This window comes from Dendrobates tinctorius, unplaced genomic scaffold, assembly GCF_039654945.1.
Source record: "Dendrobates tinctorius isolate UK_male_01 unplaced genomic scaffold, ASM3965494v1 ptg000159l, whole genome shotgun sequence".
Taxonomy (NCBI): domain Eukaryota; kingdom Metazoa; phylum Chordata; class Amphibia; order Anura; family Dendrobatidae; genus Dendrobates; species Dendrobates tinctorius.
In genome coordinates, this window is record NW_027361826.1 from 11,875,254 (window position 1) to 12,019,432 (window position 144,179).

The 144,179-nt window shown below is 46.9% G+C and overlaps 1 protein-coding gene across 5 annotated transcripts; it reads left to right on the plus strand.

Moving 5' to 3' along the window:
* The first annotated feature begins 3,883 nt into the window (after window positions 1–3,883).
* Window positions 3,884–89,174, plus strand: LOC141052316 (man(5)GlcNAc(2)-PP-dolichol translocation protein RFT1-like). Of its 5 annotated transcripts, none has more exons than XR_012220778.1 (16): window positions 3,885–4,104; window positions 4,509–4,594; window positions 5,644–5,760; window positions 6,240–6,429; window positions 7,253–7,354; window positions 13,822–13,956; window positions 16,737–16,815; window positions 17,061–17,111; window positions 30,325–30,455; window positions 30,540–30,684; window positions 41,431–41,536; window positions 60,540–60,789; window positions 75,373–75,483; window positions 80,852–80,887; window positions 88,403–88,565; window positions 88,918–89,174. XR_012220778.1 is itself a non-coding variant. In XM_073549528.1 (16 exons), the coding sequence occupies exons 1-16, from the start codon at window positions 4,039–4,041 to the stop codon at window positions 89,015–89,017; spliced, it is 1,863 nt and encodes a 620-aa protein (XP_073405629.1). In that variant the 5' UTR covers window positions 3,885–4,038; the 3' UTR covers window positions 89,018–89,174. The 5 variants fall into 5 exon arrangements, 3 of the variants coding, with proteins under 3 accessions (XP_073405631.1, XP_073405629.1, XP_073405630.1); XM_073549528.1 differs by having other exon boundaries at window positions 80,857–80,887; XM_073549530.1 differs by lacking the exon at window positions 88,918–89,174 and having other exon boundaries at window positions 3,884–4,104; window positions 80,814–80,887; window positions 88,403–88,427.
* Window positions 89,175–144,179: the final 55,005 nt, after the last annotated feature.

The window sequence follows — 144,179 nt, forward strand, 5'->3', positions numbered from 1 at the left end:
CACCCACGTTACACACACACGGCTCCGCTGCATCCACGTTACACACGCACGGCTCCGCTGTATCCACGTTACACACGCACGGCTCCGCTGTACCCACGTTACGCACGGCTCCGCTGTACCCACGTTACACACGCACGGCTCCGCTGCACCCACGTTACACACGCACGGCTCCGCTGCATCCACGTTATACACGCACGGCTCCGCTGCACCCACGTTATACACGCACGGCTCCGCTGTATCCACGTTATACACACACGGCTCCGCTGTATCCACGTTACACACACACGGCTCCGCTGCACCCACGTTACACACCCACGTTACACACCCACGGCTCCGCTGTACCCACGTTACACACACACGGCTCCGCTGCACCCACGTTAGGCCGGTTTCACATTAGCGCATTTTCAGCGCGCGCACGGCCGGGGGTAGCTCCGCCCCCGAGCCGGCTCTCTGCCCGGCGTGCCCGCCCCTTCCTTGTAGCGCCGCCTCCTAGCGGACAGCGGCGCCTGCGATCGGCGCACCCTATCTTTAGCATAGGGTGCGCCGGCCGTGCGCTAGTTGCGCTTTGACCTGCGCTGCGCACTTTTGACGGTGCGCCGTGCGCGCCAAAATCGAACTTTTCGGATTTTGGCGCGCACGGCGCACCGTCATAAGTGCGCAGCGCAGGTCAAAGCGCAACTAGCGCACGACCTGCGCACGATCGGCGCACCCTATGCTAAAGATAGGGTGCGCCGATCGCAGGCGCCGCCGTCCGCTAGGAGGCGGCGCTACAGGCAAGGGGCGGGCACGCCGGGCAGAGAGCCGGATCGGGGGCGGAGCTACCCCCGGCCGTGCGTGCGCATAAAATGCGCTAATGTGAAACCGGCCTTACACACACACGGCTCCGCTGCACCCACGTTACACACACACGGCTCCGCTGCACCCACGTTACACACACACGGCTCCGCTGCATCCACGTTACACACACACGGCTCCGCTGTACCCACGTTACACACACACGGCTCCGCTGCACCCACGTTACACACACACGGCTCCGCTGCACCCACGTTACACACACGGCTCCGCTGCACCCACGTCACACACACACGGCTCCGCTGTACCCACGTTACACACACACGGCTCCGCTGCACCCACGTTACACACACACGGCTCCGCTGCACCCACGTCACACACACACGGCTCCGCTGTACCCACGTTACACACACACGGCTCCGCTGTACCCACGTTACACACACACGGCTCCGCTGCACCCACGTTACACACACACGGCTCCGCTGCACCCACGGCTCCGCTGCACCCACGTCACACACACACGGCTCCGCTGTACCCACGTTACACACACACGGCTCCGCTGCACCCACGTTACACACACACGGCTCCGCTGCACCCACGTGCTCCGCTGCACCCACGTCACACACACACGGCTCCGCTGTACCCACGTTACACACACACGGCTCCGCTGTACCCACGTTACACACACACGGCTCCGCTGCACCCACGTTACACACACACGGCTCCGCTGCACCCACGTTACACACGGCTCCACTGCACCCACGTGCTCCGCTGCACCCACGTCACACACACACGGCTCCGCTGTACCCACGTTACACACACACGGCTCCGCTGTACCCACGTCACACACACACGGCTCCGCTGTACCCACGTTACACACACACGGCTCCGCTGCACCCACGTTACACACACACGGCTCCGCTGCACCCACGTGCTCCGCTGCACCCACGTCACACACGCACGGCTCCGCTGTACCCACGTCACACACGCACGGCTCCGCTGTACCCACGTTACACACGCACGGCTCCGCTGTATCCTCGTTACACACGCACGGCTCCGCTGTACCCACGTTACACACGCACGGCTCCGCTGTACCCACGTCACACACGCACGGCTCCGCTGTACCCACGTCACACACGCACGGCTCCGCTGCACCCACGTCACACACGCACGGCTCCGCTGTACCCACGTTACACACGCACGGCTCCGCTGTACCCACGTCACACACGCACGGCTCCGCTGTACCCACGTCACACACGCACGGCTCCGCTGTACCCTCGTTACACACGCACGGCTCCGCTGTACCCACGTCACACACGCACGGCTCCGCTGTATCCACGTTACGCACACACACGGCTCTGCTGTACCCACGTCACACACGCACGGCTCCGCTGCACCCACGTTACACACGCACGGCTCCGCTGTACCCACGTTACACACACACACGGCTCCGCTGTACTCACGTTACACACGCACGGCTCCGCTGTACCCACGTCACACACGCACGGCTCCGCTGTACCCACGTTACACACGCACGGCTCCGCTGTACCCACGTCACACACGCACGGCTCCGCTGTACCCACGTCACACACGCACGGCTCCGCTGTACCCACGTTACACACCCACGGCTCCGCTGTACCCACGTTACACACACACACGGCTCCGCTGTACCCTCGTTACACACGCACGGCTCCGCTGTACACACGTTACACACGCACGGCTCCGCTGTACCCACGTCACACACGCACGGCTCCGCTGTACCCACGTCACACACGCACGGCTCCGCTGTACCCACGTCACACACGCATGGCTCCGCTGTACCCACGTCACACACCCACACGGCTCCGCTGTATCCTTGTTACACACACACACGGCTCCGCTGTACCCACGTTACACACGCACGGCTCCGCTGTACACACGTTACACACGCACGGCTCCGCTGTACACACGTTACACACGCACGGCTCCACTGTACACACGTTACACACGCACGGCTCCGCTGTACACACGTTACACACGCACGGCTCCGCTGTACACACGTTACACACCCACGGCTCCGCTGTATCCTCGTTACACACACACACGGCTCCGCTGTACCCTCGTTACACACACACGGCTCCGCTGTACCCTCGTTACACACGCACGGCTCCGCTGTACACGCGTTACACACGCACGGCTCCGCTGTACACGCGTTACACACGCACGGCTCCGCTGTACACACGTTACACACGCACTGCTCCGCTGCACCCACGTAAGGCCTCTTTCACACTTCAGTTTTTTGCATCAGTTATAATCCGCCAAAAAGGCGGACAAGCGGATCTGTTCTAAACTGATGTGAACGGATGGCACAGGATCCGTTTTCAGACGGATCCTGAAAAGGAAGAAATTTAAAGGAATCGCTGGCGAGAGAGAGAGAGAGAGAATTTTTTTTTTTGTCCGGCACCCAGAAAGAAATTCGGGTTAAATCAGTGTCTGGAGGATCCGCCAGAGAAAAAAACGTTACAAGCGCCGTTTTGAAATCTTTGAGGATGGTGACGGACAGCAACTTTTGGCGGATCCTCACAAAAAACGGATGCAACGGACAGCAATCCGTCACAATCCGCCATTAATGCAAGTCAATGGGAAAAAAACGGATCCTCAAAAAAAATTTGAGGATCCGTTTTTTTTCACAACCTGGCGGATTGTGACTGATTATAAAAAACGGAAGTGTGAAACAGGGCTTAGGCCTGTTTCACACTTCCGTTTTTGTGTCCGCCAAACGGATCCGTTTCCGTTTTTTTGACGGAAACTGATGCAAACGGATCCGTTTTTTTGACGGATCCGCGGTAACCGTAATTGAAGTCTATGGGACAAAAAAAAACGGATCCTGCAAAAAATGGCGGATCCGTTTTTTTACGGAAAACAACGGATTTTGACGGATTTGAAAAAACGGAAGTGTGAAACAGGCCTTACACACACACACACACACGGCTCCGCTGTACCCACGCACGGCCCCGCTGTACCCACGCACGGCCCCACTTCGTCTCACACACAACTGCGTACTGCACCACGTTACAACCACTTTCCCCAGAGATCACACACAGACACCTTCTCCTTCCGAGCTTGGCTCCTCCCTCACATGTGACTGATCACATGACCGTGACGTCACCAAAGGCCCCTCCCCGCTGTCAGTGATGATGTTGTCGGCAGTGTGCTAGGAGAGACTCGCCGTCGCTGGATTGATGACACCGGCGGGTGACCGGCAGCATGGCGGCTCAGCACGACGTCCTCCGGGACACCACCAGGCTGGCTTCCTCCACTGTGGTCCTGCAGGTACAGCCCTTGTCCTGCTCTCCGCTCCCCTGCAGGAACCTGCCCTACAGTTGTTCTGCTGTGGGTCTCCAGCTGCCGTGGAACTACAACTCCCAGCATGCCCTGACAGCAGTGGCCGTGTAGGCCTGAAATCCCCATGAGCTCTTGTTCATTAGTGTCACATGTGAAGAGAAGACTATACAGCCGTTCTTCTGACATTGTGGGTTTTCATAGTAATCCCCTCAGCCTCATCAGGTCTGTGTGTCAGCTCTGCATTAGGGGCTTTTCCGTCTTGTTTCTGGAGTATTGTCAGGATGTCAGACGCTGATGATGCAGGAACGCTCCAGCTCTGGGATTGGTAGCAGCGCCCCTTTGTATGCTCCAGCAGCGCAGGCTCCGCACCTGACACCCTCTTGTCTGTACAGGTCGTCTTCCGGCTCCTGACCTTTGCCCTGAACGCCTTCACCCTGCGGTACGTCTCCAGGGAGGTCATCGGTGTCGTGAATGTCCGGTAAGTGACCTTCCAGTCATCGCTGTGGCCCAGTGGTGCAGACACCTTTACTGTCACTGTGACGGCAGGAAACTTGTGATGTGGGGTCCGAGTGCCAGTCCCCTCCCCCACAGTCAGAGTAGCGCAGAAATGGTGCAACGTTTGCTGGTTTCATGCCGGCTGGAATCAGTTCTTCCATAATGGGGGGAGCGACATGATGAATCTTGGCCACGCCCACTTGTCCTATTCATGAAAAATGCTGGCATTTTGCACTTCAGAAATGTTACTCCAGCCCCTCATTGGAGTAGTATTTCTGGTGAGGTGTATGACACTCAGTAATGTGCTGACTTCATTAAGTGTGTGTGACTCTTAAAGGGGTTGTCCGGCCTTAAATCAGCCCTCAGTTACTGTATGTCTGCAGACTTGTGAGTCCTCATATCACATACTTGCGGTCACATGACCACTGCTCGCTGCGTCCACACCGGAGAATCCTGACAGTGCGCAATGTGAGTACTCACAAGTCTGCAGTCACGTAGAGGAGCTGTAGCTTTGATCTGAGCAACCCCTTTAATAAATGAGGCACATTTTACTCCAGCCCTTCAGTAAGACTGGTGAGCGCTACCCCAATCTTAATGAATCGTCCCCATTGGCTTTGTATTGGTCCCCTCTTCAGTCTCGGAGGGGAGTAGCTCTCTATGATATGCCTGAAGTTTTCGGAAAGTACAGGTATTCATTAAATAGATTTTGTGGTATTTGTGTGATCACCCTCCCCAGGTCCAATCATTAATCTCCCAGTGGCTGTTATTACCTGGATTGCGGTACAAACTAATCAGCGCTGCTGAGCTCACTGATTGGCTGCAGCACTGTTGATGCACTGTAGATAACCACTGCTACCGGGAGCGATTCAGTGTTGGACCTGGGGATGGTGAGTATAGGACTGTAAAAAAATGCCCTTTTTAATAGTTATTTGTGTGTGGCTAGAGTGAGCTACTTTGTGCTAGGATTCCTGTGCCCGTATGTAACCTGTCTCCTACAGACATTGCGCTCATTCCTCTTCTTTCTCGCCTCAGTCTCACCCTCCTCTACACCACCGTCGTGTTTCTCGCCCGTGAAGCTTTCCGTAAAGCCTGTCTGGGCCATTCTACACAGCAGAGCTGGAGACACACCGTCCACCTCACCTGGTTGGCGTAAGTATTGCCGACGGCGCGGATCAGGACTCTGCTGCAGTCTTGTGGTGCTAAAGACTTGATGAAAAATCTGTTTACATTAGAGAATTGCTAGAGTAACAATTCCAGTATATACTGTGGCAGCGGGACGTGGTTTCTGAATGCAGTCTGTCATCGCACTGCAATATCTAGGCTTGTTATAGGGAAGAGTCAAACGGGGATCGCAGCGCAGTGCTCGGACTGGCCGGCGGCTCTAGCTGATACACATGATGAGGGGTTTCCACTTTTTTAAAATACTTGTTCCCTCTGGCTACAGTTTGTTTTTTTACGAACAAGCTCCGTCCCCAGGTCCAACGCTGAGGCTCTGCTATTGTCTGCAGCACTGACGTGATATCGACGGCGCTGCCGCCAATCGGTGAGCTCCGCCCGAGTTGACGCCACTAGTGTAACAATTGAGCTTTTGCTAAAGGTAAGAATGTATTGTTCTCTTGTATTTGCAGAGTCCCGCTAGGCATCTGCTGGTCTGTAATACTAGGGGGGATATGGCTGAGTATGTTGGAGGTCCCTGATCCAGCGATTATCCCACATTATGGCACCGGGGTTCTGGCGTTTGGATTTTCTGCAGTAATCGAACTAATGTCAGAACCGTTCTGGGTCCTTGCACAAGCTCATCTCTTTGTCAGGCTGAAGGTAAGAAAGTGAAGGTGATTCTTACTTGGCATTTACACTAGAAAGTCTTTTTCATCCATGTCTGTGTCTTGTGTTGCTCTGTAGGGATTGTCCGGCCTTAGAGTAACTGCAGACTTGTAACCTATGTGACTGCAGACTTGTGAATCCTCACATTGCGCTTACTGCCCACTGTGAGGAGTCTCCAGTGCCGGGCACATGACCGTAAGTATGTGATTTGCATACGTGCGGTCACATGCAGACTAGACGTGCTTGGCCTTGCTCCATTTAAGCGTATGAGCCAGATCAGACACGTCTAGTTGGAATGTGGCGGGTAGTATGTAAATCACGTACTTGCTGCTATGTGCCCACCGCTCCTACAGTAGGTTCATTGTGGCGTTGGAGCCTCCGTCATTTTCACAAGAAAACAAGGATAGCAACAAGACGAACGCCATAACGGATGGGATAAGAAAGCGGAACTCTGAACACTAGTGTGAATCATGTCTAAGACCAACGTCAGCCGAACTCTTGAGCCAGCAGCGATCGTCAGCACCACCACATAGCCATGTATGATCCACCGAGCGTGCACGGGGCGCAGCAGACACACGTCAGTCTGTTATAGCGGTAATTTATGCAGATACTAAGTGAGCAATGCTGGCTCTACATGTGATTAGCCTGCAGGTAACGTTGGATATCTCGCATCATATTACCGACTTAGCTGCCATCACACCATTTCCATTGCCTTCTCCTTTATTCTCGCCCATTGTTGTATTTCTTTGGTACATCTGATCCCTGGTTGTTGTTCGCGTCCCGTTCTGTATCTTCATCTCCACCACTTGTCTCTTAGGTGATTGCAGAGAGTCTGGCGATAATTGTCCGCTGTTCGGTCACCGTCACTTTGGTGCTTCTCTGGCCTCAGTGGGGGCTCCTCATCTTTGCGCTGGCTCAGGTAAGAGGTCCGCTTTTATCTACCATATTTGTAATATATATATATATATATATATATATATATATACACTAGATGGAGGCCCAATGCTATCACATCGGGAGGGCGGTAATGTCACGATGGGGGCAGGCTTTGCAGCGTTGAGAATCTCCCCCCCCATGTTCTCACCCACCTATCCACTCTGTATTTCCCCGTGTGCTGACTTCTCCCATCTGTTCTGTCTTCTTTGACCTGTCTGCCCCATGTGATATCCCCTTTGTCTGCTGTCTCACTCCTTCCTGTTCTGTGTTCTCCCCTCATGTGCTGTCCCGTTTGAGCTGTCTCGCCCCTGTGCTCTGTCTCTCTCACCCCTGTGTCTGGCCGTGTACACAACATACCACAGCTCCTGGGCAGGGGAGGAAGCAAAAGGCAATACTGACATTACAGCAGGAGATCACAGAGGATACATTTTGTGAGGTAAAATATTATTTAAAAACGTTCAGTGAAATATTTTACCTCACAAAATGGATCTTCTGTGATCTCCTGCTGTAATGTCAGAGAGATTTGTACCATTCGCCAGAAATGATTTCAGCGGCTGAGATTCCTCCGGGCATGCGCAGTACAAAAATGCGGATCCTTCAGCCAAAAAAACATTACAAGCTCCGTCCGGGCTTGTGGGCGTACGCAAAAAAATTGGCAGATTCGCAAAAAAACGGATCCGACAGATGGCCATCCGTCAAGATCCGCCAGTAATGCAAGTCAATGGGGAAAAAAACGGATTCGCCAAACAAAATGGCGGATCCATTTTTTTTAGGAAAACGGCGTATCTTGACTGATGGAAAAAAACTGAAGTGTGAAACAGGCCTTAGGGGATTCCTGAACTTTGTTTCCATGCAGTTTGACTGTCTCCCTTGTCTCTGATGCTCCTTGTAAAACCATGCTTTATGGATGTGATGTGTGATTAGTGGGGTCTTGGCTGCATTTCCTGTAGACTATAATATGCGGACACTTCTTTATTTGGAGTGTGGCAATGGGATCCCAGTCAGCAGCCAAAAAGATCAAATATTTATGACCATTTATGACATTTAAAGGGAACCTGTCACCTCGTTTTGCCGCTATAAGTTGCGGCCACTGCCTTTCAGGGCTTTTCTACAGCATTCTATAATGCTGTAGATAAGCTCCCGGTCCAACCTGAAAGATAAGAAAAATAAGTGTTATTATACTCATCCGGAGGCTGTCCGGTCCGATGGGCGTCACAGGTCATCTTCATGCAATGTCGTCATCCTGCTTGCTTCGGGCCTCGCTCCTGCCAGGTGTACTGATCTGCCCTGTTGAGGGCAGAGCCAAGTACTGCAGTGCGCAGACGCCGGGAAAGGTCAGAGAGGTCCAGCGCCTGCGCACTGCAGGGATTTCCTCTGCCCTCAACAGGGCAGATCAGTACGGATGCGCAGTAGCGCGGCACACAGCAAGAAGGAGGACGACATCGCATGAAGATGGGAGGCGCCGGACCTGCGACACCCATCGGTCCGGGTGAGTATAATAAAACTTGTTTTTCTTAACCCTCGGTCTGACCTGAAAGATATCTACAGCATTATAGAATGCTGTAGATAAGCCCCGAAAGGCAGTGGCCGCATCTTATAGCGGTAAAATGAGGTGATGGGTTCCCTTTGAAGACCACTTTCCCTCTCTGTTTTATAGAAACCAGTGCAAACTAGTTTTTCGTTTTGCAAAAGAGTGCTCTGGTAAGTGCCATCGTAGAGTGGAGGCTACCCTATAAGTCAGTACCCTTTAACATGACCAGGGATAATAATAATCTTTATTTATATAGCGCCAACATATTCGCAGCGCTTTACAATTTAACAGTTCCAAACACAAGTCATAAGTAACAAAGTTAGCAATACATTAATGAAAGCAAAGTAAGACGACCCTGCTCGTGAGAGCTTACAATCTACAATGAGGTGGGGGAGATACAGAGTACAGGTGTGTATTTACAATGATGTATTTACAATGAATGTCCAGCCATTTTGAGGGAGTGAGGGATGGATGGAGATAGTGAATGGGCTACACACGCACACTTACACATAGAATGACTTTGATTAGTGAACGTGATGGGCTGCTCTGAACAAATGTGTTTTGAGGGAACGCTTGAAACTATGCAAATTGTGGATAGTCCTAATTTCTTGGGGTAGAGCATTCCAGAGGATTGGCGCAGCGCGGGAGAAGTCTTGGAGTCGGGAGTGGGAGGTACGGATTAGTGCAGAGGTTAGTCGAAAGTCGTTTGCAGAGCGCAGCGGTCGGTTAGGCCGATAGACAGAAATGAGGGAGTAGATGTAGGGGGGTGCTGCACTGTGGAGAGCTTTGTGGGTGAGAACAAGTACTTTTGAATTGGATCCTATAATGAATGGGCAGCCAATGTAAGGACTGGCAAAGAGCGGACGTGTCCGAATACCGATTAGCCAGATGGACGATCCTGGCCACTCCATTAAGTATGGACTGGAGAGGTGATAGTCAAGTAGCGGGGAGGCCAATTAATAGAGCGTTGCAGTAATCCAGGCGGGAGTGGATCAATAGTACAGTGAGGGTTTTTGTTGTTTCCATGGTGAGAAAGTGGCGGATTCTAGAGATATTCTTTAGGTGTAAGCGGCAAGAGCGGGCAAGAGATTGTATATGGGATGTGAAGGAGAGATTGGTGTCAAAGATTACACCCAGACAGCGCGCCTGCTGCCGGGATGTTATTGTGGTGCCACCTACGGAGAGGGAAATGTCCGATATCATTTATGAAGGTTAGTAGACGGCGGGAGCAGAAGAAGTTCAGTTTTGGAGAGGTTGAGTTTCAGATAGAGAGCAGACATGATGTTGGAGACTGCGGACAGACAGTCACTGGCGTTCTTTAGTACTGCGGGGGTAAGGTCGGGGAATGACGTATATAGTTGTGTGTCATCAGCATAAAGATGGTACTGAAAGCCAAATCTGCTGATGGTCTGTCCTTTGGCCATGTAGAGAGAGAAGAGAAGGGGGCCAAGGACTGAGCCCTGAGGTATCCCGACAGCGAGAGGAAGAGGAGATGACGTGGAGCCAGAGAACAAAACACTGAAGGAGTGGTCAGAAAGATAGGAAGAGAACCAGTAGAGAGCGGTGTCCTTAATGCCTAGTGACTGGAGCCTAGAGAGTAGAAGATGGTGGTCAACAGTGTCGAAAGCTGCAGATAGGTCAAGCAGAATGAGCAGAGAGTGGTCACCGTTACGTTTTGCTGTCAGAAGGTCATTGGTCACTTTGATGAGTGCAGTTTCAGTTGAATGTAGGGGGCGGAAGCCGGACTGTGAAGGGTTTAGGAGGGAGTGAGTGGAGAGGTAATGGGTAAGGCGGGAGTAACCTAGGCGCTCCAAAAGTTTAGAGATGAAAGGGAGATTGGAGACTGGTCTGTAGTTGTTTGTGCAGGATGGGTCGAGAGCAGGTTTCTTTAGTAATGGAGTAACAATGGCGTGTTTGAAGGAGGATGGGAAAATGTCCGAGGAGAGAGAGAGATTAAAGATTGCAGTTAGGTGAGTTTTGACGACTGGAGAGAGAGACTGGAGGAGATGTGAGGGAATGGGGTCGGTAGTGCATGTGGTCGGATGAGAAGAGAGGAGTCTGGAGATTTCCTCTTCTGTGATGGGATCAAATGTAGAAAGTGAGCCAGGGGAGATGCAGGAAGGGATGGGAGTCACAGCACTTGGTGGTTGGGAGCAGATTTCCTGACGGATATTAACTATTTTTTCTGTAAAGTGGGAGGCCAGGTCGTCAGCACAAATGTCTGTGATAGGGACTTGTGCTTTTGGCCTGAGGAGGGAGTGAAAAGTGTCAAAAAGTTTCTTGGGGTTGTTGGCTAGTGAGGAGATCAGGGTGGTGAAGTAGGTCTGTTTGGCGAGGTGAAGGGCAGTGTTATAGGTTCTTAACATAAATTTGAAGTGGATGAAGTCTTCTGGTGTGTGGGTTTTTCTCCATAGGCGTTCAGCATTCCTAGAGCATCGCTGGAGAAGTTGAGTTTGCGATGTGAGCCAGGGCTGTTCTACTCTGTGCTTGGAGATTCTGAGGGTGAGGGGAGCTACTTGGTCTAGGGTGCTTCTAAGAGTGTCGTTGTAGTGATGAACAGGCAGATCAGGACAGGAAAAAGAGGAGATTGAGGACAGTGATGAGTATAGGGAGTCTGAAAGTGTCTGAGGGTTAATGGCTTGCAGATTTCTGACTGTGTGGTAGGTAGGAGTGAGCTGGGGTGGGCGAGAATTTGTGAGCGTGAAGGAGAGAATGTTGTGGTCAGAGAGTGGAAGCGGTGAGTTTTTTAGGTGGGAGATTGAACAGAGCCGGACAAAGACCAGATCAAGGGTGTTACCGTCCTTGTGTGTCTCAGAGGTTGAAAGCTGCGAGAGGCCTAGAGAGGTGCTTAGTGATAGAAGCTGGGATGCAGATGTGAAACTAGGGCTGCTAATCGGGATGTTGAAGTCTCTCAGGATAAGAGTTGGTAGTTCTGAGGACATGAAGTGCGGCAGCCAGGCTGAAAAGTTGTCAAGGAAGTGGGTGGCTGAGCCTGGGGGCTGGTATATGACCGCTACTCTGATGGAGAGGGGACGGAAGAGCCTGATGGTGTGGACCTCAAAAGAAGGGATGGAGAGTGAAAGAACTGGGGGGATGACCTGGAAAGTGGATAGTGGGGACAGGAGTATGCCGACTCTGCCACCATGTCTGTTTGTGGGTCTCGGGGAATGAGAGAATTGTAAGCCACCATAGGAAATGGCAACAGGAGAGACAGTGTCAGAATCCTGAATCTCGGTTTCAGTGAGGGCCAACAGGTTAAGAGAGTTGTTCAGAAAGTAGTTGTGCAGGAAAGGAAGCTTGTTACATGCAGACCGTGGATTCCAGAGGGCACAATTAAAAGATGGAGATGAGGGAGTGCAAGTAATATTAATAAGATTAATATCATTTTGATATGAGGTAGGGTAGGGGTAGAGGTTGGGGTGTTGTGGACCAGGGTTGGGGGAGATGTCACCTGAAATCAGTAGGAGTAGGAAGATAAGGAGCAAATAGTTGTTGGAATTGTAAGTAGTTTTTTTCTGCGATGTGTTTGGGCAAGATGGGCTGAGGTTTCTCAGGAAGGTGAGGAGTGCATGGGAGCTGTACATGGGAGAAGGAAGTATAAAGGGGCTGATGTGTATGAGTCGTGATGGAGGGGGGATGGGGTGGTGAATGTGGATGGCAAGGGAGCACAGGAGGATAGAAGTAAAGCACATGGATAAAGGGGAGAGCAAAGTGTGGGTTACCTGATTCCTGCCCTGATTAACGGCCATGGATACCTGCCCTTTTGCTTGATGCTTAGCTTCTGGGATGCTTTGCTTATGGGATGCTTGCGTGCTGCACCCCACACTGCGTGCATCCCCTTAGGAACTACTAAATATATAGGCCACACTACAGGGTCAGGAGAGAGGGACTGTGGGAGCTGGTTTGGAATAATTTGGCAGCTGGGGCTAGCACACCAGGGGGTGGTTAGATGATCAAAGGCAGGAGACCAGGTTGCATTTATTTGCTATAGCACCTTTCACCTGATAAGCTCTAGAGAGGCCACAGTCACGGATATAAAGCAGTGAGTATTAAATACAGTGCAACAAATGAATTATACCAAAGCTTTAGCAGGCACATTAAAATATGTCGCAAAAATTGTAAAGCAGCAAAAGACAGACAGCAAGCAGAAGTATGGACTTGTACCATTTGGATATATTGCAGCAGAAATGACAGCCAGCAGAGGTGGGGAGTTGAACCATTCAGGCTGCTTGCTATAACAGTGAATGGAGTGAATACATGCAGGGTGGATCAGTTCAGAAGTTGAATGATTTGATTACCAGTTGTACAGGGATGACTCTGCTGTACACTGATGATGGGAAAAGACCCCGAAACAGGCTGTCTGGAGATGAATTTTGGCTCGTTGTTTATCCCAGGTCATGTTACAAGATTCGGACATTGACTAATAGGATAAATACTTCTCCTGGGTTGTACTTGCAGGAGAAGCTCTTTCGCTCTGTTAGAGAACTTATTTGCATACTGATCTCCCATGGTGCATTGCTGGTAGCGTGCATTTACACTAGCTGATTATGGTGAACAAGTTTCCTCACAATCGTGGAGTGGCTGCCGATCACCTGACAAATGGGCAAAATGGTCGTTCATCTGGTGAAATGATTATTAAGCTGTTCTTAAAACCCATCTTTCTCAGCAGCACATCATCAGAACATGTGCTGCCGAGTACAAAGACAGTCTGTTCTCACAAAACAATCCTTTGGAAGCACAGTTGCTTGTATAAAGAGGCTATCAAACAGCAGATCGGTGTATATAAAGCTGATTGGCAATAGGCGTTCAGTGTTAACCCACCCAGTGGTCCCGTACTTGGCTGATCTCTTCCAGGGGAGCCATTACTGAGCCCACATTATAGAGTCCTGGCCTTGTAACTTGTGCTTTGTCTCTCCTAGGTCTTGTACACCAGCCTGCTCTCTCTGTGTTACATCGTCTACTTCGCAAAGTTTCTTGGTTCTCGGGAGGCAGAGAAGAAATCGTTTCCTCTTCACAGCATGATGGAATTTTTACCCCGACGCTCTGTATCTCAGGTAATATGGTGCTTGGCGCATCCTTTTAGTTGTCATTCCCATCATTATTCATTTTAATTTCTTTACATGACCAGATTCATTTACTCGGGGGGGGGGGGGGGGGCAGAGAAGGCTGTCTTGGTGGTTTTAGAATTTGGCCGTCCACCATGTTCACAAGTTCGGGTTTTGAGATGCAATTTTGAGACCAAAACTGGATTAAAAAATAGGACCATCTCGATTTTCATTTTACATCTCCTCTATTTATCATCCTCTCCTGGCTTTGGCTTCAGAAACTGCATCAAGAAAACCTGAATGTAGAAACTCCTCCATGGCAGCTGTCGTATGGACAGTCAGTCACGTGATTGCTGCTATCTTAGGTCTCCTTTGGACAGGCATATTTTTGGTCCAGGTGCACTAAGGACCACACAAGGACAGTACATGGACTGTTGGTAGCCTGTATGCTGGGAAATATCTCAACAAGCTGTATTCTGGTCATTTTATGTAATAACAGGCAGCTGCTGCATTCAACCTCCATGTTGATGAGTGCACGGAGCTGCACATGAAGCCAATCGTGGCCAAAATTGTTGGTGTAACTAGCTGTGACGACTTCTGGAGTGGACCCTCTGGGTCGTGGCACCAACCCACCTAGGGCGAGCTGACCTAGTGGGGACCACCCCCTATACAGGGAGTGTCAGGGGCAAGCCCAAGGGGGTGAGGTGCCACGACTGCTGGAACCAGGTGGCCGGCTCACAGGAGACACGAGTGAGTGTGTCTAGCAACAGGCAATGTGCAGAGTACAAGAGTATGCAAGGCGTGGACACAGGGACACGCAGGGTATAGGACAATACACGGCGAGTGTACGGGGGCACAGAGAGTACAGGACAGTACAAGGTGTGTACACGGGAGTGCGCTAGATACAGGATAGTGCAAGGTGGGTACACGAGAGCACGTATGGCGTTCACAGACAAGCACGCCCGGGGGAAGCAAAGCAGGGTGCGTGCGAGGGAGCACGCCAGACTACAGAGTTAGACAAAGCGTGCGCAGAGAGCACGCCGGAGTGCAAGGTTAGGCAGAGGGAGTTCTGAGAAGCACGAAAGGAACAAGGCAGGAGCTGAGTGTGTGCAAAGGAGTATGGAAGAGCACAGAGCAGAGTGTAGATAAAAAGCATGTGCTAGGAAGCACGGCAAGGCAGAGTAGAGTACAGGCACGGAGCACGAGGCAGCGTACAGGCACGGAGCACGAGGCAGCGTACAGGCACGGAGCACGAGGCAGCGTACAGGCACGGAGCACGAGGCAGCGTACAGGCACGGAGCACGAGGCAGCGTACAGGCACGGAGCACGAGGCAGCGTACAGGCACGGAGCACGAGGCAGCGTACAGGCACGGAGCACGAGGCAGCGTACAGGCACGGAGCACGAGGCAGCGTACAGGCACGGAGCACGAGGCAGCGTACAGGCACGGAGCACGAGGCAGCGTACAGGCACGGAGCACGAGGCAGCGTACAGGCACGGAGCACGAGGCAGAGTACAGGCACGGAGCACGAGGCAGAGTACAGGCACGGAGCACGAGGCAGAGTACCTGAATACAACGCACAGCCAGGTAAGGACCAAGCAGACCAAGCCCAGAAGCACAACAATAATCAGGCACCTCCCATAGGAAGAGGTAGCCTGATATAGGTCATGAGTGCTAGGACTTTCGGGTCGGGTCCACCAGTACCATAGAGAGGGCAAGGCTGCAGCTAGAACCGAGAAATGCGCACTAGCAACGTTGTGCAGGCATGGAACTGAGTATGAGAGGTGCGCGTGCGAACCCGACGGGACCCGCGGGGCGGCCGTATGCTGAAAGTGGTGACGTCGGGCGCAGGATTCCGGCCCCAGGTGAGAGCGGCGTGACACTAGCCCAAAAATTACAAGTACTGTCTGAACTTGGCCTTGGACCTCATTCACACATTGGTGTTTTAATCCAAATGCACCGATCAACAGAACAGGGAACTTGTATCCCCATTCCAAAATGGAGCAGTAGGTCAGATGCAACACTCTGCAGCTTCATTGGGAATTAATGGAGCTGCCATCAAGCTGCGCACTGCTGCCTCAGTGTAATGGGAATAAAAGTGCCCCTTTCTGCTTATCAGTGCCGATCCCAGTAGTCAGACCCCTGCTGATCAAGTTACCCCCTATCTTCCAAATAAGTGATAACTTGTCACCAGAATGCCCCTCTAACTTCTTGTCTGCTTTTTATTGCATAAATTGCAAGTTTGCATTGTGCCTTCACTAATATTACCCTCTCTCAGTAGCCCCCAATCATGTATATGGGGGCTACAGAAACGGCTTCTCACTTCCGTGCTTGGCCTGGTTTCACCTTCTGTGGCCAGCACTTGGATGTCGGTGTATAATCAGGAGGCCTTTAGGAAATGATGGAGGAAGAAAATTAGACACAAAAGCAATAAAGCACAATGTGTTTCTGATGCTCTTTTGTGCTCTTTTTCCCAGAACACAGGTTTTTTACCTTTTCAATTCCATTAAGAAAATGCCCCTGGAACGCATCACATTGTTTCAACATGGCTTTATAGCTCAATCTTACCTTTATGTGCCAATATTGTCAGAGGAGCCTGCAAGCGGCAACACGTTTTCACTGTGCTGTGTAGAATGGTGCATCATCAGCAGTGCCTTTTAATTATTATTGGAAGATAAGGGGTGTAATAACAATTCTCAGCTCTGCTGTACTGCAGGAAGCCTAGAAAAGGCAGAATAACATGGCCGCGTGCAGTAACCGGAGCTGATTTTCTGATTGTATCTCTAACAGGACTTTTTGGATTGGAAGCAGGCCTGGCTAGCCTGGAGCTTCTTCAAGCAGTCGTTTCTGAAACAGATTCTTACAGAAGGTTAGTTTGTAGCCATCGCATCAGCAAATTATGGGTTGACGAGAGTTTTTTTTTCCTGTTTATCATTCTGTGTGGTTTTATTAGGAGGAAAAGCAAAAATGACGCTGTTAGCCATTCTCTAACCTTGTATGGACTTCTTCACGTTTCCGGTATCTAAGAACTTTAAGAAAAGGGAAACAATCCTAAGGTTTAACCTATAGCTGTTAGATTTTAGTATAATATATGATATTTGTTTTGTTTTTTAGGTGAGCGCTATGTGATGACTTTTCTCAGTGTCCTGTCATTTGGAGATCAGGGTACGTTGCAAACTTTCTTACACCACTGTTTTCTGTGTATTACACTGTGACGGTGTGTGTGACAGAGCATGAAGGGACACCAGGCCGAAGATCAATCCAACGGGATTTATTGAGACGGAGCACAGAACATAAAATATCAGTAGCGTCTCTTAGAGTCCACTATGAGTCCACACCAAGAGGGAAACAGTTCCGGGGGCTCCACCCGGTAATCCGACGCCAGGGAAAAGACAAAATAATCCTGGGATGAGTTCAATGGATCCAACAGATGAGGGACATCACATCATTTCACGTGGCAGCTTTTAACTCTCCCCACGCGGGCACTAGGATCTCTCCTCAGCATAAGGTCCTAGCCCCTGGCTTGTCAATACCCAACTCCACTCAGCCAACACATGAGGCTATTGTCCTGGGATCAGCCCATCGATGGGGGAAGTCTCCCACCTACTTTTGACTATGTGGCTAACTTAAGAAGTTTCCAGAAGCTACAGCTTGTATTGGATAAGTCCTATGCTGAGGAGAATAAAGACAGACTCCCCCACTGGTTGATGACTCAGGCCTGATTACATTGCAGTCCAGGGACTCAGGTCGGGGGAGGGACACGCTGTTACATACACATCTTTTTCAAATGGAGATATAAATAAATATATTGTAGTGGGAAATAATAGCTTTGCCAGTCTTTCTGAGACGCATTTAGGCAATCGTGGTCAGCCTGTATAAAGAGGCTATTAAACGATCACCGTTGACTATCTAAGAGGTTGTCCACTACTTTTTACATTGATGACCTATCTATCCTTAGGATAGATTATCAATGTCTGATCGGCTGCCACCCCCATCGATCATCTGTTGTTAGTGTCCGCCGGCCGGAAGTACTCACGGAGCTGGCCGTCTCTTGATAGTGGCTGCCACAGGGTATTACAAATTTGCCTTCTATTGATTTGAATAGGAGGCAGATGTGCAGTACCAAGCCCTGAACGCTACCAAAAGATGGAGCAGCTCAGAAAGTGAGTACTTGCGGCCACATCCGGCACCGATAACAGCTGATCAGCGGTGGCGTCAGGTGTAGGACCCCGGCCAATCAGACATGGATGACCTATCCTACGGATAAGTATCAATGTAAAAGAAGTGGACAATCTCTTTAAAAGATAGAAACTGCATCATGTACCCATCGCTCAGGTCCTACACTAGAAGTAGCAGTCTTTCTGATAATCATGTAAATTATTTGAAGTTAGCAGATGGCAGCAGCTTTACTAAATACACCAGAATTCTGGCTGAATTTCTGCCGAAAGTGTTGATACCCTTGAAATTGTTCCTGAAAATGAAGTATTTACCCTAGGAATTATTACAATTACACGAGTTTTATTATATATGTTTATTTACTTTGTGTGTATTGGAACAACACAAAAAAAACAGAGGAAAGAAAGACAAATTGGACAGTTTCACACACAACCCCAAAAATGGTGCGGACAAAATTGTTGGCACCTTTCCAAAATTGTGGCTTTTATTTCATGCATGTGATGCTCGTTCAAACTCACCTGTGGCAAGTAACGGGTGTGGGCAATAGTAAAATCACACCTGAAACCAGATAAAAAGGGGAGAAGTTAACTCAGTCTTTGCATTGTGTGTCTGTTTGTGCCATACTAAGCATGGAGAGCAGAAAGAGGAGAGGGGAACCGTCTGAGGACTTGGGAATCAAAATTGCTGAACAATATTAACAATCTTAAACTTACAAGTCCATCTCCATAAATCTTGATGTTCCTTTGTCCACGGTGTACGACATAATTAGAATTGAGCGAATTGGTTTGGATTCGGTTACCGAATCTGAATTTGCCATATTCATGCCATATGGGTACCCTATTTGTGCCGAATGTATGTCTTATGATCGGTTCCGAACATATTCGGTAATTTCTACTCCCATTGACTCTAATGACGTTCGGCTGTGTTTGACAAATATTGCAAAACCAATATTCCCTGCCTATCGTATTCGGAGCCGAATTTGAACAAATTTGCTCAATTCTAAACATAATCAAGAAGTTTACAACCCATGGCACCGTAGCTAATCTCCCTGGACATGGACAGCAGGGAAACACCAAGGTTACTTACCGGTGGCCGGTTTTTCCTGAGCCCATGACGGCACACATGAGAGAGGGGATCCGCCCAGTCAGGACAGGAACCTTACTGAAGATAAAAGGGGCGGTACCTCTCCCTCGCTTCAGTTGGTTTACAGAGCATGAGAGGCCCCCCGGGTTAGTACACATGGTAAAACTATCACCACATTATATCTAACTAAAAAAACACCCAAACTATAGTGCACGCCAAAAGGAGTGAAAAGGGGGTGAATATACAGGTGCCGTCATGGGCTCCGGAAAAACCGGCTACCGGTAAGTAACCTTGGTGTTTTCCCGTCTCCCATGACCGCACACATGAGAGACTTTTGTAGAATAAGACACCTTAGGGAGGGACCACCGCTTGCAGCACCCTTCTACCAAAGGTTAGGTCAGCAGAGGAAGATAGATCAAGTCGGTAGTGCTTAAAAAAAGGTTGAAGGTGAGGACCAGGTAGCGGCTTTACAAATCTGCTCAATCGATACCTCAGCCTTCTCTGCCCAGGAGGTAGCCACGGCTCTGGTGGAGTGAGCCTTGATGCCTTCTGGAACCGGAGCGCCACTTGCGGAGTAGGATAACATAATGGCCTCCCTGATCCATCTGGCAATGGTACTCTTAGCTACCCCGTGCCCTTTTCTACTACTCTGAAAGGCTACAAAAAGGGACTGATCTTTCCTCCACTGACTAGTCATTGAGATATATTGTACTATGGCTCTTCTTACATCTAATGTATGGAATTTTTGCTCCCCCGGGTTTCTAGGATTGTTGCAGAAAGATGGCAAGGAGATCTCCTGAGTCCTATGAAACTTTTGGACTACCTTGGGGAGATAGGCCGGGTCCGGTCTTAGAACCACCCGGTCATCCAAGATCTGCGTATACGGAGGACATATAGATAGAGCTTGTAGATCGCTCACTCTTCGGGCTGATGTTAAGGCCTACCAGTAAGACAGTTTTAAGTGTAAGTAGCTTTGGTGACAGCTCTAGTAGTGGTTCAAAGGGATCTTTGGTTAAGGCCTCTAAGACTAGGTTGAGGTCCCAGGGTGGTATCTTTGGAATAATGACCGGCCTTGACCTGCCACAGGATTTTATGAATCGGGACACCCACCTATTGGCTGCTAAGTTGCAGTTATATAGGGCCCCCAAAGCTGAGACTAGGACTTTGAGTGTGTTAGTGGCTAACCCCAGTTGCAGCCCCGACTGTAAGAATTCTAGGATAGGTCCCACTGGCGCTACATCCCCTAAAGGTTCCCCCAGGAAGTCTGGGAACTTTTTCCACTTTCTACCGTAGATTTGGGATGTTATAGGTTTCCTACTTTTCAACAGGGTGGAGACTAACCCTGGAGAGAATCCCTAGAATCCCTGGCGACTTAGTAGCACCCTCTCAAATTCCAGGCTGCTAGATGGAAGCCCTTCACCTGAGAGTGGACCACTGGTCCCTGGGAAAGCGGGTCTGGAATCCCCGGTAATATCCATGGATCTGTCACCGACATGAGTCTCAGAAGGGAGAACCAAGGCCTCCTCGGCCAAAACGGAGCTATAAGAATTATTCTCGCTCGATCCTCCCTGATTTTCCTGACCACTACTGGGATCATTGTTATCGGGGAAAATGCATAGGCCAGGATGAACTTCCAGGGTATTTGTAGGGCATCTACTGCGAAGGGGTTTCCCCTTGGATTTAGTGAGCAGAACTTCCTGACCTTCCGGTTGTGTGTGGTAGCGAACAGGTCTATTTCTGGTTTGCCCCAGGCCTGAACTATTTGTTGGAAGACTTGGGGGTTTAGGGACCATTCCCCTTGTCTTAGGTGCCTGCGACTCAGGAAGTCTGCCTGTGTATTTTCTACCCCCTTTATATGCAGTGCTGTGATGGAAAACAGATGTTGTTCTGCTAGCTGGAAGAGTAGATCCAATATTTGCATGAGGCCCCGAGATCTCGTTCCCCCCTGGTGATTGATGTAGGCTACTACTGTCTGATTGTCCATCATGACCCGGGTATGGCGGCCCCGAAGTAAGGATCGTTTTCTAGTGAGGACCAGGTCCCCTGTATTGAGTGGGATCTCAGGTGTGCTCCCCATCCTGTGGCACTCGCGTCTGTTGTAATGATGTCCTCGACTAGTTTTTGCCACGGGACACCGGCTGTTAGATTCTTTTCTACAGTCCACCAGAGCAGGGAATCTCTTACAGCCACTGAGAGACATAGTTTGCCTTCTAAATGCCCTTTTAATTGTTTCTGTGCTGACTGAACTTCCCACTGTAGTTGTCTTAAGTGGTACAGCGCCCATGCTACTGCGGGTATGCATGATGTCAACGAGCCTAAAAGGGACATTGCGTTCCTCAGTGTCATATTTGGTTTTTGTATTGCTGTGCGAGCTAGGCCCCTTATCTTGGTCACTTTGTTCTCTGGCAGGAGGCAGCGTTGTCGCTCGGAGTCCAATATCAACCCTAGGAAGGATTGCTCTTTTACTGGGGTTAACCTTGACTTGGGGATGTTTACTATCCATCCTAGTCGTACTAGAGTTGCTATTACTACTTTCACTTGATATGCACAGTGGGACTCCGATCTCCCTATTACAAGAAAGTAATCTAGGTATGGGACGATCACTATGTCCCTGGAACGAAGAAAAGACATTACTTCCGCCATCACTTTGGTGAATACTCTGGGGGCTGTAGACAGGCCAAACGGAAGGGCTGCATATTGGTAGTGTTTCACCTGCCCCTGGACATAGAGCGCTACTCTTAAATATTTTTGATACTCCCGATGAATTGGGATGTGATAGTAGGCATCTTTTAAGTCTAATCACTGCCATGAGGCAATGCTGGAACAGGATCTTTGTGGCCGTGTTGATTGACTGACTCCATTTTGAAGGAGGAATTGTCTACCCACTGATTGAGTCTCCTCAGGTTGACAATGGTTCTCCAAGAGCCATCTGGTTTTTGTATTAAGAAGAGGGGGGTGTAGAACCCCCTTCCTTCTTCTTGCACTGGGACTTCCTGTAGGACTTGTTTTTCCACTAGTCCCAAGACTTCCGTCTCCAGTGCCAGCTGTTGCTCTTGGGCTTTCCTTCGGGGTGTCATTATGAAGGTACGCCTGGGCGGACGGATGAATTTTATTTTTAACCCGTCCTTTATTATGTTTAGGACCCATGTACTGGGGGAGATATTCGCCCAGGCGGAAAGGAAGAGAGAAAGCCTTCCCCCTACCTCCGGCCTGATATCATTGGGGAGATTTTTTGGAGGAAGTGGAGGGCCCTTTAAACATATAGCCCGATCCTCTTCTTTCTTTAAAGTCCCAGTTTTTTCTATCTCCCGGGGGACGACCCCCTGTTAAATCTCCTTCTCCGAAAGGGCTGCTTTTTAGGTTCTCCTGGAAATCGGGGAAAGCTTTTCTTCCTATCCCCTGAATGTTCCAAAATCTCTTCTAGTTTTTTTCTGAAGAGGAATTGGCCATCACATGGAATGGAACATAACCTATGTTTTGATGGTAAATCTCCGGGACACCCTTTAAGCCACTGGGCTTGTCTTGCCGCATTTGACAGGCTTGCTGCTCTAGCTGTCAATCTTGCGGAGTCTGCTGAGGAATCCGCTAGGAAAGCCGCTGCTCCGTGTACCAGTGTCAGATTAGACAGAATTTCGTCCCTAGGAACTCTATCCCTGATCTGGTCTTCTATTTGTTGTAGCCAGACCATGAGGGCACGAGCGGTACAGGTACTTTAATCCACCTGCTGAAGCTTCCCAGATATGCTTTAGGAAACCATCTGCTTTTTTATCAAGCGGGTCTTTCAACATGCCAGAGTCCTCTAATGGTAGAGATACCTTTTTTGAGGATTTGGCTACAGCCCCATCAATTTTTGGGACTTTTTCCCAGGTCTCTGAATCCTTTTGTTCAAAAGGGTACCTCCTTTTTGATGTAGAAGGCAAGCTCCCTGACCACTCTGTTTTTTTCCATTCCCTGTCAATTAGGGCCTTTATTTTCTCATTTACAGGGAAGGTGCGTTTTTTCCTTTCCTCCAGTCCTCCAAACATCATATCCTCTAACGATTTAGGAGTCTTTTCCTCCTTCAGGCCCATCATAGCCCTAATAGCTTTGACCAGCTTTTCCACATCTTCTGTTGGGAAACATGGACGGCCGCCTATATCGCTGTCCGAGGAGGATTCTGAGGACTGAGTAGAGGAAGAGGAGGTGGACGGGGACAAGGATCTTTCCCGCCCCTTCTGCCCTGGCGAGGCCTCTGAATCAGAATCCCGTCTATGACCTTTTTTATCCTTCTTTTTAAGGGCTGCTTTTAGGGAACCTTTCACCTCATGTTGTATTAGCGCCTTAAGGGTAGTTACCAAATCAGGGGTTTCCTCCTGTATAGTTTTATTTATACAGTCAGCGCAGAGGTCTTTCTGCCACTGATCTGCCAGCGGGTGTTTGCATAGGGCGCATTCTCTATTTTTGGTTTTGCTGCTGGCCTTCCTCGACCCCTAGTGATCAAACAGAGAAAAATGGAACCCCGTTACCATAAGGGTGACAATCACATAGATCACTCACCACCGCTGACAATCTGGGGTACCGATCTCGGAGGCTCCTCAGATGCACTCGTGACGTTTCTTCTGGACGTCTCAGAGTCATGCCGGTCGCTTTTACGACTGCCGCTCCCACCACTCGAGCGGCTGCTCCTGGTATGCTGGCGTCTCGGCCTGGCATCTGGCTGTTGCTGACGCTGTTGTCGCTGCTGCTTACGCTGCTGCTGCTGCTCGTCTTGCCCCATTTCCATCATGAAGCTTTGGCATGAGTGCGTCTTCTGTGGTCATCTCCATCCACTGCACTCTCCGCCTCCTCCGGTTACCCCCACAGCCCCCCCCCGCCGCCGGGCTCTCTGGCCGGCCGGCGTTTTTTCCTATAGGTGCCGCCATCTTGGATCCTGGCGCCGCCTCCCGACGTCATGCGGGCACGCCCCTTCCCAGCATGCCCTGCGTGTGACTTTAGAGGGGCGCGACCCGGAAGCGGCCGCTCCCTGACGCGACGCTGTGCTTCCTGGATGCGGCAGAGGGGGAGAGGGCGGCGCGGCAGCCACGGCAGAGCCCCAGGACCCCAGGCCGTGCTGACTCTGCGCCCGCTCGGACGCTGAGCCCGCAGGGGACCCGCAGACGGCGCTTCCCCCTCCCGACACACAGCGCTCAGGAACCAGCCTGATCTTCCACGCCGGCACGAGAGAGGGGCAGGTACGTGATCTTCAGTGCACGGGTCCCTGTCAGGACAGGAGGACAGGAAACCCAACTGAAGCGAGGGAGAGGTACCGGCCCTTTTATCTTCAGTAGGGTTCCTGTCCTGATTGGGTGGATCCCCTCTTTCATGTGTGCCGTCATGGGAGACGGAAAAAAATTGATGACAGGTTGCAAAGCAGGAGAGACCGGGTGGTGGATATGCAGCCCCAATCCAGTTTCAAAGAAAGTCAAGCTGTCATGCAGGCTCAAGGTGCATCAGTGTCAGTGCAAACTATCCATCGACTCCATCGACATTTGAATGAAATGAAACCCTATGGCAGGAGACCCAGGAGGACCGCACTGCTGACAAAGACAAAAAAGCTAGACTAGACTGCAGTTTGTCAAAATATACGTTAGTAAGCCAAAATGCTTTTAGGGAAGCGTCTTGTGGACAGATGAGACCAAGTGTGAGACAGTGGCAGATATTATATGTGAGGGTCACTATGTGTCTCTATTATGTGCATAGAAGAGTATTAAACCCGCTGGAGTGCATTGCAGTCACAGGCGTAGCTGTGGCTGCAGTGCAAAATAAAAGTAAGTGTGGACCTGGTCTAGTTATTTGACCAAGGCAATGTTTAGGAAAACCTGTTAAGGGTTTTTATTTTTGGAGCGAACTACAGGATGGCAGTGGGGCAGTTTGCTCCCTACAGGCCAGATTTTACAAGTAGCCCATGGCCATAGATTCCATTTAAAAACCCTGTAGCAAACGGTTGGGTGTGTCAGGTTTTTTTGCACGCGGCATGTCATGCCCGCTATGTCTGCTATGCTGTAAGATCCCTGGAGCAGTGTGCACGCGCACCTCATGTTTGCTATGCTGCAAGATCCCTGGAGCAGTGTGCACACGCACCTCATGTCTGCTATGCTGCAAGATCCCTGGAGCAGTGTGCCTGCGCACCTCATGACTGCTGTGCTGCGTGACTCTTGGAGCAGTGTGTAGGCGCACGCGTACCTCATGGCTGCAAGCCGTTCTTGTGTGCGCGCCTGTCTCTGCTCTGCCTGCTGTGGCTGTCTCTGTGGTTCTGCCCCTGATCATGTTACCTTTCCAATGTTCCAGCACTGTCTGACCCAGCTAACCTCTCAGTGTTTCTGGAGCCCCTGATCATGTGACCTTCTCTATGGTCCAGCTCAGTCTGATCTAGCAATGCTCTCTATGATCCTGGAGGAACTGAACCGGAAGTCCTTCCCCGAGCCTCACCCGGAAGTGCAGGTGCTATGGTGCTATATCAGACCGCCCCTTCCTATGGTCGGGGCCTGAGTATCGTGTTGTTGCTCCCCTGCATGGCTGCTTGGTCTGCTCGGTCGCTCCCTGTATTCTGTGCCCCTGCACTCTGCCCTGCAGTGCTTCTCTGCACACGCTCTGTGCTTGTATTCTGCCTCTTGTCTCGTGCCATGTCTTGTGTTGTCTTTTGTGCCATGTTTGTCCTTGATATTCTTAGACTTGTAGTCCTTTTTGTGTTCTCTGCCTTAGCCTGTTTTGCTATGTCTCGCCTTAGCTATTCTTTGACTTGTAGTCTTTCCTCTGTTCTCTGCCTTGCCTGTTTCGCCATGTCTGGCCTTTGCTATTCTGAGCCTTGTAGTACTTCCACGTTCTCTGTCTCTGCCTGGTTTTCCTTATTCTGCCCTATGGTGCTCTCTTGCACATTCCATGTCTAGTCTCAAGGTTCTGCCTTGACCCGGCTCTGGGCTTCGGCCTACGCTCCGCTGCTAGACTCTGTCCTATCGTGCTCTCTAGCACATTTCATGGCTAGTCTCAAGGTTCTCCCTTGACCCGGCTCTGGGCTTCGGCCTACGCTCCGCTGCTAGCCCTTCTCTCTCTCTGGCCCCGCTCTGTGCTTCTGCCTACGTTCCGCTCCTTGTTCCGTACCTTGTCTAGCTTTGCCTTGTTTCTTGCCTTGCCTTGCCTTGTTTCTTTGTGTGCCCTTTGCATGCGCCTGACCTTCCTAACCTCCTGTCTGTGCCTCAGCCAAGCCCACCCTAGCCGTGCCTGCCTGCTTGTGCCTCAGCTGTGCTCGTCGGCCAGTGACAGCTGTGTCGCCTGTTATGCCTCAGCCGGGTTCGCCTCAGTTTTGCCCGTCTGTCTGTGCCTCAGCCCGACCAGCTAGCCAGTGCCCCAGCCGTGCTCTGTGCTTCCTTGCACCCACACTGTCTCTGCACTGTGCTTTGCGTGCTTCTCTAATAGCACGCGCAGGTCCTAGCCTGCTCCTTGGCATACCTCCCCGTGCTTCTGTAAAAGTACGCGCAGGTCTTGCCGTGTACCCTGTCGTGCCCTCTTTCACGCACAGGCCCTAGCCTATACCCTGTCGTGCCCTCTTGCACGTTCAGGACATTGCCTTGAACCCTGACCCTGGGGTGTCCCTTGGCACGCGCAGGACCTTGCCTTGGACCTTGAACCCTGGCGGGTCCCTGCACACGCACCATGTCTTGTACTTTGAACTTTGAACCCTGGCGTGTCTCCTACATACGCACCGTGTTTGGTACTTTGAACCTGGCGTGTCCCCTACACACGCACCCTGCCTGGAACCTTGCCTTTGACCTTGGCATGTTCCCTAACACGCACCATGTCTGGAGGTCTGTCGTGCCTCCTTGTCTGAACCCTGGTTTACCTGCCATATGCCCGGAACCTGCCGATCGCTGCCAGAGATCGTAAGCCTGACGACTGCGGCCTGATGTCCGGAGCTGATGTCCGCAGCCTGATGCCTTGATCCTGTCCATTGTTGCCAGCGGTCCGGAGTCCGATACCATTGAGCCCTTGCCTGTACCCAGGCGTGCCACCTGGCACGTACCATGCCATGGACCGTGGCGTGCCCTCGCATGCACCTTGCTGTGTTTTCCTGTTATCACGTTTTGCACCTGATCTAACCCTGAGTTCGCCTTAATGAAGATACCTTGAATTCATGTCTTATCTTGTCTTGTTTCCTGCACGTCCTTTATCGTCAGACACTCGTATTTAGTGTCTACCTGAGCCGGCCGTCTGGTTCCTGCAGTCGTGGTGGCTCACCCCCTTGATCTTGCCCCTGACACTCCCTGTATAGGGGGTGGTTCCTCACAAGGTCAACTCGCCCTAGGTGGGTGGGTGCACTCTAAAGAAAACGACTCAGCGTAAGCTGACTCCATCACACGGCAGAGCAGGAGGCTCTGCAACAGCCGGCTTGTGTGAGGTAACACAGAGCCAAGAGAAGCAAACACCTGGCACCGCAGCATGGTGGTGCAGTCGCCCTCGGCAACCGGTCTCAGATACGGACTGTTTTGACGCCCCGGCTGCGATCTGGAGGATACTGTGTGCTGTTCATGTTGAGTTGTTTGGACATTAAATAAGTTTGCTCTGAACTTTCCTGGGTCACTGCCTCATTACTGCAAGGTGTGAACACCGTGGCACTACACAAGATAGAGCTTTTTAGTAACGCGCATCATTCTACTGTTTGCTGAAAATATGGTGGAGGTTCAAAGATGTCTTGGGGTTGTTTTGCTGCCTCTCGCCCTGGGTGCCTTGACTGTGTGCAAGGCATCATGAAATTTCAAGATTACCAATTGATTTGGGTGGCAATGTAGTGCTCAGTGTCAGAAAGCTGAGTTTGCTTCCTAGGTCATGGGTCTTCCAGCAAGACAATAACACCAAACATACTTCAAGAAGCACCCAGAAATGGATGGAAATAAATCGCTGGAGAGTTCTGAAGTCTGGAAGCAATGAGTCAGGATCTAAATCTCATTGAAGACCCATGGAGAGATATATAAATTGCTGTTGGGAGAAGGCACCTTCAGATATAAGAGACCAGGAGCAGTTTTCAAAAGACGAGTGGTCCTCCATTCCATTTGAGAGGGGTAAGAAGCTTGTGGATGGTTATAGGAAGCGATTGATTGCAGTTAATTATTCCAAAGGGCGTGCAACCAAATATTAAGATGAGGGTGCCAACAATTTTGTCCTGCCCATCACTGGAGTTTTGTTTGAAATAATGTCCAATTTGCCTTTTTTTTTCTGTTTTTTTAAAAACTTTTCTGTTCGAGCTATGTGTTAATAAGGCTACTTTCACACATCCGGTGTGTGGGGTCCGGCGGCGTGCGGCGAAAAGCCGGGCCGCCGGATCCGGCCTGCAGCCGTGACACCGGATGTGTGTGCGGCGTCTGATACGGCTTAGACGTGATTTAAAGGAGCCGCAGGAGGAACATATACACCGGTGGACAGAGGCAGCTGCTGAGAGAGACTGCTGCTGAAAGGGAGGGGAGGGGAGAGGGGGGTGGAGAGAGAGAGAGAGAGACATGTGGGGTTAACTCTCAGTATCCAGGCGAGAGAATCTCTCTCTCTTGCCGGGCACTTGTGGGGTTAACCCCACAGAGAGATCTCTCTCTCACCCAGACACTGTGAGTGTTAACCCCACAAGTGCCCGGCGAGAGAGATCTCTCACAAGTGTCCGGGTGACAGAGAGAGATCTCTCTCGCCGAGCACTTGTGGGGTTAAAATTCACAGTCCGGGCATGCGCTGTGGAAAAAGCTGGTCCGTCGCTGACAAAAAACGTTGCAGAGAACGTTTTTTGCAGATGCCGGACGGCTAATTTTTGCCGTGTCCGGCAACAACCGGACACGACGCATAACTATCCGGCACGATGCGGCGACCATGAAAGCTTAAGGGACAAAACCGGATCCGGTGCTGGATCCGGTTATTAAAAATTTTGCCGCATCGTGCCGGATTACAAAAGCCGGATGTGTGAAAGAGGCCTTAGCTGATCCAGCTCCTTCCTCAGGCTCCTACAATACAGATAGGGAAAGGCATATCAGCCAACCTTCACTAACATGTCAGATATCAGGTTTATTATTTAGCATTTAACAACATGTACTATCAATCCGGTTTTTTGTTGGTTTATTTTTGTTTGGTTTTTTTTGCATTAACATTTTTCTGTGTCGTGACATAACTTTAGCAATGGCCACTTTGCAGCCAGGCCTTGCCCATTTTCTCAAACCATGCCCCCCCACAAATGTATCCAAAACGCTAACTGTGGAGAATGGCATGGGCAGAACTCTGGCTCGGTTGGATTAGTAAATCTGTCCCATTCTGCCTTTGGATGAGGTAGGACTACGGAGGACTGGCCTGGTGGCCTTATATCATATAGAAGCTTACAATAACTAATTTAGTTATGCAAAACATGAAGCCTGTAGGACATTTCAGCTTGGTGACCACTGATGTAGAATTAGTGTTTAAATAGGTGGACTTCATGAGAAGACCCTTTCTCATACGGAATAAGAATATCATAGATGGAGGCTCCAGTTCTTGTAGACTGGTTCCAACCTTGACCAACGACAATGGCCATTTATCTCAAAGGCCTCCAAGTCTCCCAGAGTGGGTCTCCAGGCCATGTAGCTGATCACCCCCTCATTAAGTGTTGTACCTGATAAGATTTTCTCAGTGGCTTTATGGTGCATATAAATGGGTTGATTTTGGTCCCTTAACGAGCAACAATCAACTACAAGCTAGCTGATCAGCGATCATTGACTTACCTGTTTACACAGGCCAACAAAAACTACTGGGAACAGAACCAAATCGTTACGTCCCTGTCCAACATTGTTCTCGGCGCACATCTCCTGTTTACAAGGGCCAACGTGCTGTTGATTACTATGATATTTATGCCAATAGAAAAGATCCATCCACCGGGAAACAAGCGTTCTGCTCGTTCTTTGAGAGATCTCCGACATTCTTGTCTTCAGCCGTTCATCCATTCTCCACCCATCTAAATGCACAGGTAGAACTAATGGGTGAATGTAAATATTTTTTATGTACAGTAAATGTATAGATTCTTATTATATTGAATTTTTGGACACTTTATATAAAACCTTTTAATAAGCTGCATTGATATCTTATGACTTTTGTCTTTTCCCAGGCGTGTACGACATAGTGAATAACTTGGGATCTCTGGTGGCGCGGTTTGTCTTCTTACCTATAGAGGAAAGCTTCTATGTTTATTTCTCTAAGGTGTTAGAAAGAGGAAAAACTGTCAAAAATCAAAGGAAGGTAAGTGAAATTGTCTAAAATAATGCTGAAAAGTCGCCTTGTGCTGGTAAAACATCCATTTATCCTCTTATATCATGGCAAAAGGAGGAGATGGCTGCCGCATCTGAAGTATTGGAGTCTCTCCTGAAGCTGGTGACGTTGATTGGTCTGGTTATCATTACCTTCGGATATGCCTACTCGCAGCTGGCATTGGATATTTATGGTGGATCCCTGCTTAGTGGTGGCTCTGGTAAGGATGGCAAGTGGTCATGTGTCATAAAACTGTGTGCGATTGAGGGGTTATCCCTTCCCAAGTCTATGAGCTTGAGTGATGATTTCTAAGTTACGGCTTGTATAACACTCCGGAGCTGCACTCTAAATATTCTGCGGGTTGTTAATGGAATCCGTGCACACTGTTCTGGACGGAGAAGCTCCTAATCACTTCATTGTAGCAGTGATGACCGTGTTCGGGTATCTGGATAGGGTTTTCTGTAAAGACCAGCCTTCTGAGGAATGCAAATCGTCTGATTTCAGCTCTGAAGGAACCAGACTTGTTCTCAAAATTGCCACTGCAAATGTGATCAGAGCTGTACATAAATCTTCTCCAATTGAAAAAAAAAATAACCTGCACAAAGGAAAGCTGATTTTCGATAGGAGGCGGTTGATTGACAGGTCTGGTCTCGTACTTCTGCGTCGGTGATAATTTTGAGGACCAGGAGGTCATTGAGGCTGCACTCACAAGCCGGAGACAAACCTGTCTTATGAGGAAAGGTTGCAGGATTTGGGAATGTTTAGTTTGCAAAAGAGAAGACTGAGAGGAGACTTAATAGCTGTCTACAAATATCTAAAGGGCTGTCACATTGTAGAAGGATCAACTTTATTCTCATTTGCACAAGGAAAGACTAGAAGCAATGGGATGAAGCTGAATGGGAGGAGACACAGATTAGATATTAGAAAAAACTTTTTGACAGTTAGAGTGATCAATGAGTGGAACAGGCTGCCACGAGAAGTGGTGAGTTCTCCTTCAATGGAAGTCTTCAAACAGAGGCTGGACAGACATCTAACTGGGATGATTTAGCGAATCCTGCTTTGAGCAGGGGGTTGGACCAGATGGCCCAGGAGGTCCCTTCCAACTCTACGATTCTATGATTCTATTCTATGATTCTGTACTATATATCAGTAAGTGTCAAAAAATCACTTTTCCAACATGTGACTTTGCACCATGCTTATGTTTTCTTCCCTTATCACAACCAAAGCTGAATTTAAAGTACAGAACTGAGACAGATCGGAAGATGGTATGACCTTGTGTTCAGTCAGGAACTGGAGTGTTGGGTCATTACAGCCTACGCCAAGCTACCGTGTCTCATGGGATAAGGATCAACCTCCTTCTGTTTCCACAAGTGGCTAGCAAATGTTTGACTGCAGCTTTGGATGTGACTAGAGAAAAATGTAGCATGTAAATGACATGTGTTAGGATTTCTAGGTAGAAAACCCGAGAGTGGACCCTCTGGGTCGTGGCTCCAGAGCCCCCGAGGGCGAGCGGACCAGGTGATGCCCACCCCCTATACAGGGAGTGTTAGGGGCAGGCCCAAGGGAGATGGAACCACGACAGCCGGAACCAAAGGGACGACCCGGGGTAAATACAGGAGAGCAGATCAGATCAGAGTGGAGAAAGGTATACGAGGGGTAGCGCAGATCCAACGAAGCAGGAGGCAGGCTGTGGAAGCCCGAAGGGTCAGGACGGAACCGGGACCAGAAGCTGAAAGGGAGATGAGGGAAAGGGGATTAGGAAAGGCTGGGCCTGGGAAATGAGACAAGGAATGTGACAGGGGAAGGAGCGTAAATACAGAAGGGAGGTAACAATAGGGCAGAGGTACAGGGACCGGCACGGGAACACAGGAGGAGGAAACAGAGGAACCAAGGAGGACGGTAGGCAGCGACAGGGAGACACGGGAGCAGGCTACAGACGGGGACAAAGGCTGAGATACAGGAGAGCGCAGCACAGAGGGTGCGTGGGGACCTGATGGCCAGGGGTGACGCTGCGCAAGGATAGCGGCGCCACGGACTAAGACAAACAGGCGTCTTACCTGTCCCGACGCCCGACTGAAATACCCGGTGGGCGCCGCCATGATGGGGGCGGAGCCACCGGGTCACGTGCCCCCATGATGCACAGAGGCCGAGGAAGAGCGAGCGCGCATGCGCGGGCCTCCGACGCGCCGAACCCCTGCAAAGCCAGAGAGGGGACGGAGCGAGAGCGGAGAGGAGGGGCGCCGGCTGGAGGAGGACCCCAGGTGAGCGCCGGCAAGCACAACAACATGTAATTAAAGTGACACTTAGATTCCTGTTTTTGTTTCTTTCTTACAAACATCTCCTTTCATGAAGTTGTCCACTACATTTTACTTTTGATGACGTACTCTTAAGCCCCTGTCACACACAGCGATCTCGCTAGCGAGATCGCTGCTGAGTCACAAGTTTTGTGACGCAACAGCAATCTCACCAGCGAGATCGCTGTGTGTGACACCTATCAGCGACCTGCAAAACACAAGCCGCGGAGACACCATCACATGTTTCTCAACGCAAGCAATGACTAGCCAGGTCTTTCCCCGGGAAGGAACAACCATGGGAAGGGCAGTCTCCAATGAAGGAAACCACCTATGCCAAAACATGGTATCCATCCACAGATAGCTGTTTCTGGGTATTGCCCCTCATCAGTGTGGAGTAGGAAACTGGCCAGTAGGAGCAATGTCTAGTAGAAGACTGTGAAAAATGAGGATGAGTGAACTCATGGAGATCAACATCCAACACTGCGGAGACACCATCACATGTTTCTCAACGCAGTGATTTTAGAGCAATGAATCATAGAATCGTAGAGTTGGAAGGGACCTCCTGGGCCATCTGGTCCAACCCCCTGCTCAAAGCAGGATTCGCTAAATCATCCCAGTCAGATGTCTGTCCAGCCTCTGTTTGAAGACTTCCATTGAAGGAGAACTCACCACTTTTCATGGCAGCCTGTTCCACTCATTGATCACTCTGTCAAAAAAAATTTTCTAATATCTAATCTGTGTCTCCTCCCATTCAGTTTCATCCCATTGCTTCTAGTCTTTCCTTGTGCAAATGAGAATAAAGTTGATCCTTCTACAATGTGACAGCCCTTTAGATATTTGTAGACAGCTATTAAGTCTCCTCTCAGTCTTCTCTTTTGCAAACTAAACATTCCCAAATCCTGCCACCTTTCCTCATAAGACAGGGTTTGCAGACCGGTCACCATTCTGGTCGCTCTTTTCTGAACTTGCTCCAGTTTGTTGATGTCTTTTTTAAAATGTGGTGCCCAAAACTGGACACAGTATTCCAGATGAGGTCTGACCAAAGAGGAGTAGAGGGAAATAATGACTTCACGTGATCTAGACTGTATGCTTCTGTTAATACATCCTAGAATTGCATTTGCCTTTTTTGCTGCTGCATCACACTGTTGACTCATATTCAGTCTGTGATCTATTAGTATACCCAAGTCTTTTTCACATGTGCTGTCACTTAGCCCTATTCCTCCCATTCTGTATATGCTTTTTTCATTTTTATTGCCCAGATTTAGTACTTTGCATTTCTCCCTGTTAAAAACAATTCTGTTAGTTGCTGCCCACTTCTCCAGTTTATTTATATCTTTTTGAATCCTCCCTCTCTCTTCTCTAGTATTAGCTATCCCTCCTAGCTTTGTGTCATCAGCAAATTTAATCAGTTTACCCTCAATTCCTACATCTAAATCGTTGATAAAGATGTTGAACAATACAGGGCCCAGGACAGAGCCCTGTGGTACCCCACTTGAGACATTCTTCCAACTGGATGTGCAGCCAATTGCTGATGAGGGGCAATACTCCGAAACAGCTGTCTGTGGATGGATACCATGTTTTATTCGGACTCCCATGACAGCACCACGAGAGAGGGGATCCGCCCTTCAGGAACAGGAAACCTACAGATACAAAAGGGCGGCACTTCTCCCACGCATTAGTTGGTTTCCTGTTCCTGGGGGGACGGGATCCTACAGATGAAATTCCGGATGCCCAGGCCGGCCAGCCGCTGCAGGTAGCGGGGGGGTCTCCTACCTCGGCCGGTGCGGAGCTCCTGGAAGACGCCACGGTGGTCCTGGATGGGCGCACAGCGGTGGCGTGGATGGCAGGGAGCAGCGTCCGGAGGATGGCTGTCTCCAGTGAAGAGACAGGCGCCGCCGGTGAGTATGCCCTCCGGGTCCCCCGGTCAGCGGCGCGGTCGCAGGGTCGGTGGACGGCGTGGCTGCATGGTGCCGGGCGGGGAGCGCTGTATAAGGAGCGCCCGGGCGTCCCGCGTCACTTCCGGTCACGTGCAGGGGTCGCGGTGACGTTGGGGGCGGAACCTGGCAGCGCTTCCGGGTCGCGGCGCTACTGCGCAGGCGCGGAGGCACAAGATGGCGGCGCCCATCAGGAAGGGCGCCGGTAAGCGCTGGACCACCGACCGGTGGCTGGGCAAGCTGGGAGGGGGCCCAATTAAGGGGGGCGCGGCTGGTAGCTGCCTATCCGGAGGAGGAGGGGTATATAAGCAGGCCCCTACATGGGTTCCGTGCTTTGGCCACATTATGCACGCAGTAATGGAGAGCAATCAGGAGAAGCAGCAGCAACGGCGGCAGCAGCGACAATCATCATTGCCGCCCCTTGAGGAACTTCGGCAGGTCAAACAGAAGAAAACGGAGTCCCGCGACAGTAAGGAGCATGCTGGACGAAGTGACCAACACAGTCATAAAAGCTCCTCTAGACAGACAGGAGCAGCGACTGAGAAAAACCCCCCTCATTCTCCGGTACTTAATTGCGGCACTGGTAAGTGATCTTCGTGAATGTTCACTCAGTGACGGGGCCTCCTTCTGTGTTTTATTCTAGGGAAAGAAAGCTACGAGTAAAAACAAACACAGGGAATGCGCACTCTGTGCATGCCCGTTACCAGACTCATGCCCCAAAAGGTTGTGTCTCCCCTGTATCCATCAGACGGTAGCGGAGGAGTCGCCTGTGGTAGCTGCGACTTTAAGGGACATAGTCAGGGCTGAGATGAAGGAAACCCTGAAATCCATGTCCCAACCAGAAAGTCTAAGGGGTGGGGACCCTGTGGAGTCTGACTCTTCGGCAGAATGGAGGAGAAGCAAGGGCTTCCATGTTTCATCTCCCTCGTCCTCCTCAGAAGAAGAGGACTCGGGTCGGTTTTGCCTGCCGCTTGACCGAGTAGACAAGCTAGTAAAAGCGGTCAGAGGGACAATGGAAGTGGAGGAGCCTAAGCCCCAGTTATCCATGCAGGATGTCATGTTCGGGGGGCTGGAGCAGAGGAAGCGAAGAGTCTTCCCATTGAATGAAAAAATTCAGGATCTGATCCGCAGAGAGTGGAAAAAAACAGATAAAAGAGGGTCGCTACCGCCAGCCCTCAAGCGTAGATATCCCTTTGACGATCCGACAGTGAATACTTGGGACAAGGCCCCCATATTAGATGCAGCCATTGCGAAGGCATCAAAATGGTCCTCACTACCCTTTGAAGACATGGGGTCCCTTAAAGATCCTCTAGACAGGAAGGCAGATACCTTCCTTAAAAATACCTGGGAGATGGCAGCCGGTTCCTTAAGACCAGCAGTAGCGTCAACATGCACGGCCAGGTCCATGATGGTCTGGTTGGACCAGTTTGAGGCTCAGTTAAAACAGGGAACGTCTAGACAGACAATTCTTGGGGCCCTACCAATAATCCAGGAGGGCGCAGCCTTCCTGGTGGATGCCTCGGCTGATGCAGTAAGAATGGCCACCAGGACAGCAGGACTCTCTAATGCGGCTCGTAGAGCCCTGTGGCTAAAGTGCTGGCCGGGAGATATTCAATCCAGGGCGAAACTCTACTATCCCGTTTGAGGGGGAATATTTGTTCGGTGTAGTCCTGGACGAACTGCTTGAGAAGGCCGGGGATGATAAGAAAAAATTCCCAAATCTTTGGTCTGCGTCCTACCGACGTCCATTTAATAGAAGGAGATTCGGTCAGGGGAGAAGGCGCAATCCTTCACCTAATAGAGACCGTCCCAGATGGGAGGATAGAAGAAGAAGAGGTACGGGCTTCATGTTCAGGCGCTCGTCGAGAGAACGAAAGAGACAGAATCAATGACTAGCAATTCCCGTGGGGGGTAGACTGTCATCCTTCCTCCCAGCATGGTTACAGATCACTAATAGTGACTGGGTGCGCAATGTAATATCCACCGGGCTTAGGTTGGAGTTCACTCAGGTCCCATGAGATACCTTTAAACCAACTCCCTTAAGAGCTTCACCCCTCGAACGGGCTGCTTTAGAAGCAGAGGTCTTGAGCCTGTGTCAGAAAAACGTCCTGATAGAGGTTCCGGAATCTGAGTGAGGTAGAGGGTTCTACTCTCCCTTATTCCTAATCCAAAAACCGGATAAAACATTTAGAACGATTATTAATTTACGCTTCCTTTAATGAGTTTTTGGTTAATCGCACCTTTAAGATGGAATCCATCAATTCAACAATAAAAATGCTGTTTTGAAGGGTGTTTTTATGGCAGTCATGGACTTGAAAGACGCGTACTATCATGTACCAATCCACGCAGATTTCCAGCAGTTCCTGAGAGTGGCGGTTTCAATAGACGGTATAGTCCGTCATTATCAGTATAGAGCCCTTCCCTTTGGTCTCTCAGCAGCGCCCTGGGTATTTACAAAAATAGTGGTCGAAGTTATGGCTCATTTACGGGAAGTTGACATCTTAATTGTCCCATACTTAGATGATTTTTTGATTGTGGGAAATTCGGTGGGCCATTGTCTATCCCAGATAGAGAGAGCTAAGTCCAGATTAGAGAACCTCGGCTGGATAATAAATTGCGATCTGAAAAATCCCGTTTTCAGCCCTTAAGGGTCCAGAAGTTTCTAGGCTTGCTATTAAATTCAGAAACTCAGCAGTGTCTGTTACCATTAGATAAATTACAACAGATACAGCAGCAGGTTCTTCGGGCAATTGATAATCCCTCCATGACCCTCAGGCAGGCCATGTCTCTGTTAGGCTCTCTAACCTCATGTATCCCAGCAGTCAAGTGGGCACAATTCCACACTAGGGCCCTTCAGAAAGACGTCCTGGTTAATAGCAGGGCCTTAGAAGGCTCCTTACAGGGTCAAGTATTGCTAAGCCCCTCGTCTCTTACATCTCTTAGGTGGTGGCTCGATGATGGAAACTTAGCCTCGGGGGTGCCCTGGGTGACGCAGATAACCCGAATTATAACCACAGACGCTAGTCCTTTTGGTTGGGGGGCCCATATGGGGGACATAGTGGTACAGGGACATTGGGACTCCGATGCTGAGACCTCATCTAACCAGAGGGAGCTATTGGCGATTGAGTTGGCAGTCAAGAGACTCATTATGTACCTACAGGGCCATTATGTGAGGATACTCTCGGACAACCAGGTAGCAGCAGTAGCCTATGTCAACCACCAAGGTGGAACTCGCTCTGATGCAGATAACGGAACGTCTCCTTCAGATAGCCGAGAAAAATTTTCGATCTTTAACTGGGCTCCACATCAGGGGAAAAGACAACGTGAAGGCAGACTTTCTAAGCCGCAGGGAACTAAAGGCAAGGAGAATTGGCTTTAAACATGGATATTTACCACCAGATTGTCCGCAAATGGGGTCAGCCGGAGGTAGACCTCTTTGCCACCAGAGAAAACAGGAAAGAAAAATTGTTCTGCTCTGAATCCCAGGGAAAATCCTCTGGCAGTGGATTCCCTCCTGATAAGATGGGACTTCTCTCTAGCATATGCCTTTCCGCCATTAAATCTCCTACCTCTGGTAGTAAGGAAGATCAGGGAAGATCGGGCAAGGGTCATATTAATTGCCCCCTTTTGGCCCAGGAGGACCTGGTTCGCATGGTTGAGGACCATGTCTGTATGCGATCCCTGGGTACTGCCGAACCTTCCGGATCTCCTCTACCAGAGGCCAGTCAGCCACCCACAGGTAGTGGGACTCCATTTGACGGCGTGGTGTTTGAGAGGACACTATTAAACGATAGAGGGTTCTCCAAAAATTTAATTGATATCCTCCTAAAAAGCAGAAAACAAACTACAACAAACATCTATGCTAGAACCTGGAGGCGATTCCTGTCCACCTTTCAGTTTGATGTCAGGGACGGAATTCCCACGAAACAAATTCTGGAATTTCTCCAGAGGGGTCTCGAATTAGGTCTCTCCACAAGTACATTAAAAGTACAGGTTTCAGCCTTAGGGGCCCTGTTTGCATGTGATATTGCCAATAACTATTGGGTAGCGAGGTTCATCAAAGCAGCGGCTAGATCGAGACCCATACACAAAGACAGATGTGTACCTTGGGACTTAAATTTAGTCCTTACGGCCATGACAGAAAGACCATTTGAACCTCTGGATTCGGCCTCATTAAAGATTATATCTCTTAAGGCAGCTTTTCTGGTGGCGATAACATCCGCACGTAGAGTAAGCGACATACAGGCACTTTCCAGATTGCCCCCTTACACAGAGTTCTTACAGGATAGAGTAATCCTAAGGCCGGACCCTGCATACCTTCTCAAAGTAGCATCACACTTTCACAGGACACAAGAGATAGTTCTGCCTTCTTTCCTCCCTAATCCGACCAATCCTAAGGAACAAAAACTTCAGGCATTAGATGTTAGGAGATGCTTACTTAAATATTTATCAGCCACGGATCCTTGGAAAAAGGAGAATGCATTATTCCTATCCTTCCAAGGTCCCAGGAAAGGTTGTAGAGTATCAAAACGCACGTTAGCAAGGTGGATTAGGGAGGCTATCTCTCCTGCCTACACAGCAGGTGGTGGTTCGGCTCCACAGAATTTGAAGGCGCATTCCACTCGTGCCATGGCATCATCTTGGGCAGAGAGATCGGGAGTGTCAATTAACCAGATATGTAAGGCGGCCACCTGGTCATCTCCTTCCACCTTTTTTAACCACTATCGGTTAGACATGGGTGCCACCTCAGATCTCACCTTTGGGCTAAGGGTGCTGCAGGCTGTAGTTCCTCCCTAAATTAGTTTTACATCTCTGTAATTCTCTCGTGGTGCTGTCATGGGAGTCCGAATAAAGTATTAAGTTATGTACCGGTAATGGTATTTTTCGGAAGCCCATGACAGCACCCTTAGTTCCCTCCCTTGTTCACATATAGGGGTACACTCCTTTAGAAGATTGTTCACGAAATTACCTTATGTGGGAGATAGTGTAAAAAAAAAAAAAAAAAATGTTTTGGTAAATAGGATAGATAGGTTGTATATATTATATGCTGTGTACTAACCATGGTAGCCTCTCAAGCTCTGTAATCCAACTGATGCGTGGGAGAGGTGCCGCCCTTTTGTATCTGTAGGTTTCCTGTTCCTGAAGGGCGGATCCCCTCTCTCGTGGGGCTGTCATGGGCTTCCGAAAAATATCGTTACCGGTACGTAACTTAATACTTTGGCATAGGTGGTTTCCTTCATTGGAGACTGCCCTTCCTGTGGTTGTTCCTTCTCAGGGAAAGACCTGGCTTGTCATTGCTTGCGTTGAGAAACATGTGATGGTGTCTCCGTGGCTTGTGTTTTGCATGTTTTTACATATTTCCCATAAGGGATGGGGGCATTGCTCTAGAATCACTGCGTTGAGAAACGTGATGGTGTCTCCGCAGTGTTGGATGTTGATCTCCATGAGTTCATTCATCCTCATTTTTCACAGTCTTCTACTAGACATTGCTCCTACTGGCCAGTTTCCTACTCCACACTGATGAGGAGCAATACCCCGAAACAGCTGTCTGTGGATGGATACCATGTTTTGGCATAGGTGGTTTCCTTCATTGGAGACTGCCCTTCCCGTGGTTGTTCCTTCCCGGGGAAAGACCTGGCTAGTCATTGCTTGCGTTGAGAAACATGTGATGGTGTCTCCGCGGCTTGTGTTTTGCATGTTTTTACATATTTCCCATAAGGGATGGGGGCATTGCTCTAGAATCACTGCGTCGAGAAACATGTGATGGTGTCTCCGCAGTGTTGGATGTTGATCTCCATGAGTTCATTCATCCTCATTTTTCACCTATAAGCGACTGGCCCCCCTCGCTGATCGTTGTGGAAAGGGGTGGACATTTTTTTTGCTCGTTGGTCTCCCGCTGGCCAGCACGCATCGCTGCGTGTGGCAGGCAGGAGACCAGCGAGCTGGAGCTTGTAACCAAGGTAAACAGCGGGTTTCTAAGCGCCGCGCTTAGAAACCCGCTGTTTATCTTGGTTACCAGCTCCCTGCACCAGCGCGCTGGTATCTAAGCTACACAGCGACGCGAGCGCTCGTCGTTGCTGGTGCTGATCGCTGATGAAGCTGCCTGTTTGGCAGCTCACCAGCGATCATGTAGCGACACACCAGCGATCCTGACAAGTTGATATCGTTGTCGGGATCGCTGGTGAGTCGCTATGTGTTACGGGACCCTTTGGAATGGGCATCAATATCAGATTGTTGGGGGAGTTACACCTGGCACCCTGCCGATCAGCTGGTATCGGTATCAGTAGCTGGATGTGATGAGTTATAAGGGGAAGAGCACCACTCCGTCAGCTGTATGGTGTCCATAGCGGGGCACCGCACACCCACCCCTATTTATTCGACTAGGCCAATAGACGGTACAGTTGGTGGAGCTGTGTTGTGCAGCTCCGCAACTGATCACATCGGAAACAGCTGATCGGCTGAGGTGACGGGTGTCACACCCCCACCAATCTGATATTGATGACCTGTCCTAAGGATAGGCAATCACTCTAAAAGTAGTGAACAACCCCTCTAAGAAGAAAGAGGTGACATGGAGCAGTCATTGGCTTCTCTCTCTCTTACAGTTCAGCCATTACACCACTTTTCCGCTTTCTTTGTGGTCACTTCGATTTTTCAAGTCTCCAGTAGGAATAATGATCACAAGTTGAATGTAGATGAATTCTATGAATATACAAATACCTCTAGATCTGTGTATTCCAGGTCCTGTGCTCCTGCGCTTCTACTGTCTCTACGTTCTCTTGCTGGCTGTCAATGGCGTAACCGAGTGTTTTACCTTTGCTTCCATGAGTAAAGAGGAGGTAGACAGGTGAGTGTCCGTAGATGTCTGTACACAGTGCACGGTTATTGTAAGGGTATGTGATCACAACTTGTATGATCTGCTGCATATTACTGTGGCAGCACGGTGAGACTTTACACAATCACATGCACACACTATGGAGACAATATGTGATGTTAATTGACCAACGCTGCCAATTTAACTATTGCCATGCAAAGCGCCAATTGTGGTGAAATCTGAAAAATTTCTGCATCAAGATCTAATTTTTGCAGTGGATTTCCGTTGAGGAAACTACACAGTGGACGTGTCCTATTCGCACATAGCCTAGTGCCAGATTCTGGCCGACTGGTCTAAGAAGTCACACTAATAATTAGAAATGGTACATGCAAAGGGGCTTGATCGCAATCAACAATCCAGCTCATCGCAATCAACATTCCAGCTCTTCCCAATGAGTGTTGGTTGGGGTTGAGGTCATGTTCTTCCACACCAAAGTCACCCAACCGTGTCTTTATGGACCTTGCTTTATGCACTGGTAAAAGTCATTGGGCACAGAAAAGGGCCTTCCCCAGACTGTTCCCACAACGTCGAAAGATACAGGTGCCCTAAATGTCTTATGTGACGACTCCTGGAGTGGACCCTCTGGGTCGTGGCACCAACCCTACCAGGGCGAGCTGACCTAGTGAGGACCACCCCCTACGCAGGGAGTGTGAGAGGCAATCCCAAGGGGGTAAGGTACCACGACTGCTGGCACCAGGTGGCCGGCTCACAGGAGACACGAGTGAGTGTGTCTGCGGGAACGTGCAAAGCATGGACACAGGGATACGCAGGGTACAGGGCGAGTGTACAGAGGCACAGAGAGTATTGGAGAACATAAGACGTGTACACGGGAGTGCGCTAGATACAGGATACTGCAAAGCGGGTACACGAGAGCATGGCGTGCACCGACTATCACGCCCGGGTGCGAGCAAAGCAGGATTCGTGCAAAGGAGCACGTCAGAGTACAGAGTCAGGCAGCAGATGTGCCAGGAGGCGCAACAGAGTACAGGAACAGAGTACAGGATCAGTGCCTGTGCCAGGAGGCACAACTGAGCACAAGGCAGAGGACAGGATCAGAGTGTGTGCCAGGAGGCACAACTGAGCACAAGGCAGAGGACCCGAATACAGTGCACAACCAGGCAAGGACAAGGCAGACCAAGCCAGTAAGCACAACAATAATCAGGCACCTCCCATAGGAAGAGGTAGCCTGATATAGCATATGATCACTAGGACTTCCGGGTCAAGTCCTCCAATACCATAGAGAGGACAGGCCCAGAGACAGAGCTGAGGAGAGTTCCCGTGCGCACAAAGAACATGGTGCAAACATGAACCTAAGTACGAGATTTGCGCATGCACACCCGACGGGACTCCCGGAGCGGCCGCGGCTCCGGAAGAGGTGACGTCGAAACTGAGGTCCCGCCCCCAGGTGACAGCAGCGTGACAGTACCCCCCCCTTTATGCCCCCTCTTTCTACAGCTGGAGAGGAACTTAGACAAAATCTGGGGTGCGTGGATATTCTCCCTGGGTTCCCATGACCTTTCCTCAGGGCCAAAACCCTTCCAATCAATTAAGAACAGAGTTTTCCCTTCACCCATGACAGCACCACCTGAGAGAGGGATCCGCCCCGCCAGGACAGGAACCTACTGAGACATAAGGGGCGGCACCTCTCCCCCGCTTCAGTTGGGTTCCTGTCCTGGAAGGAATCCCACTGTGGCGGTGCCTGTCATGGGCGAAGAGAAAGATAAAGACCCAGGCCCGTCCCGGCGCGGGAAGAACAGGTAGCTTACCTGTAGCGCCGGCCGTCGGGTCCTGGAAGCGCAGTCCCCGGGGTCCCTGGGGCTCCGGGTTCGTGCGGGCGTGGATGGGATCCCGGTGGCTCTGGGAAGCCCCCACCGCGCCGCCCTCCCCTCGCGCACGCCGCATCTCAATCCCCGTGGTAGGGGAGAGACGCTGGCGTCTTCCGGCCGCTGACGTCAGCGGCGCTTGGAATGCTGGGTGCGCCGGCTGACGTCAGCAGAAGGCGACGGTGTAATGGCGCCGGGTGCGACGCCGGCCGGCTTTCTGAAGCGCTGGGCCGGCGGTCGCAGGGGGGAGGGGAGGAAGACGCTCACCAGGCGGAGGCATGCAAATTAAAAGGGGAAAGACAGCGGTAGATCGGCGGTGCAAGATGGAGTCCGAGCAGGAACGTTCAGCGTCCCTGCCTCCCTCACAGCCCTCTGGCAGAAAGCATGGAAGCCATTCAAGCAGCAGTCGCCCCAGCCGCAGGTCGGGGCACTCCTCAAGGTCCAAAGAGCGCGGGTCAGGTGCTCCGACGCAGCCTCCAAATCCGGTACCCTTGATTATGGGTGGTGAGTGATCTTCGTGAATGTCAGCAGTATATTAATAGGGGGTTTTTCTATTGTATGCTTCACCCTGTAGGAAAGGCCCAGAAAAGCAGGAAGCAAGAAGAACAATAGGGATTGTGCTATATGTAAATCTCCCCTAGCAAGAGACTGGCAAAAAGATCTCTGTGCTTCGTGCATTCAGCGAACTATGGCGGAGGAAGCGCCTAGTTTCGCAGCCAATCTAATATCTGCCCTCAGGTCAGAAATGGAAGGCTCAATTAAGTCCTTATTGAAAAAAGGGAAAAAAAGCAGGAAGGATTTCCCTAGTTCCCCCTCAGATTCCGCATCAGTATCATCTCAGGCGGAAAAATCATCCTCCTCAGACTCCTCAGATAGTGACACAGGGGGTAAGCCATGTTTCCCTGTAGAAGATACAGATGCCCTCCTAAAGGCCATTAGAACCACAATGGGCCTACAGGAAGAAAGGGCGGCTAAAACCCTAGAGGACGTCATGTTTGGGGGGCTTCAGGAGAGGAAAAAACGAACCTTTCCAGTAAACGCGAAAATCCAGGCGCTTATTGAGAAGGAGTGGAAAAAGCCTGAAAAATCGGGGGCCCTTCCATCCGCTTCTAAGAGGCGATACCCCTTTGAATACAAGGATATGGAAATATGGGACAAAGTCCCAAAAATAGATGCAGCGGTGTCCAGGTCTTCCAAAAGGTCGGCCCTGCCCTTGGAAGACGCAGAGGTTCTTAGAGACCCGCTAGACAAAAAAGCGGACTCATATTTGAGGCACGCATGGGAAGCGACAGCAGGAGGTCTTAAGCCGGCGATAGCGGGCACCTGCACGGCACGCTCCCTCATGATCTGGCTGCAGCAGTTAGAAGAGAAGCTGGCGTCAAGGGTCCCAAGAGAGAAGATCTTATCAGACATGTATCTCTTGCACGGGGCAGCGGCTTTTCTGGCAGATACCTCGGCGGACTCTATGCGATTAACAGCCAGAGCAGCGTCACTCTCAAATGCTGCTAGACGCGCGTTATGGCTTAAAGGCTGTCCGGGTGACCTTCAGTCCAAGGCCAAATTGTGCTCTCTCCCCTGCGATGGCCGATTCCTGTTCGGCAAGAACTTGGACGATATTCTGGAGAAAGCAGGCGATAAGAAAAAAGGCTTCCCCAGATTCCCTATGGATCAGAGGAGACAGCCCTTTCGGAGGGGAAGATTCAATAGAGGGCGTCCTCCCGCTGACAGAAGAAGATGGGAGGATAAAAAGAAGAAAGAATCAGGGTTTATGTTTGGTGGAGGCACCTCCACCTCCAAAAAGTCACCACAGTGACGCCAGTATTCCAGTAGGAGCGAGATTGGCACTCTTTTTCCAGGCCTGGGAAAAGATCTCCTCCAACACCTGGATTCTGAGCATCCTAAAAGAAGGCCTGAAAATCCCCTTTATTCGTCAGCCAAAATCCGTGGTCGTCATCACACCTATCAGGAAGATGACCGAAGAACAACTGGCCTTAGAAACAGAAATCCTGAGCCTGATAGACAAGCGGGTACTGTCCGAGGTGCCACGCTTACAGGAAGGAAAGGGGTTTTATTCACCCCTTTTCCTAATAAAAAAAACGGATCAGTCATTCAGGACAATCATAAATCTCAGACGCCTCAATCTATGGATAAAGAACCCGACCTTCAAGATGGAATCAGTAACTACGGCAGTGAAGCTGCTACATCAAGATTTCTTCATGGCCGTAGTCGATTTAAAGGATGCATATTACCACATCCCTATCCATCCAGATTACCAGAAATACCTGAGGGTAGCGCTTTATATTCAGGGCACACTAAGGCACTTTCAGTTCAGGGCTCTAACGTTTGGCATATCCATAGCCCCGAGGGTCTTCACCAAGGTCATAGCGGAAGTGACAGCCTTTCTCCGGATTCACGATACGGTCATAATACCATACCTGGACGATTTTCTTATAGTGGGCAGTTCAGAGGACCACTGTACAGCAAAGCTGACTCAGGTGATCAACACCTTGCAAGAGTTAGGGTGGATAGTCAATTTCAAAAAATCAAAATTACAACCCCTAAAGAAACAGACCTTCCTAGGATTTATACTGGACTCAGAAAGGCAAGAGTGTCTGCTCCCAGAGTCCAAGATAGAGAAGGTGCAAAATCTGGCCTTGGCGGGCCGAAACCAACCATGTATGACATTAAGAAAAGCAATGTCCCTGCTAGGTACCCTAACATCCTGTATTCCGGCGGTCAGGTGGGCTCAGTTTCACACCCGGCAACTCCAGGGGGAGATACTAAGAGCACAAAGATCGCTAAGAGGGCGTTTGGAAGGAAAGCTGGAGCTTTCCTTAAAAACCAGAGACTCTCTCAACTGGTGGTTGAACGAGACAAATCTGACCTTAGGAATACCATGGGGCAGACAAGCGACAGATATAATTTTAACAGATGCAAGCTCCTCGGGGTGGGGGGCACACCTAAGGGGCCTCATAGGTCAGGGTTCCTGGACACCTCAAGAAAGGAAGGCATCCTCCAACCTGAGAGAACTGTGGGCAGTGGGCAAGGCCCTAAACCACTTCATTCCGCTACTCCAGGGTCAAGATGTACGCATCATGTCAGACAACAAGGTAGCAGTGGCATACATCAACCACCAAGGAGGGACAAGATCACACTCCTTAATGGAAGCAGCAACAGACATTCTGAGCAGGGCAGAGGATCACCTACACTCCGTGACAGCCCTACACATAAAAGGGGCAGAAAACATAGAGGCAGATTTCCTGAGTCGCAATACCCTGAGGCAAGGAGAATGGGCACTAAACCGATCCATTTTTCAAAAGTTAATTCAGCTTTGGGGGGAACCGGTGATAGACCTCTTTGCAAACAAGCACAACAGGCAAACAGAAAGGTTCTGCTCTCTAAACCCAAGGGAAAACCCATGGGCAGTGGACTCATTGCACATCCAGTGGAACTTCAGACTGGCTTACGCGTTCCCCCCAGTAGCTCTGATCCCGACTGTGGTAAGAAAAATCAGAAACGATCAAGCCAGGGTGATTCTAATAGCTCCATTTTGGCCAAAAAGGCCCTGGTTCGCTCTGCTACGGAAGATGTCCCTCTCCGATCCTTGGGTTCTGCCAGAAATCCCGGACCTACTAGTTCAGGGTCCAATATTGCACGCTCAGGTCAAAGGATTCCATCTGACAGCGTGGAATTTGAAAGGTCGCTTTTAATAGATAGGGGGTTCTCCCCTGGGCTGGTGGCCACTCTGCAAAAAAGCAGGAAACCGGTGACTACTAACATCTACGGCAGAACATGGGATAAGTTCCTACAGTTCTTGGGTAAGCCGTTAGGGAAAGAACCCCCGATTAGTGACATCCTAGAGTTCTTACAATCTGGGTTGCAGATGGGGTTAGCAGTAAACACACTTAAGGTTCAGGTGTCGGCACTAGGGGCGCTCTACAATTGCAAACTGGCATCAGATAGGTGGATAGCCAGATTTATTAAATCCTGCCATAGAGCTAGGCCTATTCCAATACCTAGAATAGCCCCCTGGGATTTAAACCTGGTGTTAGAAGCCCTTACAAAAGAACCGTATGAGCCATTACATCAGCTACCCCTAAAGTTTTTTACCCTAAAAACGATCCTGTTAGTAGCCCTCACATCAGCCCGCAGGATAAGCGACTTACAGGCTCTCTCAGTAAATCCTCCTTATACGCAAGTCTTTCAGGATAGGGTAGTGTTAAGAACAGACCCCAGTTATCTGCCCAAGGTAGTGTCAGATTTCCATCGGGGTCAGGAAATTGTTCTTCCATCCTTTTGCGAAAATCCAAAAAATCTGGGGGAGGAAAAATTCCATAGTCTGGATGTTAAAAGAGCTCTTGTAGAATATATATCTGCCACTAGCCAGTGGAGGAGGTCACAGTCCCTATTCGTAGCTTTTCAGGGTGCCAGGAAAGGCTATGGGGTTTCAAAAGGGACTATTGCTAGATGGATCAGGGAAGCCATTAGTGTAGCCTATTCAGCTAGTGGTATCCCGATTCCTGACGGCATCAAGGCTCATTCCACCAGAGCCGTGGCGACCTCCTGGGCTGAAAAGGCAGAGGTATCAATCGAACAAATTTGTAAGGCCGCTACCTGGGCCTCACCTTCAACCTTCTTTAAGCACTATAGATTAAATCTATCCTCCTCTGCTGACTTAACCTTTGGTAGAAGGGTGCTGCAAGCGGTGGTCCCTCCCTAAGGTGTTTCAAAGTCTCCAAAAATCTCTCAGGTGGTGCTGTCATGGGTGAAGGGAAAACCACCATGGTTACTTACCGGTAGCCGGTTTTTCCGGAACCCATGACAGCACCCGTACATTCCCCCCCTTTTTCACTGTATGGTGTGCACAATTAGTAGGGTGTTTTGAGTGTTGTGGTGTTGGATTAAACATGTAACTAACCGGGAAGTCCTCTCAATGCTCTGGAACCCAACTGAAGCGGGGGAGAGGTGCCGCCCCTTATGTCTCAGTAGGTTCCTGTCCTGGCGGGGCGGATCCCTCTCTCAGGTGGTGCTGTCATGGGTTCCGGAAAAACCGGCTACCGGTAAGTAACCATGGTGGTTTTCCCTCTTACCTTCTTCATGGACAAAATGTCATTCACCTCAAACTCATCCTCCATGCCAACAGGCTGGGGAGTGTGGCCTGGAGAAGGATGAAACCGGTACCACAGGTTTGAGGAGTGACACATGAAAGGAATTGGGACTATGGAGTGAAGGGGGTAACTTCAGTTTGTATGCAACATCATTAATACGCCTGCGGACCTCAAAAGGACCAATGTAATTTGAACCTAGTTTGTAAGATGGTACCTTAAGGCGGATGTATCTGGAGGAAGGCCACACCTTGTCACCAGGGAGATATGGAGGTACGTCCAGGCGCCTCTTGTCAGCGTGTAGTTTAATTCTGTCTCGTGCTTTCTCGAGAGCGGTTTTGGTCTCCTGCCATACCCTGGAGAACTCCACGGACAGAGAATCGACAGCAGGTACCCTCGAGACAGGAAGTACTGGTAGAGGCACACAGGGATGCTCTCCAAAGACGATGATAAAAGGAGACTTGGTGGACAATTCACTGGAGTGGTTATTATAGGCGAACTCAGCCCAAGGAAGTAGACTGACCCAGTCATTCTGATGAGCATTTGAAAAGTGCCGGAGATAGGATGTAAGGATTTGGTTGGTACGTTCCACCTGCCCATTGGTTTGGGGATGATAGGCGGAAGAGCAGTCCAATGACACTTTCATGAGTCCGCATAGAGCTTTCCAGAACCGGGAGATGAATTGGACACCTCTGTCCGACACGATGTGCAGAGGGAAGCTGTGAAATCTGATGATGTGGGAAATGAAGATCTTCGCCAAGTCAGGAGCAGATGATAGAACGGGAAGAGGAATGAAGTGGGCCATCTTCGAGAATCTGTCTACAACCACTAGGACCACAGTACAACCGGAAGAACGAGGCAGATCAGTAATGAAATCCATTGATATGTGCTGCCATGGAGCTGACAGTACGGGAAGCGGGAGCAGAAGACCGGAGGGTGGTTGTCTGGGTATCTTGTTCTAGGTGCAGAAAGGGCAAGATGCCACAAAGTCTTTAACGTCCTGGGAAAGGAAAGGCCACCAATAGTAGCGAGAGATTAGGGAAAAAGTTTTTGACACCAACGTGGCCGGCAATCTTGGACCAGTTTAACATTTGTTTTCGGTTGTTCTCAGCCACAAATGTTCTTCCCGGAGGTAATGTGGTTAACTTGATAGAAGTCACGGTAATTACCTTGGGCGGGTCAATGATGTGAGAAGGCTTCTTTTCTGTAACAGATGACAGGAAAGACATTGATAACGCATCCCCTCTTAATGTTTTTGTTGCTGGGCCGAAAATGTAGTTCAAAGTCAAAGCGGGCGAAGAACAAGGACCACCTGGCTTGCCGAGGGTTGAGCCTCTGTGTGGACTGGATGTACGCCAGGTTCTTATGGTCCGTGAAGATCTTGAACGGATGTATGGCACCTTCCAGTAATGGCCAATACTAGCTCTTTGTCGCCAGTGGAGTAAAGTAGTTCTGTTCAGTTGAGGAGAATACTTTAGAAAAGAAGCCACAGGTGACTAAGTGTCCAGAAGAAGATTTCTGCAGAAGGACTGCGCCGGCCCCGGTAGAGGATGCGTCCACCTCGAGAGTGAAAGGTTTACTAACCTCAGTATGATAAAGCGCCGGAGCAGAGGCGAAGGCTTGTTTCAAGGACTGGAAGGCATCTTCAGCCTCAGGGGACCAAGCATTTGGATTAGATCCTTTGCGGATAAGGGATGAGACTGGGTGAACCAACGAGGAGAAATGGGGAACGAACTGTCGGTAGTAGTTCGCAAAACCAAGTAAGCGTTGGATTGCCTTCACCCCATGGGGCTGTGGCCAATCGAGAACGACGGACACCTTTTCTGGATCCATGCGTAGACCCGAGTCCGAGATAATGTACCCCAAGAATGGCAAGGCGCTGGAGGACTTGACTCACGTTCTTTCTGTGGGCAGAGAGATCTGGAGAAAAAACGAGGATGTCATCCAAATAGACTACCACGCAGGAGTACAGCATATCCCGGAAGATGTCATCCATGAACTCCTGGAACACAGCTGGGGCGTTGCAGAGGCCAAAGGGCATGACCAACTACTCGCAGTGACCGTCTTGGGTGTTAAAGGCGGTCTTCCACTCGTCACCGGAACGAATGCGGATCAACTTGTAGGCCCCACGAAGATCCAGTTTGGTGAATATTCGAGCTCCTCTAAGCCAAAGGCAATGGGTACTTGTTCTTGACCGTGATATCGTTCAGCCCTCGATAGTCTATGCATGGACGGAGGGAGCCGTCCTTTTTGACAAAGAAAAATCCCGCTCCTGTGGGTGAGGAGGACGTATGGATAAAACCTCTAGCAGGGTTCTCCTGGACATACTCAGACATGGCTTGGGTTTCAGCAGGAGATAGCGGATTTATTCTACCCCTGTGTGGAGTAAAGCCAGGAACGAGGTCAATCGGACAGTCATATGGCCGATGGAGAGGCACAGTCTCGGCCTCCTTATTGTCGAAGACATCTGTAAAGGACCAGTAAGCCGACGGCAGACCTGTAGGTGCCAAGGACGGACAGGCAGGTTTCATCGGATGGACGGGCAACAGGCACTTCTCCTGACAGAACGGTCCCCAGCGGAGTATATCGCCCCACCGCCAGTCCAGGATTGGCTCATAAGTCAGTAGCCAAGGGAGACCTAGAAGAAGCGGTGGAGACATAGTAGACAAGATGTGGAAGGAGATTGTTATGAATGAGTCACCGTAGGAGGCAAAAGCAGAAATACAAGCTAAGTCCAGAAAACCAGAGAAGTTGGCAACTATCAGATTGCAGACCCCTGAACCTATCAACACGACTAGCAGTAGCCGTGGGGGGGTTCCTACGATGCCCTAGACCCCTCGATCACAGCCGGAGAATTACATAGGCCTAAAGAAAGAAAGGGGAAATCTAAACTGTCCCAGAGCAGACCCAAAAGCAATAGGCAGCCCCCAACATATAATGACGGTGAAGCAAGATGAAAATACTAACACAGACAGAAAGATAGACTGAGCAAAGACGGGGCCCAAAACTACCTAGATAGGAAAGGACAGGAAGGCTGCTGTCTGCAATCTGCCAAAACCCTATCAAAGACATAAGCCAACAAGCTGATATGAAAAAGGCCCTGAAGCAGCTAGGCTTCAAAAACTAAATCAGCACTCAGGTATTTTCAGAAGACAGAGCTAAAGGAATTCAGCACACCCCAGCAGGGAATGGCAGAAATCCAGAAAAACAAAGCAAAACAAAGTCAATGCACAAAAGCAAAAGGCCGAGCAGCAAACTTAGCTTTAGAGGAGCAGGAATTCAGACTGGTCTCCAAGGATCCCACAGAGAAATCACCCGCAGGGCAGAAGGGCGTCGGCAGCCTTCTATCCAGTCAGTAACTCCACTCAGCCAGTCATCAGGCACGAGAGGGCTCAGGGCTTCTATTCCAACCTATTCGCGGTCCCCAAAAAGGACGGGACCGTCAGGCCTGTTTTGGACCTGAAGCTCCTGAACAAATTCATCAGGATCAGACATTTTCGAACGGAGTCTCTCCGTTCCGTTTTATCGGCCATGGGGCAGGGAGAATACTTGGCCTCTATCGACATCCAGGATGCCTACCTGCACATCCCCATTTTTACTCCGCATCAGAGGTTTCTACGCTTCACCATCAACAGCCTACATTTCCAGTTTGCAGCACTGTCCTTCGGGCTAGCCACCGCCCCCAGGGTGTTCACAAAAGTCATGGCAGTCGTCATGGCCATTTTGCACTCTCTGGGCATAGTCGTCTTGCCGTACCTAGACAACCTCTTGGTCAAGGCCCCTTCGTTTCGGGCATGCGAGGAGAGTGTCAGCATCACGCTGGATACCCTTTCCTGCTTAGGGTGGTTAGTCAACATGAAGAAATCATCCCTTGTCCCAGCCCAGAAGATTTCTTTTTTAGGGATGATCTTCGACACCTGCCGAGGGTTGGTATTTCTCCCTCGAGACAAAGCCCTAGCGCTCCTGCAGGGAGTCCGGACACTTCTCCAACCAGTCCCTCACACCATTCGTTTCGGGATGAGGATACTAGGAAAAATGGTGGCAGTTATGGAAGCGGTTCCGTTCTCCCAATTTCATCTTCGCCCCCTGCAGCACGCCCTCTTGGCATCTTTGGACAAGAACCCATTCACGCTCCATCATCCGATGCCGGTTATCCTCTCAGGTCAGGCAGTCGCTCGAGTGGTGGACAGCAAGTTCCTCTCTGCTTCAGGGGAAGCCTTTTCCCCCCAGACCAGTGGCTAGTAGTCACAACCGACGCAAGCCTCCTCGGCTGCGGAGTGGTTTTTCGCCACCACACGACCCAGGGACAATGGTCGCAACAGGAGGCACGCCTCCCGATCAACTTGTTGGAAATACAAGCGGTCTGGCTTGCTCTGCGACAGTTTCAGCACCTTCTAGCAGGCTGCCCCGTCCGGATTCAATCGACAATGCCACAGCAGTGGCTTACATAAATCATCAAGGGGGCACCCGCAGCAGAGCAACCATGCACGAGGTAGGGCACTGTTATGAATGAGTCACCGTAGGAGGCAAAAGCAGAAATACAAGCTAAGTCCAGAAAACCAGAGAAGTTGGCAACTATCAGATTGCAGACCCCTGAACCTATCAACACAACTAGCAGTAGCCGTGGGGGGGTTCCTACGATGCCCTAGACCCCTCGATCACAGCTGGAGAATTAACTAGGCCTAAAGAAAGAAAGGGGAAATCTAAACTGCCCCAGAGCAGACCCCAAAGCAAAAGGCAGCCCCCAACATATAATGACGGTGAAGCAAGATGAAAACACTAACACAGACAGAAAGATAGACTGAGCAAAGACGGGGCCCAAAACTACCTAGATAGGAAAGGACAGGAAGGCTGCTGTCTGCAATCTGCCAAAACCCTATCAAAGACATAAGCCAACAAGCTGATATGAAAAAGGCCCTGAAGCAGCTAGGCTTCAAAAACTAAATCAGCACTCAGGTATTTTCAGAAGACAGAGCTAAAGGAATTCAGCACACCCCAGCAGGGAATGGCAGAAATCCAGAAAAACCAAGCAAACTTAGCTGTAGAGGAGAAGGAATTCAGACTGGTCTCCAAGGATCCCACAGAGAAATCACCCGCAGGGCAGAAGGGCGTCGGCAGCTTTATATCCAGTCAGTAACTCCACTCAGCCAGTCATCATCATCAGCCTCAGGTGTTTGATAATCAGGCTCACTACCTTTCTTTACCAGAAGAGGGAGTTCCTCGGGCCTCAGTAATGAAGGGGAAAATGAACTCACAACAGGGCACGTTCTTCACTGGGCTGAGAGGAACCATTCGGTGATATCGGCGGTCCACATCCCGGGCATGGAAAACTGGACGGCGGACTTCCTCAGCCGGCAGGGGATTGCGTCCGGGGAATGGTCTCTGCACCCCGAGGTCTTCCAGCAGATTTGCCAATGGTGAGGAACACCGGATGTGGACCTGATGGCCTCCAGGGTGAACGCCAAGCTACCCAGGTTTGTCGCTCGGTCCCGGGACCCACAGGCGGTCGCCGTGGATGCTTTGGTTCTGCCATGGAACCAGTTTCGCCTCCCATACTTGTTCCCCCCGCTGCCACTACCGAGGGTCATCAAGAAGATCAAAACAGAAGGGGTTCCAGCAATTCGGCTAGCCCCAGACTGGCCCCTTCAAGCGTGGTACGCAGACCTAGTGCAGCTGCTCGCCGACGTTCCTTGGTGACTCCCAGAGCGCCCAGATCTACTGTCCCAGGGCCCGATCTTCCACCCGAGCTCAGGGGCCCTGTGTTTGACGGCATGGCCGTTGAATCTTGGATTCTGACCCAGGCGGGGTTTGGGCGCGAGGTGGTCGCTACCATGGTTAGCGCCCAGAAGCCTACCTCGGCGAGAATTTACAATCACACCTGGAAGGTTTTCTTTGCTTGGTGTCGCGACCGCGGTTATTCTCCACTGAGATTCTGTATTCCCAACATCTTGGCCTTTCTCCAGTCTGGCCTAGACTCAGGGTTGGCCCCGAGCTCCCTTAGAAGACAAATACCGGCTTTATCCGTCCTTTTTCAGCGCAGAATTGCTACCAGTATGCAGGTGAAAACTTTCATCCAGGGAGTCTCCCACTTGAAACTTCCCTATAAGGCGCCCCTGGACGCCTGGGACCTTAACCTGGTCCTAAGTGTTCTGCAGGAAGCTCCATTTGAACCGCTACAAGATGTTTCTTTATCGTACCTTTCCTGGAAAGTGGTATTCCTTGTAGCCATAACTTCCATCAGGCGAGTCTCGGAGCTGGTGGCCCTGTCCTGCCAAGCACCGTTTCTCACCTTCTACAAGGATAAGGTGGTCCTCAGACCAGCTCCCCCCTTTCTGCTGAAGGTCGTTTCCTCGTTTCACATTAATGAGGATGTTGTCTTGCCTTCATTTTGTCCAGCACCGTTAAACCGCGTGGAAAAGGCTCTTCACACATTGGACCTGGAAAGAGCCCTCAGGAGGTACGTGTCACGGATGGTACCCTTTCGGCAGACAGACACGCTGTTTGTGCTCCCCGAGGGACGCAGGAAGGGACTCGTAGCCTCAATATCGACCATAGCCAGGTGGATCCGTCTGACTATTCAGGAGGCCTACCGCATCAGGGGTGCGCTGATTCCAGCAGGGATCAGAGCACACTCTACTTGGGCAGTGGGCGCCTCTTGGGCGCTTCGGCACCAGGCCTCGACGGAACAGGTTTGCGAGGCAGCAACCTGGTCCAGCCTGCACATGTTTACCAAACACTACAATATCCATACTCAGGCTTCGGCGGATGCGAGCCTGGTTAGAAGGATTCTCCATGCAGCGGTGGCGCACCTTTTAGACACGAGGTGAATGTATTTCATGAACTCATTTTCTGCTCCACCAGTTGAGAGTTCCCCTTCCGTTCTCCCTCTGGTGGTGACAGGAGGTAGTGCGGTTGGTTTAAGTGGTAGTGATCTGCCACCTGATGAGGAAGATAACGATTGGATCTCTGGAGTATCAGACAGGATATAAGACAGCCGACGCCCTATCCAGGTGCTGGTGATTCAGTCTGCTTCTCAGGTCCTGGACTTCAGCTCTCTTCCAGTCTTCTCAAGTTAAGTTTGTTTTTTGCTAATGTTCACACTTGCGCTTGTTGGTCAATTCAGTTTTTTGTGTAATCAGCCTGCCCCTGCTGGGGCTATGCTGAAGTTCCACTCCTATTAATCAGTATTTGCCAATCTGCTTTTTGTCCCTTATTAGATTGGCCTTTTTTTTGCTCTGTCTCAGAATATTTCAGAGTGCTGTTATAGGTTTAGAAGTCTAGTGACTTCAGGGTTAATTTTGCTATCAGAAGTGTTGGACAATATTTTTGTAGGTTTTTTTGGGCAGATTGCAGGCAGTGTCTTTTCTGTCCTTTTTAGTTAGCCGGGGCCCCATCGTTTGCTCAGCCTATTTTCCTGCCTTTGTTTGTATTTTCATCTTGTTTCACCGTCAATACATGTGGGGGGGCTGTCTTTCCTTTGGGGTCTGCTCTGGGGCAGTTAGTTTTCCTCTTTTCCTGCTCTAGGCTTATGTAGTTCTCCGGTTGTGACGAGGCATCTAGGACCAACATAGGAACGCTCCACGACTGCTGCTAGTTGTGCGGATAAGATCAGGGATCTGCAATCTGCATAGTTACCAACTTCTCTGGTTTTCTGAGACTTAGCTTGTTGTCTTTTTTCCTCCTAGGTTTCCCATTCATAACACATGTAGCTTGGATCGGTGAGTTAACTTCCCAACCAGGGACTGCTTTATGACGTCCCACAGTACCTGTGTCCCCCAATGAGGCGAAGGAGAAACATGGATTTTTGTGATAAACTTACCGTAAAATCCTTTTCGCCGAGACGCTCATTGGGGGACACAGCACCCACCCTGATAGCCAGTTGGCTCTTGTTTATTTAGTTAATGTGCATTTTTGTTGATATTAGGGTGGTTCTTTTCTAGACATTGTTATCTGCATTAAGGCTGATATTTGTTGTTCTCCTACTGCTTTTGCACTAAACTGGTTTCCGCCCGCAATCGGGGTTAGGGTGTATACGGCAGAGGAGGAGCTAACCTCTTTTTTTCACATAGTGTCAGCCTCCAGGCTGCGGTAGCATACACCCACAGTACCTGTGTCCCCCAATGAGCGTTTCGGAGAAAAGGATTTTACGGTGAGTTTATCACAAAAATCCATGTCTTAACCTCGTCGAGTGTGATAAAATTCCCAGCCGCACCAGAATCTAGAAAAGCCTCCTCTGAATAACCCTTGGTACCAAGATTCAGTAAAACAGACACGACCAGGGAGGGAGAGGAATCACGTACACCTAGGGAGACCTCTCCTAACAATCCTAGGGGGAGAAGATTCCCGGCTTCTTGGGACAGGAACGAAGGAGATGAGAGGGACTCCCACAGTAAAAGCAGAGACTAAGAGTAAGCCTCTCCTCACGATGCCGTTCGGTCGTCTTGCAATGGTCCACCTCCATGGGCTCTGCCACGGAGATCGCAGAAGGCATGGGGCGTGAGTGGAGAAGTCTGCGGGTAGTCGAAGGGAGACGAGGAGGCCTTCTCTCTCTGGCTGATTCATGGGCAGGCTCTTGGAACCGCAGATCTATGCGTGTCGCCAGAGAGATCAGATCCTCTAAAGAGGTGGGGGTATCCCGACCTGCCAGTTCATCTTTGATCCGACCGGACAGGCCACGCCAAAAGACCACTACGAGGGCCTCGTTGTTCCAACAGAGTTCGGAGGACAAGGTACGAAAACGGATGGCATACTGTCCTACCGATAGGGTACCCTGATGTAGGTTAAAGATGGACTCGGTGGTGGAAGCCAAATGACCCGGCTCGTCGAACACCTTGCGGAAGGTGTCCAAAAACAAAAAAGTGGAAAGCTGAGAGACAAGTGGATCATTACGCTCCCAAAGGGGATTCACCCATGCTAACGCCTCCCCCTCTAAGTGGGAAACCATAAAGGCTATTTTAGCGCGCTCGGTGGGATAGTGCTGCGGCAAAAGCTCAAAATGTAACCAGCATTGGTTCAAAAATCCTCGAGAAAACATAGGGTCACCACTGTATCGGGGTGGCTTGCATAAGCGTGGCAGCGGGTGCGGAGCCAAGGCCTGGGCAGAAACGGACTGTATGGAAAGGAGCCGGTTATCTACCGACGCCATATAGTTGAGGATATGGGACTGGGTGTAGCGTTAGTGCATGAGTGCTTGCTGGAGGCTGGCCAACTGGGAAGCATTCCCAGGGTCAGAGAACTGTAAGGCAGATAAACAGGACTCCATGGACTTCAGAAAAGACATAATCCTAGTCTGGTTTTCCCGTAGGAACACCAGCTCCTTTTGGACGGGAGCTGCGACTGAGCAACTGAGGACAAGGCAGAGGACAGGATCAGAGCGTGTGCCAGGAGGCACAACTAAGCACAATGCAGAGTACAGGATCAGAGCGTGTGCCAGGAGGCACAACTGAGCACAAGGCAGAGTACAGGATCAGAGCATGTGCCAGGAGGCACAATGGAGCACAAGGCCAGAGGACCAGAATACGGAGCACAGTCAGGCAAGGACAAGGCAGACCAAGCCAGGAAGCACAACAATAATCAGGCACCTCCCATAGGAAGAGGTAGCGTGATATAGCACATGATCACTAGGACTTCCGGGTCAAGTCCTCCAATACCATAGAGAGGACAGGCCCGGAGACAGAGCTGAGAAGAGCGCAAGTGCGCACAAAGAACATGGTGCAAACAAGAACCTAAGACTACTACCCCTAATATCCCACATCATCCAATCAGCCAAAGCCACCGGACTACTACCACTAATATCCAACATCATCCCGTCAGAGGCACCAGACTACTACCCCTAATATCCCACATCATCCCGTCAGCCAGAGCCACCGGACTACTACCACTAATATCCCACATCATCCCGTCACAGTCGCCGGACTACTACTAATATCCCACATCATCCCGTCAGCCAGAGCCACCGGACTATTAATTTGTGTGCTTGCAGTAAGCGCTGCTATCACCAGATATTCGGAGGTAACCACTAAAGTTTTATTGTTTTAATGATCTGTGACGCAGCGGTCAAAACCTGAACATCTAGATCCCATACATAGTCTGTCTGTTTTATTTTGTTCCTTAGCATTCAATTTTATTTAATATTTTTATACATTTTATTTGTAATAATGTTCCCTGTTCCGCAAAATATTTATAAAAGGAATGTTTTGTCTTAGCTTCCCCCTCTCCCACGAGGTGTGGCGTCCTCTTCCATAGCTGGCGCAATGCCCGTCAGCTGACCTCAGCGTACCCAACACTGCTATGCTGCGGCACCCAAGATACCCATGCCACCCTTCTAGGGAAGGGGGTTACATAGTGTAAGATCCATCATCAATATTTCATTGTCTTCTGAGTCTATTATTCGGAAATACTACAATGCCTTAATGCCTTATACATTTTCAAAAGAACTAATTTCTGAAAAGTTTGCGATTTATTAGAATGAAATTAATAGATCTAGTAGCTGAAGAGCCGGCATTGCCCGGGCATAGCAACTAACTACGGTTAGTTATATCAAATTATAATTATAAAATATATATATATCTGAATGTAGAGCCCCTCCCACTCCGCATAGCCACATTCACTATAATTTCCCACATCATCCCATCAGCCAGAGCCACTGGACTACTACCGCTAAAATCCCACATCATCCCGTCAGAGCCACCGGACTACTACCCCTAATACCCCACATTATCCCGTCAGCCAGAGCTACCGGGCTACTACCCCTAATAACCCACATCATCCCGTCAGCTAGAGCCACCGGACTACTACCCCTAATACCCCACATCATCCAAACCGCCAGAGACACCGGACTACTACCACTAATATCCAACATCATCCCGTCAGAGGCACCAGACTATTACCCCAAATATCCCACATCATCCCGTCAAAGCCACCAGACTACTACCCCTAACATCCCACATCATTCCATCAGAGCCACTTGACTACCACCCCTAACATCCCACATCATTCCGTCAGAGCCACTTGACTACCACCCCTAATATCCCACATCATTCCATCAGCCAGAGCCACCGGACTACTACCCCTAATATCCCACATCATCCCGTCAGCCAGAGCCACCGGACTACTACCACTAATATCTCACATCATCCCGTCACAGCCGCCGGACTACTACTACTAATATCCCACATCATCCCGTCAGACAGAGCCACCGGATTGTTATCCCTAATATCCCACATCATTCCGTCAGCCTGGGGTTAGAACCAAAGCGCTGAGTGGAATGGTCCTAACTTCCATACTAGGGATCCCTTTAAGAGAGGCCTGGCGTCAGAAACAGAGCACTAAGTGAATTTGCCCTGACTTCCATACCAATGATCCCTTTAATAGAAGCCTGGGGTGAGAATCAGAGCACTGAGGGATTTACCCTAACTTCCATACCGCAGATCCCTTTAAGAGTGGCCTGGGGTCAGTACCAGAGCATTTGAAGGCAATTGCCCTGACTTCCATACCGGGGATCCCTTTAAGAGAGCCCTGGGTCAGAACCACAGAGCTGAGTGGAACTTTCCTAACTTCCATACTGGGGATCCCTTTAAGAGAGGCCTGGGGTCAGAACCACAGCGCTTAGTGGAATTGCCCTAACTTCCATACTAATGATCCCTTTAAGAGACCCTGGGGAAGATGTGCCTATGGGATGGAGGATATGTGATGGGAATATGGGCACGGGAGGGGGTGATTCATTTCTGTCATGTGTCCTCTGCTTCTTTCTGGGGGGCAGACAATGGCTCGGAGCTTATGTTCCCGGGGATGCTAGATTTCTCCCACCCGGTCACTGTCTGCTGAGGTGTTGTGGAGTGGGAAAACTGTTGCTCATAGCAACCAATCACAGATCAGCTTCTTTTAAACAGCTCTGGTGAAATGAAAGATGCTTCGTTATTGGTTTGATGCACACATACATTCAATTTTATATATATATATATATATATGTATGTATATATATATATATATATATATATATTCTAAATTCTTTTTTTTTTTCTTTCTTCTCTAATATCCCAATGTCAGGTTTAACTACATCATGTTGGGTCTCTCGCTAAGTTTCCTTTGCCTTTCCTACTACATGACAACTTGGCTCGGCAGTGTTGGATTCATCTTGGCTAACTGCTTTAATATGGGCTTACGGATCGCTCACAGCCTACATTATATCAGGAGATATTACACCAGCAGCCTCTACCGGCCGCTCTCTGGGCTTCTGCCTTCTCCAGCAGTAATTTGTGTGCTTGCAGTAAGCGCTGCCATCACCAGATATTCGGAGGTAACCACTAAAGTTTTATTGTTTTAATGATCTGTGACGCAGCGGTCAAAACCTGAACATCTAGATCAGATACATAGTCTGTCTGTTTTATTTTGTTCCTTATTAGCATTCAATTTTATTTAATATTTTTATACATTTTATTTGTAATTATTTAATTTATTGTATATTTGTTTAAAAGTTATTTATGTTATTGATTGAGCGTTTCTTATTTATTATTTTATTGACTTTTTATAAATTGTATTTAGTTTTTTTTACTATCAGTTTTCTGCATTTAAGTTTTTTATTTTTCAAACCGAAGAACATCACAGAGCACAAGGCCTCAGAAATCAAAGCGCACTACAGTTATAATAATAATAATAGTCATCTTTATTTTTATATAGCGCTAACACATTCCGCAGCACTTTATAGCTTGCACACATTATCATCACTGTCCCCGATGGGGCTCAGAATCTAAATTCCCTATCATTATGTCTTTGGAATGTGGGAGGAAACCGGAGTACCCGGAGGAAACCCATGCAAACACGGGGGAGAACATACAAACTCCTTGCAGATGTTGTCAGTGGTGGGATTCGAACCCAGGACTCCAGCGCTGCAAGGCTGCAGTGCTATCCACTGAGCCACCATGCTGCCCATACAGTTAACCCTAAAATATGTTCTTACGACCACGCACACCACTTTCTCAACCTACAAAGTCATATTCACAACATTAAACCATAACATCCCACCCAGAACCTTATGGTGCCCATGCACATTACATAAGTCGTCCGAAAGGGATGATTTCAACCATAATGAACGATTGTCTCCTTCTTTATGAAAGGATCATCGCTTGTTCTGATCGCTGACCATTGAGCTTATGTTATTATTGAAAGCGTAGGTCGGACATGTTGGATTTTTTTTTTTTTGGACCATGATGAGTTTTGGCTGGATCATTGTCTGAAAAAAAAAATCTTGGCCAATGCTGTCTGAACTGTATTTTGGGCCATCGATGAATGTTCATTCGACCGTCAGTCCGTTTTAATCTAATGTGTATGGGGTCCTATACTCCAACAGAAGAAAAGGAACAACCTGCTTCCTTCCAGTAAAATGATTGCTGCACAGAATCCTCCCTGACCAGGCGTCTAGATGAATGCTAATTAGTGATGAGTGAACATTATCAGATAAGATGTTGGATGCTCCGGATCTGGAGCATCTGATGAGTGATGTGCGCCTCCATGTACTATTCCAAAAATCTGACTCCAGTCATGTGGAGCAAGATTTCTGGCATAGGGAACACAACAGTTTGTCATGAATTAGATGAGCTATGGCGTCACACCGTGCCCCCGTTCCGCCCCAACACTGCGCCAAAAGTCAAAAGATTTAGGCACAATTCCGATTTGAGGCAAAATTTTGCAACTTTTCCAAGCTGTTACTATCGGGAAAGCTTTGATGCATCGGCACAATGTGTTTGAAATGCAGACATACATTCATAGTCGTGTCATCATCTAATGTGTATGGGGGCCGTTACTCCAACCTCCACACCCGTCAGCGAGAGGTCATCACCGTGTTACGTTAGTATTATATGGTTGTTCTATGTATCGGATACATTTTACATTGACTTTATACACAAACATCCGGAATACACCTTGCTACATCTCTGAAAATAATTACTCGCCTATCGGCCAATACGATACTACGGTATTTATTTTTTTAATATTTTATATATTTGTGTGTACATATATACATACATATGCAGTATATGTTCCTATATAGGGATAAAGCCTCTCATCTGAGGACATTTCATTAATATTCTGGAGTCTTACAATGGGTGGTCTGTAGGATACAAGCTAATGTACTAGTGGGTTCAGTTTCGGCTGTGGTCTGTGATAGCCCCCCATCCCACGCAAGATAACTGTCCAAACAACACATACATCTCCATAGGGAGCACAGTTCCCTCTTTTCTTCCCGGACACATTACCCGGGAAAGGAAGGCTGTTTTCTTGTTTTTTCAAGTTTTTTTTTTTTAAACCAGATCTTGAAACGCTAAATCTAATCTCCAATCATAGTTGCACTTTGAGAAATTCCCACCATGCTTTTATTTTCCAGAAATAGCGTTACATCTGCACATGGGCCGTGCTTGGTATTGTATTTTTTTCCTATGGAAGTAGATACACCTGTCCTGTCATACCAGAAAATACCCGTCTCACTTTGTCAGGCTTTGCTGAAGTTTTATGTTGCCTCTTGCCTTCCCTTTAATGCATGAAAATTCTTCTTCTGGCAGGCGGCCTTGTGCTGTGACCTGGGCTGGCCGTCTCGCCTGGCTCACATCCTGGTGGGAGCGCTCTGTCTGTCCCTGACTTTGGCTGCTGTAGTCCTGTGTGAAGGAAAACTGACTCACTTTATACGCAGTCGCTTCCTGTCGAAAAAGCCAAAGAAGAAAGAATAATGGAGAAAGGACTGAGATTCCTCCAAGCAATCACTGTACGTGGTGTGACACGGAGACAAAAATATCAAGATGGAGAAATTTATGGCTGTAAAAAAAAAGCAAAGACGGAGAAAAGTTGCAAAACCTTCGACTGTCAGAATGAACTGACCAACGGGTTCTCAGTTAGCTTGTTATGTCAAGATTCTGCAGCACCAACGGCGGGAAATATGCATACATGTGGTGACATGCTGACCAGACGTGTGCAGCCTGACACGTCTAGTCGGATTGTGGCCGGAAGCATACAATTGGCATACTTGCAGTCATATGACCGCCCAGCATCGGGGAATCCTCACAGTGCACAGTGTGTGTGATATGAGGGCTCGCATGTCTGCAGTTACATAGGCTACAAGTCTGCAGTCACTCTCAGGCCGGACATCCTCTTTATGAATAGAGAAAAAAAAAAATTGTCCCCAATGGTGGACAACCCTTTAATACTGAAAGAATTCACAAATGTTCTTTATCATTTGAAAACTACCTTGCAACCTGTCATTGAAGTCAGACAATTGGGTTCATAGCATCAATGATGTCTGGTAGGGGTGAACACAGACAGAAGAGGGCCCCTGTGCAAGGACAGTATACGGGCCCTTTGTAGTCTAGTAGCTCATCATAATGCACAATTCCCCACCTCCTTTGGAGGTAGTAGTGGCCCTCATAGCTCTTGGGCCCCTGTGTGGCTGCACAGGTTGCACTAATGGTATATAATCTTTGTAGGTCATCTCTGTTTCCACATTGCCCAGCATTTGCCCTGTGGCTCAGAATCCAATTGTACTGTGATGTTGGGATGATGCTAAATACCTCTAGAGTAAGGACAGTTTTCTAACATCGCATTATGGTCATTTAAAAGGATTATGTGACATAAAAATGTGCCTTTTCCATAAATTAGGGTCTTGGCCACAAGTTGGTTGGTTTTTATAGGTGGAAGTTTCTTATTGTATAATATAGAAATTAGGATATTTAAAGTCTAAATGATTTTAAAGCCGATGTGTTGCCAGATTTTGCAAAACATGCTGCATGTATTATAAAAAAAATATAGCTTATTATTTCTGGATTTTCCTGCTGTTTTGATAATGATTTTCTTAGTAAGTACACAAGCCTCACCAGGTGTAAGATCTTTATGCAGTTTGTATTGTGAAATCTGGTGATAGATCGGCTTTGAATACTTTATTGTAGGAGCCAGCCTTTAACCTTCATTGTTTCAACTTTGTTTCTTCATAAAATCTAAAGGCTTCTTTATTGGTTTTCCAAATTCCAGAAAAAAAAAGTGCAACATATTCCAAAATTAAAAAGGTGGCAAAAACTATATATAAAAACACAAACACCCAAAACGCGTCAATTTATGACTTTTTATATTCTTTCTCAAAATGCAGATAAGAAAGTGCGAGTGATGGACAAGTATATAAGTAATACATTCTTTTAAATATATATTTTTACATTTTTGTAAAAGTAATTGATTTTCACTCTTATAATGGGCTTTCTTGCAGTTATAATTTAATTTATTTTTATTGATTTGTTTTCTATTGGGGTAGCTAGACAGCAATTAGTCTATATAGTGAAGCATTTTTTTCAATTTTACGATTCGCTGATCTTGATTGTTACATTTATTTTACGAAATGTAGAAGTTCTGAGTATATCAAATCTTTATATAATAATTTGTGACGGGCAGTTAATACATTTTATTTTAGGAAACAAAGTTTATTGTATTTACTTTACTTTATTATTACAGATTCTAAAGAGTTTTGTGTGAAGTTTTCCTACAAGTCAAAAACTGATACATTATGTTAGATCCAACACTTTCCATACAGAGTCCTATTGTTTGTACAGTCAAAAACTCGAATACATAACGAACACTAAATCACAGGCAACGTGAAGCCACGGATAATAAAACCTCAGACAGCACTCGTCCGATTAATACGTTGGTGGGTGTGAGCTCTTTGCGGGGTCTTCTGAGCTCTAGAAGTTCTTGACGTGACTGCAGTTTGCCAAATCGTAACGGTGTGCAATACGCACACTGCGATGATTCCCCTTGATTCACAGCTCGAGCGGACTTGTCAGGTGACCACAAGTGTTATACAATTCACATAGTAGCCGTCTCGACTCTCCTGAGTGGATGAAGAGAAGCAGATGAGTCTTGTCTGCATGTGACTGCAACTATGAAAATTGCATACTGTGAATATATGGGAATCGTGACAGTGTGCATATTGCGCACTGTCAGGATTCGGTAGTCTGTGACAGAAGAAATTTAAGAGCTCAGGAAACCCCTTTACAAACAAGACTTAGTCTTCATTTTCATGTCATTTTATAATTCTGTATATATTTATGCATCTCCTCCATAATAACACAATATTGCCGAGTAGTGAATTAAGCAATCTGCAATCACATAGTGACAGCGGACATTTGTCTAGAGACCAACAAAACCTGTTAACGTTTATTTTGAAAAAACAGCTCTCTTCAGTGCCAAGTTACAAGAAAAAGTTTTAGAAAAGTTTTTAAAAGCATAATTTGCCAACTTTAAAGCAGACTTGACAGCTGATGCATGCTGCCCAATTGACGGGCACCGGCTGTATGACCTCTGCCAGGTATGTTTGACTGTTCTCTGAAGCTTTGCAGCATTTCAAAACACACTTTAAAAGAAGTAAAAAAAAATGGGTCCTCAGCAGCTTCTCCTTCCCACCCATTGCCAGTGACTGACAGGTCTCTCCCTATAAACGCACGCAAGCAGAAACCGGTCACTCCAGGAGAGCGGACGGGAAGATGCTGCTGGGGACCCATCTGTCTGACTAGTCTCCCAGGCAGCTTGGTTTCCAACAGCTTTTACAGTATATTTTTCTCTGAAAATGCTGTAGTGTTCTACAGTCAAATATATCTGGCTAAAATCATCCATCCACTGCCTGATACATGTATCCGTGGATGGGGCACCATATGTAAGTCATGGACCGGGGTGGGCTCCCCAGAATACAGCAAAGCCGTGGATAAGGCAAGTGGTAAACGCTAAACTTGTCAAATTAACTTTTACTGTTAACACCTTCACGACCTCCTGTGTTATGAATGAGTCACCGTAGGAGGCAAAAACAGAAATGCTAGCTAAGTCCAGAAAACCAGAGACGTTGGCAGCTATCGGATTGCAGACCCCTGAACCTATCAACAACTAGCAGTAGCCGTGGGGGGTTCCTACGATGCCCTAGACCCCTCGATCACAGCCGGAGAACTGCCTAGCCTAAAGACAGAAAGGGAAATCTAAACTGCCCCAGAGCAGACCCCAAAGCAATAGGCAGCCCCCAACATATAATGACGGTGAAGCAAGAAGAAAATACACTAACACAGATAGAAAGATAGACTGAGCAAATGATGGGGCCCAAGCTAACTAGATAGCACAGGATAGGAAGGCTGCTGTCTGCAATCGGCGAAAAACCCTATCAAGATAAGAGCCAACAGACTGACAGGGAAAAAGGCCCTGAAGACGCTAGGCTTCAAAAAGACTATGTCAGTACTCAGGTATTTTCTGAAGACAGAGCAAACCGACAAAAAGGAATTCAGCTCACCCCAGCAGGGAATGGCAGAATCCAGAAAAGCAAGGCAAACTAAAACCAAAACACAAATGCAAAAAGGCAAAGCAGAAAACTTAGCTTTTGAGGAGCAGGAATCAGACTGGTCTCCTAGAATTCCACAGAGAAATCACCAGCAAGGCAGAAGGGCGTCGGCTGCCTTATATCCAGTCAGAGATCCCCGTCACCCAGTCATCCTCTCCCAGCTCAGGTGCTTGGTAATCAGCCTCACTACCTTCCTTCACCAGAAGAGGGAGTTCATCAGATCTCAATGGTGAAGGGGAAAATGAACTCATAACACTCCTGGTTTGGAAATGCTTCCTGACCTTGGACATACTGAGTATGTTCAGGCGATTTTCTGTGCACCAAAGCTGTGCGTGCGCGATTGCTGCCAACTGAATAGCTGATATCACAATTGACACCTGGCACACTGCCAGGAGGTGTGCCTGCACCGCTTTCGGCAGTTTTAACCCCCTAAATGCTGATCAATGCATGAAGAGTCTAGTTTCTATAATGGGGTCACTTGTGGGGGGTTTCCACTGTTTAGGCACGTCAGAGGCTCTATAAATGGGACATGACGTCTGCTGATACTCCAGGAAATTTTACATTCAAAAAGTCAAATGACTCTCCTTCCCTTCAGAGCCCTGCCATGCACCCAAACAGTAGTTTTCTCCCACATTTTAGGTATCGGCGTACTCAGGAGAAATTGAACAATAAATTGTATGGTGCAATTTCACCTGTTATTTTTATTAAAATGCAATATTTTTAGCTAAAATCATTTCTGGGGAAAATTTTTTTATTTTTTTTTTATTTTTACTGCTCAATGTTATAAACTTCTGTGAAGCATCTGAGGGTTCAATGTGCTCACCACACATCTATATCAGATCCCTGAGTGGGCTAGTTTCCAAAATGGTGTCACTTGTGAGGGATTTTCACTGTTTAGGCACATCAGGGGCTCTCCAAATGGAACATGGTGTCCACCAATTGTTCCTGCAAATTTTGCATTCAAAAAGTCAAATGGCGCTTCTTCCCTTCTGAGCTCTGCTGGTTGCACAAACAGTGATTTTCTCCCTCATATGGGGTATTGGCATGCTCAGGAGAAATTACACAACACGTTATTGGTTCCATTTGTTCCTGTTACCCTTGTCAAAGTAAAAAACATTGGATGTGAAGTAAATTTTTTGTGAAGAAAGTGAAATGTTCATTTTTTTTTTTTCCATATTCCAAAAATTCTTGTGATGCGCCTGACGGGTTAATAAACTTCTTGAATGTGGTTTTAGCACCTTAAGGGGTGCAGTTTTTAGAATGGTGTCACTTAGAAAATACCCAATCATATAGACCCCTGAAAGTGACTTCAAATATGAGGTGGTCCCTAAAAACATGGTTTTGTAAATTTTGTTGTAAAAATGAGAAATCGTTGGTCAACTTTTTTTTAACCCTTATAACTTCCTAATAAAAAAAAATTTGGTTTCAAAATTCTGCTGCTGTAAAGTAACATTTCCCACATGTTTACTTATTAAGTATTTTGTGTGCCATATCTCTGTGTTAAGGGCATCAAAATTCAAAGTTGGAAATTGTGATATTTTCTACATTTTCTCCAAATTTCCGTTTTTTTCACAAATAATTGCAACATGTACCAAAAAATTTTGCCACTATCATGAAGTACAATATGTCACAAAAAAACATTCTCAGAATCACCGGGATCCGTTGAAGTTATAAGCTCATAAAGTGACAGTGGTCAGAATTATAAAAATTGGCCTGGGAATTAAGCTGCAAATCCCTAAAGGGGTTAAAGCTGAAGCAAACTTGATTTCAATGTGCTCTGTCCTTAACTTTCTAGAAATTCCAACTCCCATACCAAGATAATATGGCCATTCTGTGCCACAAACTATGATTTTACCCATACAAAGGCATAGAAACATTTTTCAGTTTGATTCTGAAAACTACAGAACTGAAAAATTAAAAACTGATGGCCTGTTCCATGGAACGGTGTATTATCCAGGTATTATCCTCCAAGCATAGCAATCAGGTTCTTATGAATAACTGGGGAAAAATGTATGTTATATTATTCTTTGATTAAAAAAATCCTGAAATAAACGATTAACTGATTCTTCTAAAACTTCTTGGCCGTTTCATCTTTCCAGACTCGTTAACTGCATTCATTCAAAACATTGATGATGTCATCGTCAGTTGCTTCTAATCTGCATTCTGCGATGCCAGGCGATGGAAACTCTCAGTGTGAATCAAATACATGAAAGATGGCATACAAGCAGAGAATCAGGGAGGATAAAGACTTTATATTAACCCCTTTCTGCCATGAGATGTACTATCCCGTCCATGTGCCCTGGGACTTAATTTCCAGGGACGGGATAGTATGTCATAGCGATCAGCGGCACCCACGTGGTGAGCGCCACTGATCGCGGCCGGGTGTCAGCTGATTATCACAGCTGACACCCGGCACAATGTGTCAGGGGCGGTCACGGACCGCCCCCGACACGTTAACCACTTGCACACCGCGATCAAACACGATCGCGGTGTACCGGGGGTTAAAGGGAGGTATCGGCAGGGAGGGGGCTCCCTCCGCCCCCCACAGCAGCGCAATGTGCAGCGCTGCTGCGGGGGACTCCTTCCCTGCAGGCCACAGAATCCAAGATGGCGACGGGGGCCTGTAGCGAGCTGACTTCCTCAGTGCCTGCAAAGCGCAGGCATGAGGAAGTCTGCGGCTATGCCTGTGACAGATCGCTGATCTGTCACAGTGATCTGTGATGTGACAAATCAGCGATCTGTCACAGGACAGTGATGTCCCACCTGGGACTATGTAATAAAGTTTAAAAAAAAAGTGTTAAAATAATTTTTAAAAAATCGCTAAATAAATTAGAAAAAAAAAATTCCCCCAATAAATCCATTTTTTGGAAATAAAAAAACCCAATAAAAGTACACATATTAGGTATTGCCGCGTCCGTAACGACCTGCCCTATAAAACTGTCCCATTAGTTAACCCCTTTAGCAAACCCCTTAAAAAATAAAAAACGAAGCAAAAAATAATGATTTATTATCATACCGCCAAACAAAAAGTGCAATAACGCGCGATCAAAAAGACGCATATAAATATCCATGGTACCGCTGAAAACGTCTTCTTGTCCCGCAAAAAATGAGGTGCCACACAGCATCATCAGCAAAAAAATAAAAAAGTTATAGCTCGCAGAATAAAGCGATGCAAAAATAATTATTTTTTATATAAAATAGTTTTCATTGCATAAAACCGACAAAACATAAAAAAACGACCTAAATGAGGTATCGCTGTAACCGTACTGACCCGAAGAATAAAACCGCTTTATCAATTTTACTGCAGGCGGAACGGTGTAAACGCACCCCCCCAAAAAAAAATACATGAAACGCTGGTTTTTGTTCATTCTGCGTCCCAAAAATCGGAATAAAAAGCGATCAAAAATGTCACGCACCCGAAAATGGTACCAATAAAAACGTCAAATCATCCCGCAAAAAATAAGACCTCACATGACTCGGTGGGTCAAAATACGGAAAAATTATAGCTCTCAATATGTGGTGATGCAAAAACTATTTTTACAATAAAAAGCGTCTTTTAGCGTGTGACAGCTGCCAAACATAAAAACCACCATAAATAGTAAATCAAACCCCCCGTTATCACCCCCTTAGTAAGGGAAAAATAATAAAATTAAAGAAAATGTATTTATTTCCATTTTCCCATTAGGGTTTGGGCTAGGGTTAGGGCTAGGGCTGAGATCAGGGTTAGGGGTGTGTTGGGGTTAGGGTTGGAGTTAGAATTGGGGGTTTCCACTGTTTGGGCACATCAGGGGCTCTCCAAATGCAACATGGCGTCGGATCTCAATTCCAGCCAATTCTGCGTTGAAAAAGTCAAATGGTGCTCCTTCCCTTCCAAGCTCTGCCATGCGCCCAAACAGTGTTTTACCCCCACATATGGGGTATCAGCCTACTCAGGACCAATTGCACAACAACTTTTGGGATCTAATTTCTCCTGTTACCCTTAGGAAAATAAAAAATTGGGGGCAAAAATATCATTTTTGTGGAAAAAAATGATCTTTTTATTTTCACGCCCGGGCGTTATAAACTTCTGTGAAGCACTTGGGGGTTCAAAGTGCTCACCACACATCTAGATAAGTTCCATGGGGGGTCGAGTTTCCAAAATGGGGTCACTTGTGGGGAGTTTCAATAGTTTAGGTACATCAGGGGCTCTCCAAACGCACATGACACCCGCAGACCATTCCATCAAAGTCTGCATTCCAAAACGTCACTACTTCCCTTCCAAGACCCGACGTGTGCCCATACAGTAGTTTTCTACCACATATGGGGTATCAGCGTACTCAGGACAAATTGGACAACAACTTTTGGGGTTCAATTTCTCCTGGTACCCTTGGGAAAATAAAAAAAATTGGGGACTAATTGAAAATGTTTGTGGAAAAAATACGATTTTTTTATTTTCATGCCCGGGCATTATAAACTTCTGTTAAGCCCTTGGGGGTTGAAAGTGCTCACCACACATCTAGATAAGTTCCTCAGGGGGTCTAGTTTCCAAAATGGGGTCATTTGTGGTGGGTTTCCACTGTTTAGTTTGTACATACTTTACCCATGTTCTAACATCCAGAAGAGACATGCTGTACTACAAAAATTACATGTACACTTATACAAATGCTTTATCAGTCATACTGGATCCTGGCTATGGATTGCCTGATACAACATCATACATCTGCATGGCTGCAGAGCATCGCACACGTAGAGAGAACAGTGAACAGCGGGATGTGCTTTATCCTCATCTCCTTTTACCGCTTCACATTCTTCTCTATTTGCCTGCCTCCAGGAGTCAGGCGTTTACCTGAAAAAGAAAAAAAAAACTTCTATTAGAGGGAATCCGTCAGCAGGTTTTTTTGGCTATGTAATCAGAGAATACCTATATAGAAAAGTGCAAGGCTCAAAAGCAATACATAACATAATATATATATATACATACATACAGTCATATGTAAAAGTTTGGGCACCCCTATTAATGTTAACCTTTTTTCTTTATAACAATTTTGGTTTTTGCAACAGCTATTTCAGTTTTATATATCTAATAACTGATGGACTCAGTTATATTTCTGGATTCAAATGAGGTTTATTGTACTAACAGAAAATGTGCAATCTGCATTTAAACAAAATTTGACCGGTGCAAAAGTATGGGCACCCTTATCATTTTCTTGATTTGAATACTCCTAACTACTTTTTACTGACTTCTTGAAGCACTAAATTGGTTTTGTAACCTCATTGAGCTTTGAACTTCATAGCCAGGTGTATCAAATCATGAGAAAAGGTATTTAAAGTGGCCACTTGCAAGTAGTTCTCCTATTTGATTCTCCTATGAAGAGTGGCATCATGGACTCCTCAAAACAACTCTCAAATGATCTGAAAACAAAGATTATTCAACATAGCTTTTCAGGGGAAGGATACAAAAAGTTGTCTCAGAGATTTTCCACTGTGAGGAACATAGTAAGGAAATGGAAGAACACAGGTACAGTTCTTGTTAAGCCCAGAAGTGGCAGGCCAAGAAAAATATCAGAAAGGCAGAGAAGAAGAATGGTGAGAACAGTCAAGGACAATCCACAGACCACCTCCAAAGACCTGCAGCATCATCTTGCTGCAGATGGTGTCACTGTGCATCGGTCAACAATACAGCGCATGCATAACGCCTTTTTGTATGACCAAACAACTCAATCTTTGTTTCATCAGTCCACAGGACCTTCTTCCAAAATGTAACTGGCTTGTCCAAATGTGCTTTTGCATACCTCAGGCGTGCTTGCAGAAACGGCTTCTTTCGCATCACTCTCCGATACAGCTTCTCCTTGTGCAGAGTGCGCTGTATTGTTGACCGATGCACAGTGACACCATCTGCAGCAAGATGATGCTGCAGGTCTTTGGAGGTGGTCTGTGGATTGTCCTTGACTGTTCTCACCATTCTTCTTCTCTGCCTTTCTGATATTTTTCTTGGCCTGCCACTTCTGGGCTTAACAAGAACTGTACCTGTGTTCTTCCATTTCCTTACTATGTTCCTCACAGTGGAAACTGACAGGTTAAATCTCTGAGACAACTTTTTGTATCCTTCCCCTCAAAAGCTATGTTGAATAATCTTTGTTTTCAGATCATTTGAGAGTTGTTTTGAGGAGCCCATGATGCCACTCTTCATAGGAGAATCAAATAGGAGAACTACTTGCAAGTGGCCACTTTAAATACCTTTTCTCATGATTTGATACACCTGGCTATGAAGATCAAAGCTCAATGAGGTTACAAAACCAATTTAGTGCTTCAGGAAGTCAGTAAAAAGTAGTTAGGAGTGTTCAAATCAAGAAAATGATAAGGGTGCCCATACTTTTGCACCGGTCAAATTTTGTTTAAATGCAGATTGCACATTTTCTGTTAGTACAATAAACCTCATTTGAATCCAGAAATATAACTGAGTCCATCAGTTATTAGATATATGAAACTGAAATACCTGTTGCAAAAACCAAAATTGTTATAAAGAAAAAAGGTTAACATTAATAGGGGTGCCCAAACTTTTACATATGACTGTACATAAATACATACACAGTACAGACCAAATATTTGGACACACCTCATTCAAAGAGTTTTCAGAGATTCACTCTGAAGGCATCAAAACTGTGAATTTACACATGTGGAATTATATAATTAAGAAAAAAGTGTGAAACAACTGAAAATATGTCTTATATTCTAGGTTCTTCAAAGTAGCCACCTTTTGCTTTGATTACTGCTTTGCACACTCTTGGCATTCTCTTGATGAGCTTCAAGAGGTAGTCACCGGAAATGGTCTTCCAACAGTCTTGAAGGAGTTCCCAGAGATGCTTAGCACTTGTTGGCCCTTTTGCCTTCACTCTGCGGTCCAGCTCACCCCAAACCATCTCGATTGGGTTCAGGTCTGGTGACTGTGGAGGCCAGGTCATCTGGCGTAGCACCCCATCACTCTCCTTGGTCAAATAGCCATTACACAGCCTGGAGGTGTGTTTGGGGTCATTGTCCTGTTGAAAAATAAATGATGGTCCAGCTAAACGCAAACCGGATGGAATAGCATGCCGCTGCAAGATGCTGTGGTAGCCATGCTGGTTCAGCGTTCCTTCAATTTTGACATTTGCCACAGAACACCAGGATTGGCAAATTCGCCATTGGCGCCCTGTGCTCTTCACAGATGAAAGCAGGTTCACACTGAGCACATGTGACAGACGTGACAGAGTCTGGAGACGCCGTGGAGAGCGATCTGCTGTCTGCAACATCCTTCACAATTACCTGTTTGGCAGTAGGTCAGTAATGGTGTGGGGTGGCATTTCTTTGGAGGGCTGCACAGCCCTCCATGGGCTCACCAGAGGTAGCCTGACTGCCATTAGGTACCAAGATGAGATCTTCAGACCCCTTGTGAGACCATATGCTGGTGCGGTTGGCCCTGGGTTCCTCCTAATGCAGGACAATGCCAGACCTCATGTGGCTGGAGTGTGTCAGCAGTTCCTGCAAGATGAAGGCATTGAAGCTATGGACTGGCCCGCCTGTTCCCCAGACCTGAATCCGATTGAGCACATCTGGGACATCATGTCTTGCTCTATCCACCAACGTCACATTGCACCACAGACTGTCCAGGAGTTGGTGGATGCTTTAGTCCAAGTCTGGGAGGAGATCCCTCAGGAGACCATCGGCCACCTCATCAGGAGCATACCCAGGCGTTGTACAGTAGGGAGTTCTTACAGGCACGTGGAGGCCACACACAATACTGAGCATCTTTTCCTTGTCATGAGGCATTTCCACTGAAGTTGGATCAGCCTGTAATTTGATTTTCCACTTTGATTTTGAGTATCATTCCAAATCCAGACCTCCATATTCATTTTCGTATACATTGATAATTGTTATGTTTTATTGTTCTGAACAGATTCCACTATGCAATGAATAAAAATTTGCAACTGGAATATTTCATTCAGAGAAATCTAGGATGTGGTATTTTAGTGTTCCCTTTATTTTTATGAGCAGTGTATTTTTTTTGTTAGGACATTATAAGGGTTTAAAGTTGACCAGCAATTTCTCATTTTTGCAGCAAAAATTACAAAACCATTTTTTTAGGGACCACCTCACATTTGAAGTGAGTTTGGGGGGTCACTGACCTGAATCATGTTCTCTGGGTTCTCAGCTATGCCTAGTAGCCGCGACACCAGAGTAATTCAGACTCTGGGGGGCGCTATACACTTATTTCTCAGCAAAGTTAAACAGCGGCACTGAGGCATAAGTGCCCTTAATTGCCGTCATTAAAAGGCATATCAGAAGTCGATTAGGGGTTAAGGGATAGTGGGTTCAGGAGCGATGAGTGTGGTTTTGTGTCTTGTTTTTTTTTCTCATATAGTCACTAAAAATTACTAAAATAAAAAACGCAAATCTGTAACGACCCTGCCCCTCTCAATTACATTGGGTTTTCAAAGGAATTATGGATCAAATTCTGCGTTCTAAACCATTCTGCTCTAAATTTCATGTCTGATAACTTTCTTTTTTGGCATCTTACAGGAGGTAAGAGCAATAATCGATAACAAAAATTGTCCAAAAGTGATAAGTTGTGAGTCTGCTCACAACAATTACTGGTATGCTATATTCCAGTCTGACCCTGATGCACAACAGGTAAGATGGGGCCTTCCTCCCTTTATCATTTGTTTTTTGTTCCTTCTTACTGTTAAATGAAAAGTCACAAATGGTGGTGTGCGACAAACTTTTTCAAAAAAAAAAAACCTGCCTTTTTCTTAATCTTCCACCAAATTGGACAAACTGTGTACTTTTTAAATCCATGTCTGAATGGCTGTGATATCTTGACTGTAAAATGCAAATTGAGTCCTGCCAGAGAGTCTAAATTCTCTGTACACCGATCCTCACTGACAGCTGTCCTGAACACTATGAGATCTCTGCAGCAGAAGGGACACTGAGGAATGGTCAATCAGGCAAGGTTAAAAAAAAAAAAAAACGCAGCTATTATGACATTAATTTTCAGTGTAAGTACACCAGCCTCTTTGGCTTTAAAAGATATAATGTATGTGTTGTGAAATCTGGTGACATCTACTGTGAGTCAAGTTTATTTAAAGGTATGGCTGAAAATGGCACTAAATTTGCGCATCCTTGCCTGCTAAAATCTGGCGTAATTAGATTTTCTGCCCTTGATGAACCAAAATAGACCAAATTCATGAACTCATGTGTCCATACTTTTCCAACAAATCACGACTGCTCCCTGCTTTTCTATTATTGTGTAACATGAACCAATCTTAGTATATGAATGTGCAGTTCCGAGCAGTGTTCTCTTTAGGCCTTTCTCATGTAGCGGAAACATGTAGCAGATAGCAATTGCACTGCATTCGGATGTAAATCGGATGCTAGGTGTGAAAAATCGGATTACTGTCTGTAGGTTACTCAGCGCAATCCTGCTGCCAGGCTCCTGTTTTAAAGCAATGACTTGTGCTCCAGTAAATTTTTATACATTTCATCCCAATCCAGCTAACCCCTATCCGTACAGTGACAGCTGGTATTGGATGGTCTTCCATGGGTAACATGGAACTAGTTTTTCTACATTATACCAGTTGCTGTGTTCGGCTTTATGACATCACAGAAGCGTTGTCCACGAGTCATGGAATGTTCCGCAAGAACGGTCAGTGCGAGGCAAGCAGAGGTAGAGCGGAGAGCTGAACACTGTTCCAGAGCGAGTTGAGTCTTACTTTTTCCTTTATTGTATTTTTTCTTTTTTTACTTTTTTTTGGGAGCGTTTCTTACCATCTACACACACGTGTGTGGAGGGAAAGGCAGCCTAATGGCTGCACCCGTAGCTGGAGGGAAGATCCAACTACGGAGACGTCTCCCACATGCCAGGACATCCCCATACAGCCAGAGGCCTGAACACCACCAAAGGCAAACTGGCTTCGCTGGGGGTCTGAAGGCAGCACTTTATTCTATCGTGCTATTTATTTAAAAAATGCCTGTTTGAAACACCGGAACAGGAAACGGGCCGATATTGTTCACCACCAACTGAAACGGGCCAATATTCAGGAAGTCCACCACCACATCCTCCACCAACCGAAACGGGCCAAAATGTGAAAAATCCACCACCATCTCCTCCACCAACTAAAAAAATGCACCAGTTTGAAAGACTGAAATTGTTTCTAAAGGAAAAATATGGATGCATCAGTGAAGAACCAGAGCCAGTGGTTATGAGGAAACGCCCGAAACTCACCAACACATTAGGTGAGGTATACACAAGAGAGAAAGCGCTGAAGATCCTATACACCAGGAAGAAGCCAACATCCTCTCAATCACCTAAAGTCCCACCATGTATTACCGTGACTGCTAAACAGGCCTACAGACCTATGCCATACATGCCAGTCAGCTATGCTGCTAGAAACAACATGCAAGAAATGCTGATGAGCCCACAGGGAGTATGGCGGACCTACATGAGAGATGCGGGCAACATTTCTGGTGCTTGGAAGGTTATTCTCCCTAGGAGAGAATATCGCGGCACTATCATTTAGCCGGAGGAAAATATAGTGGCGAGTGGCTTGCAGCATGCCCATAACATCTTGTGCGCAGCTGCTTCTCAGACAGATTTTCTGGTTTTGACTACGGCTTGTTTAATGGATCATGTTTTGTACTGCCGCCTGCCCTGACCTCTGCTTGTTTAATGGATCACGTTTTGTACTGCCGCCTGCCCTGACCTCTGCTTATTTAATGGATCACGTTCTGTACTGCCGCCTGCCCTGACCTCTGCTTGTTTAATGGATCACGTTTTGTACTGCTGCCTGCCCTGACCTCTGCTTGATCAATGGATCATGTTTTGTACTGCTGCCTGCCCTGACCTCTGCTTGTTCAATGGATCACGTTTTGTACTGCCGCCTGCCCTGACCTCTGCTTGTTTCCGACTATGTTTTGAACCTCTGCCTGCCCTGACCTCTGCTTGTTTCCGACTACTCGTTTGCCTGATGATTTTGTACTTTGTGAAGAATAGCACCAGTTCTTCACCAAGTGGTATGGAAAGAAAACTATAGAAGAGCATCACACAGCTTAACAACAAACCCTAAAAAGTTATAAATTGGAATCTGACCCAACCAGCATTTACGTAGAAGGTATTTTTCTCTTAAATTTCCTTCATTCATTCTCCAATTCTATTGATTAGAGTTGAGCGAAACGGGTCGAAAAATTTCAAAAGTCGCCGACTTTTGGCAAAGTCGGGTTTCATGAAACGAAACCCGACCCTAGGATGAGGTCGGCCACGAGGTCGGCGACTTACGCGCCAAAGTCGCGTTTCAAAAATTTGTTTTGCGCTCTTTTTCAGCCAATCAGGATCCACGGACACTGTGGGCAACGTGATGACATAGGCACGGGTCACCACCATCTTTCAGAAGGGCATGCAAGTGATTGGCTTGCTTTGGTGGGCGTCACAGGGGGTATAAAAGGGCGTGCACGCCGACCGCCATCTTACTTCTGCCGATCTTAGCATAGGGAGAGGTTGCTGCTGATTCTGTAGGGAGAGCGTTAGGCAGGGAAGAAGAAAAAAAAACTGCTTCTGCTGCTAGCGATTTTGCCTGTACAACACACCAGTCACTGTGTGTGCAGTGCAAGGGGAGGCTATATAGTGGTGTATCAGTGGTGTTGGTTGTTGGGCTGCCTTCTAAGGCTTCCTGACATTCCTGCATTGCTGTTTACCCACTGCTCCGCAAACTGCTTTTTTAAAAGCAATCCCAATTTTTTTTTTTTGTCCTGCTGAGAAGAAAAAAAAACTGCTTCTGCTGCTAGCGATTTTGCCTGTACAACACACCAGTCACTGTGTGTGCAGTGCAAGGGGAGGCTATATAGTGGTGTATCAGTGGTGTTGGTTGTTGGGCTGCCTTCTAAGGCTTCCTGACATTCCTGCATTGCTGTTTACCCACTGCTCCGCAAACTGCTTTTTTAAAAGCAATCACAATTTTTTTTTTTTGTCCTGCTGAGAAGAAAAAAAAACTGCTTCTGCTGCTAGCGATTTGGCCTGTACAACACACCAGTCACTGTGTGTGCAGTGCAAGGGGAGGCTATATTGTGGTGTATCAGTGGTGTTGGTTGTTGGGCTGCCTTTTAAGGCTTCCTGACAGGCTGGCATTGCTGTTTACCCACTGCTCTGCAAACTGCTTTTTTAAAAGCAATCCAATCTCCCTTATCCTCTAGTCACTTTTGTCACAGCTGTGCCATCGAGCCTGTGACATAGCGCTCAGATATCAGTGGGCCTCACACAATCCAAAAGTGTCCAGTGTCCACAAGTGTCTGCAGAAATTCAAAATCTCCCTTATCCTCTCGTCACTTTTGTCACAGCTGTGCCATCGAGCCTGTGACATAGCGCTCAGATATCAGTCGGCCTCACACAATCCAAAAGTGTCCAGTGTCCACAAGTGTCTGCAGAAATTCAAAATCTCCCTTTTCCTCTCGTCACTTTTGTCACAGCTGTGCCATCGAGCCTGTGACATAGCGCTCAGATATCAGTGGCCCTCACACAATCCAAAAGTGTCCAGTGTCCACAAGTGTCTGCAGAAATTCAAAATCTCCCTTATCCTCTCGTCACTTTTGTCACAGCTGTGCCATCGAGCCTGTGACATATTTTTAGTAATAACTCCTATCTCCAAACCTTCCATGATAATTTGATTAGTTTTATCCCTAAATTGTTCTAAAGGGTTATAATCCAGTTTCCTGTATGTCAATTCATCTGACAATAACTCAATCATTTTATCATAATAATCTCTAGAATCTAGAACCACAACTACCCCACCTTTATCTGACATTTTTATAACAATATCTGTCATTGATTTTATTTCTCTTAGGGCTATAAATTGTTTGCCGGATAGATTTTTAAATTTACTATTTTTTTGATTAAACAAAATTTGCAATTCCTTCTCCACTATATCTTGAAATCGGTCCATGCACTCAGATCTCGCGTGGACCGGATAAAAATAGGGATTTTTTGTGGAAAAATTTGATGACTGGTTAACATATTCCATGTCTCTATTTTTTTCTGTGTCCAAATCTTGTAAAGTTACCAATGACACCTGCTCCTGAAAGTTCATATGTAAAAATTCGTTAGTTATTATCTGAGTGTTGTCATCACATTCTCCTTCTTCATTCATTGTTGTTTGTGAATCATTCAAAAAGTGTTTTTTAACAGTCAAGTTCCACATGAACTTATTCACATCTAGTATAGTTGTGAACAAATCAAAGTCCTGATCCGGAGCAAAGTTTAACCCCAAAGATAAGATCTCAATTTGATCTGGAGTTAAATCTCTGGATGAATAATTTTGCACATTCTTAATTACTTGGTCATATAATGCTTCTTGCGGGTAGTAATTCCTACTGCGCCTATGGTGCTTGCGACCCCCGCGCCTCTTGCGTTTTTTGAAAAATGTTGGCCTATGTTCACACTGGTTGGTGCATTATCATCTGAAGCACTCAAGTAATTATCAGAGGAGTCCGGGTCTGATGATGTAAAGGAAACATGCGGTTTATTAGATCTAGCTCTTGAATATTTGCGTTTTTTATGAGCATGGCTATGTTTAAGAATGGACTTAGGAGATTTATCAAAATTAGTCCACTTGCCCGTTAACAAGAGAGGCTTTTTGGATTTATCACCTAGATGTCCGATCCCCGAATGGTTTAAATAAACGAAATGACCTAATGCTTCATTATTGTTGAAAAGATAAATATTTTTCTTTTGCAACATGCATTTTAATTTATTTTGTACATTGTTATGTAATTTTAATGAGTTAATTGTCATGTGATTGTTTTTGTGCATGTCATTGGATCAAATGCAGTATATATGCAGCTGAGATCAGTGTATCTCTATGGCTCTGAAAAAGATCTTACAGATCGAAACGCGTTGCCGTGTCCGTGTGTATGGCATACTATGAAGATGACATAATTTTAATGTTGAAATAAAGAAGAAATTTTTTTACACGCAGCTGGAACTAATTGCTTTTTCCTATTGATCACACGTCAGTCCAGACGGAGTTCCGAGGTCTGCGGTCTACATTTGGTGAGCTGGCTTTTGTTTGTTTATATAATCCAAAAGTGTCCAGTGTCCACAAGTGTCTGCAGAAATTCAAAATCTCCCTTATCCTCTCGTCACTTTTGTCACAGCTGTGCCATCGAGCCTGTCACATAGCGCTCAGATATCAGTGGGCCTCACACAATCCAAAAGTGTCCAGTGTCCACAAGTGTGTGCAGAAATTGAAAATCTCCCTTATCCTCTCGTCACTTTTGTCACAGCTGTGCCATCGAGCCTGTGACATAGCGCTCAGATATCAGTGGCCCTCACACAATCCAAAAGTGTCCAGTGTCCACAAGTGTCTGCAGAAATTCAAAATCTCCCTTATCCTCTCGTCACTTTTGTCACAGCTGTGCCATCGAGCCTGTGACATAGCGCTCAGATATCAGTGGCCCTCACACAATCCAAAAGTGTCCAGTGTCCACAAGTGTCTGCAGAAATTCAAAATCTCCCTTATCCTCTAGTCACTTTGGTCACAGCTGTGCCATCGAGCCTGTCACATAGCGCTCAGATATCAGTGGCCCTCACACAATCCAAAAGTGTCCAGTGTCCACAAGTGTCTGCAGAAATTCATAATCTCCCTTATCCTCTAGTCACTTTGGTCACAGCTGTGCCATCGAGCCTGTCACATAGCGCTCAGATATTCATTGGGCCTCACACAATCCAAAAGTGTCCAGTGTCCACAAGTGTCTGCAGAAATTCAAAATCTCCCCTGTCCTATAGACACCTTGTACCTTGTTTTACATTACTATATAGTTTGTTGGATTTTGTCTACATTTCTACCAAAAATGAGGAAGGCTGGTGGAAGAGGCCGTGGAATTGGGCGGGGGTTGGCAGCTGGTAATGATGGTGTTGGTGGTGGATCTGATGGTAGTGGCAAGAGCAAAATAGGACTGAATGCAGGAGGTGTTGAGCCTGCGTCATCGTCTGGCTACATAAGGCCTCGAACGCTTAGTTTTCTAGGAGTTGGCAAACCGCTTTTAAAGCCAGAGCATCAGGAAAAAGTTTTGTCTTACATTGCTGACTCAGCCTCCAGCTCTATCGCCTCCTCTTCTTCAGTTGTAAAAAGTAAAAGCACTGAGTCGTCATTGGAGGCTCATGTTCATGAACCACACCTTTCCTTGTGTCCTTCACCCCAACCAAGATTGAAGGATGACGCAGGCCATACTACTGATTACTCCATGGAGCTGTTTTCACATACCATGCCTGGATTATCAAGTCAAATGGTGAATTACCCAGGCCAAGATGAATCTGACATGGAGTGCACTGATGCACAGCCGCTGATGGATGATTCTGCTGGTACATTCACTCAGAGCACTACATTGTCCTCGCAGTGTACAGAGCCAGATTCTGACCCTGATGAGACTCAGGTGCCCCTTCCCGCACACTATACCACCATACACGGTGACACAGAGGAAGGTGCACATGACATAGAAGAGGAGGTGATGGATGACCCAGTTGTTGACCCAGATTGGCATCCATTGGGGGAAGAGGGTGCTGCTTCCAATAGCTCAGATGAGGAGCATCCACAGCAGACATCGACATCGCAACAGCTGTTATCTGGCAGGCCCGGAGCACTCCAAAGACAGGTTCCAAACATCAAAAGAGTTGCTGGACAGCTTGTCCAGAGGGTCAAAAGATCACAGCGTGCTAGGCCGCAAAATGTCTGCCAAAGTAGGAAGAGTGCAGTGTGGCACTTTTTTGACCAAAATCCTCATGATCAGGCCAAGGTTATCTGTAAGAAGTGCGCAAAGACCTTTAGCCGAGGGAAAAATCTGAAAAATTTGAATACCAGTTGCATGCTTAGACATTTAACAAGCATGCACTTGCAAGCGTGGACACAACACCAAACCTCAAGTGCCACATGTGCAACTGATCACAACGAAGGTAGTCAGCAACGCTACATTGTTTCCCCCACTGTAAGCCCACCGGTTAGCACAGCAGCAAATGTTGAGGTGTCGTTGCAAGGCCACAGCAGTCAGGGAATCCCACTGTTATATCAACGAAAGACTGATTCTAGGCCATCAGAAAGAACACCAACTCCATCACCATCATCAACCCTCTCTCAGTCCGCCCTGTCCACCGCTACTTCCACCATATGCAGCTCTCAAGTCCAGCTCACCCTCCCATACACTATGAGTAGGTCAAGAAAGTACTCAGTCTCTCATCCGCTTACACTGGGTTTGAACGCCCACATTGCCAAACTAATCTCGTTTGAGATGATGCCCTTTCGGTTGGTGGAAAGCACAGCTTTCCGCGAACTCATGGCCTTTGCAGTACCACGCTATGACCTACCCAGTCGCCACTTCTTCTCTCGCAAAGCCATCCCAGCCCTCCACCATCATGTGAAAGACCGCATTGTCCATGCACTCAAGCAGTCAGTGAGCGGAAAGGTGCACCTCACAACTGATGCATGGTCCAGTCGGCATGGCCAGGGCCGTTACGTGTCCATCACTGCGCACTGGGTTAATGTGGTGGATGCAGGGTCCACAGGGGACAGCGGTGGTGGGACAGTGCTGCCTAGCCCACGGTATAGGAAACAGTTGGCTGTAGGCGTTCGACCTTCCTCCTCCTCCAGAAGCGAAAGCTCGTCCACAGAGCGCAGTCGTACGAGCACTCCATCTGCAGCTGCCACTGTTGCACACGATGTTTCCCCCTATCGAGCAGCTAGTGGAAAGCGTCAGCAGGCTGTGTTGCAGATGGTGTTTGGGCAACAGACACACCGCCGAGGTGCTGGCCGAGTACTTTCAGCGACAAACTGAGTCATGGCTGGGCAGTATACATCTTGAGGCAGGCAAGGTAGTGATAACGGCCGTAATTTTGTGGCAGCCATAGCCCTTTCAAAACTCAGCCATATACCTTGCTTGGCTCACACCTTAAACCTGGTGGTGCAGTGCTTCCTCAAAAATTATCCGGAGTTAACAGCCCTGCTCCAGAAGGTGCGAAGACTGTGCGCGCACATCCGCCGGTCGCCTGTACACTCCGTTCGTATGCAGAAGCTGCAGCGATTCCTCCACCTTCCCAACCACCGCCTCATTATCGACATTGCAACAAGGTGGAACTCCACCCTGCACATGGTGGAGCGGCTGTGCGAGCAGAGGCAGGCCATAATGCATTTGTGGGAGGATACATGGCACTTTGAGAGCAGACATGGAGTTGACAGGTGTGCAGTGGTCGAAGCTGAAAGACCTCTGTAAAGTCCTTCAGTGTTTTGAGGAATGCACACGGCTGGTAAGCGCAGACGACGCCATCCTAAGCATGAGCATCCCACTTATGCGTCTGCTCATTCAAACTTTGACGCACCTTAAGGAGCAGGCGTCTGCAGCCAATGTTGATGAGGAGGAAGAGGAGGAGGGAATCCTTGATGACATTCAGCCATTGTCTGCTCAGGGACCTCTCCTGGACGAGGTGGAGGAAGAAGAGGAGGAGGAGGATGATGGGGATGATTACTTAGGGGAGGAGGATGCATCTCGTGGGGCAAGTGAAAATGTTGGCGTGGCAAGGTCTGGTACAGGGTTTGTGCGTGACTGGATGGATGTGGATTTGCCAGAAAGTGCTCCTCCAACCAGCACTCGCAGTGCATCATTGACACCGGGAACATTGGCCCACATGTCAGATTATGCCTTGCAGATCCTAAAAAGGGACCCACGCATTGCCAAAATGATGAACGATGACGACTACTGGTTGGCCAGCATCCTGGATCCACGCTATAAAGGCAAATTACAAAACATCATGCCACAGGAGAACCTTGACCTAATATTTGCTAATAAACAAGCAACTCTGGTAAATCGGTTGCTTGAGGCATTCCCAGCACACAGCAGCGGTGATGGTTCTCACACGAGCCGTACGGGCCGGGGGCAGCTTGGCAGAGGTGTTCGTGGTGCACACAGCAGAAGTGGCGTTGGAGACAGGGGTTTCATGACAATGTTGTGGACTGATTTTTCAAATACCGCTCACACAACTGGTAATACTGCATCGATGGAAAGTGACAGGAGACAGCACTTGTCAACTATGGTTACAAACTACTTTTCCTCCCATATCGATGTTCTCCCACACAGGTCATTCCCCTTTGACTATTGGGCCGCTAAACTGGACACCTGGCCTGAATTGGCCCAATATGCCTTACAGGAGCTCGCTTGCCCAGCTGCAAGTGTGCTATCGGAAAGAGTCTTCAGTGCAGCTGGATCAATCCTGACAGAAAAAAGGACCCGTCTGTCAACCCAAAATGTGGATGATCTAACCTTCATTAAAATGAACCATGCATGGGTTTCCAAGGATTTTGTCCCACCTTCCCCTGATGACACATAGGGTGACAGAAAAATGGCTTGCTTTGGTCCACCTCTTCCTGGGACTTCACCTATTTCGCCTTTTGCATCAGCTGAATGTCCAACATCAACATATGCCACTTTCTAAAACTCCCTAACTGTGCTGCCTCCCCCCCCATGGCCGGGGTCACCACCTAGAGCACGACACCATGCGAGTGCCGTTGCCCTGGACAGGTGGGTAGGCCGACTCTTGGGTGCGGGCACTGGCACAGGGTCCCTCATAGTGCAATCAAGTGTCTCTGACGGTGGTGGTGCACACCCGCCGTCAGACACACCGCCGTACTATGAGGGGCCCAGTGCCAGTACCGACGCCCACGAGTGGGCCCCCCTTGCTTGGGCAGGGCCCCAGCATTTGCAATCTTTACCTCTCCCTGCTCCTCCGCTGTGTAATCTGGGCCGTCAAATCCATACTGTGCCTGACACCGTCTGAGCCTGCCTCCTGATGTACAGACATATATTTTGAATGTGTACGCTATCCATACATGTTATCTGGGGATGCGGTACCCTTTCTAACCTTTGTGCAATCACGTGCAATCCATACTGGGCCTGACACCGTCTGAGCCTGCCTCCTGATGTACAGACATATATTTTGAATGTGTACGCTATCCATACTTGTTATCCGGGGATACGGTACCCTTTCTAACCTTTGTGCAATCACGTGCAATCCATACTGGGCCTAACACCGTCTGAGCCTGCTTCCTGATGTATAGACATATATTTTGAATGTGTACGCTATCCATACATGTTATCCGGGGATACGGTACCCTTTCTAACCTTTGTGCAATCACGTGCAATCCATACTGGGCCTAACACCATCTGAGCCTGCCTCCTGATGTACAGACATATATTTTGAATGTGTACGCTATCCATACATGTTATCCGGGGATACGGTACCCTTTCTAACCTTTGTGCAATCACGTGCAATCCATACTGGGCCTAACACCGTCTGAGCCTGCCTCCTGATGTACAGACATATATTTTGAATGTGTACGCTATCCATACATGTTATCCGGGGATACGGTACCCTTTCTAACCTTTGTGCAATCACGTGCAATCCATACTGTGCCTGACACCATCTGAGCCTGCCTCCTGATGTACAGACATATATTTTGAATGTGTACGCTATCCATACATGTTATCCGGGGATACGGTACCCTTTCTAACCTTTGTGCAATCACGTGCAATCCATACTGGGCGTGAGAACGGCTGGCGAGCTGTTAAGCAAGCTACAGCACCTGTGGTTTGCACACGTAAGTTTTTCATTTTTTCAGGAATGACGGTTAGGCCTAATTCCGGAACTGCGGTTGACCTGCACTTACTGGGAAATCATTGTTCGCTGGTAATAATTGTCATCAGTGATCCCCATCACTAACGTTGTTCAGCGGGTTATCTGCACCTGTAAGCGACAAACGCTGGCCTTTTCAGTGTAGCGCACATGCAGCCACGGACATGTAATGGCATGACACACCAGTTATTGGCCAATCTCATGTGCCAGAGCCTCACGTGTCCCTCTAGTAAGCCGGACTCGGACCGCGGGGCATGACGGAGTCTCGTTCGTTAACGGAATTAAGCTTGCAATGTGTGCATCTGTTCTGTAGCTGGCATGGTTGAGGTTTCCCAGGTGGAGTCGAATTTAACTGTAGGCTCCACTCCTGGTGGTGCCCTTCTGGACATTCCTTTAAGGTTCAGCTTTGCAACCATACTGCCCACGTAAAACAAACACTTTGCCTTCATGAACGCTGTTTGGAGGGTCATGACTCGTGGGAATAACGCCGCCCAATCAGTTAACCTGCTAGAAAGATCGTTCGTTGCTCCCAAGCATGACATCACACTCCCTAGGAAGAAGGTAATGCCACTGTGGCGACCGTACTCCTGGGGGCGACACAAGTGCACTGATGCCCAGCCACTGCTCGATGAATCTGCTGGTACATTGACCCAGACCACTACATTCCCCTCGCACGCTACACGGCCTGAATCTGACCCTGATGAAACTCAGGTTACCCTTCCCATATACAGTTCCATCTTACAGGGTGACAAAGAGGAAGCTGCAGATGAAAGTGCAGGTTCGGCCCACCCGCCATCAGACACACCACCGTACTATCAGGGGCCCTGTGCCAGTGCCGTCGCCAACGAGTGGGCCCCCCCCTGCTTGCTCAGGATCACAGCACTTGCAAAGTTGAAATACTGTGCAGTGAGATGGAAGATGGGGACGACGAGGAGTCCAGACAAGTACAGGGATTCCCTAGCGAGGAGACTTATTTGATTGTTTTCAATGTTGGGACAGCAAATTTTGGGGAGCACTATACTCTGGAGAATGATAGATGGTGCCCACCATACACTGGAACATTCCAAAGGTGGACATCAGACACTGGAGCAGCATTTACAGGGCCCATTATACACTAGAGCATTAGAAATGGGGCCCATTATGTTTGGAGCATTATTTGGGCCCATAAGACAGTGGAGCTTCATCCATGGGGACCAACATATACTGTAGCATTATGTGGAACTCATCATATACTGTTTCAAACATTATATGGGACCAATGATTCCGTATGGAGAAATAGATGGGCCTCGTCATGAGATGTAAAAAGTGAAGTATTTTTCATTGTACTATACCGCTATTTCTCTGCCGTATCGGAGCATGATGAGTTGTGGTATTATGTGTTAAAGGGGCGCTCTTTCGCCCAGGGCACATGAAAACCTGGAGCCAGCCCTACCCCCCCACAACTGTAGCCAAATAACCCCCATTTTTCAGTGCGTAACTTGTATTATGAAGTTAATTAAGGTTGACAAGCTTAAGTAAGAAGAATTGATGCTTTTGGCATTCAAATGGGCACTGTTGGTGTGTTTCCTGTCCTCCTCTCACTGCCGACTTTTATTCCCCATTGACTTACATTGGGTTTCGTGTTTCGGGACGACCCCGACTTTTCCCTATAATCGGACGATCTTGCTCGACCCGACTTTTGGAAAAGTCGGGTTTCACGAAACGAAACGCGACCCTAAAAAACCAAAAGTCGCTCAACTCTACTATTGATTTTTCTGGCCAGAATTTCTCTGCATTGTTCTTTCAATGACTGCAAGATTATGAGATTTGAGGGCTTTAAGATAAATGAGACTATTAAAAACACAAATGTGCAGCACTTCATTTAATTTCTAACTGTTTATTGTTCCTTCATAGCAACTCCATGCCCGAAAAAAAACCTGCAGAAAATTCTTGTCACAAAGATGTTGCCGGCCAGACCTCAACAGCGCTTCCTGTATGTACTTCTGCCTCCGCGAAACCAACTAATCCTGCTGCCACTGCGCCTGAGGGGAATATGTCCTCTGCTCCGAGTACACAGGTGCTAGTCATACATTCCCCCTCCTCAGATCTCAAACAGATTACTGAGCAGTTCCATAATGTGAGCAGTGGGAGCTGTTGGTAAATGTTGTGGTGTAATCAGATGGCTGACGTTTAGTAGGCTGCAGATGGCTTGAGCAGATTTTGCAGTGTGAAAGATGTATAACTGACAGCCCTGATCTCCCAGTCTACCCTCCTTCCTTGAGACAGTGTTTTGGGCTGGACAGCGGAGTTTAGCTGTGTCACTTTATAGTTTAGATGATGGAATAAAATGACCTTAATGCCTCACTATTTTTTACTTTTGGAAATGTGTAATATGCTTTTAAAATAAGTTGTCCTCAATGTAATTGCAGTTTGGATGCAGATCTTCATCTCAGGGAGCAACACGGCGTAATGGCAAGGAACAATATGTGCCACCAAGATCACCAAAGTAAAAAACTTCTCGCCGCTTAACTATCTAATCAGACTGATGACATCAAAGAAATAGACTCATTTGGAGATTTTCACTGTTTTGAACAAAGCGAGCGTAGTGAAACCCAATGGTCATCTCGGATTTTTATTTGAGGTGCTAGCGTGTTCCAGATGTGATTAAAACAACATATGAAATGTAGGAATTTGTTTGTTTTTTTTTTGTGGGGTGGGTATGATTGCGGGGGTTTTTTGTTTGTTTGTTGCAGAAGTGAGTGCGAAAGAAAATATTTTTGAAAGATAGATCTGTTAAGAAAAAAATGTAAAAAAAAAAAAAAAAGAAACAAATATAGAAATTTAAAATTTAATTTTTATCGTTAGAGTTTGGGATGTAATTTCGTATATTACTGGATGTCTTGATAAATCTGGATCACGACACGATATACAAATGAAGCACCGTCTGCTTCTGCCCTGCCACCCTAGGATGGTTTATGCCCCATACACATTGGATAGGTGTCAGCCGAGCACTTTTTCAGCTGATCGGTCAACACTCCTTAGGCGAGCGTTCCTGTGTTTTCAAAGAATCCTCTTATCTCGGCATCAAACAAAAGGAGGAGTCATTGAAATTGAAATGGCCGAATCCTTCTCTCCCTCAACGTAACCTGTAGACGGGAGGGCTGGGTTGTCTATGGCAATCAATCAAAGCCGTCATGGCCAGCAGCATCAGAACATTGCCTTTTAAAAGATGGCCCCCACATAAGGACGATAGCATCACATGGGATTATGAAAGGTTTTAACGATACTCCAATCCAAATTTCAGCAAATTTTTGAAAAATTCTATAGTAAGAATAAGGAACTTTACAATACTTCTTATGGGAGAAACGTGCTACTTTCTCCTCTTAAAAGGGTTTTCCCAAGTTTGGAAGTTATTGCTCATCCATTGGATAGGGATAACTTCCCAATCGCTGCAACCACCATGGTTCCCAAGAACAAGGGCTCTAAAGAGCCACGTATGAATGGAGCCATGGTTGATGATCATGTGAACTGCCCTTTTATTTTTTTCTACGCTCATATAGTCTTCAGCACTGACATAAGAATGAATGGAGTCATGCTGTGAATGATCGACCACAGCTCCATTTCCACGAGGCCTTTAGATCCCTTGCTCTTGGACTGGTGGGGCTCCCAGTATTTTTAACGTTCTTGTCTATTAGCTGGTTAGGGAAGTACTTTCAAATTTGAGAATATTTCTTAAAGATTCTGTCTTTCCTCCCTGAACTCTACATCAATTCCAAAAAAAAAAATCCAGCACAAATCCATCTTACTTCAGACAAGATGATCTGTCAGGACACAGAATAGTCAGGTTACATCACCTTATTGATAAAGAAAAGGGAGAGAAGAGAGTCAAAGAAACGCATAGAAATTTTAGCTGGCTTATTTCGCAGAGCTGGATTCGCAGCTACGCTGCTCAGTACAACTGTGCATCGTGTTCCATTCCTCTGCTGCTTCTCTGTATGTCTTACCTAAGGGAGAATGGTGAAAATCCATCTGTGTGTTTAGTGTATGAGAGCGATTAGTCTTTCCTCACCAGCTCAGAGTCAATTGAAAATTAGAGATAGAGTCTGAAGAGGGGTAAAACTTATGAACATGCAGTGTACAAGTCACATACTGGCCAGAAAAAGTGTTATACCTCACTTATGTGTACACGCAATCACCAGTTCAGTCTTAAAAAGAACAATTCAGGGAAACTTTCTTTTCAATAGAAGCTTCACTTGCGCTTGACTTTCTCCACTGAAATGTATGCGGCTGGTGGGGTCCCCATTTCTCCTAGAGGGATCCCACATCATGACATCTTGTAGATTAACCATTGGTAACATGTATGACCTTTGTCCTGGCAACAGGCTTGGCATAAATCAGTAGTACAAGCAAATATAGGAAACTATACAATATCTTGTCTGGAAAAGCTATGGTACTTCTTTCTCCACTTAACCACTTTTTTCTCCTCCTCCTGAACTCATTATTTGATGTGAAATCCTACTCAAGAAAAGATGGACCGCCAGCTCACTGAGGAATCAGATCACAGCTGCCTACTGAAGTCTGTGGAAAGGGGGGAGAACAGAAACATACAGATCATGCTGATCTTCAGTAAAGTGTTCCTTCACCACAGCTACAATGCTCAGTACCGCCGTACCACATCATTCATTCAGCTGCTGCTTCTAACAATAGAGACAGGAAACCACAAATCTCTCATGTCTGTGTGCAGGAGACAATATATCAGCTTGTCTCCCTCTACTAGCTCAGAAATGACTGAAAAATTTGAGATGAATCCTGCATTTTATACTAATTTTGCCAGCGCTAAGTGATATACTGATTAAAAAATAGTGTTATTCCTCATGTGAACAAAGAGAAATCACAAATATTTATTTACACCTCTAAAAATATATGAAAGACACAATTACATTTTGTCACCCAAAAAGGACAAAAATCCATTTGGTCTATGTGATTGCAGAAGAATATACGGCCTGCTCCAGCACATGATCAATGTTTCATTGGCAGTAAAGCGAGACATGCGTACAATTTCGATATGAAGGCCCAGATTCAAAGAAGCAATTGTTTTAGAATTACTTTGAAAAGTTTGTAAATACTTATGTCCCCCAAAAAATAAGTACTCAAGGTGTGATACCTTTATTGGCTAACCAGAGAAATTATATTTGCAAGCAAGCTTTTAGGGCTCAAAAGGCCCCTTCACAAGGGCTTCACAGAAGTTTATAACATACAGTGGTACAATTAAAAAAATCATATTTTTTCCACAAAAATGATCTTTTCACCTCCATTTTTTATTTTCCCAAGGGTAACAGGACCCTAAAAGTTATTGTGCAATTTGTCCTGAGTACGCTGATACCCCACATGTGGGTGTAAACCACTATTTGGGCGCATGGCAGAGCTCGGAAGGAAAGCAGCGCCATTTGACGTTTTTGGCTGGAATTGAGATTGGACCCCATATCAGTGTACTCAGGAAAAATTGGACAACAACTTTTGGGGTCCAATTTCTCCTGTTACCCTTGGGAAAATAAAAAAATTGGGGACTAATTGATCATGTTTGTGGAAAAAATGTGATTTTTTTTTATTTTCATGCCTGGGTATTAAAAACTTCTGTGAAGCCCTTGGTTCAAAGTGCTCACCACACATCTAGATAAGTTCTTTAGGGGGTCTAGTTTCCAAAAAGGGGTCAATTGTGGGGGGTTTCCACTGTTTAGGTACATTAGGGTCTCTCCAAAGGCAACATGACACCCGCAGACCATTCCATCAAAGTCTGCATTCCAAAACGTGACTACGTGTGCCCATACAGTAGTTTTCTCCCACATATGGGGTATCAGCGTACTCAGGACAAATTGTACAACAACTTTTGGGGTCCAATTTCTCCTAATACCCTTGGGAAAATAAAAAAAATTGGTGACTAAAATCATGTTTGTGGAAAAAATACGAATTTTTTATTTTCACGCCCGGGCGTTATAAACTTCTGTGAAGCACTGAAGGGGTCAAAGTGCTCACCACAGATCTAGATAAGTTCCTTGGGGGGGTCTAGTTTCCAAAATGGTGTCATTTGTGGTGGGTTTCCACTGTTTTGGTACATCAGGGGTTTTCCAGTCGCGACATGGTGTCCGATCTCAATTCCAGCCAAAAACGTCAAATGGCGCTGCTTCCCTTCCGAGCTCTGCCATGCACCCAAATAGTGGTTTACCCCCTCATGTGGGGTATCAGCGTACTCAGGACAAATTGCACAATAACTTTTAGGGTTACCCTTGGGAAAATAAAAATTGGGGGTGAAAAGATCATTTTTGTGGAAAAAATATGATTTTTTAATTGTACCACTGTACGTTATAAACTTCTGTGAAGCCCTTGTGGGTTCAAAGTTCTCACCACATATCTAGATAAGTTCCTTTGGGGGGTCTAGTTTCCAATATGGGGTCACTTGTGGGGGGTTTCCACTGTTTAGGTACATCAGGGGCTCTCCAAACATGACATGGCGTCCGATCTGAATTCCAGCCAATTTTGCATTGAAAAAGTCAAACGGCGCTCCTTCCCTTCTGAGCTCTGCCATGCGCCGAAACAGTGGTTCCCCCCCACATATCAGGTATCAGCGTACTCAGGACAAATTGCACAATAACTTTTGCCGTCCAATTTCTCCTGTTACCCTTGGTAAAATAAAAAAAATTGAACCTGAATTATTTTTTTGTAAAAAAAAAAGTTAGATGTTCATTTTTTTTTAAATATTCAAAAAATTCCTGTGACGCACTTAAAGGGTTAATAAACTTCTTGAATGTGGTTTTGAGCACCTTAAGGGGTGCAGTTTTTAGAATGGTGTCACTTTTGGGTATTTTCTATCATATAGACCCCTCAAAGTGGCTTCAAATGTGATGTGGTCCGTAAAAATAAAATGGTGTTGCAAAAATGAGAAATCGCTGGTCAATTTTTAACCCTTATAACTTCCTAACAAAAAAAAATTTTGGTTCCAAAATTGTGCTGATGTAAAGTAAACATGTGGGAAATGTTACTTATCAAGTTTTTTGTGTGCCGTATCTCTGTGATTTAAGGGCATAGAAATTCAAAGTTGGAAAATTGCAAAATTTTCAACATTTTTGCCAAATTTCCGTTTTTTTCACAAATAAACGCGTTATTTGAATGAAATTTTACCACTATCATGAAGTACAATATGTCACGAGAAAACAATGTCAGAATCACCGGGATCCATGGAAGCGTTTCAGAGTTATTACCTCATAAAGGGACAGTGGTCAGAATTGTAAAAAATGGCCCGGTCATTAATGTGCAAACCACCCTTGGGGCTTAAGGGGTTAAAGGTAGAATCATAGCTGATGAAAGCTCAAGCAAAGCTGAAAGGAATACATGGAAGACCTGTGCTTAAAAGATATCAAGGATCACTTTTATGATATTTGGTACAAAGAAGAATTTTCACCAATGGAAGGCAACATCCGATTCCAAACGAAGCTTACAAAAATCAATAGTATTGCAAAGGAAATAAGTAAAGAATAACTGTCATTCCAATTCTGCTTTTAGAAATCAATATATAACATGAAAATAAAAAATAAATCTTATTTATATATTATCAGAAAAATCTGCTTCTTTCTGTTCCTGAACTGATCACTCATTCTCTAAATTCTTAATTCTCGGGTAAAGTCTGTCTTCATTGAGTACAAGTTTACCCATAACTGAGATGAAAGTTGATGCTCACATGGTTCTATGGAAAACTATAACTGTTAATTCAGGAGAACATGTGGCAGAATATCTGTTTCTGCTCCTAGCTGCTCCCTTTCCCCTATCCATAGAATTTTTATAAGCACCAACTGTCACCTCCCAGCTCAAGAATCAGAAAATTTGTATTGACTGAATACAGATTTTACCCATGAATTGAGAGTGAAAGATGGATCTAATGGGCGAAATAATAAATTTTACATGTATATGAGAGAAAATGTCTTATTTAACCCCTCTTCAGATAAATATATACAGTTGTGGCCAAAAGTATTGACACCAGGCCCGGATTGGCAATATAACCAACCGGGCATTTTCCCGCTGGGCCGCTGTCACGTGGGCCGCGGGCGGCAGCGCCCAAACATCTGGCCGCTTGCCAGCTGCTGCAGCCACTGTTGCTCCTGCCGCCGTGCCCGCAGCGGTGATAGATTCAAGTTCCTCCCGCACTGCAGGGAGATAAGCCGCCACGCCCCCCTCTCGCACCCCATCCTCGCCGTAGCATGAGACCCCCTCCCCCCCGCAGCCACTCACAGCGTCGCACTCGCTTGCCTGCTCGCTCTGTTCGCAGGACCTGTGATGAGATCACAGGAGGGGAGGAGTCAGGGGGTCACATGATCAGGAGCCTTTGTCCAGACCCCCCGATCATATCACCCCTGACTCCGCCCCTCCTGTGACCTCATCACAGGTCCTGTGCGCTCAGCCTTGCCTCTACCGTCTGCAAGACTCTGCTTTGCTGTTGTCATGGTGCTGGTTGAGGTAAGTATGTGTGGGGTCAGGATTTACAGTGTGGATGTAGCAGAGCTGTGTGTGTACGAGGTGTACGGAGCGGAGCCGTGTGTGTACGAGGTGTACGGAGCGGAGCCGCGCGTGTACGAGGTGTACGGAGCGGAGCCGTGTGTGTATGAGGTGTACGGAGAGGAGCCGTGTGTGTACGAGGTGTACGGAGTGGAGCCGTGTGTGTACGAGGTGTACGGAGCGGAGCCGTGTGTGTACGAGGTGTACGGAGAGGAGCCGTGTGTGTACGAGGTGTACGGAGCGGAGCCGCGCGTGTACGAGGTGTACGGAGCGGAGCCGCGCGTGTACGAGGTGTACGGAGAGGAGCCGCGCGTGTACGAGGTGTACGGAGCGGAGCCGCGCGTGTACGAGGTGTACGGAGCGGAGCCGCGTGTGTACGAGGTGTACGGAGCGGAGCCGCGTGTGTACGAGGTGTACGGAGAGGAGCCGCGTGTGTACGAGGTGTACGGAGCGGAGCCGCGTGTGTACGAGGTGTACGGAGAGGAGCCTGTGTGTACGAGGTGTACGGAGCGGAGCCGTGTGTGTACGAGGTGTACGGAGAGGAGCCGTGTGTGTACGAGGTGTACGGAGCGGAGCCGTGTGTGTACGAGGTGTACGGAGCGGAGCCGTGTGTGTACGAGGTGTACGGAGCGGAGCCGCGTGTGTACGAGGTGTACGGAGCGGAGCCGCGCGTGTACGAGGTGTACGGAGCGGAGCCGCGCGTGTACGAGGTGTACGGAGAGAAGCCGCGCGTGTACGAGGTGGACGGAGTGGAACCGTGTATGTATGGAGTGGAGCCATATGTGTACGGGATGTACGGAGCGGAGCCAAGTGTGTACAAAGCATACAAAGCGGGCTTTTCCCACGGACACAGGAGTACACGGCGGAGTCCCGAGGAGCATTTTAAAACACACACATGACGTTCCACCTGAAGTGATGTGCTGGAAGCTGACCGGAAATTAGATAATTTCTTGAGGAGATTGTGACGGAACCAGGAATGCTTCAGATCCATCACCATGTCCTCCTCCGACAGCGCAGACAGCAGGATCGCCTTGGAATCGGGGATGTCGGCCATGTGAGCGGATCATGATAGGTCCTGCATCGGGAGGCTCAGGTGGGCACTACAATGGGAGCCGGGCTGCTATAGTATCTTTATAGAATCTTTCTTTATTTCTTTCTCTCTCTAATCTTTCTTTTTTCTCTCTCTGTTCTTTCTTCCCCTCTTTCTTTCTTTTTCTTTCCTCTCTTTCTCTCTGTTCTTTCTTTCTTTCTTTTCTTTACTTCTTTCTTTCTCTGTTCTTTCTCTGTCTCTCTCTGTTCTTTCTTTCTTTCCCCTCTTTCTTTCTCTCTCTGTTCTTTCTCTGTCTCTCTCTGTTCTTTCTTTCTTTCCCCTCTTTCTTTCTCTCTCTGTTCTTTCTCTGTCTCTCACTGTTCTTTCTTTGTCTCTCACTGTTCTTTCTTTCTTTCCCCTTTCTTTCTCGCTCTCTCTGTTTTCTTTTTTCTCTCTCTCTCTGTTTTTTCTCTTCCTTAGTGCCAGTCAGTGTGCCCATAATGCCAGCCACTGTGCCCTCAGTACCAGTCAGTGTGATCAGCAGTGCTAAATGGGTGCGATTAGGTGTGGACATGGGTGTGACTAGTTGTGAAATGGGTGTGGTTGGGCGTGGCCAAAATTTACAGCGGCGCTGCAGTCTTTGTCCGTCTTTCCCTTCTTCAAAAGTTGGGAGGTATGATAGGGGCGGCTATGACCAGGGGGTCTGGTTGCCCAATAGAGAGCAGTTCTGCCAGGAATTCTGTAATCATGCATACAAAAGGGGACAGCGCTTTGGGAGGGGTACTGTACCTAAAAGCAATAAATAGGACTGAGCTGAAATACTGGGCACAGCTGTGACTACATGTTATATAGTCGTGTTAATCTCCTCTCACTTCTTGTAAACTACAACTGTACAAAGATATTATATAGTCACCATGTGACTAGTGGGCCTGTGTAACTTCAAATGCCAGGGCTGAATTTTAGTCCCAGTCCGGCCCTGATTGACACCCCTGCAATTCTGTCAGATAATACTCAGTTTCCTCCTGAAAATGATTGCATACACAAATTCTTTGGTATTATTATCTTCATTTAATTTGTCTTAAATGAAAAAACACAAAAAGAATTGTCCTAAAGCCAAATTGGATATAATTCCACACCAAACATAAAAAAGAGGGTGGACAAAAGTATTGGCACTGTTCGAAAAATCATGTGATGCTTCTCTAATTTGTGTAATTAACAGCACCTGTAACTTAACTGTGGCACCTAACAGGTGTTGGCAATAACTAAATCACACTTGCAGCCAGTTGACATGGATTAAAGTTGACTCAACCTCTGTCCTGTGTCCTTGTGTGTACCACAATAAGCATGGAGAAAAGAAAGAAGACCAAAGAACTGTCTGAGTACTTGAGAAACCAAATTGTGAGGAAGCATGAGCAATCTCAAGGCTACAAGTCCATCTCCAAAGACCTGAATGTTCCTGTGTCTACCGTGCGCAGTGTCATCAAGAAGTTTAAAGCCCATGGCTCTGTGGCTAACCTCCCTAGATGTGGACGGAAAAGAAAAATTGACAAGAGATTTCAACGCAAGATTGTGCGGATATTGGATAAAGAACCTCGACTAACATCCAAACAAGTTCAAGCTGCCCTGCAGTCCGAGGGTACAACAGTGTCAACCCGTACTATCCGTCGGCGTCTGAATGAAAAGGGACTGTATGGTAGGAGACCCAGGAAGACCCCACTTCTTACCCCGAGACATAAAAAAGCCAGGCTGGAGTTTGCCAAAACTTACCTGAAAAAGCCTAAAATGTTTTGGAAGAATGTTCTCTTGTCAAATGAGACAAAAGTAGAGCTTTTTGGGCAAAGGCATCAACATAGAGTTTACAGGAGAAAAAAAGAGGCATTCAAAGACAAGAACACTGTCCCTACAGTCAAACATGGTGGAGGTTCCCTGATGTTTTGGGGTTGCTTTGCTGCCTCTGGCACTGGACTGCTTGACCGTGTGCATGGCATTATGAAGTCTGAAGACTACCAACAAATTTTGCAGCAAAATGTAGGGCCCAGTGTGAGAAAGCTGGGTCTCCCTCAGAGGGCATGGGTCTTCCAGCAGGACAATGACCCAAAACACACTTCAAAAAGCACTAGAAAATGGTTTGAGAGAAAGCACTGGAGACTTCTAAGGTGGCCAGCAAAGAGTCCAGACCTGAATCCCATAGAACACCTGTGGAGAGATCTAAAAATGGCAGTTTGGAGAAGGCACCCTTCAAATATCAGGGACCTGGAGCAGTTTGCCAAAGAAGAATGGTCTAAAATTCCAGTAGAGCATTGTAAGAAACTCATTGATGGTTACCGGAAGCGGTTGGTCGCAGTTATTTTGGCTAAAGGTTGTGCAACCAAGTATTAGGCTGAGGGTGCCAATACTTTTGTCTGGCCCATTTTTGGAGTTTTGTGTGAAATGATCAATGTTTTGCTTTTTGCTTCATTCTGTTTTGTGTTTTTTCATTTAAGACAAATTAAATGAAGATAATAATACCAATGAATTTGTGTTTGCAATCATTTTCAGGAATAAGCTGAGTATTATCTGACAGAATTGAAAGGGTGTCAATACTTTTGGCCACAACTGTATTATAAAGTTTGTTAGTTTCATGTGTACTATTGATTTTTTAAATACAAATCAAAAAGATGGTTACTCTTTAGCCCCTTCACGACCTTTGACCCACCCATACATCAAAGAAAGGGAGGGGTTCCTGATCTTTGACGTATGGGTATTGTGATGCAGCGGTGGCACACTATGCAGTATTATGGATGAAGAAAGGGCTGCGGGCACCTGTACTGCATAGCTCCCAACCGTCTCGGATTCGGCGTGACAGTCCCGTTTTTGCCCCGCCCACCCGCTGTCCCACCCAGGACTCTATTTTTCCCGCACTGCAGGGAGATAAGCCACCCCCCCATGCACCCCATACATGCCCGCCCAGAAACCCACCGCAGCCCCTTACAGTCTGCAATGACGTTGCTAGGCTGTTCTATTCTGTGCATAAATGACCTGTGATGAGGTCAGAGGAGGGGAGGAGTCAGGGGTCACATGATCAGAAGCCTCGGTGTATGCAGGACTCAGCTGTGCTGGTCGTCATGGTGCTGGATGAGGGAAGTTTATGTGTGGGGTCAGGAGGGGTTTACAGGGTGTACGGAGCAGAGCTGCGCGATAACAATGTGTACGGAGCAGAGCCGAGTGTGTACGAGGTGTACGGAGCGGAGCCGCTTGTGTACGAGGTATACGGAGCTGAGCCATGTGTGTACGGGGTGTATGGAGTGGAGCTGTGTGTGTATGAGGTGTACGGAACGGAGCCCTGTGTGTACAAAGTGTACGGAGCTGAGCCGTGTGTTTACGGAGCTGAGCAGAGCCGTGTGTGTACGGGGTGTACGAAGTGGAGTAGTGTGTGTACGGAGTGGAACTGCGTGTCTATGGAGCAGAGCCGCGTGTGTACGAGGTGTACAGAGCGGAACCGCGTGTGTACGAGGTGTATGGAGCAAAGTCACATGTGTACAAGGTTTACGGAGTGGAGCCTTGTGTGTTTAAGGTGTACAGAGCGTGGCCGCATATGTACGAGGTTTACGGAGTGGAGCCATGTGTGTGCGGAGTGTAAGGTTCTCAGTCTCTTTGGACATGTTTTTGAAACCTAGGTTTTTCCATCGGCCACTTTGCTTTCTGTCCTGCTGCAGCTGTCTTGCCCTCAGTTAGTATGAAGTTTCCAGCTTTTATGTTCCCGCCCTGATTCTCTCCCTCTTGCCTTTTAAGCAGCCTCAGCTGATCAAGCTGTGCTTCAGAATCAAGTCTGCTGTTAGCCTGTGACCTGGCTCCTGGAAGCCTTGGACTTGGTACTCCAGCCACCTCTTGCTGATGAACTTGGGAACACTTGTGGACACTGGAAACTTGCTGCCTGCTAAATCCACAATTACAAGGGAAGTAACAGAGAGAGAGACCCTAAACCTGTTGTGGAACTTCTGCTGTGCTAAAAGTTTACTCTGGCCTTCTGTGTCTCCTGCCTTGTATCTGCAAATTGAGTGAACCCTTTTGATTACTTGTATGAAGTAATACAAATCCTTACTAATCGCACCTTTCTCCTTTGTTTTCCTCGCACCCAAGCACAAGACGCTATATGAACTGTACGCTATACATCACACGGAGCCGTGTGTGTACAAGGCATACAAAGCGGAACCATGTGTGTATGAGGTGTGCGGAGCCATACATGTACAAGGTGTATGGTGGGGAGCATTCATACCTCCCAACCGTCCCGGATCCAGCAGTACAGTCCCGATTTTGAGTCTGCCCCACTGCCCCAACCGGGAGGTTACTTTTCCCACGGACACAGGGAGTACACGGCAAAGCCCTGAGGAGCACTTTAAAATTCGCACATGATGTTCCACTGGAAGTGACGTGCTGGAAGCTGTCCGGTAATGAGCTAATTTCGGGAGGAGATTATGGTGGAACCATGGAGGCACTTCAGGGAATGCTTCAGATCCATCACCGTGTCTCCTTCGACAGCGTGGACAGCGTGATCGCCTTGATCTCTGGGATGTTGGCCATGTGAGCGGATCATGATATATCCTGCATCAGGAGGCTCAGGTGGGCACTACAATGGGAGCCGCGCTGCTATAGTATCTTTATAGAATCTTTATATCTTTCTCTCTCTGTTTCTTTCTCTCTGTACTTTCTTTCCCCTCTTCCTTTCTCTCTCTGTTCTTACTTTCTTTCTCTGTTCTCTTTCTTCCCCTCTTTCCTTCTCTCTCTCTGTTCTTTCTTTCCCCTCTTTCTCTCTCTAATCTTTCTTTCTCTCTGTTCTTCCTTTCTTTCTCTCTGTTCTTTCTTTCTTTCTCTGTTCTCTTTCTTTCATCTCTTTCTTCCTCTGTTCTTTCTTTCCCATCTTTCTTTCTCTCTATCTCTCTGTTCTTTCTTTGCCCTCGTTCTTTCTCTCTCTTTTCTTTCTTTCCCCTCTTTCTCTCTCTAATCTTTCTTTCTTTCTCTGTTTCTTTCTTTCCCTTCTCTTTCTTTCTCTCTGTTCTTTCTTTCTCTTTCTTTCCCCTCTTTCTTTCTCTCTCTGTTCTTCCTTTCTTTCTCTCTGTTCTTTCTTTCTCTCTCTGTTCTCTTTCTTTCTCTGTTCTTTCTCTCTCTGTTCTCTTTCTTTCCCCTCTTTTTTCTCTCTCTCTGTTCTTTGTTTCTCTTTGTTTCTCTCTCTGTTCTTTTTCTGTCCCCTCTCTTTCTTTCTCTGTTCTTTCTTTCTTTCCCCTTTCTTTCTCTTTCTTTCCCTCTCTGTTATTTCTTTCTCTGTTTCCTTTTTTTCTCTCTCTCTGTTCTTTCTTTCCCCTCCTTCTTTCCTTCTCTGTTCTTTCTTTCTCTGTTTTCTTTTTTCTCTCTGTTCTTTCTTTTCCTCAGTACCAGTCAATGTGCCAACAGTACCAGCCACTGTGCCCATAATGCCAGCCACTGTGCTCACAATGCCAGACACTGTGCCCCCAGTACCAATCAGTGTGATCAGCAGTGCTAAATGGGTGCCGTTGGGCGTGAACATGGGTGGGACTAGTTGTGAAAGGGGAGTGGCCGGGGCATGGCCTATAATTTGTCCCTCTCTCCATTCTTCAAAAGTTGGGAGGTATGGTACTGCGCTGGGTCCGGAACTGTCAAGGCTGCGTCCCAGGTTGTCCAGGGGAAAAATAGGGGACCAGACAGACCTTGTTACCCGGAAGCATGGGGCACGGCAAAGAGAAAAGCATGCAAAACGACAGGCAATTTCCCGCCGGTGGTGTCAGAGCAGAGGTGTGCGCAGAGTGCGGCTACACACAAGCAAGCCGTTGAGACCAGCAGCAGAGGAAGGGCAGTGGGCGCCTTTAAGCTGAGTGCCGCGTGCAGGCACAGGAACAGGGGTCGTGTTCAGGACTGTTCGTTGTGGCCATCTTTGCCAGACAGCATGCCGCAGACCCCCCTTGTTCATAGACTGCACACAATCTCCTTGACTTTGGATGCACAAGTTTATGGACTAATTGGCTGAATGGGTAAAAACCAGAGACCTCCTGTTGCCACCAGAAGATATACCATGAGCTGTGGAATCTTCTCTGAGGACACTGCACTGGCCATTGCTGGGATTACAGCCCTCATCGGATCATCCGTGGCTGAGGAAGCTACGAACACGATAAGTTGACTATGTGGACTGTTATCACATTATGGTTACCTATTTCCCTATCATTTGCCCCTTTAACTATTTATCTCCCTGCGAGGAGTATCTTGATTGTTAAATTGTTACTCTTTGCTCTGACTTTCTTGTGTCACGGCATCCCGCAACCTGGTTACACTGTGATGAGGCAGTGACCCAGCAAAGTTCAATGCAAAAATATCTCTTTAATGTTCAACTCCAGAAAACACAGCATTTGATATCCTCCGGATCGCAGCTGGAAAACATATTAACACCGCGTGTTAATGTTCTACTCACAGCATTACACACTCCACTATATCCTCCAGATCATAGACGTGAACCATATCCTCCAGTTTACAGTCATTAAACACACCAGTCCTCCTCTGACCGGTTATCATGGGTGACTGCACCGCTGTGTACATTGTGGGTGCCAGGCTTTTTAGCTGCCTTGGCTGTTTGGCTCCGCTGGCCTGTGTTCCCTCACACAGGTGGATTGCTGCAGAGCCTTCTGCTCTGTACACTTGCCAACACCAGATTGACACTGATTCTGAATCTGACACACCCAAACCCTATACTGCAGGATTTTTAACTAGCAACCTGTTGCCTTCAGCCACATGGAAAACCTGGGCCGAGAATGAAACGAACTGCACCACTTCCATCTGTAGTCTGTTTCAATACACAAAAGCATAGAGCAGGTTTTCCCTAAATCTGCCTTGGACAGATAGAATGTCCAAGACCTATACTCAATTTAGCCTGCATTGCAACTACAGCTACGCCTGTGACTGCAATACACTCTCATCGCCTCTATACACTTCCGTGCCCATCCTGGGGGAACACACAGCGCCCCGTACATGTGACAGTATGTCATGTCTACTTACATTATAGCTGAGACACAGCTTTCACAACCAGGAGCGGTGCCCACACCACCCCCTGCTGTTTAGTCTTCTAAATGCCACAATCGTTATTGATTGCAACATTTAGGCTATGTGCCCACATTGCAGAAATGCTGCGGAATTGTCCGCATTTCCGCAACTCCCCGCTGCGGGTAAAATGCATACGGAATTCGCATGCGTTTTCCAGCAAAACAGAAGCGTTTTGCAAGCGTTTTTAGCTTGCAGAATGCTAGCGCTTTTCCAAGCGATTTGAAGCATCACTTGGAAAAGTGACTGACAGGTTGGTCACACTTGTCAAGCATAATGCTTGACAAGTGTGACCAACTTTTTACTATTGATGCTGCCTATGCAGCATCAATAGTAAAAGATAGAATGTTAAAAATGATTAAAAAAATAAAAAATATGGTGATCTCGGTCCTTAACGTCGCTGCCGTCAAGTTCCGTTCCCAGGCTTGCTTTGCGAGAATGACCTTTGTGACATCGCATGACCGCTACGTCATCAGAGGTCATTCTCGCAAAGCACGCCTGGGAACGGAACTTGCCGTCAGCGCCGCTGAGGACTCCAGGGGCCGACAGAGGATAAGTATATCCCTATTTTTTATTTTAATTCTATTTTTTACAGGAATATGGTACCCAGGGCATGTAGGAGAATCTCCTCTCCTCCAGACCCTGGGTACTATCCGCACATGAAGTGCTCACTTTACGCATGGTGGGCATAGCCATATGCGTAAAGTGAGCATTTCAATGCAATCCTATGGCGGCGGAATCGCCACGATTCCGAAAAATTCATGGACATGCTGCGGATTTTTACTCTATGCGATTCCGCAGCAGAAAAATCCGCAGCATTGGCAAAGCAACTGCGGAATCCCATAGGATTGCATGGGATGCGTTTTGTTAGCGTTTTTTAAGCGCAAAATGGGCACACAGCCTTAGAAGGCTGGAAGAGGGCTCCCTCTTCCTTATGATCAGCAATCTGCGACATTATTGCAAACTTTTCGTCCACAAACTCTCCTCTTAACTCATTTTTGTACCACCCAGGCTTCCCTGATAGTTTGACCCTCCCAATGAAGGGAGTGTGGTCTCACAGAATCTGTTCAACTTTACTGATATTATAGATCATAGGACAAGAACCATAATCCCATACCTAGAACTAAAATCCAATCTATCCATACCAGGTCTCTCCCTATTTCAGCATATTCAAGTTAGAAATTTCGCCTTAGCTACTTTCCAGGGTCTGCAGCTCTCCCTCTCAACCGCTTTTGAAAGATAATGCCGAAACGGTACATCAACGAAGGGATTAATTTCTGCAATTTATAACATCATTCAAAAGCCTGATGCAGATTCCCTGATGATTAATCCATGATTAAGCCCTTTCAGGGTGAAACGCGTAGGAAATTGCTCCCCTCCATACGCCTCTTTATGTCGTTTTTACCTGATGGTATGAAGATTTTATATTCTCAATAAAGCAATTATTATTTTATCTCCTGGAGACGCTGGAAAAATCCTTCTTTATGTTGTGCATACAGTATAATGCACGCAATAGTCCTTTGTATAGTATAGTGTACCCCATACTCTATACAGTATAATGCACCCCATAGTCCTTTGTTTAGTATAATGCACCCCATAGTCCATACAGCACAATGCACCTCATAGTCCTCTACACAGTATAATGCACTCTATAGTTCATACAACATAATACAATACATGGTCCATACAGCATAATGCACCCCACAGTTTAGACAATATAATGCACCCACAGTCCTCTGTATAGTATAATGCACCCCTAAGGCTATACAGCATAATGCACTCAATAATCCATACAGTATAATTTATCCCAACATCAACATCCCCATCGCTCTTCCCCTCTCCCCATCTGCTACTAACCTTTTATCTCTAACCTCCTCTTTCGGCCTTTTGCAGCTTACAAACTTTCTAACGCATGAAGACAGAAACTCCCTTGACTTGGTCTTCTCTCGGCTTTGCTTAGTAGATGATTTCACAAACTCCTATCTCCCACTCTCTGACCACAACCTTCTCTCATTCTCTATCAAGAACTGCCACTCCGCTCAGGTTACCCCCACTTTCCATACTTATAGAAACATACAGGCCATTAACACTCAGAAACTCATGAAGAACTTGCAGTCATCATTGGCCCCTATCTCCTACCTCTCATGTCCTGACTCTGCACTGAAGCATTACAATGAAACACTTCAAAGTGCCCTGGATGAAATTTCACCTCCTATACATAGAACAACACGACACAGACGGCGACAACCCAGGCACATCTTGCAAACACGTTTTCTGCAGCGGTGCTCCAGGTGCGCCGAACGTCTGTGGAGAAAATCCAACCTACACGAAGATTTCATCCATTATAAGTTTATGCATAGCGCATACAACACTGCCCTTCACCTCTCCAAACAAACCTATTTCAATACCCTCATTACCTTACTGTCCAAGAACCCGAAACGTCTCTTTGACACTTGACACTTTTCATTCCCTACTCAACCCAAAAATGCAGGTCCCAACCACGGATCTTCGAGCTGACAGTCTGGCCAATTACTTCAAAGAAAAAATTGACCATATCCGACAGGAAATTATCTCCAAGTCACCTCATACCATGCATCTTCCTTCCTCCCCCAGTGCAGCTAGCTCACTCTCTGATTTTGAACTAGTCACAGAAGTAAGCAGGCTCCTTGCATATTCTCACCCAACCACTTGCACCAGTGACCCAATTCTGTCACATCTCCTCCAATCCCTTTCCCCTGCTGTCACCGCCCACCTAACAAAATATTTAAACTCTCTCTCTTCTGGTATCTTTCCCTCCTCATTTAAGCATGCCATCATACATCCACTACTTACAAAACCATCCCTCGACCAAAACTGTGCCGCTAATTATAGACCTGTCTCTAATCTTCCCTTCATCTCTAAACTCCTGGAATGCCTGGTCCACTCCCATCTTATCCGCTATCTCTCTGATAACTCTCTTCTCGATCCTCTACAATCCGGTTTCCGCTCTTTACACTCTACTGAAACTGCTCTCAATAAAGTCTCTAATGATCTACTAACAGCTAAATCTAATGGTCACTACTCCATGCTAATTCTCCTGGATCTCTCCGCAGCATTCGACACTGTGGATAATCAGCTCCTCCTCACTATGCTCCGTTCCACTGGCCTCAAAGACACCGTTCTCTCCTGGTATTCCTTTTATCTCACTGACCGCTCCTTCACTGTATCTTTCGCTGGCTCCTCCTCCTCTCATCTTCCACTTACTGTTAGGGTTCCTCAAGGATTGGTTCTAGGCCCCCTTCTATTCTCTTTGTGTACTGCCCCTATTGGTCAAACAATCAGTAGATTTGGTTTCCAGTACCATCTCTATGCTGATGACACCCAATTATACGCTACTTCTCCTGATATCACGCCTGCCTTTTTAGAAAACACCAGTGATTGTCTAAACGCTGTCTCTAACATCATGTCCTCCCTCTACTTGAAACTGAACCTGTCAAAGAATGAACTCCTTGTGTTTCCTCCCTCTACTAATGTACCTATGCCCAACATTTCCATCTTGTTGTGTGGTTCCACTATTACTCCTCAGCAACATGCCCGCTGTCTTGGGGTCATACTTGACTCCGAGATTTCATTCACCCCCCACATCGAATCACTGGCTCGCTCTTGTCATCTGCATCTCAAAAACATTTCCAGAATTCGATCTTTTCTTACTTTTGATTCTGCAAAAACTCCTACTGTTTCTCTTATTCATTCTCGTCTGGACTATTGTAACTCTCTAATAATCGGTCTCCCTCTTACCAAACTCTCCCCCCTCCTATCTGTCCTAAATGCTGCAGCCAGGATCATATTCCTCAACAATCGTTACACCAATGCCTCTACCTTGTGCCAGTCATTACACTGGTTACCCATCCACTCCATAATCCAGTACAAACTTATTACCCTTACCCACAAAGCACTCTATGGCTCAGCACCAGCCTATATCTCCTCCCTCATCTCAGTCTACCACCCTACCCGCGCCCTCCGTTCTGCTGATGACCTGAGGTTAGCATCCTCAATAATAAGAACCTCCCACTCCTGTCTCCAAGACTTTACACGTGCTGCGCCAATTCTTTGGAATGCACTACCCAGGTCAATACGATTAGTCCCCAATCCCTACAATTTTAAGCGTGCTCTAAAAACTCATTTATTCAGACTGGTCTACCGCCTCAACACATTAACCTAACTATCCCTTGGTGGCCCAGTCAAAAGTTTTACCATAACCAGGTTCCCCGCATCATGTTCCCACATGCTTTATGCATCTATTATCTCTTTGTGTCCGTACTGTTACATACTCAACACTATGGCTGGTCTGAATAATGAAGACAACTGTTACCACCCACCTTTCGTGTCTCCCTTTTTTTTCCTCATAGATTGTAAGCTTGCGAGCAGGGCCCTCATTCCTCTTGGTATCTGCTATGATCTATGTGGTTATTGTTATGCTGTAATGTCTATAGTCTGTACAAGTCCCCTCTAAAATGTAAAGTGCTGCGGAATATGTCAGCGCTATAGAAATAAAATTATTATTATTATCCAATTTTTCTCTGCATAGTATAATGCACCCCATAGTCCTTTGTTTAGTATAATGCACCCCATAATCCATACACCATAATGTACCAGACAGTCCATACAGAATATTGCACCCTATAGTCCTAAAAGCAATGTGAGAATTCCTTTTTTGTTCTTACAATTTCTCCTCGCTTGGAATTTTTTTATGCTTTCCTGTACACTATGTGGTGAAATGAATGGTGTCATTCAAAAGTACAACTTCTCCCCCCAAAAAAATGAAGCCCTCATATAGCTATGTGGACAGAAAAATAAAAAAGTTGTGAGTTTGGGAAAAGTGGAGGAAGAAACAAAGACGCAAAAATGAAAATTGATCTTGTTGTTAAGGGGCTTAAATAATGACTTTACAGGGAGCAAGAAAGCAGATGACAATTACTCTCTTCCATTGGACGATCTAGTGAACATGTTACACATCACACTTCTCTCATCACATGACTTTAGTATCATCATTATTACATGGGGTTTTCACTGCTGCCATTTCCCAAACATCAGTTAATAAATGGAATAACATGACAACTTCCCCAAATAACACTAATTGGAGTAAAGAGGGAAACTACAAAGATAGAGATAAAAGTCATACACTGCATCTCCTTATAGCATTACTAGAATGCGCTGTCCCTTTAAATTTAGCGCCGCATGCATCATGTGTCTCAGCCATCAACCAATCACATCGCAGGATTTGAATTCAAAGAAAGAAAAAAACCGTCAGTTGGTGCCAGTCTGCGATTGCTCTATTAGAGAAGAGACCGGCTCCTTATTGATTCCTAGAAGCGACACTTTATTGCATTTATACCCGGATCGTTACCTGCTGATTGGGAGAGACAGCCGCCACCGGCCGCTCTACAGAGGTGAGAATCATTGTGTGAGGAGTAAACTGCCGACTTATCTCATCCCGGATACTGACAGTTGGGATCTATACTGGAAGCAACACATAGAAAAAAGGAAATGATTTCACCATAAGACCCAAATATAGATAACGGGGTGATAACGGATAAATGGATAAAATATGGGGATTCTGAGTAAATATTTACAATGTGGATAACGATGTGTAAAGATTAATCTGAAAAATACGGGGCCACATATTTCTCCTAGAAATTCCCAGATCTAATATTTAGAAGTGCATGGCCATTATTAGCCTGTATATAATAGTTATATAATACATATAGTGGAGATATGGAGAATATGTTACTGGCTCATCAGTTACTATACAGGGAGGTAGCGGATATATGCCGAGGTTTATCTGGCGGGTCACAGTGCAGTCAGTATAGTGTAGATATGTGTAGTCTTTTCTTACCATAGGGCATGAAATCAATCTGGTTAGACATAGATGACCGATTATATATATATATATTTTTTAAAGCTCCACTCCAGCGGTTCTCTTTCTCGTTAGTGCACCGCAGGAGTGGTGCCTTATATGAGATTCTCCTGGCCCCTGCCTCATCCTCATCTCTCACTACTTTAATCCTTTTCCAGTGTTGCTCCTATCAGTCTCAGGTGAAAAGTGACCTACCATCAGCGCCAGTGTTTCATGGAGCGGCGCAGGAGTCACTTTTCAATACATCTGTTTGAGAGCCTAGTTCTGGCGCTCATAGACTTGCATTGAGATCTTGTGACGTAACTTCTCATTTGCAGCCAGTCAGAAGTTACAGGCACAAGATGGCACCACAGGAGCAGAGCACCGTCGGTATAAGAACGTGATCAGGCGGCTTACATTTAAAGCGCCACTCCAGCTGTACCACCAAAACACTGGAGTGGTGCCTTAAGTATTAAATAGGGTTTGCTTTGTTTACTAGCTACAGCGCCACTTCTGTCAGTGGGTCATGTTGGGTATTACAACTAAATACCAATCAAATCAAAAAGCTGCAATACTGCAACACATGTAATGCAGGCCGGGGTAGTTACGTTTTTGGTTACACATTAGGTTGATAGCATTACTCTACTAGAGATCCTATAGAAAGCGCCATCCTCTGCATACTCAGGTTTTCCTTTTTCTGTATGGTAGTTTCCAGGAAGAAGAGTAAGAATGGCCACAAGGAAGCGGAAGAGAGAACTGATCACCCAGTATGAAGAGGAGTGGTAAGTAGATGAGGTTCCATCACTGCGGTCATCACAATCCATACACTTACACCGGAAAGTCCATAGTGACCATTACACATCACCACTACACATATTTATCCCATTTACAGCTCAAAACTAATGTCAGATCCCCATGAGGAGAACACCCATCAGGATGTGACTTATGTGTAGCCACAGTACGGCCATGAGCGTGAGGCCTAATACTATAATATCTACCTCTTTTATTACAGCTCACGGTCTGCCGCCCAGGAAGAGGCCAAAAGGAGGAAGACAGAAGATGACATCCCCCAGCCGGAAGAGCGGGCAGCTTTCACCGCACTCCTTGGTAAGACTCATTGCACCTTCCAAGGTTTCCAGACACAAAGTGTTAGATTATATGACATGTATTTCTACATTAATCTATTTTATGTGTATTATGATGGAGAAACATGTAGGGAAGTGTTCTCCCTCCTCCTCTTATAGTCACACCTAGTATGATACAGCAGACACTATGTGGTGAGCAGTGTCGGGGCTTTGGTGTCTCCTCAATACTGATGGCATGTCTTTAGGACAATTCTTCAGTATCTGATCAGTGGGTGTCAGGCGCCAAATCTCCACCAATCTGACACTGATGAGCGATCCTGAGGATAATCCATCATTGATGAGGAGCCCTACAACCCCATTAATTTAGAGTTAATAGCATTTAAAAGGATTTCATTACAAAGTTCACAGTGAAATAATTCTATTTTCCTCATTTTTGTAGAAGAAGAACACATCAGGTCTTTTCTAGCCAGGGACAGCTGTCTTAAGATTTCGGACAAGGTATTATTGTAGTGAAGGATAAGAAATCCTCCAGATGTGAGAAGATCCATCATAGGGAAATAAAGGGCTTATTCTTATGTAATAGTGGCCAGATATGACCAAACCTAGGAATCTACTGACAGATATGTGCTGTGTTATATATCCCTCTAAAGGTACTGTCACACTTAGCGATGTACCAGCGATCCCGACCAGCAATATGACGCGGTCAGGATCACTGGCACATCGCTAAGTGGTCGCTAGTGAGCTGCCACACAGGCAGATCTCACCAGCGACATCGCAGGGGATCGGGGGTCACAACTTACCTGTCACACTAGGCGATCCTGCGTCCTCCCGCCCGGCTCCATGCTCGTCTCTCCACAGGAAGCGCCGCAGGAAGCTGACGACGGGAAACAGTCCTGGATGTTCTCGCGCGATCAGCGATAAGCAGCGGGGGAGCGGGTCGTAGGTAAGTATCAGACACAGCGATGTCGCTAGCAATATCGCTATAACGTCACAAGTTATATATTGCTAGCGATATCGCTTAGTGTGACAGTACCTTAACTCGGCTTCTCCTCCCTCCAGTATCTCCTCGCCATGGTCGTTGCTTACTTCAGTAGAGCAGGACTGCCATCTTCAGAATATGGAACCTTCTTCTTTCCAGCTCTGTGAGTCTCTTTTATTATTACACATTCACGTCTATAAATAACATTGTTTTATTTTATTGTAAAACCAAAATCTCTTTTCGGCCACTCGGCTAAATACATGATAATGGCATTTGTTGTTGTTGTCTGTATTTTCTTCTGAAGTGGATTGTAATTTATTTGGTTTCATTTCTCTTCCCTCCAAGGTTTTTAGCCAACCAGTTTGAGCAAGAAGAAGTGCGATATCGACAGGAGATCTACCGCTGGGCCCTTGGACGGAAGTGGAGGATGAAGAAGGACCGACTGCTACAAAGCCGCAATGTTCTGCTCACCAGGATGGGATTCCGGGCTTGGGTGGATCGGGACACGTGTGATCTGGTGAGCAATATAAAAAACTGTAATAATATAAAGCTGATCTGTAAATAGAGATCACAATATAAACAGTATGCTTAAGTAAATCCCTTAGACCTGATGAGGCACTTGTACTTACTCTGTAAAGCCACGTCAAAATGGTCATGTAATCCTGATATTAGGCAGAGCATTTTATGACTGCAGCCATAGCTGGACTCATGACATGCTTGTTTTAATGTCAAGCAAGAAAACTTTAATAAGTGATTATAAAGTCATTCTACCATGGATTTTCAGTCATCACACCAGTATCATCAGGCCTAAAATATATGCAAATTGGATTATGATTAATGGTGACATATACCCTTTACACTCTGATTATAATCACTTATTTTATTCTAGATCATGGCAGAAGACCCTGACCACTGGGCATGGAAGAGAGAGAGGAATATCCACTGATACCTGGAAACAGAGCTGCAGGACCTACAAGGAGAAGAACATGGCTGGAAGAGAAACGTGGCTGACGGTCCTAGAAGAACAGCTAGAAGACGTGACGGATGAAGAACTGGAGAAAGTAGAGAAGTATGCTGGTATGGTGTACAGGGGATATATACTAGATTCCTTGATAGGGTGTTGATCCAGGGAGCTTGTCTGATTGCCGTATGTGGAGTCGGGAAGGAATTTTTTTCCCCGATGTGGCGCTGTTTGCCACATGGGGTTTTTTTTGCCTTCCTCTGGATCAACATGTTAGGCTATAGGTTGAACTAGATGGACTTAAAGTCTCCCTTCAACCTCAAATACTATAAATATAACATGTTAAATATACAATATATTAATATATATATAGATATTAAATATATATAATATAATAAATAATAATATAATTTATTATAATATAATATAATATAATATATAATATAAATATAATATGTTAAAAATATAATAGATTAATATATAGAATATAATATATAATAAATAATAATATAATTTAATATAATAAATAATATAATATAATAAATATATAATATAAATATAACATGTTAAATATATAATAGATTAAAATATTTATAATATAATAAATAAAAATAATATAATTTAATATAATATATTATAATAAATATATAATATAAATATAATATGTTAAATATATAATAGATTTATATATATACTATAATAAATATATAATAAATAATAATATAATTTAATATAATAAATATAGAATATAATAAATATAGAATATAAACATAATATGTTAAATATATAATAGATTAATATAATAAATATATAATAAATAATAATATAATTTAATATAATAAATATAATATAATAAATATATAATATAAATATATTTTAAATATATAATAGATTAATATATATAATAAATATATAATAATATAATTTTTGTATAATAAATATAATATATTAAATATATAATAGATTAATATATATTAAATATATATAATAAATATATCATATATAAATATAATAAATATATAATAAAGCATTTAATAAACTTCCCATGATGTGTCTGAGTCTTTATTTTATACTTTTATGTGTGGACAGGACCGCCATCAGAGCATTACTGCCCTCACTGTTGTGAGGGACCCAGTGAGCAGAAGCACAAGAGGGAGGGCCCGGACTCAGTCTGTGTCCTCCCTCTTGCGCTTTTGTTCACTGGTCTCCAGGGTATAATAAATGAAACTGAAGAAAAAATTGAATGCTGACTTCATAAATATAAACAAATATATGTTTTTTATTTAATCAAAATCAGTAATAAAGAAATTATATACAGGCTGTACATCAAGAAAGAAACAACATGTGTCACCTGGGGAGCACTCACAGTACTTGGGCTCTCATAGAACAGAGGAACAATTGAAAGTATATAAAGGATATTATAAATCCAGCAGATAAACATGCATCACCTCAAAAGACGGGAAAATAATCACAGCAGGCAAAAAGTTATCAGTATGAGTCAAGTACATCCATAGCTTCTCTATATATACTTATCCTAAGAGATGTAATGTGTAATGGTGGCTCATATGGATATATCTAAAGTGCATGTCCGGGGAAATCCCCCGATGGCGTCACAGACAGGTGCGTTGTCAAGTTGGATTCCAGGAAGGACGGACCAGCGTTCAGGTCACAGAGCGCACTCTCAGCCGGCGGCCATGTTTAAGGAGTCCCATGGAGTCTACCATTATTAGTGACGTAAAATAAATCACCATATTAGATAATGAAAACAACAGATATTACAAGTGCCAGTGTAAAATCATAACCACTAGACACATTAATGAAAGTGTGTCACACAATGGGTAACATTAGGTATAATAAAGTGCACATGTCCTTAATATACTCAAATAGAGAAAACAGCATTATTGCATTGGAATCCACTAATATACCATAGCATTATAAAGTGCAGCATTTAAAAAAATATATAATTAAGGTGCACATGTGCAAAAATGTAAATAGCTATATATACAAGAGTACATGAACAACACTATTATTACTGTGTCAACCAATAATATGGCGTTCAAGATGAAGTGTTCATAAGTGTTCATCCTGACACCAGAGGGGTCCTCATATGATGGTCACACAAGAATCCCATATCACACATACATTTCATGAATAGCCATAAGGAAAAGATAAATCTTCAATAATGTATCAGCTACAAACAGACAAAAAACACACAATTAAAATAAAAGCGCAGAGATATCAGGAACCTTGAATATTCCCTATACAATGGACATTGTTGATGTTAATGGATTATTCAAAGAAATGGGAGAAAGCTTCATTTTTCAGTTAAGCCTTTGGGGGGCCATGGATCCCAAATGACTGATCCATTGGCATTCTAATTGTGCCAATATCTGTTTTAAATCGCAACCCCTAATTCCTCCATTAACACAATCAATCCCCCTTACCTTTAGACTTTTCGTATCACATCCATGAAAAACCTTAAAATGTCAAGATAACGACCCATCAGAGGACATAAATTCTGTACTCCTGATGATATTTTCACAGGCCCGACAGTCACCACAGGGGTAACAGCCCGTCTCGGTTTACTTTCAGAAGAGGTGAAGGGATTGGACTCCTTGGCAGTATAGTGGCTCCTCAGTAACATGTCCTTCAGACTCCTACCCCTCCTGGCCGTTATAAGGGGATTTTTTGGCAATTGTGCTGCCAGAATTGGGTCTGTTTTTAGTACAGGCCAATTCTTGTGGAGAATGTTTTTCATCTATTTCCACTCCGGGGTGGGCCTGTGGGGAGGTCTTCATGTGGTGCTCTTCTTAGCTTTTCCTACCGATGGCTTCTGTCAGGTCACTGATCCCTCAGCGATCTGCCCCATATTTTACACACTGACTATATGCTTTGCAAAAAAAAATTCACATTCAGCAGGCAGGCGCCGGCGGTTTGCTAGAGAAAAAAAAATTGTCTCCACCAAGATTGGTGATCCAATAGAAGCTACTGCGCAGGCGCGGCCGGTGTCAATTTCAGAGAGAATTTCATCTGAATAAATTTATATCAGCAAATAAATGAATTAAATGCATATTAAAGATGTGATCTTGCTGCATTTGATGATCTGGAGAATAGAAGCAATCTTGTGATCATGGGTTTACCAGAATCTATTACCCGTAGCCAGCTTACAAGTATATGCACACTAGACCTACCAAACGCTCTGGGTCTTAATACACCATTGAAGGTGAAATGCGCTCACAGAGTCGGCCCACCACCTCCACAAGAATCTCCTGCTTATAAGCCCGGGCCTGATACTGCGAAATACCTGAGCTATGCAGACAAAGTGGACATCTTACCACGGTACAGAAAATCCTCTCCACCCCTGGTGCTCGATGGATGTAGAACGTTAATTTTCAGTGACTACTCGGTGGAAGTAACAAAGAAAGACGCGTCTTCAGTGGAATATGCACTGAGCTAGTATAGAAGAAAACCCGCTTCTCATTACAATTCTCAGCAAATCTTAAAGTGTTTTTACCTGGAGGAAGAACACAAACATTTTCAGCAGCAGAAAAAGCATCAGACTTTCTTAAAGACAGAGAAGATCTTCTCAAGGAAAACAACAGAAAAAAGAATCACCAACAAAACGTCTGAGTATTGTCGGGACTTATTCTGATTATCCCCTTTTGAATGATTAAAACTTTTTCTCAAAGAGATAAAAATCTTACACTATGCAAAAGACTGAGAAATCTTATATCGCTATGAGAAGAGAAATTTTGGGTGTTGATTAGTGTTCAGCATTCCGATGCTGCAAATATCGGGTATCGGCCGATATTCGCTGTATCGGAATTCCGATACCGAGTACCGATATTTTTTCAATATCGGATATCGGAATCGGAAGTTCCCATAATGCAAAGAGCCACTGCTGTGGCTCTGATTGGCTGCCGAAATGACGTCATCATGATGCGCAGTCTGTGCGAATCATGATGCGCCGTCAGTTCGGGCCTTCCGGAGGGGGGGGGGTCTATGCCGACTGCCCGGGGTTCTGTACCGGCCTGCCGGGGGTCTGTGCCGACTGCCCGGGGGTCTGAGCGGACTGCCGGGGGTCCGTACCGGCCTCCCGGTGGTCCGTGCCGGCCTCCCGGTGGTTTGTGCCGACTGCCCGGGGGTCTGTACCGGCCTTCCGGGGGGCTGTGCCGGCCTGCCGGTGGTCTGTGCCGACAGCCGGGGGTCTGGGCGGACTGCCGTGGGTCTGTACCGGCCTGCCGGTGGTCTGTACCGGCCTGCCGGGGGCTGTGCCGACTGTCCGGGGGTCTGTGCAGGATCGTCCGATGGGACTACAAGTCCCATCAGGCGATGCCTGCTACCATGACGGTGATTGACACATTAGCCAATGATGGGACAGTAGTAGTCCCATCATCCGGCTAATGTGTTGAATGTACAAAAAAAAAAAAAAAATCCCTACTGCATACATACTACATACATACTACATGCTACATACATACTACATGCTACATACATACTACATACATGCTACATACATGCAACATACATGCTACATACATGCAACATACATACATACTGCATATATACCACATACATGCAACATGCATACTACATATATACCACATATATACTACATGCATGCAACATGCATACTACATATATACCGGGGGTCTGTGCCGACTGTCCGAGGGTCTGTACCGGCCTGCCGGGCTGTGCCGGCCTGCCGGTGGTCTGTACCGACTGTCCGGGGGTCTGTGCAGGTTGCGGGGGTCTGTACCGGCCTGCCGGGGGGCTGTGCCGGCCTGCCGGTGGTCTGTACCGACTGTCCGGGGGTCTGAGCGGACTGCCAGGGGTCTGTACCGGCCTGCCGGGGGGCTGTGCCGGCCTGCCGGTGGTCTGTACCGACTGTACGGGGGTCTGAGCAGACTGCCGGGGGTCTGTACCGGCCTGCCGGGGGGCTGTGCTGGCCTGCCGGGGGGCTGTGCCGACTGCCCGGGGGTCTGTGCAGACTGCCGGGGGGCTGTGCCGGCCTGCCGGTGGTCTGTACCGACTGTCCGTGGGCCTGAGCGGCCTGCCGGGGGTCTGTACCGGCCTGCTGGTGGTCTGTACCGGCCTGCCGGGGGGCTGTGCCGACTGTCCGGGGGTCTGTGCAGGTTGCGGGGGTCTGTGCAGGCATCGTCCGATGGGACTACAAGTCCCATCGGGCGATGCCTGCTACCATGACGGTGATTGACACATTAGCCAATGATGGGACAGTAGTAGTCTCATCATCCGGCCTATGTGTTGAATGTAAAAAAAAAAAAAAAAATACATGCTACATACATACTACATACATACTACATGCTACATACATACTACATACATACTACACGCTACATACATACATGCTACATACATGCAACATATATACTACATGCATGCAACATACATACAGTTGTGGCCAAAAGTATTGACACCCCTGCAATTTTGTCAGATAATACTCAGTTTCTTCCTGAAAATGATTGCAAACACAAATTCTTTGTTATTATTATCTTCTTCATTTAATTTGTCTTAAATGAAAAAAACACAAAAAGAATTGTCCTAAAGCCAAATTGGATATAATTCCACACCAAACATAAAAAAGAGGGTGGACAAAAGTATTGGCACTGTTCAAAAAATCATGTGATGCTTCTCTAATTTGTGTAATTAACAGCACCTGTAACTTACCTGTGGCACCTAACAGGTGTTGGCAATAACTAAATCACACTTGCAGCCAGTTGACATAGATTAAAGTTGACTCAACCTCTGTCCTGTGTCCTTGTGTGTACCACATTGAGCATGGAGAAAAGAAAGAAGACCAAAGAACTGTCTGAGGATTTGAGAAACCAAATTGCGAGGAAGCATGAGCAATCTCAAGGCTACAAGTCCATCTCCAAAGACCTGAATGTTCCTGTGTCTACGGTGCGCAGTGTCATCAAGAAGTTTAAAGCCCATGGCACTGTGGCTAACCTCCCTAGATGTGGGCGGAAAAGAAAAATTTACAAGAGATTTCAACGCAAGATTGTGCGGATGTTGGATAAAGAACCTCCACTAACATCCAAACAAGTTCAAGCTGCCCTGCAGTCCGAGGGTACAACAGTGTCAACCCATACTATCCGTTGGCGTCTGAATGAAAAGGGACTGTATGGTAGGAGACCCAGGAAGACCACACTTCTTACCCCGAGACATAAAAAAGCCAGGCTGGAGTTTGCCAAAACTTACCTGAAAATGCCTAAAACGTTTTGGAAGAATGTTCTCTGGCCAGATGACACAAAAGTAGAGCTTTTTGGGCAAAGGCATCAACATAGAGTTTACAGGAGAAAAAAAGAGGCATTCAAAGAAAAAAACACGGTCCCTACAGTCAAACATGGCGGAGGTTCCCTGATGTTTTGGGGTTGCTTTGCTGCCTCTGGAACTGGACTGCTTGACCGTGTGCATGGCATTATGAAGTCTGAAGACTACCAACAAATTTTGCAGCATAATGTAGGGCCCAGTGTGAGAAAGCTGGGTCTCCCTCAGAGGTCATGGGTCTTCCAGCAGGACAATGACCCAAAACACACTTCAAAAAGCACTATAAAATGGTTTGAGAGAAAGCACTGGAGACTTCTAAGGTGGCCAGCAATGAGTCCAGACCTGAATCCCATAGAACACCTGTGGAGAGATCTAAAAATGGCAGCTTGGAGAAGGCACCCTTCTAATATCAGGGACCTGGAGCAGTTTGCCAAAGAAGAATGGTCTAAAATTCCAGCAGAGCATTGTAAGAAACTCATTCATGGTTACCGGGAGCAGTTGGTCGCAGTTATTTTGGCTAAAGGTGGTGCAACCAAGTATTAGGCTGAGGGTGCCAATACTTTTGTCTGGCCCATTTTTGGAGTTTTGTGTGAAATGATCAATGTTTTGCTTTTTGCTTCATTCTCTTTTGTGTTTTTTCATTTAAGACAAATTGAATGAAGATAATAATACCAAAGAATTTGTGTTTGCAATCATTTTCAGGAAGAAACTGAGTATTATCTGATAGAATCGCAGGGGTGTCAATACTTTTGGCCACAACTGTACATACTGCATATATACCACATGCATGCAACATGCATACTACATATATACTACATGCATGCATACTACATATATACCACATATACCGGGGGGCTGTGCCGACTGTCCGGGGGTCTGTGCCGACTGCCCGGGGGTCTGTACTGGCCTGCCGGGGGGCTGTGCCGGCCTGCCGGTGGTCTGTACCGACTGTCCGGGGGACTGTGCAGGCTGCGGGGGTCTGTACCGGCCTGCCGGTGGTCTGTGCCGACTGCCCGGGGGTTTGTGCCGACTGCCCGGGGGTCTGTGCGGACTGCCTTGGGTCTGTACCGGCCTGCCGGGGGGCTGTGTCGGCCTGCCGGTGGTCTGTACCGACTGTCCGGGGGTCTGTGCAGGCTGCGGGGGTCTGTACCGGCCTGCCGGGGGGCTGTGCCGGCCTGCCGGTGGTCTGTACCGACTGTACGGGGGTCTGTGCGGACTGCCGGGGGTCTGTACCGGCCTGCCGGGCGGCTGTGCCGGCCTGCCGGGGGGCTGTGCTGGCCTGCCGGGGGGCTGTGCCGACTGCCCGGGGGTCTGTACCGGCCTTCCGGGGGGCTGTGCTGGCCTGCCGGTGGTCTGTGCCGACTGCCCGGGGGTTTGTGCCGACTGCCCGGGGGTCTGTGCGGACTGCCGTAGGTCTGTACCGGCCTGCTGGGGGGCTGTGCCGACTGTCCGGGGGTCTGTGCAGGCTGCGGGGGTCTGTACCGGCCTGCCGGGGGGCTGTGCCGGCCTGCCGGTGGTCTGTACCGACTGTACGGGGGTCTGAGCGGCCTGCCGGGGGTCTGTACCGGCCTGCCGGGCGGCTGTGCCGGCCTGCCGGGGGGCTGTGCTGGCCTGCCGGGGGGCTGTGCCGACTGCCCGGGGGTCTGTACCGGCCTTCCGGGGGGCTGTGCTGGCCTGCCGGTGGTCTGTGCTGACTGCCCGGGGGTTTGTGCCGACTGCCCGGGGGTCTGTGCGGACTGCCGTGGGTCTGTACCGGCCTGCTGGGGGGCTGTGCCGACTGTCCGGGGGTCTGTGCAGGCTGCGGGGGTCTGTACCGGCCTGCCGGGGGGCTGTGCCGGCCTGCCGGTGGTCTGTACCGACTGTACGGGGGTCTGAGCGGCCTGCCGGGGGTCTGTACCGGCCTGCCGGGGGCTGTGCTGGCCTGCCGGGGGGCTGTGCTGGCCTGCCGGGGGGCTGTGCCGACTGCCCGGGGGTCTGTACCGGCCTTCCGGGGGGCTGTGCTGGCCTGCCGGTGGTCTGTGCCGACTGCCCGGGGGTTTGTGCCGACTGCCCGGGGGTCTGTGCGGACTGCTGGGGGGCTGTGCCGGCCTGCCGGTGGTCTGTACCGACTGTCCGTGGGCCTGAGCGGCCTGCCGGGGGTCTGTACCGGCCTGCTGGTGGTCTGTACCGGCCTGCCGGGGGGCTGTGCCGACTGTCCGGGGGTCTGTGCAGGTTGCGGTGGTCTGTGCAGGCATCGTCCGATGGGACTACAAGTGCCTGCTACAAGATGCCTGCTACCATGACGGTGATTGACACATTAGCCAATGATGGGACAGAAGTAGTCCCATCATCCGGCCTATGTGTTAAATGTAAAAAAAAAAAATACATACTACATGCTACATACATACTACATGCTACATACATACATGCTACATACATGCAACATATATACTACATGCATGCAACATACATACTGCATATATACCACATGCATGCAACATGCATACTACATATATACCACATATATACTACATGCATGCATACTACATATATACCACATATACCTGTGGGGTCTGTGCCGACTGTCCGGGGGTCTGTGCCGACTGCCCGGGGGTCTGTACCGGCCTGCCGGGTGGCTGTGCCGGCCTGCCGGTGGTCTGTACCGACTGTCCGGGGGTCTGTGCAGGCTGCGGGGGTCTGTGCAGGATCGTCCGATGGGACTACAAGTCCCATCGGGCGATGCCTGCTTCCATGACGGTGATTGACACATTAGCCAATGATGGGACAGTAGTAGTCCAATCATCCGGCCTATGTGTTGAATGTAAAAAAAAAAAAAATACATACTACATACATACTACATGCTACATACATACTACATACATGCTACATACATACTACATGCATGCAACATACATACATACTACATGCAACATGCATACTACATGCATGCAACATACATATATACTACATATATACTACATGCATGCAACATGCATACTACATATATACCACATATATACTACATGCATGCAACACACATACATACAACATATATACTACATGCATGCAACATGCATACTACATATATACCACATATATACTACATGCATGCAACATATATATACTACATGCATGCAACATACATACTACATATATACCACATGCATGCAACATGCATACTATATATATACCACATATATACTACATGCATGCAACATAGATATATACTACATATATACCACATATATACTACATGCATGCAACATATATACTACATGCAACATACATACTACATACATACTACATATATACCACATGCATGCAACATGCATACTACATATATACTACATGCATGCAACATATATATAATACATATATACTACATGCAACATACATACTACATATATACCACATGCATGCAACATACATACATACTACATATATACCACATGCATGCAACATGCATGCTACATATATACCACATATATACTACATGCATGCAACATACATATATACTACATGCAACATGCATACTACATGCATGCAACATACATATATACTACATGCATGCAACATGCATACTACATATATACCACATATATACTACATGCATGCAACATACATACATACAACATATATACTACATGCATGCAACATGCATACTACATATATACCACATATATACTACATGCATGCAACATACATATATACTACATGCAACATGCATACTACATGCATGCAACATACATACTACATATATACCACATGCATGCAACATGCATACTACATATATACTACATGCATGCAACATACATATATACTACATACAATACATTCATACAATACATACATATAGACATACAGTACATATAACATAGAGTACATACTCACCATCACTTGTCACTTTGATCCCCGAAGCCATTGTCATCTATGGAATAAAGATTAAAATAAAAAAGCACGAATATATTCACCCCTGATCAGCAGAAGTCCACGGGTGTCCCACAACGATCTTGCGTGGAGAACAGCAGCATCAGCTGATGCTACCGTTCTCTACGTGCTCCAGGAAACCAGTGTCGGGAGGTAGGTATCCTTCCGCCCTGTATTCATCCGCCACTGTAAAGGAAAGAAAAAAGTCCCTAGTCTCATTTCATGGCATTGCTGTGTGAAAAATTTCCCATGCAGCTTTTGCCATAAAGTGAGACTAGGGACTTTTTTTTTTTTTTTTTTACACTGGCGGAGGAATACAGGGCGGAAGGATACCTACCTCCCGACACTGGTTTCCTGGGCCCCGTAGAGAACGGTAGCATCAGCTGATGCTGCAGTTCTCCATGCAAGATCGTCGTGGGACTCTCGTGGATTTCTGCGGATCAGGGAGTATATTGTTTGTTTGTTATTTTAATATTTATTCCAAAAATGACAATGGCTTCGGGGATCAAAGTGACAAGTGATGTTGAGTATGTACTCTATGTTATATGTACTGTATGTCTATATGTATGTATTGTATGAATGTATTGTATGTAGTATATATGTATGTTGCATGCATGTAGTATATATGTAGTATGCATGTTGCATGCATGTGGTATATATGTAGTATGTTTGTATGTTGCATGCATGTAGTATATATGTATGTTGCATGCATGTAGTATATATGTAGTATGCATGTTGCATGCATGTGGTATATATGTAGTATGTATGTAGTATGTATGTTGCATGTAGTATATATGTATTATATATATGTTGCATGCATGTAGTATATATATGTTGCATGCATGTGGTATATATAGTATGCATGTTGCATGCATGTGGTATATATGTAGTATGTACGTTGCATGCATGTAGTATATATGTATGTTGCATGCATGTAGTATATATGTAGTATGCATGTTGCATGCATGTGGTATATATGTAGTATATATGTAGTATGTATGTTGCATGTAGTATATATGTATTATATATGTTGCATGCATGTAGTATATATGTAGTATATATGTATGTTGCATGCATGTAGTATATATGTGGTATATATATAGTATGCATGTTGCATGCAAGTGGTATATATGTAGTATGTATGTTGCATGCATGTAGTATATATGTAGTAAGCATGTTGCATGTAGTATATATGTATGTTGCATGCATGTAGTATATATGTTGTATGTATGTTGCATGCATGTAGTATATATGTGGTATATATATAGTATGCATGTTGCATGCATGTGGTATATATGTAGTATGTATGTTGCATGTATGTAGTAAGCATGTTGCATGTAGTATATATGTATGTTGCATGCATGTAGTATATATGTTGTATGTATGTTGCATGCATGTAGTATATATGTGGTATATGTAGTATGCATGTTGCATGCATGTAGTATATATGTAGTATGCATGTTGCATGTAGTACATATGTATGTTGCATGCATGTAGTATATATGTGGTATATATGTAGTATGCATGTTGCATGCATGTGGTATATATGTAGTATGTATGTTGCATGCATGTAGTATATATGTAGTATGCATTTTGCATGTAGTATATATGTATGTTGCATGCATGTAGCATATATGTGGTATATATGTAGTATGCTTGTTGCATGCATGTAGTATATATGTTGTATATATGTTGCATGCATGTAGTATATGTGGTATATATGTAGTATGCATGTGGTATATATGTAGTATGTATGTAGTATGTATGTTGCATGTAGTATATATGTATTATATATATGTTGCATGCATGTAGTATATATGTTGCATGCATGTAGTATACTGTATATGTGGTATATATATAGAATGCATGTTGCATGCATGTGGTATATATGTAGTATGTATGTTGCATGCATGTAGTATATATGTAGTATGCATTTTGCATGTAGTATATATGTATGTTGCATGCATGTAGTATATACACTCACTGGCCACTTTATTAGGTACACCTGTCCAACTGTGTGTTAAGACTTAATTTCTAATCAGCCAATCACATGGCGGCAACTCAGTGCATTTAGGCATGTAGACATGGTCAAGACAATCTCCTGCAGTTCAAACCGAGCATCAGTATGGGGAAGAAAGGTGATTTGAGTGCCTTTGAACGTGGCATGATTGTTGGTGCCAGAAGGGTTGGTCTGAGTATTTCAGAAACTGCTGATCTACTGGGATTTTCACGCACAACCATCTCTAGGGTTTACAGAGAATGGTCCGAAAAAGAAAAAAAATCCAGTGAGCGGCAGTTCTGTGGCCGGAAATGCCATGTTGATGCCAGAGGTCAGAGGAGAATGGGCAGACTGGTTCGAGCTGATAGAAAGGCAACAGTGACTCAAATTGCCACCCGTTACAACCAAGGTAGGCAGAAGAGCATCTCTGAACGCACAGTGCGTCGAACTTTGAGGCAGATGGGCTACAGCAGCAGAAGACCACACTGGGTACCACTCCTCTCAGCTAAGAACAGGAAACTGAGGCTACAATTTGCACAAGCTCATCGAAATTGGACAGTAGAAGATTGGAAAAACGTTGCCTGGTCTGATGAGTCTCGATTTCTGCTGCGACATTCGGATGGTAGGGTCAGAATTTGGCGTAAACAACATGAAAGCATGGATCCATCCTGCCTTGTATCAACGGTTCAGGCTGGTGGTGGTGGTGTCATGGTGTGGGGAATTTTTTCTGGGCACTCTTTGGGCCCCTTGGTACCAATTGAGCATCGTTGCAACGCCACAGCCTACCTGAGTATTGTTGCTGACCATGTCCATCCCTTTATGACCACAATGTACCCAACATCTGATGGCTACTTTCAGCAGGATAATGCGCCATGTCATAAAGCTCGAATCATCTCAGATTGGTTTCTTGAACATGACAATGAGTTTACTGTACTCAAATGGCCTCCTCAGTCACCAGATCTCAATCCAATAGAGCATCTTTGGGATGTGGTGGAACGGGAGATTCGCATCAGGGATGTGCAGCCGACAAATCTGCGCCAACTGTGTGATGCCATCATGTCAATATGGTCCAAAATCTCTGAGGAATGCTTCCAGCACCTTGTTGAATCTCTGCCACGAAGAATTGAGGCAGTTCTGAAGGCAAAAGGGGGTCCAACCCCTTACTAGCATGGTGTACCTAATAAAGTGGCCAGTGAGTGTATGTGGTATATATGTAGTATGCTTGTTGCATGCATGTAGTATATATGTTGTATGTATGTATGTTGCATGTATGTAGTATATATGTAGTATATATGTATGTTGCATGCATGTAGTATGCATGTTGCATGTAGTATGTATGTATGTTGCATGCATGTAGTATGTATGTAGCATGTATGTAGTATGTATGTAGCATGTAGTATGTATGTAGTATGTTTTTTTTTGTTTTTTTTTTACATTCAACACATAGGCCGGATGATGGGACTACTACTGTCCCATCATTGGCTAATGTGTCAATCACCGTCATGGTAGCAGGCATCTTGTAATCCCATCGGACGATCCTGCACAGACCCCCGGCAGTCCGCTCAGACCCCCGGACAGTCGGTACAGACCACCGGCAGGCTGGCACAGCCCCCCGGCAGGCCGGTACAGACCCACGGCAGTCCGCTCAGACCCCCGGACAGTCGGTACAGACCACCAGCAGGCCGGCACAGCCCCCCGGCAGGCCGGTACAGACCCCCGGCAGTCCGCTCAGACCCCCGGACAGTCGGTACAGACCACCGGCAGGCCAGCACAGCCCCCCGGCAGGCCGGTACAGACCCCCGCAGCCTGCACAGACCCCCGGACAGTCGGTACAGACCACCGGCAGGGCGGTACAGACCCCAGGCAGTCCGCTCAGAACCCCAGACAGTCGGTACAGACCACCGGCAGGCCGGTACAGACCCCCGGGCAGTCGGTACAGACCACCGGCAGGCCGGAACAGACCCCCGGGCAGTCGGCACAGCCCCCCGGGCAGTCGGCACAGCCCCCCGGTATATGTGGTTTATATGTAGTATGCATGTTGCATGCATGTAGTATATATGTAGTATATAAGTACGGTATTATGCATGTTGCATGCATGTAGTATATATGTGATGTATATGTAGTATGCATGTTGCATGCATGTGGTATATATGTTGGATGTATGTAGCATGTATTTAGTATGTATGTAGCATGTAGTATGTATGTAGTATGTATTTTTTTTTTTGTACATTCAACACATTAGCCGGATGATGGGACTACTACTGTCCCATCATTGGCTAATGTGTCAATCACCGTCATGGTAGCAGGCATCGCCCGATGGGACTTATAGTCCCATCGGACGATCCTGCACAGACCCCCGCAGCCTGCTCAGACCCCCGGACAGTTGGCACAGACCACCGGCAGGCCGGCACAGCCCCCTGGCAGTACGCACAGACCCCCGGGCAGTCGGTACAGACCACCGGCAGGCCGGCACAGCCCCTCGGCAGTCCGCACAGACCCCCGGGCAGTCGGTACAGACCACCGGCAGGCCGGCACAGCCCCCCGGCAGGCCGGTACAGACCCCCGGGCAGTCGGCACAGACCCCCGGACAGTCGGCACAGACCCCCGGACAGTCGGCACAGCCCCCCGGTATATGTGGTATATATGTATTATGCATGTTGCATGCATGTAGTATATATGTGGTATATATGTAGTATGCATGTTGCATGCATGTGTGTTATGATTGAGTCACCGTAGGAGGCAAAAATAGAAATGCTAGCTAAGTCCAGAAAACCAGAAAAGTTGGCAGCTATCGGATTGCAGACCCCTGAACCTATCAACACAACTAGCAGTAGCCGTGGGGGGCTCCTAAGATGCCCTAGGCCCCTCGATCACAGCCGGAGGACTACATAGCCTAAAGACAGAAAGGGAAATCTAAACTGCCCCAGAGCAGACCCCAAAGCAAAAGGCAGCCCCCCACATATAATGACGGTGAAGCAAGAAGAAAGAACAAAACACAGACAGAAAGATAGACTGAGCAAAGATGGGGCCCACGCTAGCTTAGATAGGAAAGGACAGGAAGGCTGCTGTCTGCAATCCGTGAAAAACCCTATGAAAATAAGAGCCAACAAACTGACAGTAAAAAAGGCCCTGAAGACGCTAGGCTTCAAAAAAGCTATGTCAGTACTCAGGAATATTCTGAAGACAGAGCAACAGGCAAAAGGAGATTCAGCTCACCCCAGCAGGGAATGGCAGAATCCAGAAAAGCAAGGAAAACAAAACACTAATGCAAAAAGGCAAAGCAGAAATCTTAGCTTTAGATGAGCAGGAATCAGACTGGTTTCCTAGAAGTCCACAGAGAAATCACCCGCAGGCCAGAAGGGCGTTGGCAGCCTTATATCCAGTCATTAACTCCACTCAGCCAGTCATCATCATCAGCCCCAGGTGTTTGACAATCAGGCTCACTACCTTTCTTCACCAGAAGAGGGAGTTCCTCGGGCCTCAGTAGTGCAGGTGAAAATGAACTCACAACAGTACCTCCCCCTTGAGGAGGGGTCACCGAACCCTCAACCACGCCACCAGGGCGATCAGGGTGAGCCCGATGAAAGGCACGCACCAATCTTTTGGCATGAATATCAGAGGCAGAGACCCAGGAATTATCCTCCTGACCATAACCCTTCCACTTAACCAAATACTGGAGTCTCCGTCTAGCCAGACGGGAATCCAGTACTTTCTCTACCTCATATTCCATGTTACCTTCAACCAATACAGGGTCTGGAGGTGCAACCCCTGGAACAACAGGTTCAACAAACCTCTTCAACAAAGATTTATGGAACACATTATGGATTTTAAATGTGACAGGAAGAGCCAAACGAAAAGAGACCAGATTAAAAATCTCCAAAATCTTGTAAGGTCCAATAAATCTAGGCTTAAACTTAGAAGAAGCCACCTTCATAGCAATATTTTTTGATGATAACCACACCAACCTTAAATTGGGGACCAATGGTCCTATGTCGGTTGGAAAACTGCTGGGCCTTTTCCTGGGAGAGAGATAACTTATCCACCACTTGGTCCCAGATCTGGTGCATTCTCTCCACCACAGTGTCAACCCCTGGGCAGGCAGAGGTCTCCACCTGCCCTGAAGAAAATCGAGGATGAAACCCAAAGTTACAAAAAAAAGGAGACATCAAAGTGGCAGAACTAGCTCTATTATTTAAAGCAAATTCGGCCAAGGGCAAAAATGAAACCCAATCATCCTGATCAGCAGAAATAAAACATCTCAAATATGACTCTAAGGTCTGGTTTGTTCTCTCTGTCTGCCCATTGGTCTGAGGGTGAAAAGCAGAGAAGGACAACTGAATTCCCAGCTTGGAACAGAAAGTTCTCCAAAATCTAGACACAAACTGGACTCCTCTGTCAGATACAATGTTCTCAGGAATCCCGTGCAAGCGAACCACCTGTTGTAAAAACAGGGGCACCAATTCAGAGGAAGACGGCAACTTAGGGAGTGGTACAAGATGAACCATCTTAGAGAACCTATCACAAATCACCCAAATAACAGTCATCCTTTGAGAGACAGGCATATCAGAGATAAAATCCATTGAAATATGGGTCCATGGCCTCTTGGGGACAGGCAAAGGCATCAACAACCCACTAGAGCGAGAACACGATTTAGACCGGGAGCACGTCCCACAGGACTGCACAAAATTCCTGACATCACGAGACAAGGAGGGCCACCAAAAAGACCGACTCACCAGATCTCTAGTACCAAAAATACCTGGATGACCAGCCAAAGCAGAGCAATGAACTTCAGACATCACTCTCTTCTTCCACTGGTCAGGAACATACAACTTTCCACTGGGACAACGCTCAGGTTTGTCCTCCTGGAACTCTTCCAGAGCACGTCTCAAATCGGGCGAGATGGCAGAAAGAACTACCCCTTCGCCTAAGATGGTAGCAGGCTTGGTCACCACAGGAGAATCAGCAAAGAAGCTCCTAGAGAGGGCGTCAGCCTTGACATTCTTAGTTCCAGGAAGAAAAGAAACCACAAAATCAAAACGTGTAAAAAACAAGGCCCACCTAGCCTGTCTAGGGTTCAAGCGCTTAGCCGACTCAAAGTAAATCAAATTCTTGTGGTCAGTGAGGACCACGACTTGATGCTTAGCTCCCTCCAACCAATGTCTCCACTCCTCAAATGCCCATTTCATGGCTAACAGTTCCCGATTCCCCACATCATAGTTACGTTCAGATGGAGAGAACTTTCGGGAAAAGAAAGCACAGGGATTCATTTTAGATGTTACAGGATCCTTTTGGGACAAAACAGCTCCTGCACCAATCTCAGAAGCATCCACCTCTACCTGGAACGGAAGTGAGACATCAGGTTGCCGCAAAACCGGAGCGGAGGTGAATCTTCGCTTCAGCTCCTGAAAGGAAGAAACAGCCTCCAGAGACCAATTTAACACATCAGCACCCTTCTTAGTCAAATCAGTCAATGGCTTGGCAATACTAGAAAATTTTGCTATAAATTTCCGATAAAAATTAGCAAAACCCAAAAACTTCTGGAGGGCCTTCAAAGAAGTGGGCTGAACCCAATCGTAAATGGCCTGTACCTTGGCCGGGTCCATTTCAATAGTTGACGGGGACAAAATAAATCCCAAAAAAGAAATCATCTGTACTCCAAAAAGGCATTTAGATCCTTTGACATACAGTGAATTCTCCCTCAAGATCCGGAACACAGTCCGAATATGTTCCACATGAGAATCCCAATCCTTGGAGAAGATCAAAATATCATCCAGATAGATAATCAAAAATTTATCGACAAAATCTCGGAAAATATCGTTCATGAAGCACTGGAAGACAGAAGGGGCATTAGTGAGCCCAAAAGGCATCACCAGGTACTCAAAATGTCCCTCCGGAGTATTAAACGCCATCTTCCATTCATCCCCATGCTTAATGCGAATAAGATTATACGCCCCCCTAAGGTCAAGCTTGGTAAACCAGCAAGCACCTTTAACTCTGGAGAATAGATCAGAAATCAGGGGTAACGGATACTGATATTTAACAGTAATTTTGTTGAGAGCACGATAATCAATACAAGGTCTTAATGATCCATCCTTTTTGGCTACAAAAAAAAAACCGGCACCTAAGGGTGACGAGGATGGTCTAATATGACCCTTCTCCAACGCCTCCTTAATATAGGATCGCATAGCCTCGTGCTCGGGTACAGATAAACTGAAGAGCCGACCCTTGGGAAATTTACACCCCGGGCTCAGTTCAATAGCACAGTCATAACTCCTATGAGGAGGCAGAGACGCAGACTCATTCTCACTAAATACATCATAAAAGTCCGCCAAATAATCAGGAACATCATGCGACTGAGGAGAGGTGGAAAACACCGGAGCCTCACTAAAGGCACACCGACAACCCCAACTCACCACAGACACAGATTTCCAATCCAAAACTGGATTATGAATTTGTAACCAGGGAAACCCCAGAACAATAGTATCATGCAGATTATGTAACACCAAAAACCTGCAATTTTCTTGATGGTCTGGGGCGACCCGCATTACCACCTGGGTCCAAAACTGAGGTTTATTTTTAGCCAAAGGAGTAGCATCAATCCCCCTCAAAGGGATAGGCGTCTGCAGAGGTGTCATCGGAAATCCACAACGTTTAACAAAATCCAAGTCCATTAGGTTTAGAGCTGCTCCCGAATCCACAAAAGCCTTGGCGGAAAATGTGGACAGGGAGCAGATCAGAGTAATAGCCAGAAGAAACTTAGGTTGAACACCCCCAACAGAAAACGTGTGTGCAAAGCGTTTCTCGCGTTTAGGACAGACAGAAATAATATGCGAGGCATCTCCACAGAAAAAACACAACTTATTACGCCTTCTGAACTCCTGACGCTGCTCTCTGGAAAAAACTCTATCACATTGCATAGGTTCAGACATCTGTTCAACAGGTGGCAACACCTCTCGTGCAGCTCTGCGTTCGCGTAAACGCCGATCAACCTGAATGGCTAAAGACATAGAATCGTCAAGACCAGAGAGAACAGGAAATCCCACCATAGTATCTTTTATGGCTTCTGACAACCCCTTCCGAAAGAGAGCAGCCAAGGCATTATCATTCCAGGTAGTAAGTACTGCCCACTTTCGGAATTTTTGACAGTACAATTCTGCAGAATCACGACCCTGGTTCAATGCCAGCAGGGTCTTTTCAGCCTGATCAATGGCATTAGGTTCGTCATACAACAACCCCAAGGCCTGAAAAAATGCGTTCACATTAGTCAGAATAGGATCATCTGGTTTCAAAGAAAACGCCCAATCCTGGGGATCGCCACGCAGCAAAGAGATGACAATTTTAACCTGCTGCGCGGAGCTCCCTGACGAGTTAGGCTTCAAGGCAAAAAATAATTTACAATTATTTTTGAAATTCAAAAATTTAGACCGATCCCCAAAAAATACATCAGGTGTAGGAATCTTTGGTTCAGCAGAATGTGAATGAGCAAGGTAGGCGGAAATTCCCCGCACTTCCGCAGCGAGCTGCTCCACACGATCAGACAATTGCTTTATCTCCACTGAGAAAAAAAAATTCCCCCTACGGCCTCAGAGATATAGATGAAAAAATATACACCATTTTTTTTTTTTTTTTTTATACAATTCTTTCCTGCTATTGAGTACCCTAGAATCTGCGGTATGGCGGGTGATTCTGTTATGATTGAGTCACCGTAGGAGGCAAAAATAGAAATGCTAGCTAAGTCCAGAAAACCAGAGAAGTTGGCAGCTATCGGATTGCAGACCCCTGAACCTATCAACACAACTAGCAGTGGCCGTGGGGGGCTCCTAAGATGCCCTAGGCCCCCCCCTCGATCACAGCCGGAGGACTACATAGCCTAAAGACAGTAAGGGAAATCTAAACTGCCCCAGAGCAGACCCCAAAGCAAAAGGCAGCCCCCCACATATAATGACGGTGAAGCAAGAAGAAAGAACAAAACACAGACAGAAAGATAGACTGAGCAAAGATGGGGCCCACGCTAGCTTAGATAGGAAAGGACAGGAAGGCTGCTGTCTGCAATCCGTGAAACACCCTATGAAAATAAGAGCCAACCAACTGACAGTAAAAAAGGCCCTGAAGACGCTAGGCTTCAAAAAAGCTATGTCAGTACTCAGGAATATTCTGAAGACAGAGCAACAGGCAAAAGGAGATTCAGCTCACCCCAGCAGGGAATGGCAGAATTCAGAAAAGCAAGGAAAACAAAACACTAATGCAAAAAGGCAAAGCAGAAATCTTAGCTTTAGATGAGCAGGAATCAGACTGGTTTCCTAGAAGTCCACAGAGAAATCACCCGCAGGCCAGAAGGGCGTCGGCAGCCTTATATCCAGTCATTAACTCCACTCAGCCAGTCATCATCATCAGCCCCAGGTGTTTGACAATCAGGCTCACTACCTTTCTTCACCAGAAGAGGGAGTTCCTCGGGCCTCAGAAGTGCAGGGGAAAATGAACTCACAACACATGTGGTATATATGTTGCATGTATGTTCTCATGTATGTATGTAGCATGTAGTATGTATGTAGCATGTAGTATGTATGTAGTATGTATGTAGCATGTAGTATGTATGTAGCATGTATGTAGTATGTATTTTTTTTTTTTTTTGAACATTCAACACATTAGCCGGATGATGGGACTACTACTGTCCCATCATTGGCTAATGTGTCAATCACCGTCATGGTAGCAGGCATCGCCCGATGGGACTTGTAGTCCCATCGGACGATCCTGCACAGACCCCTGCAGTCTGCTCAGACCCCCGGCAGTCGGCACAGACCCCCGGGCAGTCGGTACAGACCACCGGCAGGCCGGCACAGTCCCCCGCAGCCTGCACAGACCCCCGGGCAGTCGGTACAGACCCCCGGCAGGCCGGCACAGCCCCCCGCAGCCAGCACGAACACCCGGGAAGTCGGTACAGACCACCGACAGGCCGGCACAGCCCCCCCGCAGCCTGCACAGACACCCGGGCAGTTGGTACAGACCCCCGGAAGGTCCGTACACCCCCCGAGAGGCTGTACAAGGAGAGAAAAGGGTTTTTCTTATTTCGATACCGGAAGTCCCATAGACTTGAATGGGACTTCCGGTATCGGAATCGGCGATACCCGATACTTTTTTCGTATCGGGCCGATACCATCCAATCTGATATTTTAGGGTATCGGATGGTATCGCTCAACACTAGTGTTGATATATAATTTACACTTAAGGTGACTTATTTGGGTAATCAGACTTGTACACTCAGCAAACAAATTCTCTCGGTCAGCTTCTCCCCCATACCCCTTCAAAATTATAGTTTTACAAAATAAGAATTTTACATATACACATGAATATTGTCAGGAACACCGCACTGAACTTGCTCACTGAGCCAGTGCGCGTGTCCTGAGTAAAGCGAACTGTGCGCAAACATAGCTGTGGAGCGGGCAGCAGCCGAGTAGATGCGTACTTCAGAACAGCAGGACCTGAAGCACGTGACTACTAGGGGCGTGGCATAAGCTCCAGAGAGCTAGGAGCTGCAAGATAACTCCTAGCAGGGTAACTGGGAGACAAAGTTACCAAGGGGCATAGACAGGGAGGATAGTCAGGACGTAGCCAATGAGTCATACACAGAGATAGCTGCAAGGTACAAGAGGGGCGAGCAAAGAGTAGTCAGATCACAGGCAATGAGTCATACACAGAGAGGGTAGCGCAGTACAGAATCAACAGGCAAATTCACAACGGGGAACAGAACCGGGTCAGAACCATATAAACAAGCTATAGAAACAAACAGGCACACAGAGGTCACCACACTCGGCCAAAGGCAAAAGTATAACTGGCAGGGATTGGAGCTTCCCAGGGGTTTATGAAGCTCTCCCAGAACCAAAGAGAGGCCACAATCATTAACCCCAGGTGTGCAGGTCAAAACCTGCACTGAGCTCCAGACATTAACCCCTGACGTGCAGCTCAAAAACCTGCACTGGGATCATGACAAATATAGATTGAATATTGGTAAAAAAATAATCAGGTACACAATATCCCTCACAAAAATAAAACTAAAATAAATATACAGTATATATGGACGAGTGTTTTTACTTTACGAGGGCTCTAGCTACCTTGCAGTTTCAAATAAGGCTATAGGTTTAAAGATTGTTTCCACTACTGGACAACCCCTTTTTAAGGAAATCTGTCACCAGGTTTTTTCTACCCCATCTGAAAGCAGCATAATGCAGGGGCAGAGACCCTTATTCCAGCAATATGCCACTCACTGGATTTCTTGCTGTTATTTTGATAAAATCACTGTCTCATCTGATGGAGCTCTAACAGCTATCTGAATGCTGAGCTCTGCCTAAACCACTGATTGACAGATTTCTGTGTACACTGCACTTTGGTTGAAATCTGAAAATCAATATGCTCGGGTGCTCATTGCTCGATTCGAGCAAATTGGAATACTCGGGTACTCGGACAGAACAACGAGCCCCATGTAAGTCTATGGGAGACCCGAGCATTTTTACCGCAATCCCCTCTTGGATCCTTTTAAGGTCTAAAAACGTCAGAAAATGATGGAAACACTGCTCAAATGACACAGGGACATCATGGGGATCGCTCCTGGAAGCATTCCTGATACCTAGTTCACAGCTTTAAACAATGTTGTCAGAGTTTCATGCCATTTTTCCCGATGCACCAAAAAACATACCTGTCAGGAACACCGCACTGTACTTGCTCACTGAGCCAGTGCGTGTGTCCTGAGTGTCAGGATCCTGTCAGCGCCGGCGTGTAACGTCTGCTGAGCAGGGACTCACCATCACTGTAGGGGTACCGGGGTCAGGTACAGTCAGAAAGTACCGATGCACAGGACCTGTGGATGCTGAAGTTTAGCAAGCAGACACGGGACCTACGGTCATGTGACTGCAAGGGGGCGGGGCTTAGCGTCCTGCTTAGTGAGATGGAAAGACACTTTACAGAATTACTCAGAGTCAGGCAAAACGGGGTTCACACACAGAGATAGCCGTAACGTACCAAGGATGAGACAGAGTGGATAGTCAGGGCCAAGCAGCAGTCAAAACCAAACAGACATAGAAGGTACCAAGCAGAATCCAAAGCAATATCCAGAGAACAGACTGAGTCATACACAGATTATCAAGCAACCAGAACACAGCACTAACACTCTCAGGAGTCACAACACTATGCCAAGGGCAAGAGTATAACTGACAGGGATGGGAGCGTCCTGAGGCTATAAGAAGCCTCTCGCAAAACCAGGGAGAGGCCACAATCATAGCCCCAGGTGTGCAGGTAAGCCTGCACCGGGATCACAACCTTTAGCCCCAGAAATGCCAGTCATCAGCACTGGTTCCAGACATTAACCTCACGTGTGCGAGTCAAACCCGCATTGAGATCATGACAGTACCCCCCTCTCAACGGGGGACCTCTGTACCCCCAGGCTTGCCCGGGTACTTAGCATGGAAAGCCAGCATCAGGCAATCAGCATGCATCAACCGGGCCGGTACCCAGGACCTGTCTTTCGGTCCATACCCCTTCCAATGAACCAGGTACTGTACCGACCGCTGTACCAACCTGGAATCTACGATATGACCAACCTCGTACTCCACCTGCCCCTCGACCAAAACAGGAGAAGCAGCAGACTCGGAGTCTCCCCTGACTGCTTCAAAAGGTTTCAGTAGAGATTTGTGGAAGACGTTAGGCTGCTGTTGAGGTAGGCATAGGAAGAAGTATTGTGGAAATATCCAAGCGAGTTTATTAAAATGACATAAACCGCTCTGGATATTCAAAACAAAGGTACAGCCTTACTTTTATTCAGTAAAACACGCCCCTGCAGTTCCTTGACATCTGGATTGAAGCTTCCAATGATGGGATGATCCATACAGATGTATACAGGAAGCCGACAGCCACAAACTCGTGTTTACAAGCAGGCTCTGCCCACCCAGCAAGCATCATCCGTAGCATCCCTATAGGTCGGTTTTTACACGCTAAGAGATTTTGTTCGGATCCAATAAGGTTTGAGAAACAGTGAGCAGAACTGACCAGGAGATTTGAGGATAGGGGCTACAGTCGAAGGATGATCAGGAGGGGGTACAAAAGAGCGGTTGCAACATCTAGAAATGAAATGCTATATAGTTACCAAATTGCGGATAAAGAGAACAACAAACAGGTAAGATTTATCTCCACCTTTAATAGTTAGTGGCATAACATAGAAAAATTCATCAATAAACATTGGAATGTCCTCCTTACGGACCCCATTTTGAAAAGGGCTTTACCTCCTTCCCCCACAGTGTGTAGCTCGAAGTTCGGCCAATTTTAAAGATCTTTTGGTGCACAGTCACTACAATCCCCTAAGAGTCTCCAGCAGTAGGTCCCTAGGCCCAGGGTTCTTCCCATGTGGCCTATGTAAGGCTTGTTTGAATCTGAACAAATCCAAGAAATTCAAAAATTTTGATGGATCACACCTTTACGATATTCGGAAACACCTCACATGTAGTTCCAAGGGGGTGATATATCACGCTGAATGCCTGTGTGGGAAAGTATATGTCGGGCTGACCACAAGGGAACTTAAATTTAGAGTGAGGGAGAGAGAAGGCCTCCACTGTGGATAATTACATTTTTTTTAAAAACTTTACCATGTCACTTTACTAACTCAGCAATTTTTTACAGCCCTAATACAGCTCTGGCAAAATTTAAGAGACTACAGCAACATTTTCAGTTTGTCAGATTTTTCCCTTTATAGGTATATTTTTGAGTAAAATGTAAATTGCTCTTTTATTCTATAAACTACTGACAACATAGCTTCGAATTTCCAAGCACTAAATTTTGTATTTATTTTCTGAAAATGAGAAATGCTCAAAATAACAAAAAAATGCAGTGCTTGAAGATCTCAAATAATGCTAAGAAAACAAGTTCATTTAGAAACAACTGTTTAAACTCAGGAAGAGTTCAGAAATCAATATTTTGTTGCATAACCATGATTTTTAATCACAGCTTTCATGTGTCTGGGCTGCTTTCCTCCAGTCTTTCACGCTGCTTTTGGGTGACCTTATGCCACTCCTGGTACAAAAATTTAAGCAGTTCTTCTTTGTTTGATGGCTTGTGACTATCCATCTTCCTCGTGATTACATTCCAGAGGTTTTCAATGGGGTTCAGGTCTGGAGACTGGGCTGGCCATGACAGGGATTTGATGTGGTGGTCCTTCATCCACACATTGATTGACCTTGCTGTGTGGCATGGCGCATTGCCCTGCTGGAAAAAAACAGTCCTCAGAGTTGGAAAACATTGCCTGAGCAGAAGGAATCAACTGTGTTTCCAGGATAACCTTGTATGCGGCTTGATTAATCCGTCCTTCACAAAGAAAAACCTGCCCAATTCAAGCCTTGCTGAAGTATCTCCAGATCATCACTGATCCTCCACCAAATTTCACAGTGGGTGCAAGACACTGTGGCTTGTACACCTCTCCACGTCTCCATCTAAACCATTACACGACCAGGTGTTGGGCAAAGCTGAAAATTAGACTCATAAGAGAAGATTACCTTACTCCAGTCCTCTATGGTCCAATCCTTGTCACGGGGCAGTTGCGGGGAAACAGGAGACGTGGAACCAGGGCCCCTACCTGAACTGCCCCTCAGGCTAAAGGGGGTGCCCTGACTCTCCTTAACTTGGGGGTACACTTGATGGTAGGGAGGCCCAAGTCCCCGACCAGTCCCTATCTCCTGTTTAGCCACCGGGGTGGGGAGAACCCAGCAGCCGACCAACTACAGTTGTAGTAACACCAGCTGTCACTGGAGGGAAAAACTAATATTAACTCCCGATGGCCTGAAAGGAAAAACGTTTATATCAGAGCATCCGGACTCTGACACAGATGACTGACTCCTCTGACGCCTCCTCCTAAGAGGACTCCGACACCCAGGGTTAGCATGTGGTGAGGGTAGAGACTTGCCCCTACTCCCTGGCAGCACCTCTGCTGCCCCCACTGGAGAAGAAGGGGACGGTTGTAGAAAGATGGCCGAGACAGTAGCCCCCAGGCAGCAGCCCTCACACGACTGATCCCAGCTGACTACTTCCCTAGACCGCCAATCTATGATTGGGTTGTTTTTCCAAACAAGGGAGGCCTAAAACGATGGATGATGGAATTCTCCCCCAAGACGTAGCATGACAGGGACTCTACATGATATGTCCCTATACTCAAATGTATTTTTTCCACAACTTGTGTCAACCTCCCCTGGCTCAGTGGGACAGAGTCAATGGCCTGGACGCTAAGGGGTTTGGCCAGCGTCCTACACCTCAGGCCATGGGTCTGGACAAAGTGAGCATCCAGCAGATTGACTCACGCTCCACTGTCCACAAACACCGGTATGCCCTCAGGTACCCTGCCAACCACCACTTCTGCTGACAAAGTACACAGAGTGGGCAAAATGGAGGAAATATACACTCCCTGGTCGCCTCCCTCCACACGACCAGGGGGACGCGGCTTCTTAGGTGGTACGGAAGTTTGGCGCAAGCTGAGCAGACCCTGATAAAATGACCAGTCTGCCCACAGCTAAAACATGCCCCCAAACCATGACGAACCGCAGGCAGCACCATTGGGGAACAAACTACTCCCACCTGCCTGGGCTCGTCCGACTGCACCATTGAGTCCCTAGCAAGGACTACAGGGGGCAAATTCGCCAAAGCCGCAAAATACTCGTCCACCGACCGTAGAGATGATGAATCGGCCGGCAGGGAGAAGGCTCAGGATAGGGGAACAACTTTAAGGAGAGATATGATGAATCCCACCCGCTGTTCCTCACTCCCTAATGAACGAGGGCGGAGCCTGAAGTGTAGCTTGCAGGCCTCCTGAAAAAAGCAAAAAATTATCTCTCCCTCCAGAAAACCTGTCTGGGAGAGTAACTTGGGTTCTGGTTGAGCCTGAACCTGAGCTGAGGCCCCGAATCCCACGAACTGCTGCAGCTGCTGCTCCACCACACCATGCAGCACCCCACGCTCCTCAGTGAGGGTCTGCAGCAATTCGAGATTGGTCTGCATTAGAGCCATGGCTTACAAGAAAAAAAATGGGTGCTGGTAATAATGTCATGGGGCAGTTGCGGGGAAACAGGAGACGTGGAACCAGGGCCCCTGAACTGCCCCTCAGGATAAAGGGGGTGCCCTGGCTCTCCTTAACTTGGGGGTACACTTGATGGTAGGGAGGCCCAAATCCCCAACCTGTCCCTATCTCCTGTTTAGCCCTGAGCTAAACACCCAACCCCCTCCCCAGGAGGTGAGACAGGGAATAAATCCCTCTGCTAGTAAAGCCAGAATTGAGCTCTTCTTTTCCTCACTCAAGACTTGTCTTTTCAACTCCTTTGGCATGATTAAAAGTTATTTTTTCATTCCTATTAATTTTGGGATATTACTAGCACTTGTTTTGCCATCCAGCTTGTCCTATTGCAAAAGGATTGTGAACACCGCAGCAGGGTTTTTATACTTTCCTTTGTTAAATAAGATTTGGTTCAGGTGATCACCTAATCAGAAGCACATTGAGTAGAATGAGGTGTAGTCTGGTTGAAATTCAAGTGACACTGGAATGGAATGGCTGTGAGACATGTAGAGAAGCTGATTTTTATAAAACTGTGCAGTTGTCTCTTAATTTTTGCCACAGCTGTGTGTGTATGTGTATACATATATATATATATATATATATGAACAACGACAAAGCAAAGTCCATGATTCTGGACCGTGAAGAAGGCGGGTTCTACCGCTGAAACGTGTAGTCCTATCTGCACGGCTTTCCTGCGTTATTGCTGTTTTGAACTGCTTGGACCATTGCATTTTAATGGATTTATGAATAAAAAGAAAAAAAATTTTAACAGCATCCTGGATTGCTCACGTTATTGCTGGACTTTGCTTTGTCGTTGTTCACATTTGTATGGATGGACTCCTACATCCAGATTCGGGCACAACGGAGTTAACCAGGTCAGCTGAGGTTCCAGGTGGTTCACAGGAGTGAGCTGGTCTACATTGTTGGATTTATATATATATATATATATATATATATATATATACACACACACACACACACACACTGCCGTTCAGAAGTTTAGGGTCATTTATGAATTCCCTTATTTTGAAAGAAAAGCTGTTTTTGCCAATGAAGCTAACATTAAATGATACAGAAATACACTCTATACATTGGTAATGTGGTAAATGACTATTCTAGCTGCAAACGTCTGGTTTGTAATGCAATGTCTTCATAGGTGTATAGAGGCCCCTTTCCAACAACCCTCTCTCCAGTGTTCTTATGGTACTTTGTGTTTGCTGTGTAAGAAGGCTAATGGATGGTTAGAATACTTGCACAAGGGTATGTTAGCACAGCTGAAAACAGTTTGGCTGATTAGAGAAGCTATAAACCTGACCTTCTTTTGAGCTAGTTGAGAATCTGGAGCATTACATTTGTTGGTTCCATTAAACTATCAAAATGGCCAGAAAAAAAGAACTTTCATGTGAAACTCGACAGTCTATTCTTGTTCTTAGAAATGAAGGCTATTCCATGCGGGAAATTGCCAAGAAACTGAAGATTTCCTACAACGGTGTGTACTACTCCCTTCAGAGGAGAGCACAAACAGGCTCTATCCAGAGTAGAAAGAGAAGTGGGAGGCCGCGCTGCACAACTGAGCAACAAAATAAGCACATTAGAGTCTGTAGTTTGAGAAATCGACGCCTCACAGGTCCTCAACAGGCAGCTTCATTAAATAGTACACACAACGCCAGTGTCAACGTCTACAGTGAAGAGGTGACTCCGGGATGCTGGCCTTCAGGGCAGAGTGGCAAAGAAAAAGCCATATCTGAGACTGGCAAATAAAAGGGAAAGATTAATATGGGCAAAAGAACACAGACATTGGACAGAGGAAGATTGCAAAAAGTGTTATGGACAGACAAATCCAAGTTTGAGGTGTTTGGATCACACAGAAGAACATTTGTGAGACGCAGAACAACTGAAAAGATGATGGAAGAGTGCCTGACGCCATCTGTCAAGCATGGTGGAGGTAATGTGATGGTCTGGGGTTGCTTTGCTGCTGGTAAAGTAGGAGATTTGTACAAGGTAAAAGGGATTTTGAATACGGAAGGTTATCACTCCATGTTAGGCTGGCAGAACGCACCAAGTAATATAGATGTTAATGAGGTGCGTTCACAGCCTGGGGTTCACCGTGCAACGATGGAAACTGCTGCTAGACAATGGCGGATAGTAGCACGCTCGGGTTACCTCACCCGGAGTGTGCGAGGCGAACCCTGTTACTTCACAAGGTCGCACTAATATAATGTGAGCGCAAGCGATGTGGTCACAGAACTCTGCCCAGAGGCATGGAGTCAGAGTCCTTCTAGAACCACTTGTGTTCAGAGCCGCTGCAGCGACGCTAGAGAGTGACGCTAGGAAAGTGCTGTGCCCTGTTAGCTGTCACAGAGTGCAGCGGATAGACTCGTACCGACCAGAGGCATGGGAGATATGGCGGCACTATGGCGCTAACCTTTGAGCTAGACTGGAGCACTGTGGCACATGCTTTGCCACCATGAGGCGCTGACTCAGGCTGAACTAACCCTAACACATACGTATCAAAGGAAGGGGTTAATGAGTCAGTCACCAGTTACATGCATCCATCATCACTCACACAAGTCTCAACAAAAGTCTATCTTAGCACATGGCCGAGTGGCCATGTGAACCTTTTATAGCAGCGTCCTTCCGGAACCTTCCTGATGGTCCAATCCGAGCCGGAGAAGGACCTGAGCATGTGACCTCCGATCTCCAATGAGAGATCGTCCCACGGGCATGCTCAGTGGACTGACAGGAGTACTTGGTCCCTGGAGTAGATCGCTGCTGACCAGCATGCGTTGCTATAGCTGGGCCAGAGGTGGCAGCAGCAACCAAACCTACAATGCTGGTGTGAGCAGAGCGCTGGGATCAATGAGTCTGCTGAGCAGGTTCCACTGTGGTCGGAGAGGAATGGGAGACCGCTGAAGGCAAAGCTCGGGATTCCTGCTGTGCAGCGACAGGAACCCAACATCTAACACTCCATTTTGCAATGCCATGCCATACCCTGCGGACAGTGCTTGATTGGAGCCAATTTCATCCTACAACAGGACAATGACCCAAAGCACACCTCCAAATTATGCAAGAACTATTTAGGGAAGAAGCAGGCAGCTGGTATTCTATCTGTAATGGAGTGGCCAGCGCAGTCACCAGATCTCAACCTCATTAAGCTGTTGTAGGAGCAGCTTGATCGTATAGTATGCAAAAAGTGCACATCAAGCCAAACCAACCTGTGGGAGGGGCTTCTGGAAGCATGGGGTGAATTTCTCCAGATTACCTCAGTAAATTAAAGGGAATCTGTCACCTATTTTTTTTCCCTATGAGATGCGGCCACCTCCATCAGGGGCTTATCTACAGCATTCTGTAATGCTGTAGATAAGCCCCCAATGTAACCTGAAAGAAAAACGAGTTATATTCTACTCACCGGGGGCGGTCCGGTGCGGCCGGGTCCGATGGGTGACGCGGTCCGGCTCTGGTGCCTCCCATCTTCTAGTGATGACGTCCTCATCCTTGCCTCTGTTGCGGCTCCTGCGCAGGCGTAATTTTCTGCCCTGTTGAGAGCAGATGAAAACATAGCTGGGATTCAGGATCAATGAAAACAGCATGGTTAAACAACGAAATACTCTCCATAAACCATGGAGTACCAGAAAAAGAACTCCCGATGTAACCTGAAAGAAAAAAAAGAGTTAGATTATACTCACCCCGGCGTTGGGTCCGATCCGATGGGTGTCGCCGTCCAGTCCGGCACCTCCCATCTTCTAACGGTAACGTCCTCTTCTTTGCTGCCTGTCGTGGCTCCTGCGCAGGTGCACTGCTCTGTTGAGAGCAGAGTCCTGCAGTGCGCAGGCACCAGGATAGGTCCGGCGCCTGCGCACTGCAGTATTCTGCTCTGCCCTCAACAAGGCAGAGCAGTGCGCCTGCGCAGGAGCCACAACAGGCAGCAAAGAAGAAGTCACTGTTAGATGGGAGGCGCCGGACCACAAAGCCCATCGGACCAAGACCGGACCGCCCCCCGGTGAGTATAATCTAACTCTTTTTTCTTATCTTTCAGGTTATACTGGAGGCTTAGCTACAGCATTACAGAATACTGTAGATAAGCACCTGATGTCAGTGCCGGCAGCTGATAGGTGACAGATTTCCTTTAACCCCTTAATGTCTAATGACGGACACAGTCTGCATCAAAGCCGGGACATGTCAGCTGTAATGAACAGCTGACATGTGCCCGCAATAGGCGCGAGCGGAATCGCCGTCCGCCCGCGCCTATTAACTAGTTAAATCCCGCTGTCAAAGGAGCATCCACTTGTGAAGGCAAGAGGATTATATATAACACTAAATTAACTTATCACAAGCTATTGAGCCAATACGGATATAAACTGTGCAGTGATATAACGATGGCAGCCACTTCAGGGAAGGTTGGACTGGAGATATTTGTAATAAGGTCAGGCTTGTGTAAGGTCCATAGATAATAGGTAGATGACATCAGTGACCTAGTGTGGGTTTCTAGCGCATGGGGCTAGGCAAGTATTCTGCACCCCTAACCTGTCTCATGTCCCTTCCACGAATCCAACATTTAAAACCCTTAGTCCCTATGAACATGGGTTGTATTTAAAGAAAATATTGATTTATTAAAGTAAGGCCATGTTCACATTTCTGTATATTCCATTTGCCTGTCACATTTAGAGAAAGAAACAGAATTCAAGTCTACATTTTCATCATTTGTGCAGAGGCCCCATTGATTAGGTCAACAGCATTTTTGGTGCCAAAGATATTTCATTGAATTTAGGGTAACTTTGGGGTGCTGATTCTGAATATGTCATCAGTTTTGCCAGATTGGCTCAAGTTTTTGAGATTTTTCGTAAAATGTGTAAAAAAAAAGACGT

Coding starts and splice junctions, on each gene's coding strand:
- LOC141052316 (XM_073549528.1), top strand. CDS start 4,039: ATGGCGGCTCAGCACGACGTCCTCCGGGACACCACCAGGCTGGCTTCC. Junction 4,595..5,643: donor ATCGGTGTCGTGAATGTCCG/GTAAGTGACCTT, acceptor TTCTCGCCTCAG/TCTCACCCTCCTCTACACCA. Junction 16,816..17,060: donor GAAACAGATTCTTACAGAAG/GTTAGTTTGTAG, acceptor TTTGTTTTTTAG/GTGAGCGCTATGTGATGACT.